A 144,179-nucleotide genomic window follows, 5' to 3' on the forward strand; every position below is an offset into this window, starting at 1 on the left:
ACAATTCTAGGCATTATGCACGGTTCATGGACATATTCAAACAACTTCAAATCAATATTCCATTTGCCGACGCATTAGAACAAATGCCACGGTACGCAAAGTTCATGAAGGACATTCTTACAAAGAAAAGGAGACACGTGGAAGACGAAACCATCTTACTTGATGCACGTTGTAGTGCCATCATTCAAAAGACTCTCCCAAGGAAGAGATCCGATCCGGGCCGAGTCGTTTTACCGGTGACCATTGGAAGCACATACATTGGTAATGGTTTGATTGACTTGGGATCTAGCATCAATCTAATTCCCCTATCCATTGTCAAGAGATTGAGAAATGTGGAGATCAAATCGACAAGGATGACTTTACAACTAGCCGACAAGTCTACCACTTCACCATATGGAATTGCTCAAGACATGTTAGTGAAAGTGGATAAATTCTTGTTTCCGGTAGATTTCGTGATAGTAGAGATGGATGAGGATCGTGATGTTCCTCTAATTCTTGGAAGACCATTCATGAAAACAGCCCGAATGATGATTGACATAGATGATGGACTAATGAAGGTGAGAGTGCAAGACGAAGAGGTGACCTTTAATCTTTTTGAAGCTATGAAGCATCCAAATGACAAGCATGATTCTTTTCGAATTGATGCAATCGAAGAGGAAGTAGTGGAGGTCACAAACCAAGTTCATATTTCTAATCCTCTAGAAAGATCTCTTATCGGAGCCTACAATGTGTTGACCGAAAATGAGGAAAAAGAGATTGAAGCAATGTTGCATGAGTTAGAATCTTATGGTGAGCTTACTTATCAAGAAGAAACAAAGGAGGACTTGGATGCGATGGAGAAAACGGAAGAACCAAAATTAGAGTTGAAAATGCTTCCTTCACACTTGAAGTATGTGTTCCTTGGTGACGAATGTACTAAACCGGTGATTATAAGCAACACCTTGTCCACAAAAGAGGAGTACAAATTGATTCAAGTGCTGAAAAAGAATGAAGGTGCAATAGGGTGGGTGTTATCTGTGACACCCCGATAAAAATAAGATAATTATTTAATTTAAGTTAATATTATATTTATTAATTTAATTAAATAATTGGAATTATTGGATTATTATTATTATTATTATTATTGGAATAATAATTATTGGAAAATATATATAAGTTGGAAATAAGAAAAAGAGTTCAAATTGGTAAAGAGGGTTTTCACGTGAAAACAGAGAAGCGGCTGAAAAGGGAGAAAGGGCAAAGAGGAAGAGCAAGAGAGCAAGGGTTGAAGAACGGAAAAGATTGGAGCTTAAGGATTGCCGGATTAACTCAGGTAAGGGGGGTTTATCGTCGTTTAATGGGTATTATGAGTTAACATGTAATGGGTAGTAATAAGCCATTGATTTGACCCTAATTGGGATGTTGGATGCTGAAAAATTGTGTTGGATAAGTTGTGTTAAAGCTGTATTTAAATCTGTATTTGTGTGAGTCGTGATTTCCCGAACGTATAGCTTTTTACGGAATTGGAATCGGAGGTCCGGAAGTCCTCCCACGGCGGAAAATGCGGAGAATTCTGCATTCTGCTTCGTGTTAGTGCAGGAACAGCTTTCTGTCTTGCGTTAACCGGTTAACCCAGGGTGTTAACCGGTTAACACTGTTATGAATTGTGAAAATATTGCTGTTTTCCTTGCGTTAACCGGTTAACCCAGGGCGTTAACCGGTTAACACTGTTAAAATGTGCCAGGAAGCGTGTTCTGTCTGCGTTAACTGGTTAACCCAGGGCGTTAACCGGTTAACACTGTTGAAAAGTGGAAAAATTAATATTTAAAATGTTGTGTACATGTTTGATGGTTGGCCTATATCGGTGTATGATATAGTAGGGATCAATTCCCGTTGTTTTGAGCAGTATAGGTATTAGTAGAGTGTGCTAATACTGTGATTGAATTAATTGGCATGACATGATATGAGTATGTGATAAATATGCCGATGATGTGTGAAAATATGCATAATGTTGTGAATGTATATATTATGCATGTATTTGTGAATGGACTGTTTTATGGCTTAGAGTGTGAGCATATGTCCATTGTGGATTATTGTTGATGATTTTGCATTGCTAGGTGATTTAGCATGCATATTGTGGCCTTTATGGTGGTAGCTAATTCCCATGGTGAGGAATTAGTGAGTTAGTCATTATGGACTGTTGTTGATGTTTGCATGCTAGGTGAATTAGCGTGCATAGCATGGCCCTTGGGGTGGTAGCTAATTCCCATGGTGAGGAATTAGTGAGTGAGTCACTAGGTCTCAAATGAGTGGGACTAGTGGGCTTGGTAGCCGTATCTGGATTTGATCGGTGAGGTTGAACTATATGTTCACGAATAGTCGGTACCGCATGCATGGAGTCTCATTGCATAATGTATGTATGGCGTATAATATGAATGGATGTATTCCAATATTATACGTGTGTTTTGTGTTGGCGTTGAGTATGAATTGAAGTTATACGTGTGCTTTATGTTGGTGTTGAGTATGATGTTTGAGTTGATGTGCCGTTACTGAATGTGTGTTATGATTAGGGTGATGAAATGTGTTAAATTACTTAACATTGCATGATATTTTATAATGCTTATTATATCGATTGAGGAACTCACCCTTACAACTATTTTTCAGGTAACGAGCAGTGATTGAGTAGAAGCTAGTGCTTGGAGTCTAGTGTAGTTCCTTAGTGGGTCATGCTCTGATAGATGTAACATCGGGACGGGATGTTTTACCTTGTTGAATAATTTTACATGTAATGTGTTACATGTTTCGCATGATTGATTTGATTTCTATCCGCTGCGTATTGTGCAAATGCTTTATGTTTGGATTTAATAAAAGAGCATGACAGTTATTTTGATGATTGGTGTGAAGTTATTGTGTGACACCCTTAATTGCACCTTTACTCTGATGTATATATTTGTTGTTTTAATTAAATATTTGGGGTATTTTAGAAGGGTGTTACATTAGTGGTATCAGAGCATAGTCGGTCGAGTCGAGTCGTAATTATTTTGTTTCCCTGTACGGGATAGGTGTTGTGTAACCCTATCAGTACTTATTGTTTTAGCCCGTTGGGCTTTCAGAATAGAGATGGCTGGAAGAGGTAGAGACGATGCTGCGATTGCTGAGGCTCTGGGTATGCTAGCTGGAGTACTTGGAGGGAATCCGAATGTTGTGGGAATGGGAGCTGCTCGTCAACTGAGTGAGTTCCAGAAGAACAATCCTCCAATGTTCAAGGGAGCATACGATCCAGATGGTGCTCAGAAGTGGTTGAAGGAGATCGAGAGGATCTTCCGAGTGACTGAGTGTGCCGATAACCAGAAGGTCAGGTTCGGTACGCATATGCTGTCAGAGGAAGCAGATGATTGGTGAATTGCTACCCGCACGGAGTTGGAATCTGCTGGGAATGCTGAGATCACTTGGGCGGTGTTCAGAGAGAGATTCCTGAGGAAGTACTTTCCAGAGGATGTCAGAGGAAAGAAAGAGATAGAGTTCTTAGAATTAAAGCAGGGCAACCGGTCTGTTACTGAGTATGCTGCTAATTTCACAGAGCTGTCGAAGTATTACACTCCCTATGCTGAGGCTGCTGGGGAATTTTCGAAATGTGTGAAGTTTGAGAACGGGTTACGTCCCGAGATCAAGCAGGCTATTGGGTATCAACGGATTAGAGTGTTTTCTGACTTGGTTGACTGCTGCAGGATTTTTGAACAAGATACCAAGGCCAGAGCGGAGAGCTATCAGCAGAGGGTTGATAGGAAGGGCAAGAATCAGAATGATCGTGGGAAACCGTATGCAGCTGGCAAAGGTTTCCAGAGACATAGTGGGATGAAGAGGCCTAGTGGGGGAGACTCTAGTGCCCCTGCTAAGTGTTACAGATGTGGTCAGGCTGGACATCGTGTCCATGAGTGTACCAGTGTTGAGAGGAAGTGTTTCAAGTGTGGAAAAGGTGGTCATTTGGCTGCAGAGTGCCGGTCGAAGACTGTGACTTGTTTCAACTGTGGAGAGGTGGGTCATATCAGTCCACAGTGTCCTAAGCCGAAGAGAGAGAACTAGTCGGGAGGCAAGGTTTTTGCTTTATCGGGTTCTGAGACTTCTGCAGATGATCGTTTGATCCGAGGTACGTGTTATATTAATGGCTTTCCTCTTGTAGCTATTATTGACACAGGTGCAACTCATTCCTTTATATCTTTGGATTGTGCTGTGAAACTTAAATTAGAGATATCTGAGATGCATGGAAGTATGGTGATTGATACTCCTGCGAAGGGTTCAGTGACTACTACTTCAGTTTGTTTAAATTGTCCTTTGAGTATTTTTGGTAGAGACTTTGGGATAGACCTTGTGTGTCTTCCACTAGTGCAGATTGATGTTATCTTGGGTATGAACTGGTTGGTATTTAACCGAGTTTATATCAACTGTTTTGATAAGACTGTGATCTTTCCTGAGATTGAGGAAGGAAAGAGTTTGTTTCTATCAGCAAGGCAGGTGAATGAGGCAGTAGCAGATGGGGCAGAGTTGTTTATGCTGTTAGCGACTTTGGAGGCTAAAGATAAACTGGTGATTTGCGATCTAGCTGTGGTGTGTGATTTTCCTGATGTGTTTCCTGAAGAAGTGAATGAATTACCGCCAGAGCGTGAAGTTGAGTTCTCGATTGATTTAGTACCTGGTACTAGGCCGATATCGATGGCTCCGTACCGTATGTCTGCTGTTGAGTTAGCTGAATTGAAGAGTCAGCTGGAAGATCGGTTGGATAAGAAATTTATTCGTCCGAGTGTGTCACCGTGGGGTGCACCAGCGTTGTTGGTTAAGAAGAAAGAAGGTACTATGAGGTTGTGTGTGGACTACAGGCAACTGAATAAAGTGACGATCAAGAATCGGTATCCTTTACCGAGGATTGATGATTTGATGGATCAGTTGGTTGGTGCGAGTGTGTTCAGCAAAATAGATTTGAGATCGGGGTATCATCAGATACGTGTGAAAACTGAGGATATTCAGAAGACTGCTTTCAGAACAAGGTATGGACATTATGAGTATTCTGTAATGCCTTTTGGTGTGACTAATGCGCCTGGAGTATTTATGGAGTATATGAATAGGATTTTCCATCCGTATCTAGACAAGTTTGTTGTGGTGTTTGTTGACGATATTTTGGTGTATTCGAAATCTGAAGAAGAGCATGCTGAACATTTGAGAGTGGTTTTAGGAGTTCTACGAGAAAAGAAGTTATTTGCTAAATTGTCCAAGTGTGAATTTTGGTTAGAAGAGGTTAGTTTTCTTGGTCATGTGATTTCAAGAGGTGGTGTTGCTGTTGATCCTTCTAAGATAGAAGCGGTATCTGAGTGGGAAGCTCCGAAGTCAGTTTCTGAGATAAGGAGTTTTCTTGGACTTGCAGGGTATTATAGGAAATTCATTGAGGGATTTTCTAAGTTGGCGTTACCGTTGACGATGTTGACTAGAAAGGGGCAAGCGTTTGTTTGGGACTCAAAATGTGAAGAAGGTTTCCAAGAGTTAAAGAGAAGGTTAACTACTGCTCCTATTCTGATATTACCGAGTCCGTCAGAACTATTTGAGGTTTACTGTGATGCTTCATTGTTGGGTTTGGGTGGTGTTTTGATGCAGAATAAGCAGGTTGTAGCTTATGCTTCGAGACAATTGAAGGTTCATGAGAAGAACTATCCGACGCACGATTTAGAGTTGGCAGCTGTGGTATTTGTTCTGAAGTTATGGAGGCATTACTTGTACGGGTCAAGATTTGAGGTTTTCAGTGACCATAAAAGTTTAAAGTATTTGTTTGATCAGAAAGAGCTGAATATGAGACAGAGGAGATGGTTAGAGTTTCTGAAGGATTATGACTTTGGTTTGAATTACCATCCGGGTAAAACAAACGTAGTGGCTGATGCATTGAGTCGAAAATCATTGCATATGTCTATGTTAATGGTTAAGGAATTGGATTTAATTGAGCAGTTTAGAGACTTGAGTTTGGTGTGTGAGAGTACTCACAATAGTGTTAAATTGGGAATGTTGAAGTTAACGAGTAGTATTCTGGATGAGATCAGAGAGGGTCAGAAATCCGATGTGCTTTTGGTTGATAAGTTGACTCTAGTGAATCAAGGTCGAGGTGGTGAATTCAGAGTTGATGAGAATGGTGTTTTGAAATTTGGTAATCGGGTGTGTATTCCGGATGTTACCGAACTTAAGAAGAGTATTCTGGAGGAAGGACATCGTAGTGGCCTGAGTATTCATCCTGGAGCTACAAAGATGTATCATGATTTGAAAAAGTTATTTTGGTGGCCGGGAATGAAAAGAGAAATTGCGAGTTTTGTTTATTCTTGTTTGACTTGTCAGAAGTCAAAGATTGAGCATCAGAAGCCGTCTGGGCTAATGCAACCGTTGGCTATTCCAGAGTGGAAATGGGACAGTATCAGTATGGATTTTGTTTCTGGTTTACCGAGGACAATTAAGAATTTTGAAGCTATTTGGGTGATTGTTGACAGATTGACAAAATCGGCTCATTTCATTCCGATCAGAATGGATTATCCGTTAGAGAGATTAGCTGAGTTGTATATTGAGAAAATTATAAGTTTGCATGGTATTCCGTCGAGTATTGTTTCGGACAGAGATCCTAGATTTACATCGAAGTTCTGGGAAGGTTTGTAGAGGGCTTTGGGAACTAAGCTGAGATTGAGTTCTGCATATCATCCGCAGACTGATGGTCAGACTGAGAGGACGATTCAGTCACTAGAGGATCTTTTGAGGGCTTGTGTTTTGGAAAAGGGAGGTGCTTGGGATTGTTATTTACCTTTGATTGAGTTTACCTACAACAATAGTTTTCATTCGAGCATTGGTATGGCACCGTTTGAAGCTTTGTATGGTAGGAGATGTCGGACACCTTTATGTTGGTATGAGTCCGGTGAGAGCGCTGTGGTTGGACCGGAGATTGTTCAACAAACTACGGAAAAGATTAAGATGATTCAGGAGAAGATGAGAATTGCTCAGAGTCGTCAGAAGAGTTATCACGACAAGAGGAGGAAGTCACTTGAGTTTCAAGAGGGAGATCATGTGTTTCTTCGTGTTACTCCGATAACTGGGGTTGTTCGAGCTTTGAAGTCGAAGAAGTTGACACCTCGATTTATTGGTCCTTATCAGATTTTGGAGAAGATAGGGGAGGTAGCCTATCGTATCGCTTTACCGCCGTCACTTGCGAATTTGCATGATGTTTTTCATGTGTCTCAGTTGAGGAGGTACATTCCTGATCCGTCGCATGTAGTCCAAATAGATGATGTACAGGTGAGAGATAACCTGACTGTTGAAACATCACCTATGAGGATCGAGGATCGAGAGTTGAAGCAGTTGCGGGGTAAAGAGATTGCCTTGGTGAAGGTAGCTTGGGGAGGACCAGCAGGTGGCAATGTGACTTGGGAACTTGAGAGTCAGATGAAGGAGTCTTATCCGGAGTTATTCGCTTGAGGTATGTTTTCGAGGACGAAAACTCTTTTAGTGGGGGAGAGTTGTGACACCCCGATAAAAATAAGATAATTATTTAATTTAAGTTAATATTATATTTATTAATTTAATTAAATAATTGGAATTATTGGATTATTATTATTATTATTATTGGAATAATAATTATTGGAAAATATATATAAGTTGGAAATAAGAAAAAGAGTTCAAATTGGTAAAGAGGGTTTTCACGTGAAAACAGAGAAGCGGCTGAAAAGGGAGAAAGGGCAAAGAGGAAGAGCAAGAGAGCAAGGGTTGAAGAACGGAAAAGATTGGAGCTTAAGGATTGCCGGATTAACTCAGGTAAGGGGGGTTTATCGTCGTTTAATGGGTATTATGAGTTAACATGTAATGGGTAGTAATAAGCCATTGATTTGACCCTAATTGGGATGTTGGATGCTGAAAAATTGTGTTGGATAAGTTGTGTTAAAGCTGTATTTGAATCTGTATTTGTGTGAGTCGTGATTTCCCGAACGTATAGCTTTTTACGGAATTGGAATCGGAGGTCCGGAAGTCCTCCCACGGCGGAAAATGCGGAGAATTCTGCATTCTGCTTCGTGTTAGCGCAGGAACAGCTTTCTGTCTTGCGTTAACCGGTTAACCCAGGGTGTTAACCGGTTAACACTGTTATGAATTGTGAAAATATTGCTGTTTTCCTTGCGTTAACCGGTTAACCCAGGGCGTTAACCGGTTAACACTGTTAAAATGTGCCAGGAAGCGTGTTCTGTCTGCGTTAACCGGTTAACCCAGGGCGTTAACCGGTTAACACTGTTGAAAAGTGGAAAAATTAATATTTAAAATGTTGTGTACATGTTTGATGGTTGGCCTATATCGGTGTATGATATAGTAGGGATCAATTCCCGTTGTTTTAGCAGTATAGGTATTAGTAGAGTGTGCTAATACTGTGATTGAATTAATTGGCATGACATGATATGAGTATGTGATAAATATGCCGATGATGTGTGAAAATATGCATAATGTTGTGAATGTATATATTATGCATGTATTTGTGAATGGACTGTTTTATGGCTTAGAGTGTGAGCATATGTCCATTGTGGATTATTGTTTATGATTTTGCATTGCTAGGTGATTTAGCATGCATATTGTGGCCTTTATGGTGGTAGCTAATTCCCATGGTGAGGAATTAGTGAGTTAGTCATTATGGACTGTTGTTGATGTTTGCATGCTAGGTGAATTAGCGTGCATAGCATGGCCCTTGGGGTGGTAGCTAATTCCCATGGTGAGGAATTAGTGAGTGAGTCACTAGGTCTCAAATGAGTGGGACTAGTGGGCTTGGTAGCCGTATCTGGATTTGATCGATGAGGTTGAACTATATGTTCACGAATAGTCGGTACCGCATGCATGGAGTCTCATTGCATAATGTATGTATGGCGTATAATATGAATGGATGTATTCCAATATTATACGTGTGTTTTATGTTGGCGTTGAGTATGAATTGAAATTATACGTGTGCTTTATGTTGGTGTTGAGTATGATGTTTGAGTTGATGTGCCGTTACTGAATGTGTGTTAATGTTAGGGTGATGAAATGTGTTAAATTACTTAACATTGCATGATATTTTATAATGCTTATTATATCGATTGAGGAACTCACCCTTACAACTATTTTTCAGGTAACGAGCAGTGATTGAGTAGAAGCTAGTGCTTGGAGTCTAGTGTAGTTCCTTAGTGGGTCATGCTCTGATAGATGTAACATCGGGACGGGATGTTTTACCTTGTTGAATAATTTTACATGTAATGTGTTACATGTTTCGCATGATTGATTTGATTTCTATCCGCTGCGTATTGTGCAAATGCTTTATGTTTGGAATTAATAAAAGAGCATGACAGTTATTTTGATGATTGGTGTGAAGTTATTGTATGACACCCTTAATTGCACCTTTACTCTGATGTATATATTTGTTGTTTTAATTAAATATTTGGGGTATTTTAGAAGGGTGTTACATTATCCGACTTGAAGGGTATTAGTCCGACCTATTGTATGCATAAGATCATGATGGAAGAGAATTTCAAACCCGTCGCACAACCTCAAAGGTGTCTAAATCCATCGATGAAAGAAGTAGTTCGGAAAGAAGTTGTCAAACTCTTGGAAGCCGGAATGATTTATCCTATATCCGATAGTGCATGGGTGAGTCCGGTACAAGTAGTTCCCAAGAAAGGTGGCATGACGGTTATCAAAAATGATAAAAATGAGTTGATTCCGACAAGAACGGTAACCGGGTGGAGGATGTGTATTGACTATCGAAGGTTGAACCAAGCTACAAGGAAAGATCACTTCCCACTACCTTTCATGGACCAAATGTTGGAAAGGTTAGCCGGCAAAAATTTCTACTGTTTCTTGGATGGGTATTCAGGGTACAACCAAATTTTGGTCAATCCGGCGGATCATGAGAAGACGGCTTTTACATGTCCTTTTGGCATCTTTGCTTACCGAAGAATGCCTTTTGGGTTATGTAATGCACCAGCCACATTTGAACGATGTATGCAAGTTATATTCTCGGACTTAATAGAAGAATGCATTGAGGTGTTCATGGATGATTTCTCCATTTACAGATCATCTTTTGATTTATGCTTAAAACACCTTGATGTGGTTTTGGGAAGATGCGTGGAGACCAACTTAGTGCTCAACTGGGAAAAATGCAACTTTATGGTCACCGAAGGTGTTGTACTCGGTCACAAGATCTCCTCCGAAGGATTAGAGGTTGACAAAGCTAAGGTGGAAGTTATCGAGAAACTACCACCCCCAACAAATATAAAAGGAATAAGGAGCTTTCTCGGGCATGCCGGTTTCTACCGGAGATTCATCAAAGATTTTTCAAAGATAGCAAAGCCATTGAGCAACTTGCTCAACAAAGGTACGCATTTTCTTTTCGATGAGTCATGTCTCAAAGCTTTCCTTGATTTAAAAGAAAAGTTAGTCACCGCACCCATAATCGTGGCACCAAATTGGAAACTTGATTTTGAACTTATGTGTGACGCAAGCGATTATGCGGTTGGTGCGGTGTTGGGTCAATAAAGAGATAAAGTTTTTCATGCTATCAACTATGCTAGTAAAGTGTTAAATGAAGCACAAGTCAATTATGCGACAACTGAAAAAGAGTTACTAGCCATAATGTACGCATTGGAAAAGTTTAGAGCTTACTTGATTGGGTCAAAAGTTGTAGTCTACACTGACCACTCGGTGATAAAATATTTACTAACCAAACCGGATTCCAAACAAAGACTAATTCACTAGATTCTCTTACTTCAAGAGTTTGATTTGGAAATCCGGGATAAAAAAGGTTCTGAAAATTTGGTTGCGGATCATTTGTCTCGTTTGGTCAATGTAGACATCACCAACAAAGAAGAGGAAGTGAGAGAAGAATTTCCGGATGAAAAACTGTATGCGATTCAAGTGAGGCCTTGGTTTGCTGATTTTGCTAATTACAAAGCAACCGGTTTAACACCGGAAGACCTCACTGGTAATCAAAAACGGAAATTCTTGGCGGATGCAAAATATTATGTTTGGGATGATCCGTATCTGTTTAAAGTGGGTGTAGACAATATTTTGAGAAGGTGTGTAACAATTGAGGAGACAAGAGACATCCTTTGGCATTGTCACAACTCTCCGTATGGAGGTCACTATAGCGGTTTGAGAACAGCCACTAAAGTGCTCCAATCGGGCTTTTACTGGCCATCTTTATTTAAAGATGCACATGAACATGCGAAGAGTTGTGATACATGCCAACGGAGTGGAGGAATAGGAAAACGGGACGAAATGCCTCTAACCGACATGCTAGAAGTAGAAGTTTTTGATTGTTGGGGTATTGATTTCGTTGGCTCATTCCCCTCTTCTTTCTCAAATGAGTACATACTAGTAGCCGTTGACTATGTCTTGAAGTGGGTAGAAGCAATTGCTTCACCTAAGGCCGATGCCAAAACAGTGATTACATTTTTAAAGAAAAACATATTTTCACGTTTTGGTGTGCCTAGGGTGTTGATAAGTGATGGAGGATCACACTTTTGCAATACACCTCTAGACAAAGTTTTGCATTATTATGGTGTAAAGCACAAGGTGACCACTCCCTACCACCCACAAGCGAATCGTCAAACGGAGGTTTCGAACCGGGAAGTCAAGCGGATTCTTGAGAAAACAGTCTCGAATTTAAGAAAAGATTGGTCCTTGAAACTGGATGAAGCTTTGTGGGCGTATCGTACCGCCTACAAAGCACCTATTGGGCTAACTCTGTTTCAAATGGTGTATGGGAAGACTTGTCATCTTCCAGTGGAAATGGAGCATAGGGCATTATGGGCTCTCAAATTCTTGAACTTCGACTCCACTTTAGCTGGGGAAAGAAGAAAAGGGCAACTCCATGAATTGGAGGAATCAAGGAACAACGCTTACCATTCGAATAAACTTTATAAGGAAAAGGTAAAGGCATACCATGATGGAAAGGTCCGTCATAAGGAGTTTCATGTTGGACAAATGGTATTGCTTTTCAACTCAAGGTTGAAGTTATTCCCGGGTAAGCTGAAGTCAAAGTGGTCAGGACCGTTCGTTGTCAAAGAGGTGCGCAACTATGGGGCCATTGTGATCGAGGATCCAAAGTCACAAGAGAGCTGGACTGTAAATGGCCAAAGACTCAAAGTCTACCATAGTGGCGACGTAAATCGGGATGTGTGTGTCATTTCTCTATCCGGACCGGGCTAATCATTGGATCGTTGAGCTCTAAACGACGTTAAACAAAGTGCTTGTTGGGAGGCAACCCAACGTTGTAAGTCTGCATTTTACATTTTTTTTTCAATTCTGCTGTGTTGATTTTCTGCTGTGTTAAATTCTGTGAAATTGGGTTCTGTCCACTGCCGTTTGCCCCGCGACCATAGTTCGCCCAGCGAACTGAATGCAAAGCTTCAGTTCGCGCCGTGAACAAGGTTCGCCCCGCGAATGGTGCGTGGCAGAACCACTTAAGTTCTATTTAGGTTATTTTTCCTGTTCATTCCAATTCATTTTCAAAACAACAAGTTTCCATCTTTTTCACTCCCACTCCCAAAAACTTCCCAAAACTAAAAATCTTCCTTCCCCAACTCCCAAATCTTCATTTGCTAACAAGAATCAAGTGCTTCAATAAGGTTTGTTATGCTTTTCATATCCTCTTATCCATTTCCTTTTGGGTTCACATTTAGGTATGGTTAGGGATTGAATTTTTTTTGAAAATTGACTCTTGAAATCACTTTGCATGTCTGATTTAGATTAGGAATATGATAGAGTTGGAGACCATGACTGTTGGAAGTAGCAAACTTCACATCTTTGGAACCCTAGGAGGCTCCTGGAGATTTCCTGGTTCGCAGGGTTCGTGCCGCGAAGGGCCTTCGCGCCGCGAACTGGGAAATTCCAGTGCCATGTTTTATGCTGATTGATTGCTAACTCTCTTCATGTTTTATTGTGTGGTTGGTCTGATGTTTATTGCAGATGTCTAAGAGAACCAAAACCACGGCTTCCGTTCAACCTCGTTCATTAAGAAGGTTCACAAGTGACAAACACGAGGAACGATTCGAAAACCTTATCAAGAGAACCATCCAGCCGGAAAGGTTCATCCGTTTATTACCGGGTGGGACTTATCAGAACGTGGTTTCAAATTTTGAGAGACGAAGGTGGACGAAACTTTGTGAACCAGAAGCGGCAATCAACTATGATATTGTTCGGGAGTTCTATGCAAACGCCATGCATCAAGAAGAGGGGGTATCTTTCAACTACCAAACAAGGGTAAGAGACATGATCATTTCTTTTGGGAGAGATGCCATTAACTCATATCTTGGTAATCCTCTAACCCTGGGAGAAAACGAGCGGTGCGAGTATCGTACCCAGGAATTGGCTAATGTGTGGGATCTTCTAGAGGTGAATGCTACCCTGTGCCTTAAAGGAAAATCATTTGACCTAAATGACCAAGGACTTCCAAAATCTTGGAAAAGAGAAAATCTAAATCTGGAAGCAAGGGCATTTCTGGTACTACTGTTGAGCAATATTCGGCCAAGGAGCCACACCACCACGATCCCTCTGGATGTAGGGTGTTTGCTGTACTACATTATGATCGGAAAATCTGTGGATGTAGCATCAATCATAGCGGGAGAAATGAGGAAGATGGCTATAAGTGGAACCAAATTTGGTGGTAAAGCAGGTGTGCTTGCGTACCCGGGGCTGATCATGGGACTTTGTCGTCGGGCGAATGTTGCCATTCCGGATGAAGTACACTTCTCTATCACTAGTGTGATTAACGATGCCTATCTGAATAGGTTCTGCCAAAGCCAAATGAGCAGAGTCGAAGGAGCCGAAACTTCATCATCCAGACCCCGACCTCGCACTACTCCAGTCTTTGACCAGATGGCGTTTGCCAATTATTGCTGCGAGAGCTTTGAGGCCTCTAGGAGGTCTCAATCATTTATCTTCGATGCTATGCAGCAACAATTCCAGAACACGTTCCTTGCACCCGAAGCCCGCACATTTCCTTCTCAAGCGGAATATGTGGCTTATGCTAATTGGCCTGAGGGCAGGCCAGCTTTTATGGGGGGTGCAGGAGGTGGTGCAAACCAGAATGATGAGATGGAGGACGTCCTTGGATCTGTTGGTGGTGGCCAAGAGGATGAAGATTGAGGAGTTAGTGAATTTGAGGAGTTTATTTTCATTTTGAGTTTTCTGTGTATTATTTTTGTTTTGGAAAATTTTTGATGTACTTTTGGGTGGCTCTAGTTCACCAAAACTTTGTTTTTTTTTATTTATTTAGTTGCTTTGATAATTGCATGAATACTTTTTGAGATTTAAGTTTGTTACAATCAATTTGGTTTACCAACATTTTTGTTTAATTGTTCTTACTCTTAAGTCAAGCTTAAAGCAACCGAGAAATGATCGCAAAGAAAGAAGCATAAGACACTTCGAGTGGTGATGATAAGAATTAGTGTCGGCATTTCAAGGTACACTTTATCGCTTTCTAGACTTAACATGAGTAGTTTGATGGTGTGTGCAAATTTCATATCATAAACTCATTGAAATGTATGTCATCTTTGAATCAAAATAGGACTTAACCAATTGTGAGGAAGCTTTCCATTGTACACTAAAAAGCGGGAAACCGAGCATTATTTCAACTCATTCTTATCATGCTAAATCATGCATCAATCTATTTTTGTGTGAAAATTTTGAAAATGATAGAGGCATTGTTTGTGAGAAAAACCACTTGACCAAAAAGTTTGAATCAACTAACCTTGTGAGGAGTAATCCTTAGTTAAACCCCTTTGAGCTTATTTTAGGATTCATTTGATTGATCATTGTAAAATCAATTAAATTTTTTGGAATAAATGAATCCTAATTTCTCTCGTATCAATTAAAACCTCAAACCGAGTTGTTTGCAAATTTTTCCTTTTGCTTATGTCTAAGTAGGGAGCATTATTGAATAAATTTGGTTTTGGAATCCAAAGTTGGGGAGAGTAAAGTGAAAAGTTGATTAGAAACTTGGAAAAGTGAGTTTTTATGAAAGGGTAAAAATATGAAAAGAAACAAGAAAAAGAAATCACCCTTGAAACCATAGAGCAAAGAAAAAGAAAAGAGAGAAAAAAAGCAAAGAAAATGCTCATGGTTGTGTAGATTTGAAAAGAAAAAGAAAAAGAAAAAGATAGGGATCAAAGAAAGGGAATTTGTGTAGAGTTAAATGTTGGGAATGCTCCCTTAGGATAGGCAACTTTGTTGAATTCTCTTAATCATATCCTTTCTTGTAACCTAAGCCACATTACAACCTTTGAAAGACTTCTTCATTCTTATTTTTCACATGATTTGGTATTTGTTGTGATAACCACATGATTTGAGTTGTTGTTGATTTAATTGCTTGGATGAGTGAAAGTAACCCTTCATGTTATTCATCATCATTATGATGTGTGTGTAAGTTTGATTCAAAATTTTGACATATATGGCTTTGAATTCCTTGGAATGATTTAAGCACTCAACCATTTCTCTTATTCATGTTTTGTCTAGAATTGAGATAGGTGGATTGAGAAATTGCCAAACACTTTTGAACCATTTGAATGTCCTTGGTAAATCCTTGCTTTGATCTTTTGTGTAATTGCTTTGGTTGTGAGGGTGAAAACTTTTGTTTAGGGACAAACAAAATGCTAAGTTGGGGAGAGTTGTTAGGGACCAATTAGTACTACTTTTTATATCATTTTATTGGTCCCTTTTACCAAGTTTTGATGTAATTACACATTTTTATTCTCACTAGTTTGTATAAATGCAATTAGGTTTAATTTATTTTGTTTTGAATAGTTATTTCACATATTTGTTAGTTTTGTAGAATTTTTGGATAAGAGAGCTTTTGGAATGCAACACCATAATATGGAAGAGGTGTTGAATGCAATGTGGAGGCCCAATTTTGGAAGAATACCACTTGGAAGATTTTGGATGAAGCTTGCAAAGCAAGGAAGCTGAGATAGCTTCAGTTCGCGCCGCAAACCCCCTTCGCTCCGCGAAGGCTGCGAATCCAGCAAGCTGATTTTGGGCCAAGGGTGCTGTTTTCATGACCAACTGTTTTTGCCATTTTGGTGTCTGCCTTGGGATAGCTTTTCTGTTTTGGATGAAAATGATCAATTAAGGAAATGTCAACCCTTTTAGGATAGGAGAACACATTATTATTATGATTCATCATTCACACATTGATACTTGGATATTTTGTAAGAGAGAAAAACAGAGTTTTATTCCATTGCATTTTGCTTTGTAAAATGATGATGAAGAGCTAAACCCCATTTTGTCAAGATTGGAGGTAATAGCTATTCTCATTTGTTTATGTATTCCATTTGATTTATCTATATGATAAAAGATTGTTGATGTATTGAATGCTATTTTTGCCCTAAGTTGAAAATCAGATTTGAGTAGTTGTTGAAAGAGATTATTTGAGTCTTGACATAAAATAGATTTTCAAGTAGTGAATAAGTTGTAGAGATAGATTTATTCATTACTCTTCTTTTGTATCGACCATTAAAGATTACTATATTGATAGTTAGGTGGAGAGATCGTCTAAGGATCAATATAGTGATTATCACAATATCATTTAAACATAAATGACTTTGAGAGGATACTTGAACATCATCAATAATCTTAAGTCTATATAGTTATCATAAGGAATCATAAGCACTTGGAATAGTGAACTCCAATCTTGCCAAGCTTTTACATTTGATTAAAACCATTTTTCTGTTTTTAGTGACATTTACTCATAAAATAATTTTCCAAACAAAATAACTTTGTTACTTTCTAAACTTATAACAATTTGGATTATAGAACGGCGGTAATAACAACCAATCTCTGTGGATACGATATAAAAATATTTGCCGAAGATATACTTTTCAACAGTTAACAAATGGGCTAATCGAGTTAGATGTTAAGACTTCAAGGTCTGCCGACGACATAATTAAGATGATGAAATATACAAAATCATCTGGTAGTGTCTAGGTTTTCTTATTTATTACCTCTTTCTTAAGTTATGTAATCCATTGTCAAATGTTAATTTATGTTCATCTTGCATCAATGGAAGATCAAAAATATTATCTAATAAATTTTTTTGATGAAGATATATGAGTAATGTTACATGTAATATACAAATAATACATAAAGATAACAATAATGTCTAAATAGATCCCACATAAGCTATGTGTACACCCCAAGATAATCCAGTAAAAACCTCGCCATCTGAGTTTACCAAACCCACGAGGTTATCCATAATAACTGCAATCATCTAGAGACACTGGTGGTCATCGGCATCCGCTAGAGGTGAGGAGGCACTTCATCGACAGGTACCCCAAGATTATAAGGCCTAACATCATTTGTATGCTCAATAAGTGGGATGATGTGAGGGTGTGATGTAGTGAAGTACCACTCTAAGTAACCCATCCTCACACCGTGAGACGTGTTAGTGGGGTATTCGTTACCTTTAGATTTATTGACTAAATCAAAAGTAAGCATACAATTTGAGTCGCCACCGCACTTCTATTTATCCAAAGGAAAGGTTAGAAAGTGAACAAAAACCGAGAAGTTTTATCAAATCAAAAACTAATAAAAATGTCAGAGATCTGGGGTAAGGGGGTTGGTTATGCAATGGGAAGGTTTTAAGCACCCAAAACATCCTTAGTACTCTAAGGGAGCCCTTTTTGAAAAGTGTATTGTAGGTTGGTATTTGTGAAAATATTTGTGTAAACATGATTGGGGAGATGAGAAAAGAATATACAAATTATTTACAATTTTGTTTGAATGGATAAACCCATTGCATACGTACCATCACAAAGGTAGGATCAAAACCTCGTAGTTCGGGGTAAAAATCTCAAAAATATGGGTGAATTGATTTGGTCAAAAGCCTTAAGATCTTTTGTTATCAAAGGGAGAAAACTCAACCTAAACCAACAATCCACCATGTGAGGAGAGCTTCAACATACTAGTGAGGGATCCACCCTATAATAAGTATGGAAGACTTATAGTCCAATCACTAAGGATAAGGTGAGGTTTACATCAACCACTATGATAACTCAAACCTATGGCTAATGTTTATGAAAAAAAGTTTTTAACAAAGGTGGCCCTTGGAACTACAAAAACAATTTGAGGTGAGTTGTATTTACAAATTAGAAGTATTCACAAAATGAAGCCAAAGTTGACTTAAGATTCAATTCAAAATAAGTATTAATGAAAAGAGTTGGAAAAATAAAAGGCATATGGACTAGGTTTCTAATTTTTGAAAACAATGTCAATGTTTGCACAAAATGAGTTTGACTTGGGTTAAAGTGGAGAGAAGAAGAGAATGGCTAGTCCTAAACATGCAAAGAAGAGTAAAGAGATAAAACCCTTGGAGTTCCTTTCTTGAGATCATAAAGATGATTCAAGATGCTCCTTTCCTTTGGACTTAGCAATTAACTCAAGCAATCAAACAAATATTCAGTCAAGCTCCTAGGATCTCCATTTGGCTTGTCTCTCTTAACTTGGATGCTCATGACAATGGTCCTTCTAACTATCTCAAGTTTGGAATCCCTTTGAAGTGCAGCTTTGATGAGCATGATCCAACCAAATTCTTGCTTGCAGCTTGATCTTGAGGTATGGTATGAGTGCAAGGATAAGGAATAAGTGTTGAAGATCAACTGATTTTGTTGAAATTCAAACTTGAAAAGAGAAATGAAAATTCAAAATTCCTTTAGTGTGGCTGGGATTCAATTTCTGCAGAGCTTCAGGTTGATTCAAGGATGATTATTGAATGAATCAAGCATGTTATTTATAACTGAAATGCAAGGCAAGGTGAGGAGAAACTCGTGTGCATGATCATTGGGTCCTCCATGCATGGGCCTGTACAGGCGCATGTGAGGCCCAAAAGCTAATGGTTTTGCAAGCTGATAGCATAATGAATTTATTTGGACATGAAATTTTGTCCAACATATCAATTGAATTAGACATCTCAAACTTTCCAATTCAATTGGTCTCACCTCAAAATAATAAAAAATGAAGGAGTTAGGTCCTTGGGAAGTTGACCTAAAATTAGGGTTTCAGTCAAAATGACCTATAATGTTTTGAAGTGAATGATGACCTTCCAAGTTTCAAGTAGATTTTTTATGAACATGAAAGTTGTTCATATGGTTCTTAAGAAAATATTTGATCTTGGGGTCATCTTCATTTGACAAACATATCAAAAGTTAGGTCTCAGTAGATTTCAATTTGGTCAGATGACTTGACTGGTCAACTTCTCAAGTCCAAACTTCAAATCTTAATGAATGAATAATTGAGGATACCCATATAGGCTCATATATGCATAAAATGATGAATGAAATAACTTCCCTTGATTGAATTTGATCATAGGTTGAGGTTGCTTCATGAGCAAGGCACAGTCAATGCACAGTTGAATTAGGGTTTCCTTGGGAAACAAGTCTCAAGCCCCTTGGTTTATCTTGATCAAATTGACAAATTGAGATACTTTGGAGACACATATGATGATTAAGAGCTTTGGGAATCATTTTCATACTTGATTTCATCTTCATCTAGCCACTTCTTTGAGTATAAGAGCCTCTTAGGAGCCTTGGATCACATGATTGCTTATGCTTCAAAACAAAAGATGTTAGTGACATATTTTTGTGCTTTTGGTTAGTAAAAAAAATAAGAAAAGCAATAATATACAATTCAAGCATGCATGGTGGTCTCAAACCACCTCACACAAGTCCCAACCCAAGGGTTAAGGAGCCACACATGCTATGATCCTTGAGGCAATGCAATGAGCAATGATATGGTGCCATGAGGGATCTTAGGGTCAAAATTAGGGTCTTACAAAACCCTAACTGCGTGATCTCTAATTGTACGACTAGAGTTGATGATGTTACTCTGGAACTACATGTCAATGTCCAAAGATGGAATATCTGGAACTGGTCCTGGGATGCTCTGAACATAACCATACTGTCGCAGATAGCTCATGCAAGTATCTAGCTACCAAGGTCTCCCACCGCATATAACCTGAATATAAGAAAGAGTCATCAAACTCATGATAGACTCTGTGATTAGTTTATGGTATCCAAATAACATCATCTACAGTAGGCGCATCAAACCTCCTTATGTTTGCAATGCCACCGAGATGTGCCTACCTGACCCTCTATCTCCTCGCCCATGGCCCCCCAACAGGGGAATGTTGCACCCTATTGTCACAGATGGTAGGGAAATGCTTGTATATCCATCACTAATATCAGAACACGGACACGACAAATAATAATTATGAAATTTTATTCGTAAAAATTAAATAAGAACTAAACAACAAATAATAATTTTAAGTATACCTGTAATAGACTCAAATAACCAGCAAGCTTATGGTCTCAAATCCAAGTGTTGAATATATGATGGTCAATGCAACGCACCCCCAATCCATAACCAATATATAACCATTTACCATAACCGGATATTACAACCAACTCATATAAAAGGTTTTGCTTTTACAAAACCGATTTTATAACGTGTTATATCCATAACCAAATTTGATATCCGGTTATGAAATTCTTTATTGATTTTAAAGTTTATGTCCGGTTTTAAATTTAAAACCGGGTTGGAACATAAAAATCCAACTTTTAAAATTAAAAAATATTTTTTTATAAATGGTTTTTCAATTAAAACCGATTTCGGACATTATTATCCAAAAATTTTAAAATGGATTTTACAAAAAAAAATGAATTTTATTCCATTTTCTTAAAACATAAATATCATAAAAAATCAAAGGTCCGGACTTCTATATTTTTTATTCGTTTTACAAAAGCATGCATTATGCACTTTTTATGGCTGATGTTCTCAAACTCAACTCCAGTCACAATGTTATTGACAATCTTGTTGCCATCCACCACACACGCCAATTAATCAAGTAGTCTCTAAGTTGAACCTCAAATTTTAAATCATCAAATTAACATACTAATTCAAATTGAATCACCTAATCTATTGCTAATGTATTGTCCCTCTACATGTGAACTCATAGTTAACTCAATACTCTAAACCAATGCAAAGTCTCTTTCAATATGAAGTTAGCGGAAATATACCCGAACATATCACACACTCAAACAGACAACAGAGTCACCATCAAACTTTATTTATCCCCAAAGGGAAGGGAAAGCATCGATAAAACTCGGGGGAAAGAGATATACTGGGTAAGGAAGTCGGTTATGCAAGGGGAAGGTATTAGCACCCCAAACATCCATGGTACTCCATGGGAACCGTTTTGATTGTTCTCGCTCGAATAGGTGTTAACTAAATATTACTCGCAAAAGAAAGGGGAAAGGAAAAAAAATGGATAGAGTGCTCGGTGAGGATTGGGTCCCTCATGCCTACGTATCCTCATTGTGCAATGAGGAATTCAGAGCTTCGTAGTTCAAGGAACTAGAGGCAGGAGGTGGAAAGAGATGTGATAGAAGTATGGTCTGAACCAAAGAATAGTGTTATTTGAACTCCAACAAGGGTGAAAACATGAACCCGAGAGTAAACAGGTTATTTGAACCGACAAGTGAGGGCGTAGAGCACTTATATCACTGTACTGGAACAACCGAAAAGAGAGGAATTAGGTGTTTGGGATGAGAGCCAACCAACTCTTGGTTCACAAGGAGGTATAAGATGGAGCACAAAAATATAATGTATTTGGCTCAAAGAATAGGTATATCACGTGGAGTGAAGGAAGGTAGTATAAGAAGGTATCATGGAAATAAATAGAGTGAAGTGACCGAAGTCACAAAATAGGAGAACTTGGTAACAAGTGACTGAATAAGTATTGTTTGAAATCGAAAGGTGAAAGTGTATTGGAATCCATAAGAGAAGTGAGATTTCTACCATAGAGGAAGACAGTGTTAACCAATACGTGGACTAGCGGACCGCCACTGTAGGGTTTTAGCTAAAAAGAAGGAATTAAATGTTTGGGATGAGAGTCAAACTACTCTAGGTACAAAATGCGGACTATTCGTTAGGCGTCAAAAGGGTATGTGTGGAATTCCAAGGAAAGTGTATTTCGATGTCAAAGAGACAGTATGTTACTGGATGAATGATTTATGATCAAAGGTATATAGTGAATTATGAAAGATATGGATGATCCCTAAGGCGAAGAAGGGATAATTAGAAGTATGCTCGCCAAGGATTCGCATCCTCGTGCCTACGTATTCTCATTATGTAATGAGAAAGTCAGAGCAATCGTAGTTCGGAACTACGATAATAAAGGGAGAGAGATGTTTGTCTAAGCAACAGGGACTCACAAGATAAACACCAAGTCAGGGAAGGATTGCAGTACTCGAATGCAAAGAGTAGTATATCACTTATTGGGGAATCGACAATTCGAGATCAAATCCGGATAGTATTTTGGATCCAAGAGAAGGATGTACTCTTAATCGGAGAGCAAAGTAGCGTGTTAACCGAAGAAGAATGAATTGAATGTTTGGGATGAGAGCCAAACAAGGATGAAGTTAGTGTTTGGGATGAGAGCCAAACAAAGATGAAGTGAGTGTTTAGGATGAGAGCCAAACAAAGATGAAGTTAGTGTTTGGGATGAGAGCCAAACAAGGATGAAATTAGTGTTTGGGATGAGAGCCAAACAAGGATGAAGTTAGTGTTTGGGATGAGAGCCAAACAACTCTCGATTGAGGAGATGGACTGTCATTAGGACGTCCTAAAAGGATGGACAAGGAGTCCAAGGATAAGTATGATTGATCTCGAAGAGATGGTATAGATTTCATGAATGGAGAATTAGATAGAAAAAGTAAAATGATAAATAAGATAGCTCGCGAAGAAACCGGGTTCTCCTGCTTACGTACCCTCATTGTGCAATAAGGAAATCAGAGCTTTCGTAGTTCAGCCTACTACGGCTGAAAAGAAATTGATATGAGGCAAGAGGAAATGGATGATTGAGATTGAAATGATTAGAATAGAATGGAGAGACTTGATAGTTACTGGATGAGAATCACACTAAAGTCTATGGGTAAAGGTGGATACGAGAAGCAACGAGCCAAACGTCTTGCACCCAAAGATATCCAGAATGAGTGTAGGAAAGCTCCAGTCTCATTCCTTCTTTACCACTTAAGGCTCGTGGCATGTAATTCTCGTCTTAAACTTCAAGTAGAGAGAGAAGAATATTTGTAATTGTTTCTTGCAATGATGAAGACTTTATCAATGGTTCGATTCAAATTATACTAAAGTCTATGAATGGAGGTGAATACGATGAGCGCTGGGTCATACATCCCATACCCAAAGATACTCAAAATGGGGGTAGGAATACTCCAGTCCCACTCCTTCTCCATTACTTAAGGCTCATATCGTACAACTTGATTCATGATTGATAAGTTGTTGACGTTGTCCTTGCTTTTGTTGTTTTTGCTTTGTGAAGATAGACTTTTCAATTGTATGCTTAGAACTGTGCTAAAGTCTATGAATAGAGGTGAATATGATGAGCGCTGGATCATACGTCCCATACCCAAAGATACTCAGAATGGGGGTAGGAGTACTTCAGTCCCACTCCTTCTCTATTGCTTAAGGCTCATGTCACACTCTTCTAACTTTGAGTTAACAAGTGTTGAAGACGTCACCTTTGATGTGATTGAATAAGTTGAAGATGCCACCTTTGATGTGCTTGAATAATCCGCTACTTGATATAACTGAGGATGCCTTGATTGAAGATCTTGACTTGAGGCCTTGAGCTCCACAACTTTGAAGAAAAGTCTTATTAAGTGACAAAGGGTCTTTTGGTCACTCAATTTAGACTGTGGGATTATACAAGTTCAAAGGATTTAATTAATCAAAATTGCTTTTGATCAATTTAATCATGGGTTTTGATTTGGTTTTGAAGGGAACTAATTTTGGATCTAGTTGAAATTAGTACTTGTTAGAAACTATCCTAAGGGATCATGCATTAGATATTGGTTGAATATTCTAAGTTAGATTAGAAATTCTAAGGGAGCATGTCAAAGTTGATCAAAATCATGATTAAAATTTTATGTTAAGTCCTACAATGATTAGGAAATGATCTAATTCTAATCCTAAGGGGAACATACAATGTTGACACAAAAATAACAAAATAAAGCCCATAAGGGGCAAAATGGTCAATTGGGAAAATATGCCTACTTTTATTCATGACCTAAAGTTGATTAACCTAATGTTTAGAAATTAACCTAATGTTGAGAAATGGTGTAATTCTAAATTTAATCAAAACCTAATTGTTTCTAATCAAAGTCCTATTAAAACTCTAATAAAGTCCCAATTAAAATTCTAATAAAACCCTAATTAAAATTCTAATAAAACCCTAATTAAAACTAAAATCCTAAAAATCAAGATTTTATTCATAATTGTCAAAGTTACCTAATTAATCTAATATCATCCTAATTAACCTAATTATAGTGCAAAAAAAAAATTAAGAAAATAAAAGAAAAAACAATTAAAATGGAGGTGTGAGTTGAAGCTGGGATTGTAAAACAGATTTGGATTAATGGGCTTCAGAATGAGCCCAAAGCTATTTTTTTGGGTGCAGGAAACAATGTCCAAAAAACTGGGGGTATGCGCAGTAAAAGCGACAATGGGCTTCTTGAGCCCAATACCACTTTTGTTTCACTAGCGAAAACAAGCTGGGGGTGCGTGTGGTGAAAGAAGAAATGGGTCTCTGAGCCCTAAGTGTCTCAATATCTATTTCAGATAGGGGGGTGTATTAGACACATTGGTGTGTGGAAGGTAAATCACCATGGGCCTCAATATTTTGAGCCCAATTACACCTCCCTGTTGACTTGTATAGGTCAACAGGTTTGAATGGCCAAACCTCGCACGCTCACTCTCCCTCCCCAATCTCGTCGCCGTTGGCCCTGAGCCACCGCACCGGTGACCGTCTTCGACGGCGGTGGCGGCTAAAACCTAACTCCTAAACATCAATTTATGCGCAAATATGCGCTGATGATGAAAACGAGATCCATTTGAGGGATTGGTTCATGGATCAACTGAATTGAAAGGATTTTAGGAGGAACCCTAAGATTCTAATCTCAAATTAAATGGAACCAACAAGAATTGATTTCTACCTCCAAGGGGCTTTGATTTCCTATCCTACATACTACCGTTTGGCATATTCAAAACAAGAAAACACCACAGCAGGGCAACGATGACTGGAGACTTCAACAGGTGAGTTTTCTTGATCACTGCAACACGATTCGTCCTCTTTTCTTCTTCCTTTCTTCTTCTTCTTCTTCTTCTTCTGGAACTTCTTGGAATTGATAGTAATGGAAGTGATGAGTTCAACTCAAGCAAATTGAAGCTTCAATGCGAAGCTTCAATGGCTTATGAAAATGAGCTTTGAGTAAGGTGAGAGAAAGATAGTTGCAAAAGTGAAAGTGAGCTTGTGTGCAAAAATCCAAGGTGCTCAAATGATGGTGATGAATGTGATTAAATAGGCTTTAGGCTTGGATTGAAATAGGCTTGGAATTAGAATTGGATTTAGTTAGGTTCAGGTTAGGAGTTAGTTGGATTCAACTCACTGAGTTAATTGTGAAACTCAGTTAGTTAGAACCAACTCAGTTAGTTAAATTGATTCAAGAGTGAGAGTGAACTTTGACTGGATGTGTAGGTTAATGTTTAACTTAAAAGGCTTGAGCAATGACTGGTTGAACATGTCACATTTAAATGAATTTGAGCTTGAGTTTTGTGTATGACCTGTTATTGGCTTAGGTAAGGTGTAGCAAATGCAGGTTAGTTGTGAACCAATAGCCTTGAGGTGATTGTTCATGCTGTAACATTGTTCCCACTGCTAGGACCAAATACTTTGCTTGAAGCTTAGTCTTGGAATCATGGCTTTCTTGCAGGATAACTAGGTTGGTTAATTTGGTAGGTTGATGGCTATGCTTCAACATGACAAGTCTTTTTTTTTTGTATTGAATCTTACGAGTCATTTAGCCTTGCCAACTCCATGCCTGATTTCAATGTACCCTGGCTTTGCAGGTTTTGTCATGCTGTTATGCTGTCTTGAATGCTGTCTGCTGAACTGTTAATGCAGGCTTGGCTTTGGTCATGGTTCATGCAGCATAACTGGATTGGTTTCTCTCACATGCTGCAGGACATGTTTGGTTTTGGTTGAAGGATGAGGTAGGCCATTGAAATTTATGCATTTGGTGTTGGTCTGAGCATGGTATTAGTTGGGTTACATATTGACTTGATGCAGGTTCTTTGAGTGATGACAGGTCAGTGGTAGGTAGATGTCATGGATAGGCTTGCATCATGAGCTTGGCATGTGGTTGTGTATTATTGGTTTGATGCTGATGATGCTGTCAAGGTTGGAACTGAAGGTTAGCTTTCCATGCTATTGGTTTTAAATTGGAGTTAATTTGTGAATATTATGCCTGCTGCTAACTTTGTGATTTGTTGCAGGTTTAGGTTAGGCTAGATTGAAACTGGTTAGGACCTGAACCATGATGTGTGGTCTAGTTCTACATTATGCTTCTGACCTGCTCCTACTACCATTGTCTATGATACCATGGTTGATGCACCTTGTGCTGCAAACTATTGCAAATAACTGGTGATGGTGGACTGCACTGTGTCCCCTAACTAGGCTGTCATAAACCTCTTGAGTTGGCCATGGAGATTGAATGATGTTAGACAACCTTATATTGCTCTGAACTAAATCTGCATCAATGGCCTTGAGCAGTGTGGAATGTTGCAGGTATCCTATTGACATTCCTTGCTAGGTTTATGTAACATGTTGAATGTGGATATGGGATGTAACTAGTTTCTAAGACTTCTGTTGGTCTGCAACATGCCTTACAGGTTTGTTTTGCCATCCTCTTTGATCTTGACAAGTGCTGCTTAATAGTTGGATGTTGCTATTGCCTTGTGATGCATTACAGGTTTTGTTTTGTTGGGTTGGAACAGGTAGGTTGCAAGTTGCTCAGTCGTGCATTTTTCCATTTGACTCAGATGAATGGTTGTGATTTGTTTTAGCTTTGTTAGTACATTCCTTTGCAATGCCATCTGCAAGTTTGGGTGGAATTAAGCTAATGATGGTTAGTTCAATTAGTATTGGTTAGCTGAGTTTAACTTGTTAGGCTTATTTGCTGAAGCATTAAGGCTTAGCCCTGCTGCTGATAACATGAGCATGTTGGTCTGTAACTAATGGAGCTGGTCTGCTGTACTGCAGGGTTTTCAAGCTGCTAATTCATTTGGCTTGGTGCAGCATGGTGAATGCAACCCCTGTTAATGCAGATGCAGTTTTGCACCAGTTGGATGGATCCAAATCAAGGTCCATCAGTTCATGCATAACTTGCCTTGTGTTTGCTTGAAGTTCAATTCATGCTATTGTTGTTGCTGATACAGGTCAATGGGCTTGCTAGCAAGGTGTAGCATGAGTTTACATAACAAAAGGGTGATGTTCATGTGCACCCTGGTTCACCTGGCTTGGAACCTGTTTATTTCCACTTTTACTTTAGGTCTAATGCAGCAATAACCTTGGTTGTGCAGGTTTTGCAACAAGTTGGTGCAGTAGGGTGACTGTAGTAAGATTGGCAAAGCAAGACAACATGACCAAACATGAAGAAAACAAGTCCACATGGTTCATCATGGAGAACATGAAAATGAAGAGTGTAATGAGAGCTAGGGCTAGCCATTTAGTGATTAGGGATGACCAATGGCATAGGGTTGACTTTGGTCAAAGTTGACCAAAAAGTCAAATGTTGACCAAAGTCAACAATTGGTCCAAATTCAATTTTATTTGCATTTTTCTTGTAAATGGACAAATGCTTGATGATTGTGGTGAAAATTAGGGTTTAGGGGATTTGGGTTGACTTTGGTCAAAGTTGACCAAAAAGTCAACTGTTGACCAAGGTCAACAATTGGTCAAAATGGCAAGACTTGTATTTTTTGTCCAGACTCAAATGTGATGTCTTGAAATAATGTGGGATGGATTGAAATGATGTTAACAAAAGATTTGAAATTGATTCTTACAAAGGATTTTTCATAACTTGAATGCTTGACTAAAAAAAGAACATAACTTGACTGGTAATAAATGTTATCAAAGCCATGAAATGATGGTATGGTATTAGGGTTTGAAAGGGATATCGAATGGCATAATTGGCAGTTGGCTTGTGACACAAGAAGGATGGTTGTTTTGGATGACCAAGACCCTATGTGTATTAACAATTACCTGAACAATGCCATGACTTTAGGCCAAGACTTATGCTCATAGAATCAAAGTAGAGCTAGGCCAAGCATGTTGGTAAGGATGAAGATTTGAGGGGGCATGGATGCACCATTGGGCCACCCAATTTATCTGATCCATCCTCTCCCAAATTAGGGTTTCATTAAGGCTTACCCCTTAAGCAAGTCTCTTGAACTAAGCCATGAGTTCCAACCACCAGTCCTCTAGTGTGTGACCTTACATAAAAGTTTTGAAGACCAAGACAAGATCTAGGGAAGCTTCAAAAGGTCATGTTTTGACAATTTAGGGTTTTGAAAGCCAAGAGGATTGCCTAACCACACCTTTGTTGAAGTCACCCTATCATTAGGGTTTCATACCCCTTATGCTGATGTTGTGATTCAAGCATGCCTTTAGACTTTGATATCTGTGTGAACCCTGGCTTTATGGGCCCAAGCTACTTCTGAATCCACGAGGAATGATGCATGTGGTTGAGTTATGAATGTATGCAATTCATCTCCTGATCAAGTGTTTGGATGCATAGGTGATAAAGGGGAGGGCAAATTTAGGGGTACAACAGCTGCCCCTATTTAATATTCTTGGACCTGAATACGGGAATTGCGGAAGCTTTTCCTGTATTCAAGATAGAAGAGGATTAAATACTTTTGTGCCCGAAGTTTGCCGGACCAGGTGATTGGGATTATTACCAGTGTGGAGAAGATGTCTTATGCCATGCATGATGTATGTTTATTATTTTGTATACATGTTTTCTCTTGCTTGTGGCATGTAGGGATAAGTCTTTATTGTGGTGGGAATTTCGACTCGTCATCGAGAATTAGAACATGATTGCCGAGAAGTTTTAATTGGTGCTAGAGCTTCCATCATGGAATCCCCTGCTATTAAGGAACACTGAAAGGCTGGAGTCCCCACGGTGCCACAGCCGATTGAATGTCACAGGTATTCGAGTAACACCACTGTTGGGTCACTGATCACCTATCAGGTTTATCGGGTTTCAATGATAATGTAAAGTGTTTCTCTTTCATGTAGCATTTTATTGTTCCCCGAAATTTTAAAGCATTATGTGATTAAGACAAGTCAATTATTTTGCATACAAAACACAGAGCAAACACGTTTGATGGAATAAACTGAATTTTATTGATATGGAAATTGTACATATGTTGAGTACAAGGATGCAGACGCCCTTAATGAGGACGTTGCAAAAATTAAAAAAATAATTGAAATGGCAATGGGAAATACTTTTGTACGGTTTTCTCCATTGATTACAACATTGGCCTTAATCTACCATATAATCTGAATCCCAAGGCCTTGCTTCGGCTGCCGGTGATTGGATCGGTTCTTGACCCTCTGATATCTAGCTTGTAACGTGTAGACTCAAGGATCATAGTCAATGCCTTTATCCCTAACTTTTACTTGGATCTTTCAATTCTTTTTGTCCACTGGGATGCTCCTTTTTGCCTAAGCCGCCCTTTCGGGTTTTCAGCTTAGCGAGCTTCATATGTGATCCCTAACTTTTGCATGGACAAATCATTTTTTGGTCCATCGGGATAGCCATTTTTGCTTAGATTCACCTCGTGGAGGTTAATCTAGCGGGATTTCATCATTTCTTTTTAGGCATAATATTTTTTGACTATGTCTGCATTCACTAGCGAGGGTAAATCTTCCCCATCCATTGTTGTGAGGATTAGAGACCCACCTGAGAAGGTCTTTTTAACTACGAAAGGTCCCTCATAGTTGGGAGTCCATTTGCCTCGTGGGTCTGAGTGAATGGCAGAATATCTCTTGCGCACGAGGTCTCCCACGTGGTACGCCCGAGGAAGAACCTTCTTATCAAAATCTTGTTTGAGACGTCTTTGGTATAACTGACCATGACAGACAACCGTCAAACGCTTCTCTTCAATTAGAATTAGTTGGTCATACCGAGATTGAACCCATTCAGCTTCATCCAGATTTGCTTCCATGATGACCCTGAGTGAAGGAATTTCGACTTCGATCGGTAGGACGACCTCCATCCCATAAACTAGAGAGTACGAAGTTGCCCCAGTGGATGTGCGGACTGAGGTTCTATAACCATGTAAAGCGAAAGGTAACATCTCATGCCAGTCCTTGTATGTCTTGACCATCTTCTGGACGATTCTCTTGATATTCTTATTGGTCGCTCCTACGACGCCATTCATCTTGGGCCGATATGGTGAAGAGTTGTGTTGCTCGATCTTAAATTCTTCGCATAACTCCCTCATCATAGTGTTGTTGAGGTTACTGGCGTTGTCAGTGATGATCTTGCTAGGTATCCCATAACGGCAGATTATCTCTTTCTTGATAAACATGGTAACCACTTGTCGAGTGACATTAGCATATGAAGCAGCCTCGACCCACTTCGTGAAGTAATCAATAGCAACTAGGATGAATCGATGTCCATTGGAAGCTTTGGGTTCTATCATCCCAATCATATCGATGCCCCACATAGAAAAGGGCCATGGAGAAGTTAGAACATTCAACGGAGTTGGCGGCACAAAGATTTTATCACCATATATCTGGCACTTATGGCATCTCTTCACAAAGTTGTAGCAATCAACCTCCATTGTTGTCCAATAATAACCAGCCCGGAGAATCTTCTTGGCCATAGCAGGACCCTTCGCATGAACACCCTCGCAACCCTCGTGTATGGACCTTATGATTGTACTAGCTTCATGTCTATCCACATATCTGAGCAGTACGAAATCATAATTCCTCTTGTATAATACATCACCGTTTAGGAAGAACTTAGAAGAGAGTCTTCTCAGAGTTTTCTTATCGGTAATGGATATATCCTTGGGATATTGTTGTTTCTCCAAAAATGTCTTTATGTCGTAGAACCAGGGCTTATCGTCAGGATCAACCTCAATTGCTAGACAATGTGCTGGTTCATCTAAGTGGTCAATCTGGATGGATGGTGCCTCATTCTTCCATTTGACTTTGAACATAGATGCTAGCATGGCTAGAGCGTATGCTAACTGATTTTCTTCCCTAGAAATGTGATGAAAGGAGATTTCATCAAAATAGGGTATCAACTTTCTGGTGTGCTCTTTGTAGGGTATCAATTTTCTATCTCGAGTCTCCTAATCACCTTTCACCTGACTGATTACCAGAGCTGAATCATCGAATACCTCAAGGATTTTGATTCTCAAATCGGTTTCCGCCTTTAAACCGTAGATACATGCTTCATATTCTGCCATGTTGTTGGTGCAGTCAAAACATAACCTAGCAGTGAAGGGGATGTTGAAACCAGTTGGAGAAGTGATAACAACACCTATGCCATGACCTCGGGCATTGGAAACACCGTCGAACACGAGCGTCCATCGCGATCCTGGTTCAGAGCCTTTCTCAGGGCTTACCTCAAAGCCTGGCATATTAAAATCTCTAATAAACATGATGTCTTCATCTGGAAAGTCAAACTTTAATGGTTGGTAACCTTCGACAGGAAGGTGAGCGAGATAGTCAGATAGAACACTCCATTTTATTGCTTTCTGGGTCACGTACTGTATATCATACTCAGTTAGCAACATTTGCCACTGGGAAATTCTACCAGTAACAATAGGCTTTTCAAATATATACTTTATTGGATCTATTTTGGATATCAATAAAGTAGTATGGCAAATCATATATTGTCTCAGGCGTCGAGCAGCCCAAGTCAAAGCACAACAAGTCTTCTCTAAAAGTCAGTATCGGGTCTCACATTCGGTGAACTTCTTACTGAGATAGTAGATAGCATATTCTTTCTTGCCTGTGTCGTCGTGTTGACCCAAAACGCAACCCATGGATTCATCCAACACTATGAGATACATAATGAGTGGTCTACCAGGAACCGGTGGTACCAAGATTGGTGGTTCTTGTAAGTACTTTTTTATTTTATCGAATGCCCCTTGGTAATCATCATTCCACATAATCGATTGGTTCTTTCTCAACAATTTAAAAATCGGTTCGCAGGCAGCTGTAAGGTGAGATATGAATCTGGAGATGTAATTAAGTCGCCCAAGGAAGCCTGAGACTTCTTTTTCTATTCGGGGAGCTGGCATATCTTGAATGGCTCGAACTTTGTTGGGATCCACCTCGATACCCTTCTGACTGTCTATGAAACCCAGAAGTTTTCCTAATCGAACTCCAAAAGTACACTTAGCCGGATTCAGACGCAGTTTAAACTTTTAGAGTCTGACAAACAACTTTCTCAGATTAACCAGGTGATCTTCCTCAGTTCTAGATTTGGAAATCATGTCGTCCACATAAACCTCAATCTCTTCATGAATCATGTCGTGAAAGAATGTTACCATGGCGCGTTGATATGTTGCCCCTACATTCTTTAAGCCGAACGACATGACTTTGTAGCAGTAGGTTCCCCAAGGTGTGATAAAGGTTGTCTTCTCCATATCGTCTGGTGACATCTTTATCTGATTGTACCTGGAGAACCCATCCATGAAAGAAAAGACGAAGAATTGAGCTGTGTTGTTGACCAAAACATCAATATGAGGCAAAGGGAAGTCATCATTTGGGCTGGCTCTGTTGAGGTCTCGATAGTCCACACACATTCTGACCTTTCCATCTTTCTTAGGAACTGGAACAATATTAGCAACCCACTGCGGATACTCATAAATGGCTAAGAAGCCAGCATCGAGCTGCTTTTTAACCTCTTCCTTGATCTTGAGCGCCATATCGGGTCTGGTCCTTCTGAGCTTCTGCTTGACTGGAGGACATTCGGGTTTGAGTGGTAGATGGTGTTCAACAATATTGGTGTCTAACCCTGACATATTTTGATATGACCAAGCGAAGACGTCGAGATATTCACGCAACAGATCTACCAACTCGGAGTGCACATGCTTGGCAAGAGATGCCCCAACTTTTACCTCTTTTTTGTCAGTTTCAGAACCCAAGTTAATGACATCCACTGGTTCTTTATACGGCTGAATCTCTTTCTCTTCGTGCTCAAGGAGTCGTGCTAGTTCAGCTGGTAATTCGCAGTCTTCCTCACTGTCGTCTTCAGCTTGGTTGATTTGGAGTCCAGATTCATAGTTGACTTTAGCCATGTCGTAATCAGTGGTTTTATTTGCTCTGCATATGATGAGCTTATTTTAGTATACTTCTTTTTTGAGAAAACATGGGAAAAAGAAAAATAAATCTTTTGCCATTTCGTTGTTTTTTTAGTGAAAACGGAAAATAATTGAAAGAAACAGGAACACACGTTTCGTATGCAAAAAGTACTTTTATTTATTCATATAATACTTTTAAACATGGGGGCCCTTACAAGCTATCCTCTCGCCTCGGGAAGGGACGAGGGACGGAGAAAACAAAATGCATTACGTTTTTTTCCGAGTACACCATAGGTATCACGGTGGCCGTCCAATTGGGAAGCTTGAATCCTGGAGGACATCTGCGGACGAGGCTGGGTGCCCCTGGCTTGTTACCACTGGACTCTCCAATGACCGCCACGGTATGCTCACTTTGATAGCCAGCGTTGCTGAACTTGACCGGGTTGAATTGCTTTTTCTTTGGACTCACCTTGCGTGTCGCCGGGTGATAACCGATACCAAACCTGTCGCGCTTTTCTGCCATATTGACAACCTTACCCCAACCGAGAAGCGGGCCTTTCTCCAATGTCTGCTTGGCACTCTTCGCTGAAGATAGGATGGTAGCGGATGATTGATTGTTGTTGGCGGAGACGGAACTGACATCTTCAAATTCTAGACAGTGGAGCGGAACCTCGACGATCCCCTCATCTGTTTCAACATATTTGAAGGAAGAGAGTTCACTGACCAATAAATCTTCTTCCTCACACACAATTACCAGTTTGTCATCTATCAAGTACTTCAACTTCTGGTGCAAAGTAGAAGTGACTGCCCCAGCGGCATGAATCCATGGTCGGACCAACAGACATTTGTAGGCTGGGTTGATGTCCATGACATGGAAAGTGATATCGAACTGGTGTGGTCCAACACAGATAGGCAAATCGACCTCCCCAATTACCTGCCTTCGGGAACCATCGAAAGCTTTGACAATCAATGCACTGATTCTCATTTCAGGCCCCCTGAACTGTAACTGGCTTAATGTAGATTTTGGCAGTACATTAAGCGAGGATCCAGTATCAACAAGGACTCAGGATAAGAGAGAGTCAGTACATGTGACCGAAATATGTAGTGCTTTATTGTGGGCCTTTCCCTCAGGAGGTAACTCTGCTTCATTAAATCCCAGATACCTACTGGCGGTGATGTTAGCAACCACGTCGTCAAATTGATCGACCGTGATATCTTGCATCACGTGAACGGTATTTAGAACTTCCAACAATGCTTTGTGGTGAGCCTCAGAACTCAACAACAAAGACAAAATTGATATTTTGGAAGGCGTTTGGTTCAACTGTTCAACAATCTTGAAGTCACTCTTTTTGATCAGTTTGAGGAATTCCTGACTTTCCTCAAAGGTGATACTCTTCTTGTGATCACTAGACTGTTCTTTCTCAATCATCAGCCCTTTACCCTTGAAGGCTTCGGCCTCTGCAACTTTATCATTGTCAATAACTTTCGTCAATACCGGAGCAGTCGTCATGGTCGGAGTGGCGAGTACAGTTGCCCCTGCCTGCGGAGTCGGCGTAGGAGTTGCCTTCTCTTTAGGCGAGACAACTGTGGGGGCTGGAGACACCCTAAGAGTGTATTTAGGAGCGAATACACGGCCACTTCGAGTCATGCCTCCCGCTCTAGCGATGTTGACGATCTTTGTATCAGGAATGCAGATTCCTTTCCCTCCCAAATACGCAGTGGTCTCATAATTCCAAGGCACTACCTTGGAATTCTGACACGGAAACAGAGTTGGAACACGGAAATAAATTGGCTGAATCCTCTTGGGAGGAGCTTCAACCTTCTTCTTCCTATATACAATTTTTATTGGTTCAATCACTGCCACCTCTTTTGCTGCTTGAGATCTAGCGAATTGTATTAACCCTTGGTCCATTAGTGCCTGCACGCACCCTTTCAATTGCTCACAAATGTCTGGATCAAACTCGCATACTGTACAATCATCATGCACCTCTTCTAAAAACCCAAACTGTTCAAGCTTTTGTAATACAACGGACATCGGAGTCTTCACCTCTTCAACTTTCAATATGACTTCGGCACTTGCCTCTTCAATCAAGGCGTTGACTGACATGCCACTATGATTTGGAAAATGATTTGTCTTTATATTCGGTTTTTCTTCGGAGAAGGTCAGGATGTTCTGGTTGATCAAGTCTTGAATCTTGCATTTAAGTGCCCAACAATTTTCTGTAGAGTGCCCTATGAATCCGACATGATACGCTCACGAAGCATTAGGGTCGTGGTTGGCGCGGAATGGAGGAGTGGCCGCGGGCAATTCCTTTGGTATATTCACCCCTACATGAACTAGATAGGGGAATAATTCGGAGTACGGCACCAGAATCTTGTCAATTTGGGGTCGGTTCCTAAAACTGTTTCCTCGGTTCTGTGCTCGATTATACTGTTGGTTTGGATTTCTCTGAGTGGGTGTTGATTGTCGATTGTCTTTCTGCGGTTGATACTGGAAAGGCGGTAGTTGGTATTGAGCAGCGACAACGTACGAATATGGATAATACGGAATAGGGGATGTCGGAACTCGATATCGGGGGCGAGCCCTTGCCATCACAGCGTTTGCTTCCCCCTCTTTCTTCTTTGCGAAGCCCCTATGCGGTCTCTTGTTGATTGTCTGCGGTGCGGTCGTGTCTGTTTTTTTCCCGGATTTCAGCCCGTTCTCCACACATTCCTCAACAGTAAGCACATGTCGGCGAAGTTTGTTGATGAGCTGCCAATCATTTTTTCAAAATACAGCCCTTGCAACGTACCCATGAAGATATCGACCAACTCATTGTCAGATAGTGCTGGTCGAACCCTAGATGCCATTTTGCGCCAGCGTTGAGCATACTCCTTGAAGGTTTCATTAGATCTTTGAGACAGGTTTTGTAACTGAAGCCTTGTCGGAGCCATGTCAAGGTTGTACTTATACTGTTTCAAGAATGCCTCAGAGAGATCCCTCAATGACCGGATCTTCGAGCGTTCCAAACTCATGTACCAATCCAAGGAAGCCCCAGTCGGGCTATCTTGGAAGCAATGAATAAGGAGGTTGTCGTTATCAATGTGCGAAGCCATCTTCCTGCAGTATATAGTGAGATGATTACGGGGACAGCTAAGGCCTTCGTACTTGGGGAGGTCGGGCACCTTGAACTTTTGGGGCAACACCACATTCGGGACCAAGCAAAGGTCTCGAACGTCTATGCCGAAATAAGAGAAGCCCTCAATGGCCCTTATTATGTCGTCCAAGAGCTGGTAATCCGCAGGTTTAGCCAGATTAACAGCAGGAGGAGCGATCTGACTGGCCGGTCGAGAGGCCTTGGGGGCGATTGGTGCAGGCATATTCGGGTTGAACCACATCGGCGGGTAGGAGAAACCCAGTGGCATGGTCTGAGCGGCGGTAGCAGGTTAAAAGTATTGCATTCCAAGTTGAGCATTGGGGGCCTGAGGTGCCTCTGTCTGCTTGTACTGGGATGCAGGATTCATCATCATGGGCACAAAGTTTGCCCCTGGGTAGCCAAAAGGTACGGTCGGGACCTGGCCGGTGCTTGCAGCTTGAGTAGTCTGACCGGGAAGTTGAAAATGGAGGCGCGGGCCTCGGTAGTCTTCTTTGTCGTTAGGGAGGTGTCGCATCTCGAAAAATACGATTCCTCGCGATGGTCGCGGAAAAATTATGTTCGAACAGAGTCGCCACCGAACTTTATTTACTCCAATGAAGGAATAGGAAAATATCGATAAAACCTTTGAAAAATAGAATAATGGTCGTCGCAACCATATTCGGGTTCGGGAGTCGATTACGCAGGGGAAGGTATTAGCACCCCTCACGTCCGTTGTAGTCAACGGGAACCTTTTAGTCTTAATTTGCTATTTGAATGTTATTCGCTTGCTTTGAGTAATTAGAATTGATGATAGATATGGGTGAAGACCTCAGGAAGGGGAAATGGGAGGTTTTTTATTAGTGTGCTCGCGAAGATACAGCAATCTCCTGCCTACGTATCCTTATGGTGCAATAAGGAAATCAGAGCATTCGTAGTTCGGGCAACTACGGTTTTGTTGGTGTCTTTTATGAACGACTGTGTAGGTCGGCGTTCTAACGGCTAAACGCTGGTTTGTCTACTCTTGGCGGAGGCTTAAGCACTAGTTTGTTGTGCGCATTAGAAAGGATTAACAGTGTTCTTTTTGAAAAGAGTGTTTTGGTTTGGTTTGTTTCGATCGCTCGGGGGCGAGAAGTTAGGTTTGATTTATTTTGAGATGTTTTTGAAGAACGACGAAAGATTGAGCAATGTGGTGTTCACCAATCGTCCAATTCTTTCGAGGAGTAATAAGGAATCCGCCATTTATTCCTTTTTCGTTCGAATTATTTTGAAAGTTTGTTTGTGTATTTTAGTCGGAAGTCGATAATTTGTGCAATATGGCGTACGCCAATTGTTCAAATAATCAAGAGATGGCGAGGCGTACGCCTCTCATCTTTTATCATCCGAGGTTTAATTTAAGAAAGACATGTTTAGATGTTGTATAGGATTTGCGAAAATAGTTTGAATTTTGGATTGATAGGTTTTAATTTGTCGATGATTTGAGCTTACTCATTTGTGTTTTAAGTTTGATGACGAAGGTTCGAGCAATGTGGCGTACGCCAATTATTCGAATAATCGAAAGATAGTGAGGCGTACGCCTCCTATCCTCTTTTCATCTGAAATATGGAATTAAAAAGGATTTGGAATTTGTAGAAATGTTTTGAAATATTATGATTTGAAGTTTAATCGGGTGACAAGAACTTGCGCAATATGGCGTACGCCAATTATTCAAGTGCTTGAGAAATAGTGAAGCATACGCTTCCTATCTCCTTTTCATCCCAAGTTTATAAAAAGAGAAAATTCTTTAGAAGTTATATTTGATTTGAAAAATATTTTGAATTTGTGTTATATTTTGATTTTGAAAAGTGATTTGAAATTGTGTGATTTAAGATTTAATCGGGTGACAAGAACTCGCGCAATATGGCGTACGCCAATTATTCGAGTGCTTGAGAAATAGTGAAGCGTACGCTTACTATCTCCTTTTCAACCCAAGTTTATGTTTGAAATTGAATGGTTTTGGAAAAATGATTTGAATTTGTGTTTATGAATGAAATGAATTTTGTTTAGTGTATTATTTCCTCTACTCGATTAATCAATAACCAAGTAGGTTTCATTGTAAGGAAGCCCAAGAGTAAGCTATGTGAGGTTGATGGCGATGCAAAGAGTAATCGACTTACAAGGGTGTTTTTAAAAATGGGCTCGATATTTAAATCGAGAATTGTATGATTTGTGCTTTTTTTTAAATTGGCTTTGAATGGATAATGAACTGAAATGAAATTGAATTAAAAATGATTGTGAAATGGTGATGGAATGACATAGTTTTTTTGTTTGTATGAAATTCAAAATGATTTGCCGTTATTTGTAACGCGGTTACCACCTCACAAAGAACTTTAATTTAATCATAATTTTGACAAAGCTTAGAACCTTCACTCAGAACATGAATAAAAAAATGTATCCTTAATCAGCCAATTTGGAAAAGCATCGCTAGGCCACTCATTTTCCTGCCTAGATCATGCCAAGAAGTCAACAGAATGCATAAAGGAGAAACATAATAGGTTATTATTAGCATGTAAACCAAGAAACCTTCAACCGTAAAAAGCATAGGCCACATTCTCCTAACATGCGTGAGCTGGTCTTATCGGGCGTCATTAGGAGTAACTTTTGTGAAATCTCATTTCAAACACCCAGATTAATAATAAAAATTACTGTGGAATGCAAATTACCAACACCTTATGTAGATTACAAATACTTTAAATACATTTTGTAATGTGAACAATAGCCAAATGGTAGAATTGAATAACTAACCAAAAAGAGAGAAAAGAAAAAAAGACTAGAGTAAATTTCTATTAAACTTCAAGCAAACAAATTTTAACAGAAAAGTCTAAGAACCGAAATGCATAAGCGAAAGGGCCATGGATACGCATCATTGGACAGAAGATACCGACAGAGTAACCTTACACCCATGAAATCCATGCCTTATAAACAAAATATCCCTAATTACTACCAATATAAGAGTTCGTTAATAGCTCTTGCCATGTATACAAATCTTCCTGTAACATGTAAAAGAAACAATAATATACACACAAAATCCAAGCCAAATGTAAACAAAACAGTTTGTAGCAGCAAGTCGCCGTGTATATGTATAAATTACATAACAACCAAATTTTCCCAACTGCACATCTTTATGTAAATCCAAGCAGCTTATTCTAGAATCATGAATTAAAAAAAAAATCATAACAACCACAACACATACACTACAAAACTTTCTCAATACACAACAGCCTTTTACTAATAAAACTAGGGCATATGACAATGAATCTCATAGAAACCTAACCAAAACAACTATATGATTAAAGCCAAACCGTTATGATGTAATGGACATTTTTGAAGAGAACTCGAGATCGTTACCGAAATACGACTCTTCCGGTATTACCAGCTACTGATGCATTTGTCGTTGCTGCTAGCTCTTACTGTTGTGGAGTTTATCGCCTCCGCTCACTCAAAGCTTCCTCCTGCGATCTGTCCCGGTTTTGATTTCGTCTCTATGGCCACAATGAACATCGACCTGTCCTCAAGGCTTGCGAGACCGAAATCACCGCAATGGTTCGACCTGCAAAATAGAAATGAATTCACAACCTATCAAATGTTCAAACAGCCATTAAAGCGAGGGTTTTGGTCGGTGGTGATATGAGGATTTGTTGAAAATGTGTGGCGGCGGGTGCTTGGTTGTTGAATGGGTGGAGGTGTTGAGATACGGTAGTGGTGTGGTCGGTCTTTGAGATGTTGGTGGTGACGCGCGGTAGGTTTATTTGCTGGTGGTGGGGTTTTGACGGTTGAGTTTGAAGAAGATGAAGGGCTTCGCGTTTTTTGACGGCGGAAAGGGTTTTGGATGGGTTGCGAGCGGTGGATTTGCGAGGGTAGAGAAGCGGTTAAGATGGGGAAGATGCTGGTTTACGGTGGCGTCGCGAGGTGGAATCGTGTGAGGTTGGTGTGTTTGCGAAGAAGAAGACAAAGAGGGTTTTTGAGGGTTTTTAGTGTAGCGAGAGAAAGAGGGTTTTGTGAGCTGAGAGTTGAGTGGTGAGGGCGATGGAAAAGAAGAAGGCCTTCTGCTTCTCTTTTCCTTTTTTAATTTTCTCTTTTTTTTTCGAGAGACTATGAACAGTAGAGAGAGGCCTTTTAATGAAGAAAATGTGAGTGTGAAATATTGAGTGGGAAGGAGTGGCGTGAGAGATGGGTTTTCTGAGAGTGGAGTTTTTGTGGTAGGTGTCCACGAGAGAGAGATGTGAGGAGCTACACGTGTGTTACCGTTTAGGAGGGGATCCAATGCAATCCTCATTATTCATTATTTTTTTTAAATTTGAAAATTATAAGGTATTTAGCAATTATTTTAGAAAATCAAAATCAATTCACCAAATACAAATTCAGACTAATTATGTAATTAATTCTAATTCATAAAAATAAATTCAAACTAATTATTTAATTAATTCCAATTTGTTCAAATGATATCTTGATTAAGAAAATAAAAGTCGGGAACAAATATCCTCGAAAAATTAAATTGGACATGCTAAAATGGTCAGCACAAAATATATTTATTGAAAAAATACAGCGTTTTCTTCAAATTTTAATGATTCAACCGATTTGTCTGTATTCTCAAATAAATTCATTCTGACTGACATTTTAGGTATTATTCATGATGAAATGTATGTCATGCTATGCATATGATCCAAAATAAAAATGAAATCAATTCTATGAAAATTTAAATATGCCCGGACAAAATTGGGGTATGACAGTTGCCCCTATTTAATTATCTTGAACTAGAAAATAGGAATGACAATAGTCTTCATACATTCGTGGTGGAAGGTAATTAAATACTAAAAAGACCCAAATTTTGTCCTTTGGAATGCAATGGAGAAATGCAGAAAGAGAATGCAGTGAGAAATACAGTAAGAAAAGTTATTAGAAGGTAAAATGAAACAGTCAAGACTCTCTGGGAATCGTCAGAACAGTATCTTGGATGTCATAATCGAGATATTTCAATAGTGGAACGATACCTCAACTGTATCTAAGACTTTCTGATAATTAGCAGAACAGTGTCTCGATTTGAACGCACGAGATTCTCTGAGGATCAACGAAGCAGTACCTTATATGATATAATTGAGATATTCCGACAAGGGAATGATACCTCAACCGTATCTAAGATTCTCCGAGGATACCTAGAGAAGTATCTCTAAAAATGAATGAGACTCTTCATATTGATGAAGCAGCATCTCAAACAGTAGAAATGAGATTCTCTGTATCGAGTCGAAGCAGCATCTTATCTGATAGAATTAAGATATTCCGAACAAAGGAATGATACCTTAATTAAATCTAAGACTCTTCGAGGATACTATAGCAGTATCTCTAAAAACTGAATGAAACTCTTCATATTGATGAAGCAGCATCTCAAACAGACAACTGAGATTCTCCATATAAATGAAGCAGTATCTCAGATGTTTATCTGTTGGGAGAGATATTTTAGAAAAGACTCCTTTTGGAGGAGATTTACTTATAAATGCTCTACAGTGGAGAAGCTCATAAGAGACTTTTTAGGGTAACCTCTGCTTGGGGAGCAATGATAGCAAAGATGTTGGGGAATATCATTATCAATCACAAAGTTGAAGAATGACTGGCTGGGAAATAATTCCACGAGCACATGCAAGGTAATAACTCTATTGAATTAAATGAGGAAAGTCCGGGATACACATGGACGACCCTGGATCTTGATATTTTATGTTTGTATGATGTTCCACTTTGGGTGGAAATGCCATGCATGGGATGATGCATTAGATGCATGAAGGGATGCAATTGTTGGGGATATTTGGGATGTGTATGTATGAATGCGAGTAATAATTTTCTTTATCTTTGTACAAGGTTATGCATAAGTATGCTGATGATTGATAGGATTGTGCTTGATGAATCTTCCTGTTTGGCAGGAAAATTATGCATGAAATGATGCATGTGATGCATGTGGGAATGCAGTTGGATAATTAGATGTTTTTGTAGGGTTTTATTCGTGATTGCCAATGAGGTTGGACTTTAAATAGGAACTGCCAGATGAGAACTGGTGAAGAGGATTGAACTGCCAGATGAGGACAGAACTTGCAGGATATGTTACCAGACGAGAACTGGTGAAAATAAATGAAATGTCAGACGAGACTGACTTTGTTTTTGTTTGTCAGACGGGAACTGACTTTTAAAGTGGGCTACCAGACGAGAATTGGTTAGGAAAAATAGACTACCAGACGAGAACTGGTATCGAAATAGCCAGACGAGAACTGGTATTAAGAGATAATTTACCAGACGAGAACTGGTATTTAGCAAATGATTTTTGATATAGTTCGCCAGACAGGAACTGGACTTTGGAATAAGTTGCCAGACGAGAACTGGACTTTGAAATAAATTGCCAGACGGGAACTGGGCTTTAAAATGAATTGCCAGGCAGGAACTGGACTTTGAAATAAATTGCCAGACGAGAACTGGACTTTGAAATAAATTGCCAGACGGGAACTGGGCTTTAAAATGAATTGCCAGGCAGGAACTGGACTTTGAAATAAATTGCCAGACGAGAACTGGGCTTTAAAATGAATTGTCAGGCAGGAACTGGACTTTGAAATAAATTGCCAGACGAGAACTGGACTTTTGAAAAAGGTTTGCCAGACGGGAACTGGGCTTTGAAATGAAATGCCAAGCGAGAATTGGACTTTGAAAAGGTTTGCCAGACGGGAACTGGACTTTGAAATGAATGCCAAACAAGAATTGGACTTTGAAAAGGTTTGCCAGACGGGAACTGGACTTTGAAATGAATGCCAAACGAGAATTGGACTTTGAAAAGGTTTTCCAGTCGGGAACTGGACTTTGAATTGCTAAGCGATATTGGGCTTTGGTGTCAGATTTTGTGTTTCAAGGTTTTTTTTGATGTCAGGTTCAATGTTATGGGGTTAGGCCCGATGAATGTTATGATATGCATGGCTTTATGACTAATGCATGAGGATGATTTATGCAATGATTTGTATGTTTCCAAAATGCCCCTGTGTGGGTATTGGAAGAGAAGGTTCTTTGCAACAAGGCTTCTTATCATATGGAAAGGTTATTGGATGGGGTGATAGTATGATTCCCCGACACTCATCTTGAACTTTGCATTTTCTGACTTGCGAAAAAGCTTTTGCTTGAACTGCTTGAAAACATGGAGAGGGCTCGCTCCTGTATAGCTCATCTTGCCCCAATGTGATGGGTCTATGCAAAATGTTTACCTCGAAAGGATTTTGGAAGTAATTGTACCATAATTTAGAGATGGCTTGCCCCAAAATTTTGATCCATGAAAGGATTTATCCTTGGTTAACCGACTCTTTGAGTGATTGACTTTTCTGTGCTCTTGAGGTAGCTTGCCCCGGTATGAGCGTTGAAGCGACTTAACTCATCCTAACTGAACATTGAAGGGGTTTTCCCCTTGGCCAACAAAACCTCTAGGTGATCTGTCCCAGTTAATAGGGTCCTGAGATGATTTACTATGGATCAACTGATTCTCAAAATGACTTGCCCTTGATTAATAGATGTTTGGAGGCTGTTTCAGGTTGATTGATTCCTGGAGTAATCTTCCTCCGATCAACTGCTGTTTTTGGGTGGCATGCCCCTAATTCATGTATTATGAGGTAGTCTTGATTCGGGTCAGCACCAACGAATGTCCAAGTTCCTCTGATTGTTCCTTATTGTTGGAATTTCCCTGACGTCAAGTACTGACTTGCAGTTAAAATTGTTTGTTCAGAAATGGTAATTTTAATGCGATACTCATGCAAGTTTTGAAAAATCATTTATTTGAATGATGTGATAGTGTGTGGCGAATGGACCATGAGTCCAAGCGCAATTTTGGTTTAACAATATAAAAGATACAACAAGAAGATTATACCAAAGTAGATGGTTAGCAAAACTTTTAGGAGTCAGTTTACGCAACGTTGCTGTAATATGCTTTCAGAAATAACCCTGCTTCAATTAGGTCTTTTATGGGTTGTAACGTGGCCTGGTTCATGGTTATTGAAACAAAGGATGTAAGGCTCAAAATTGTTTTTGTACCCACCCTTCTTCTTAATAAACTCCAATCCTACGTTCAGTTAATTCAACATACACATTCGTCTTTTTTGAAGATGTAAAGGATAAAAATGAGGATTCAAGGTCTCTTGAAATGGCAACCACCTTATTTCGTTTTTTTTTAATGTCGGTGACCCTTTGATTTTGGTATGGTGGTCACTGAATCTTTTTTGTTTTGTTTAGGGTTTTCGTGACCTCTTTTGATTTTCTTTCTTGATCCCTAACTTTTGCCTGAACTGCTTTTGAAGCCTTAGTCCATCGGGATTGCCCTAATTTTTGCCTAAGTCACCTCTTGGGTGTTCGACTTAGCGGGCTTTTCTTTGATTTTATTTTTGATAGGTTGTGACTGCCAAGTCAATGGTCATTGAAGAACAACCGTCATAACTTTTGGATTTTTCTGGGTTCCTTCGACACCTTGGGATGTGTGCGAAGAATGGCATGTATGTGATCCACAGACGGGATGTTTCATCTTGAAATTTGAATGCATAGTCAGATTAACTGAACACTACCCTTCCCCAGGTTAAACATAAGGGTTTGTTCATCCGAAAGAAACTCCTACTTCTAGGCTCGAAGTGGTTGACTAGGGATTAACTCCTTATATCTCCAGTGTTTGAGGATTTGAAACAATGCCTGTACATCATTAGCAGGATTTTATCCGAAAGCGTATAGTCAACAATTATGGGTATTTTATTTTCGTCATCCTCCCTCAAATTTGCAAAAACAACAGTTTGATAAACGAGGTGAGGTGGAGAACATGGATGTATATTTTTTATTTTTTATATAAGAGAAGAAAAATGAGCGAATGCGAGATAATTTGTTCAAAACATGCGTCATTACTTCATTAATATTACCATTAAAGACAGCAAAATTTAAAAGCAAGTAGCACTTAATCAACAAAGAAATTACAAATGCAAATGAAAACAAATCAGTCCAATGATTGCCAATGTTAAGGAGGTCTTCCTGTTTGAACCACTGGCCTTATGAGATACTCCCTTGAAGTTTTCGAACTTATTCAGACGAGAGGTTGACGTGCACCAACAGATTTTCGTCTGGAAAGGATATGTACTTTTTGTCAATCAACTGTTGAACCTTGGCTTTGAAAGCGTTGCAGTCTTCGGTCGAGTGCCCTATTGACCCGGCATGATATCCACATTGCACATCAGGGTCATATCCAGGTGGGTATGGTTCTGGCAATGGCCTGAGAGACTTGGGATCCACCAATGAACTTTGAATCAGATATGGCAGAAGTTGACACATATGAATTGGATCGAGAGGAGCATTCCTTCTTTCCAGATTGTTTCGAGGCCTAGATTGGTTCGAAGGCTGATTTTGATATCCTCAACCACGAGATCATTGATTTGCGTAAGGAGCAGACCATGGTTGCTGGTATGGTGCTCTCGGCGTTGCTGGTTGCCTGACATCTGTTATGACTGTATTAGTTTCATCCTCCTCTTCCTTCTGGGAATTGCTGAGGGATTCTGTCTTGCTAGCTTGGCTGCTCGAGGCGCCTTGGATTCTTCCCCTTTTGAGGGCACTCTCGATGCGTTCTCCAATTGTCACTAAGTGGGCGAAGTCTGATAACGCATTGCCTACCATCCTTTCAAAGTAAGGACTCTGCAAGGTATCCATAAACAAGTCAACCAATTCCTTATCCAAGAGTGGTGGTTGCACTTGGGCTGCCAATTTTCTCCATCGTTGTGCATATCCTTTGAAAGATTCGTTGCTCTTTTGGGATAAGCTTTGCAGCAGCCTTCAGTCCGGAGCCATGTCCAAGTTGTAGTTGTACTGCTTCAAAAAAGCATTGGCTAAATCTTCCCATGACTGAATATGGCTTCTTTTCAATTTCATATACCAGCTCAATGATGCTCCAATCAAACTGTCTTGAAAACAGTGAATCATCAGCTTGTCATCGTGAGTATGTGATGCCATTTTTCGGAAGAACATCACCAAATGGTGCCTTGGACAACTATCCCCTTTGTACTTCTCGAAGTTGGGTAATTTGAATTTCGGGGGGATTATTACGCCTGGTACTAAGCACATATCAAGCCTAAAATTGTCATTTACATCCATTGCTCGGACTCTCTCCTCAAGGGCATGAAGCCTTTCAACATCAGGATTGGTCAATGGCATCAACTGGGATTGAGTAGGAATGTTCACTTGTGGAGGATTATAGATAGACAGAGGGTCATACATTGGGTTGGTAATTACAGTAAAGCCTGATGAGGAACCAACATTCTCTGTGACACCATGTTGAAAATTGTTCTTTGATTGGGCTAGCCTAGCCTCCAACATCTGGTCTACCTTTCCTTTCATGTTGTTCATATCCATTTTCAACTCAACTTGATTATGTTCTCAGTGCTCCCTTGTCTTTCAGTAGCTCTCAAAGGTTCAGTATGAGTGTCAGGAAATCAGCCTGCTGGTAATTTGTAAAAGGATGGGATGAGTTTTTTGTACTGGAAAATGATATGTAATCCATGATGATGAAATGCGAATGCATGAAGTTTTATATTTGTATGCAAAGAAAATGTAACGCAGGTATAATTAGGATCCAGGATATCATGAGTATCATATGGTACAACCTATACGGAGGTTCTATGTTCTCTACCCCACACACAAAGGATGGCTCCTAAGGTTGTTCGTTTTCATGATAAGAACTTAGAGTCATGGACCAAGTTCAATCTTCCATCGCAATAATGGGCTAGCCACATCGAAATGGAAATTTTGAATCAGTCTACTCTAAGTAGGATCCTCGTATTGTTCGAACAGGGTGTAGACCCTTCGGTTCAATACTACACGATCGCCAATCATGAAGACGGACTTTAGTTTAAGATGAGGTTCCCAGAGTCATGGACCATGTTCAACGTTTCCTCGCAATAATGGGCTAGCCATATTATGATGGAAATTCTGAACAGATCTAATCTAGGTGGAGTTCTCGTATTGTCCCAACGAGGTGTACACCCCTCGGTTCAATACTACACAACTCCGGGTTCTAGGTTCTTCTCAAAGCTCGGGTACGGAGCTTATCTCACAACATGTGTCAAACACCATAGATCACCCAACATAATAGCAGAATAAATTACATAACATAAATAATACATTAAGATATACAGAAGAAAATAAAAAGCGGTATTCTAACATTCATAGCAAATTGACTAAGTTAGGCTTGACTCTCTCTTGCTTGGAGCAGGGTCCCCAGCAGAGTCGCCATCTGTCGCATCTCGAAAAATACGATTCCTCGCGATGGTCGCGGAAAAATTATGTTCGAACAGAGTCGCCACCGAACTTTATTTACTCCAATGAAGGAATAGGAAAATATCGATAAAACCTTTGAAAAATAGAATAATGGTCGTCGCAACCATATTCGGGTTCGGGAGTCGATTACGCAGGGGAAGGTATTAGCACCCCTCACGTCCGTTGTACTCAACGGGAACCTTTTAGTCTTAATTTGCTATTTGAATGTTATTCGCTTGCTTCGAGTAATTAGAATTGATGATAGATATGGGTGAAGACCTCAGGAAGGGGAAATGGGAGGTTTTTTATTAGTGTGCTCGCGAAGATACATCAATCTCCTGCCTACGTATCCTTATGGTGCAATAAGGAAATCAGAGCATTCGTAGTTTGGGCAACTACGGTTTTGTTGGTGTCTTTTATGAACGACTGTGTAGGTCGGCGTTCTAACGGCTAAATGCTGGTTTGTCTACTCTCGGCGGAGGCTTAAGCACTAGTTTGTTGTGCGCATTAGAAAGGATTAACAGTGTTCTTTTTGAAAAGAGTGTTTTGGTTTGGTTTGTTTCGATCGCTCGGGGGCGAGAAGTTAGGTTTGATTTATTTTGAGATGTTTTTGAAGAACGACGAAAGATTGAGCAATGTGGTGTTCACCAATCGTCCAATTCTTTCGAGGAGTAATAAGGCATCCGCCTTTTATTCCTTTTTCGTTCGAATTATTTTGAAAGTTTGTTTGTGTATTTTAGTCGGAAGTCGATAATTTGTGCAATATGGCGTACGCTAATTATTTAAATAATCGAGAGATGGCGAGGCGTACGCCTCTCATCTTTTATCATCCGAGGTTTAATTTAAGAAAGACATGTTTAGATGTTGTATAGGATTTGCGAAAATAGTTTGAATTTTGGATTGATAGGTTTTAATTTGTCGATGATTTGAGCTTACTCGTTTGTGTTTTAAGTTTGATGACGAAGGTTCGAGCAATGTGGCGTACGCCAATTATTCGAATAATCGAAAGATAGTGAGGCGTACGCCTCCTATCCTCTTTTCATCTGAAATATGGAATTAAAAAGGATTTGGAATTTGTAGAAATGTTTTGAAATATTATGATTTGAAGTTTAATCGGGTGACAAGAACTTGCGCAATATGGCGTACGCCAATTATTCAAGTGCTTGAGAAATAGTGAAGCATACGCTTCCTATCTCCTTTTCATCCCAAGTTTATAAAAAGAGAAAATTCTTTAGAAGTTATATTTGATTTGAAAAATATTTTGAATTTGTGTTATATTTTGATTTTGAAAAGTGATTTGAAATTGTGTGATTTAAGATTTAATCGGGTGACAAGAACTCGCGCAATATGGCGTACGCCAATTATTCGAGTGCTTGAGAAATAGTGAAGCGTACGCTTACTATCTCCTTTTCAACCCAAGTTTATGTTTGAAATTGAATGGTTTTGGAAAAATGATTTGAATTTGTGTTTATGAATGAAATGAATTTTGTTTAGTGTATTATTTCCTCTACTCGATTAATCAATAACCAAGTAGGTTTCATTGTAAGGAAGCCCAAGAGTAAGCTATGTGAGGTTGATGGCGATGCAAAGAGCAATCGACTTACAAGGGTATTTTTAAAAATGGGCTCGATATTTAAATCGAGAATTGTATGATTTGTGCTTTTTTTTGAAATTGGCTTTGAATGGATAATGAACTGAAATGAAATTGAATTAAAAATGATTGTGAAATGGTGATGGAATGACATAGTTTTTTTGTTTGTATGAAATTCGAAATGATTTGCCGTTATTTGTAACGCGGTTACCACCTCACAAAGAACTTTAATTTAATCATAATTTTGACAAAGCTTAGAACCTTCACTCAGAACATGAATAAAAAAATGTATCCTTAATCAGCCAATTTGGAAAAGCATCGCTAGGCCACTCATTTTCCTGCCTAGATCATGCCAAGAAGTCAACAGAATGCATAAAGGAGAAACATAATAGGTTATTATTAGCATGTAAACCAAGAAACCTTCAACCGTAAAAAGCATAGGCCACATTCTCCTAACATGCGTGAGCTGGTCTTATCGGGCGTCATTAGGAGTAACTTTTGTGAAATCTCATTTCAAACACCCAGATTAATAATAAAAATTACTGTGGAATGCAAATTACCAACACCTTATGTAGATTACAAATACTTTAAATACATTTTGTAATGTGAACAATAGCCAAATGGTAGAATTGAATAACTAACCAAAAAGAGAGAAAAGAAAAAAAGACTAGAGTAAATTTCTATTAAACTTCAAGCAAACAAATTTTAACAGAAAAGTCTAAGAACCGAAATGCATAAGCGAAAGGGCCATGGATACGCATCATTGGACCGAAGATACCGACAGAGTAACCTTACACCCATGAATTCCATGCCTTGTAAACAAAATATCCCTAATTACTACCAATATAAGAGTTCGTTAAAAGCTCTTGCCATGTATACAAATCTTCCTGTAACATGTAAAAGAAACAATAATATACACACAAAATCCAAGCCAAATGTAAACAAAACAGTTTGTAGCAGCAAGTCGCCGTGTATATGTATAAATTACATAACAACCAAATTTTCCCAACTGCACATCTTTATGTAAATCCAAGCAGCTTATTCTAGAATCATGAATTAAAAAAAATCATAACAACCACAACAGATACACTACAGAACTTTCTCAATACACAACAGCCTTTTACTAATAAAACTAGGGCATATGACAATGAATCTCATAGCAACCTAACCAAAACAACTATATGATTAAAGCCAAACCGTTATGACGTAATGGACATTTTTGAAGAGAACTCGAGATCGTTACCGAAATACGACTCTTCCGGTATTACCAGCTACTGATGCATTTGTCGTTGCTGCTAGCTCTTACTGTTGTGGAGTTTATCGCCTCCGCTCACTCAAAGCTTCCTCCTGCGATCTGTCCCGGTTTTGATTTCGTCTCTATGGCCACAATGAACATCGACCTGTCCTCAAGGCTTGCGAGACCGAAATCACCGCAATGGTTCGACCTGCAAAATAGAAATGAATTCACAACCTATCAAATGTTCAAACAGCCATTAAAGCGAGGGTTTTGGTCGGTGGTGATATGAGGATTTGTTGAAAATGTGTGGCGGCGGGTGCTTGGTTGTTGAATGGATGGAGGTGTTGAGATACGGTAGTGGTGTGGTCGGTCTTTGAGATGTTGGTGGTGACGCGCGGTAGGTTTATTTGCTGGTGGTGGGGTTTTGACGGTTGAGTTTGAAGAAGATGAAGGGCTTCGCGTTTTTTGACGGCGGAAAGGGTTTTGGATGGGTTGCGAGCGGTGGATTCGCGAGGGTAGAGAAGCGGTTAAGATGGGGAAGATGCTGGTTTACGGTGGCGTCGCGAGGTGGAATCGTGTGAGGTTGGTGTGTTTGCGAAGAAGAAGACAAAGAGGGTTTTTGAGGGTTTTTAGTGTAGCGAGAGAAAGAGGGTTTTGTGAGCTGAGAGTTGAGTGGTGAGGGCGATGGAAAAGAAGAAGGCCTTCTGCTTCTGCTTCTCTTTTCCTTTTTTAATTTTCTCTTTTTTTTCGAGAGACTATGAACAGTAGAGAGAGGCCTTTTAATGAAGAAAATGTGAGTGTGAAATATTGAGTGGGAAGGAGTGGCGTGAGAGATGGGTTTTCTGAGAGTGGAGTTTTTATGGTAGGTGTCCACGAGAGAGAGATGTGAGGAGCTACACGTGTGTTACCGTTTAGGAGGGGATCCAATGCAATCCTCATTATTCATTATTTTTTTTAAATTTGAAAATTATAAGGTATTTAGCAATTATTTTAGAAAATCAAAATCAATTCACCAAATACAAATTCAGACTAATTATGTAATTAATTCTAATTCATAAAAATAAATTCAAACTAATTATTTAATTAATTCCAATTTGTTCAAATGATATCTTGATTAAGAAAATAAAAGTCGGGAACAAATATCCTCGAAAAATTAAATTGGACATGCTAAAATGGTCAGCACAAAATATATTTATTGAAAAAATACAGCGTTTTCTTCAAATTTTAATGATTCAACCGATTTGTCTGTATTCTCAAATAAATTCATTCTGACTGACATTTTAGGTATTATACATGATGAAATGTATGTCATGCTATGCATATGATGCAAAATAAAAATGAAATCAATTCTATGAAAATTTAAATATGCCCGGACAAAATTGGGGTATGACAGGAGGTTGTCAGGGGCCTGACCCTGGTTTTCATCCGGATCAACAGCATTAACCGGAATAGTTTGAAGAGTGGGGAGAACCCAAGGGAAACCAGCATTTCCAGCAGCGGCAGCAAGAGCCGAGTGAGGGAAGGAGGCTCCCCCACTAGCGAGGATAGTAGCAAGGTGTGGGGGCATTCCCCACGGATAGGCAGCAGCAAGCCTAGCAGGGTCGGTGGGGACCACCTGACGGTTCCCAGAGTTAGGCACCACAGTTTCTGCTGGAGGGTCGACGGTAGTGCTAACAGCGGTATCAGGGATGGTCACCCCAGCAGCACGGGTGACGGTGGTAGCAGCAGAGACAAGGTTGCTCTGAGATTGGAGGAGCTCGAGGATGGTCTCCATGTTGCCTCTGAACAAGTCCATCTCTCCTTGCACCTGGGCAAGGGATTCAAGGACAACAGCGTTGTCGGATTCGTATTCGGCCATGATTTTAGATTTGCTGGAACGAGTGTAGTATGAATGGCGAGTCGTCGTTGTTGCTGCAGCAAAACAGCGAGTGTAAGCATTTTGTGTTCTGACAGCTTTTGGCAAGTATATGCGTGGACGCGTGTATGTATGCAAAAAGATTTGATACGTGCATTCAACATTATCAATATCATTTTTTTAAAGAAATTATTCCAAGGAATCCGCGAGTTTATTTAACACAAGCAATTATGAAGCGAATAAAGAGAGACAGTTCACGAAGCCAATAACCGAGAAACTCTTTTATTCCATGTCAATAAAACAGAATACAAATACATCAAGGAAATGCCCATCGGCTACAAGAAGATCACATTAGTCCTATCAGACCTCAATCTAATGAATTACAAGCGACTAGAAGCAATTAGATAACAACTCCTCGTAGTAAGCTTGCGATTTGGGGGACAGGCAGGCGACCCACTTTCCCAACATCACACTCTCTTCAGGTGGAGGGTCGTGATCTGGCTCGCTTGGAATGTTGTTCACCACTGACTTCCCTCGGTCGGAGGGGTTTTCAAGACGCTTGTTCAACTGTAGATTGTTATCTTTCGGGTTCCCATGTGATTGCTCCTTCAGCTTTTGGATCTCTTCTAGCCTCTGGTTCAGCTCGTACTGGTTCTGGCGAAGGGTGACTTCTAGTTGTTTGTTGCGGCTTCTTTCATCCTTCAACTCCTTCTTACAAGCTTCTAGCAGGCTTTAAAGTTTTTTCATTTGCTCCATGTGTTCTAGTTCTGCTTTACCAGCTCGATATTGGGATTCGGCTAATTGCTTCTTTTTGGTTATCAGACTAGCATAAGTCCCCTTGAGGGTATCACCCACTTTGAGTCTTTTGAAAACCTCTGTTTGTACCTCATCATCGGCTTGACGAACTCGACCTCTCTTTTGATTCAGATTGAATTTCAAGGTTTCTTTCTCCAACGAGATCTTAGCAAGCTTAGATCTGAGATCAACATTCTCTTTCTCTAGAGTCTTGATAACCTTCTTCAATTCATTCATCCTAGAATTTGGTTGATTCTCTAGCTCAGGAGATTGGAGGTTCATGGATGGTTCGGGCGGGAACGACAATAAGACCTCACTAACTCTGCTCTTGACCTAACAGGTGTAAGCTTCCTTGGCGATACAATTCTTCTTACCCATCTCTGCTCTTCCTCGAGGACAAATCGACCCCCAAGCCTTGACAATCTTCTTGATCAACTCTGGCTCTTCGACCCCTTCGTATAAAACAAAACCTTCTACACCATCGAGATCAGGTTTGTCCACCATAGGATATCCAAGTTGTCGCAATGCTAACCTCGGGTTGTAGTTGATTCCTCCTTTTGTACCAAGAAGAGGTACATTAGGAAAATCCCCATAATTGAGGATGAGCTTGACACCATCATACACTCGAGAATACCAAGGAATGTCTTCAGCTTTCAAGGACATGATCCTTTGGGACCATTTCAAGTTATCTTTGTTCTCAACGAAAGGACCTTCACTGGGTAGATGCAAAATAAACCATCTATACAGTAAAGGAGTGCAACAGACGATAATCCCTTTCTTCTTCTGGGTTCTTACGTGGATGGAATAGTAAGTATCAGCAAGAAGAGTGGGAATCGGGTTCTAAGTCAAGAAGATGTGAATGGCGGCCAAGTCTACGAACTCCTCCATATTTGGAAACAAGACAATCCCATAGATGAGTAAAGCTAGATGGGCGTTGAAGGTCGTCCAGCTTCCAGCTTCAGCGAAGGTGATATCTTTGTCCACGAGAAACTTAGAGGTGAAGCCATGGATTCCACCCTTTGGTTTTAGGTTCAATTCTATCTCCTTCTTTCCCATATGCAGAGCTTCAGCAAGTTCTCGATATTCAGGAAGTTCCTTAGTGCAGATGTAGGGCACTTGGTTCTTGATCCTAATACCCAAAATATGAGAATACTCTTCCAATGTCGGCGCTAGTTGATAATCTTAGAAAGTAAAGCATCTTAGTGGTGGATCGTAGAACTGCACCAAGGTGTGCACAATGGTGATGTTGACCTCGGTGTTCAGAATGCCTAGCAGGTTACCATACGCTTCCTTGAAGGCGCCTTTGTGAGTCAGGTCTAAACGTGCCCCAAATCTTCTCAACACAGCCAATGGAGGTTCCATAAACTTATAATTGTGGATGCTCTTTCTCTCAGGATTCATGCTTCACTTCAATTGCTTGGTGAATAGACTAGACTCTTGGATTCCTGGAAAAGACATGCATATGCAAAAAATTTGGTCATGATGAATGATAATGTAATGATGATATGATAATAAGTCACATGGGATCGGAACTCTGGCAAGTTCTGGACAATCTGTAAGTGCCACATGTTACAAGTTCAAAAGTTTGACGTAGCATGAGTATCAAGGTAGGTAGAGTCTATGGTTTCCTCCAATCAAAACCCATATCCCCCTCACAAGTGTGGACTATTCTCCAAGGTGGTCCTTAGAAGGTCTCCCAGAGTCATCGACTCGAGATGAAAATACTCTACCGTAGTGAATACTCACAGGACAAAAGTACTTCCAAATGAATCTAGTCTGGGTGTGGTTCTCGTGAACCCTATCGCGCGAAATACATGTGTACACGACTATCCACAAGTCTAGCCTATGTGTATACTAAGCTCGGGTATAGAGCTTTCCTCGCATGTAGTCTAACCCATCCCAACAACGGTGTAACAGATATATCCATAATGTAAAGCGAATAAGAAATGCGATAAATAAAAGCGAGTATAACTATGAGTTAAGCACCTAAACTAGCGAGGGAACAACCTAAACTAGGCTCGACTCCTTTTAGCGACTAGGAAATACTCCCAGTAATGAAGTATCCCCAGCAGAGTCGCCAGCTGAAGCTAGCGGAAATATACCCGAACGTATCGCACACTCGAACATACAACCGAGTCGCCATCGAACTTTATTTATCCCCAAAGGGAAGGGAAAACATTGATAAAACCCGGGGGAAAGAGATATACTGGGTAAGGAAGTCGGTTATGCAAGGGGAAGGTATTAGCACCCCAAACATCCATGATACTCCATGGGAACCGTTTTAATTGTTCTCGCTCGAATAGGTGTTAACTAAAGATTACTCGCAAAATAAAGGGGAAAGGAAAAGAAATAGATAGAGTGCTCGGTGAGGATTGAGGCCCTCATGCCTACGTATCCTCATTGTGCAATGAGGAATTCAGAGCTTCGTAGTTCAAGGAACTAGAGGAAGGAGGTGGAAAGAGATTTGATAGAAGTATGGTCTAAACCAAAGAATAGTGTTATTTGAAATCCAACAAGGGTGAAAACGTGAACCCGAGAGTAAACAGGTTATTTGAATCGACAAGTGAGGGCGTAGAGCACTTATATCACTATACTGGAACAACCGAAAAGAGAGGAATTAGGTGTTTGGGATGAGAGCCAAACAACTCTTGGTTCATAAGGAGGTATAAGATGGAGCACAAAGATATATTGTATTTGGCTCAAAGAATAGGTATATCACGTGGAGTGAAGGAAGGTAGTATAAGAAGGTATCGTGGAAATGAATGGAGTGAAGTGACCGAAGTCACAGAATAGGAGAACTTGGTAACAAGTGACTGAATAAGTATTGTTTGAAATCGAAAGGTGAAAGTGTATTGGGATCCATAAGAGAAGTGAGATTTCTACCATAGAGGAAGACAACGTTAACCAATACGTGGAATAGCGGACCGCCACTGTAGGGTTTTAGCTAAAAAGAAGGAATTAAATGTTTGGGATGAGAGCCAAACAACTCTAGGTACAAAATACGGACTATTCGTTAGGCGTCCTAAAAGGGTATGTATGGAATTCCAAGGAAAGTGTATTTCGATGTCAAAGAGACAGTATGTCACTGGATGAGCGATTTATGATCGAAGGTATATAGTGAATTGTGAAAGATATGGATGATGCCCTAGGGAGAAATAGGAATAATTAGAAGTATGCTCGCCAAGGATTCACATCCTCGTGCTTACGTATTCTCATTATGTAATGAGAAACTCAGAGCAATCGTAGTTCGGAACTACGATAATAAAGGGAGAGAGATGTTTGTCTAAGCAACAAGAACTCACAAGACAAACACTAAGTCAGGGAAGGATTGCAGTACTGGAATGCAAAGAGTAGTGTATCACTTGCTGGGGAATCGACAATTCAAGATCAAATCAGGATAGTATTTTGGATCCAAGAGAAGGATGGACTCTTATTTGGAGAGCAAAGTAGCGTGTTAGCCGAAGAAGAATGAATTGAATGTTTGGTATGAGAGCCAAACAAGGATGAAGTTAGTGTTTGGGATGAGAGCCAAACAAAGATGAAGTGAGTGTTTGGGATGAGAGCCAAACAAAGATGAAGTTAGTGTTTGGGATGAGAGCCAAACAAGGATGAAGTTAGTGTTTGGGATGAGAGCCAAACAAGGATGAAGTTAGTGTTTGGGATGAGAGCCAAACAACTCTCGATTGAGGAGATGGACTGTCATCAGGACGTCCTAAAAGGATGGACAAGAAGTCCAAGGATAAGTATGATTGATCTCGAAGAGATGGTATAGATTTCATGAATGGAGAATTGGATAGAAAAAGTAAATTGATAAATAAGATAGCTCGCGAAGAAACTGGGTTCTCCTGCCTACGTACCCTCATTGTGCAATAAGGAAATCAGAGCTTTCGTAGTTCAGCCTACTACGGCTGAAAAGAAATTGATAGGAGGCAAGAGGAAATGGATGATTGAGATTGAAATGATTAGAATAGAATGGAGAGACTTGATAGTTACTGGATGAGAATCACACTAAAGTCTATGGGTAAAGGTGGATACGATAAGCAATGAGTCAAACGTCTCGCACCCAAAGATATCCAGAATGAGTGTAGGAAAGCTCCAGTCTCATTCCTTCTTTACCACTTAAGGCTCCTGGCATGTAATTATCGTCTTAAACTTCAAGTAGAGAGAGAAGAATCTTTGTAATTGTTTCTTGCAATGATGAAGACTTTATCAATGGTTCGATTCAAATTGTACTAAAGTCTATGAATGGAGGTGAATACGATGAGCGCTGGGTCATACGTCCCATACCCAAAGATACTCAGAATGGGGGTAGGAATACTCCAGTCCCACTCCTTCTCCATTACTTAAGGCTCGTATCGTACAACTTGATTCATGATTGATAAGTAGTCGACGTTGTCCTTGCTTTTGTTGTTTTTGATTTGTGAGGATAAACCTGTCAATTGTATGATTAGAATTGTGCTAAAGTCTATGAATAGAGGTGAATACGATGAGCACTGGGTCATACGTCCCATACCCAAAGATACTCAGAATGGGGGTAGGAGTACTCCAGTCCCACTCATTCTCTATTGCTTAAGGCTCGTGTCACACTCTTCTAACTTTGAGTTAACAAGTGTTGAAGATGCCACCTTTGATGTGCTTGAATAAGTCGAAGACGCCACCTTTGATGTGCTTGAATAATCCGCTGCTTGATATAACTGAGGATGCCTTGATTGAAGATCTTGACTTGAGGCCTTGAGCTCCACAACTTTGAAGAAATGCTTTGAAGAAAAGTCTTATTAAGTGACCAAAGGTCTTTTGGTCACTCAATTTAGACTGTGGGATTATACAAGTTCAAAGGATTTAATTAATCAAAATTGCTTTTGATCAATTTAATCATGGGTTTTGATTTGGTTTTGAAGGGAACTAATTTTGGATCTAGTTGAAATTAGTACTTGTTAGAAACTATCCTAAGGGATCATGCATTAGATATTGGTTGAATATTCTAAGTTAGATTAAAAATTCTAAGGGAGCATGTCAAAGTTGATCAAAATCATGATTAAAATTCTATGTTAAGTCCTACAATGATTAGGAAATGATCGAATTCTAATCCTAAGGGGAACATACAATGTTGATACAAAAATAACAAAATAAAGCCCATAAGGGGCAAAATGGTCAATTGGAAAAATATGACTACTTTTATTCATGATCTAAAGTTGATTAACCTAATGTTTAGAAATTAACCTAATGTTGAGAAATGGTGTAATTCTAAATTTAATCAAAACCTAATTGTTTCTAACCAAAGTCCTAATTAAAATTCTAATAAAACCCTAATTAAAATTCTAATAAAACCCTAATTAAAACTAAAATCCTAAAAATCAAGATTTTATTCCTAATTGTCAAAGTTACCTAATTAATCTAATATCATCATAATTAACCTAATTATAGTGCAAAAAACAAATAAGAGAATAAAAGAAAAAACAATTAAAACGGAGGTGTGAGTTGAAGCTGGGATTGTAAAATAAAATTGGATTAATTGGCTTCAGAATGAGCCTTAAGCTATTTTTTTGGTGCAGGAAACAATGTCCAAAAAACTAGGGGTATGCGGAGTAAAAGTGACAATGGGCTTCTTGAGCCCAATACCATTTTTGTTTCACTAGCGAAAACAAGCTGGGGGTGCGTGTAGTGAAAGAAGAAATGGGCCTCTGAGCCCAAAGTGTCTCAATATCTATTTCAGATAGGGGGTGTATTAGACACATTGGTGTGTGGAAGGTAAATCACCATGGGCCTCAATATTTTGAGCCCAATTGCACCTCCATGTTGACTTGTACAGGTCAACAGGTTTGAATGGCCAAACCTCGTGCGCTCACTCTCCCTCCCCAATCTCGTCGCCGTTGGCCGTGAGCCACCGCACCAGTGACCGTTGTCGGCGGCGGTGGCGGCTAAAACCTAACTCCTAAACATCAATTTATGCACAAAGACGCGCTGATGACGAAAACAGGATCCATTTGAGGGTTTGGTTCCATGATCAACCGAATTGAAAGGATTTTGGGAGGAACCCTAAAATTCTAATCTCAAATTAAATGGCAACCATCAACAATTGATTTCTACCTCCAAGGGGCTTTGATTCCCTAGCCTACATACTATCGTTTGGCATATTCAAAACAAGAAAACACCACAGCAGGGCAACAGACTTACCGGAGACGATGACTGGAGACTTCAACAGGTGAGTTTTCTTGATCACTGCAGCACGATTCATCCTCTTTTCTTCTTCTTCTGGAACTTCTTGGAATTGATAGCAATGGAAGTGATGAGGTTCAGCTCAAGAAAATTGAAGCTTCAATGGCTTATTAAAATGAGCTTTGAGTAAGTTGAGAGAGAGATAGTTGCAGAAGTGAAAGTGAGCTTGTGCGCAAAAATCCAAGGTGCTCAAATGATGGTGATGAATGTGATTAAATAGGCTTTAGGCTTGTGAAATTCTGGTATCAGATATGAGATGTCGAAGGTAATGTCACGACACTAATATCTGAGTTATGCAAACATGATAAAGATAAAGAATAGTAATGCAAGAGACACAAGCAATTGTTAACCCAGTTCGGTCCAACTCACCCACATTTGGGGGCTACCAAGCCAGGAAGGAAATCCACTAAAATAGAATCAGTTCAAAGACTCTCCGTACACTTCAACAAGTTACAGTCTTTCTCACCTAATATCTACCCGTGCAATTTCTACCTAAGCACTCTTAGATATGAGAACCCACTCACTTCCTTTCTATCACACCTGTGATTTTAAACAACAATTCCTTGAGAAAATAAAACACTTTTCAATAACACACACTTGATTTTACTTCAGAGTTTCAATCAAGTAGACACACACTTGATCTTGCTTAACAACTTTGATCAAGTAGACACACACTTGATCTTTCTTAACATCTTTGATCAAGTAGACACACACTCTTGCTTATAAGCTTTGAGTGACAAATTACAACCACAAATCAGACTAATTCAATCATCTATGAATAACTTGAATGGCTTACAAGTCTCACGACTAAACAAGACACAAACCCTAGCTCTCTCTCAATATTTCGCTCAATATTGGTTGTGTGTCAAATCAGGTTTTCCAAGTCCCTTTTTATAGAAGCTTTCAGCTGGGCTTGGACATCTTGAAAATCCTAAACTATTTTCCAATTAAATCTTCTCATGACAGCTGGTTAGATCTCCTTGGAAAATAAGTAAATCAGGTTGTAATCAATGATTGAATGCGCCTGCAAATCAGATCTTCAATCATACATAGATTTCCATTAAATGCACAATTACAAAACACCAGACATTCATACTGAATGTTCTGTGTACAGGATGTCATGACATCGGGTCTGACATCCTGGAACAATCCTGCATAATTCCATAATTCCATTTATAATTTCCAGCAGGTATAAAATATTAGATGCCATGACATTGTGTATGACATCCTGAAACAATCCTGCATAATTATGTTTTCCATTTAAACTCCAGCAGGTACAGAGATATCTTAAGTTAAGACATCACATGCAACATCTTGTGAACACTCTTTGTTTTACCAAAATTGTTGCCAACACTTAGAACCAACAAACTCCCCCTTTGGCAAATTTTGGCTAAAACATATATCTTTCTATTTTGTTCACAAGAGAAACTATCAGCAGTTAAACAACAGTTTAAACAGCAGCAGAAGCAAACATAATTACTAGCTATAGCTACTAGTAATACACACATGCACAAGGGTACTTCTCCTCCCCCTAAATCTGTGCAACACAAACAGAATTACTAGTTATAGATGCAACTAGTAAGACACACAAATGCACAAGAGTACTTCTTCTCCCCCTAAATCTGTGCACCACATACATCTCCTTTAATAATAACAGCACCTGTAACCACAACACCTGTAACAATCAGAATGTCATTCTGACATCTGCTTCAACATCACTTGTGCACCACGTCACCAGTGCACCACATCAGACACCCCCTTTGACATCTGTAAACAGAACAACATTTACATTAAACACATCTCCTTCATCTGTTCAGCTACATTAGCACATACATACATCTCCACATCAGCTCCACATATTTAACTGCTCCACATAATCACTTCTCCCCCTTTTTAGTCAAAATTTTGACCAAAGGTGACCAATTAGACAAAATAAATGTCAATTAGTCTAGCAGAGAATGTCACAACTGATGTCATAACACATAACATGTTAAAACATAATTGTTAGGAGATACAAACCATCATCATACACAACTGTGATAGCTGAGATAATGAAAAATCCATGGAACTCATTAAGAGCCCAAAATATTACATAAAGGCATCAGTAAGGACTGCCACAAATTACACATATTAAAAAAATAACTTCTTCAGCATCCAAACAACAGGGGGACCAGCTTCCATAACAGCACACACAACATCCACACCAGAACAATCTTCATCACAACACAGTCTTCAAAACATGGAGAACCATTACCACTTACTCTGAGGAAGAAGTATCATCTTCACCTTCAGAATCAGAGCTGCCACTAGATTGAGCATTAGACCTCTCACTTGAGGTATTAGCATCTGAATCTTTGGTCTCACCAGCCTTCTCCATCTCTTCCTTCTCTAGGCTATTAATAAGAACCTCCAAAGCCTCTTTTCTTGCCTTGGCAACCCTTATACCATTATCTAGTTCCTTGCAGGTTTCCTTTAATTGATCAATCAAGCTACCTTGAGATGCAGGCTCCTTTCTGGCAGATGTCATGACAACATCATTGACATGACTTCCCTCAAACAGCTTGTAGTGAATGGATAGTGGAGGCTTTCTTTTGCTTGGAATGTCACTTGTATTGAGAATGCCTGGCTGCTGGCTCAAGATGATTCCACAAATGATAGATGGAAAGGCAATGGGCAGCTTCACTATATTAGTGGAGGCATGCCTGACAATTTAATCAAACATAAACCTTCCAAAGTCAAAGTTTATCCTGGTTCCAATAGCATGCATGATTCTTCCAAGACCAATGGAGATGGTTGAGATATGATTAGTAGGCACCCAGTTGGCTGAACCAATCTTGTGTAAGATGGCATATTTGACAGTTAGCTTGCCAGCTGGTAGGTGATTCCTACTAGGCTATTCCTTAACTTGGCCAACAGTAATAGTCCTACAGACTTCATTGTCTGTAGCCTCTATATCCACTCCTCCATCAGTTCCTCTCCCTAGGAACTTGTTGATTATGGTTGGGGAGAATCTCACACATCTACCTCTTACAAACACCTTGCAGAATTCCCTGCTTCTCTTTTCAGAAACATCCTCAGGGATATTCACAACAAATTCTTTTACTAACCCCTCATAACATTGGGGTAAACCAACAACAGTCTTCATCAGTCCAGCAGCCTTAATCAATTCCATCACTTCCTTCACCTCAACAGCCTTCTTTCCCAGCTCTCTTTCAACAGCTACCCTCCTCTGAATGACAAACTTCCATTTTGCAACACCATCTTCTAGATGAAAAGAGATATTGTCTAAGTGCACAACTCCCACTTTGCCTGGAGACTTCTTAACAGCCTGCTTTTTAGCAGGGGAGATGTCTGGGACATCGTCTTCGACATCCTCTTCAGAGTCAGAACTCTTTCTTTCTTTCCTCTTCCTAACCTCAACTTTACTCCAAGCTTTGGAGGGTCCTACACCAGCAACCTTTTTCACTCTTCTTGTTGTCCTCATTTCAGCCACAGTCTTCCCCTTTCTGGTCCTCAGTTTCTTTGCTACACTTGGTTTCACAAGATTAACCAAGGTGTCATCTTCTTCCAAAGAACTTTCTTCCTCCAGATCAATAATATTCTCAGCAGTTTCATGAGACACATTTGCTAGTTTCTTGCTAGGTAAGGTTTTTGTAGGTGTTTAATTGGCTGCATTATATGGTAAAACACTAATGTCTTGACTGATGTCATGACATGTATATGTGACTACATTGTAGTTACTGCAGGACTAGCTAACCCAGGATTATTGAATGCTGTGACATTCATACCTGTCAACATATACTAAGGAACAGAAGTTCTGTTAGAACTTAGTATTCATTTGCAGTCTGGTTATCAAGGAAGAACCAGACCTGGCATAAGGCCTACTGACTGAATGTCAAACTGGATGTTGTGACATTCATCATTATCAGCAGCTGGTGAAGATTAGGCAGAGTGGTGTTCTGCTATACTTCAGCATACTAGTTAGTTTGTTCTTCAAGAGAATAACAGAACTAACTTAAGGCCAAATGTGTAAATGTTAAGTTGGACACTTTGACATTTACTAATGTAAGCTGTTACTGTAGTATGGTCATTTTGATCATGTACAGGTCAGCAAATTGTACAGTCTGTTTTCTGGAAAAACAGACTCAGCATATGGACCTTGATGTCAAGCTGAATGTCGTGACATTCGTGCCTGACAGCATATGCTATATTGTAGGTTGTTCAGTTTTCTGTTTCAGCTTTTTCTCAGGCTATTCTTTAGGGATTCAACAGCTGAGAGAAAATCCAGGAAATCAACAACCAAGCTACATTCAATGAACCTAACAAATAGCCTATTTGTTGGCAACCTAAATGTTGAATTTGAGGGAACTTGTGTGACCTAAAATTCAGGAAAATACAGGTGCAAAAGCCCAGGTGCTGCAATATAAAAAGGAAGGCATTCCTTCATTCAGTTTCGGGGATTTTGAAGCGTGAAGAGTCAGTGTGTCCATCATACTTCACTGCTGTATTTTGTGAGTCTTGTATTAGACGTATCTTGTAAGCCAAGCCATGATCAAGTAGATGATTGCTTTGGTATAGGGTGTTCATTGAGTTGTAAGTGTTGTGTCACTCAAAGCTTTTAAGCGTGAGTGCTGTGTATCTTGATTTAAGCTGTGAAGCATAATCAAGAGTTGTTTTTGAAGTGTGACTTCAAAGTGTCTTTAATATCACTGAGGTGATTGAGGGGGAGTGAGTAGGAACTCTGATCTTAGGTTAAGATTGAAATTGCATTGGGTAGGGATTAAGTGATAAGTTGTAAACGGGTGAGTTTAGCTTTGAATTGATACTACTAATAGTGGATTTCCTCCCTGGCTTGGTAGCCCCCAGATGTAGGTCATGTTGGACTGAACTGGGTGAACAATTACTTGTGTTATTTACTGCACTTACTATTAAGTTCTGCATAATCCCTGTCTGTGCAGAATTGGATGTCATAACAACCAGTGTGACATCCAAAGTCTGATAACTAGAATTTCAATTGGCATCAGAGCAGGCACCCTGCCTGTGAAGTTCTGGGTGAGATCTAGGGAAGTTACTTTCTAGTACCATGGACAAGGATTTAGGATACTCAAACAGACCACCCATGTTGGATGGATCTAATTATGATGACTGGAAGCCTCGCATGATAGCCTTCTTAAGGTCTCTAGACAGCAAAGTCTGGAGAGCTGTCAACAAGGGATGGGAACATCCAACGAGGACTGGTGAAGATGGAGTCAGTGTGCAGATTCCCGAAGAAGATTGGGACAAGGAACAAGAGGCATTAGCTCTTGGAAACTCCAAAGCCTTGAATGCACTGTTTAATGGAATCACTAAGAACATCTTCAGGCTGGTGCACCATTGTGAACTAGCTAAGGAAGTTTGGGATACCCTCAAGGTAACTCATGAAGGTACTTCCAAGGTGAAGATGTCCAAACTTCAGATGTTGACAACCAAGTTTGAAAATCTGAGGATGAAAGAGGAGGAGACTATTCATGACTTTCACATGAATATTCTTGAAATTGCAAACACCTCTGGTGGACTAGGTGAGAAAATGACTGAAGAGAAACTTGTAAGAAAGATTCTCAGGTCCTTGCCTAAGAGGTTTGCTATGAAGGTCACTGCCATAGAGGAGGCTCAGGACATCAGCAATATGAAGGTAGATGAGCTCATTGGTTCTCTCCAAACCTTTGAAATGGGCTTAGGTGAGTATGCTGAGAAGAAGAAACGCATAGCCTTTATAGGAGAAGGATATACTGGAGGTGATGAAAGTATATCAGAAGCCTTAGCCATGCTTGGGAGACAGTTCAACAAGCTCATAAAGAAAGTTGATCAACAGGGTAGATCTAATGTCAAGAACATCCCGTCTGACATAAAGAAAAGATCAACTCATGAAGAAAAGGCCAACCAAGGCAAGGGAATCCAGTGCCATGGATGTGAAGGATATGGTCATAGTAAGGCTGACTGCCCTATCCTTCTCATGAGGCAAAGGAAAGGGCTATCTGTCAACTGGTCAGAAGAAGACACTGAGAGTGAATCTGAAGGAGAATCGGCCAAACAAGTCACTGCTCTAACCAGTGTTTGTGCCTCAGAGGACAACTCAAGTGGAGATGAACTCACATTGGATGAGCTTGCTGCCTCATATAAAGAATTATGTGTTAAAAGTGCAGAAGTTTGCATCCAAGGAGAAAAGCATAAGAAACTCATCAAAGAACTAGAAGCTGAAAAACTAGAGCAGCTGAAAGTCATAGAGGGTCTGAAGGGTGAGATTTCGTTGCTGATCTCTAAGCTAGACCAAATGACCAAATCCATCAAGATGTTGAATAAGGGATCTGACACCTTGGAAGAAATCCTGAAGACAGGACAGAAGTCTGGAAACACATCTGGTTTAGGCTTTGGGAAAAGATCCTCAACTGAACACAAACGCCCAAAGGCTAATGTTCAGAAATCCAAAGGGAAGTCTCATCCAAAGTCACAACATCGAGGAACCAGAATGAACAATCATCAGAAGAAGAAATTCAAGAGATGGAAATGTCATTACTGTGGTAGATTCGGTCACATAAAACCATTCTGCTACCGGCTGCATGGTTACCCAAACCAGACCTCTCAAGGTAGGCCCAAGAAAAAGGTGTCTACTCATAATGCCCCCATTAAGAGACCAACATGGGCGGCTAAGCAGACACCTCAGGTCAATCCTAAGCAGCTGGCATCCAAGATGCACTTCTCTCCTGAGAATCAAAAGTGTGTTGCTAACCTTGCTCACACCTCTTCAAGGGGACATATCAGACAAGATTGGTACCTTGATAGTGGCTGCTCAAGGCATATGACTGGGATGAACTACCTAGTGGTGAATCTACATCCCTCTAACACCAAGTCTGTGACATTAAGTGATGGAACTAAAAGAGAAGTCATGGGTGTTGGGAAGCTGGACTGTCCAGAAGCTCCAAAATTGAGTGATGTATTGTTAGTAAAAGGACTAACTGTTAACCTCATAAGCATAAGCCAACTGTGTGACCAAGGATACAAGGTGGAATTTACCAAGGGAGGATGTGTGGTGTTGAATGGGAGCAATCAAGAAGTGATGAGAGGAGATAGATCCAAAGATAATTGCTATCTATGGAAATCTGGAGATTCTATCAACCCTCCCAAGTGTCTGTTGGCCAAGGGAAATCAGGAAGGGAAGGTGGGACAAGGAAAACTTGATGTCCCTCAAGTAAAAGGAGTGAAGAAGAGCATTTCCAAGGGAACTATGAGAAGAGTCTCATATCTGTCTTTAGATAAAAGGACAGACTATGGAAATTGTCTAATCAAAAGTAATGAGCACTTGGTTCCCTTTGGCCATCATACAACTGATATGACAGCAAGGGATAGACAGAGGTGTGTGTTATTGACGTCTGCAGAAACTCAGTACCTTGCTTGTGGAGGCAGGTGGTCACCTCTAGTTTGGAGGAACCTGATGCAGACAGAGTACAATGTCACCCAGAATGTCATGACATTGTACAGTAAGGACAAAAAGGGAATGCGTGCGTCTGAAAAGTTATAGCAACTAATGAAGTTAGTTAGCTACTGTTTAATAAGTCAAATTATTAAACAAATGGTGAGCGCTGAGTGGTCAAAATTTAATAGACCTTACTCTTGCACAAAGTGGTTCACATTCAGTCGTTTCATTCTCCACTCGTGCAAACCCTCGTCCAAAGAAACGATTCATCTTCCCTCTCAAATATTCAGCATGGCTCGTCAATCCGACACCTCCTCGTACACCACCATGTCTGATTCTCACAGCACCGAGTCTCACCACCCTACCCGGGAGGATCCAGTTGTGGACGCAGCAACTTCTTCCCATGCAAGAAGACCTAAGGAAACGGTCACCGGGTTTTCATCAGAAATAGCTCTTGATGAACACACAAGGGAAGGGTCAAGGTATGTACATAACTCCATTGCAACTATCGTCACTCAGATACTATCTGGCAATCGAGATGTTCCTGGGGTTTCTGTTCCCTTGAACACAATCATTCCTGACATTGCTGCATGTCAAGATAAAGCTGTTGTGTTGAGGAAAAATGTCACTGACAATGTTGAGCAACCAGATGCTCATGAGGGATCCAAGGTTGAAAAACCCTCAGGCAAAGTGAGAAGTGAGAAGGCCAATGTCACTCAAAGTGTTGAGGACAATCCTAGGGCTGAGACGATTAACGTGGAAGAGCTCTCAGACAATGAACTTCTGGCTACAGTTGTCCCTAGGATAGCCAAGAGAGTCAGGACCAGAAGGGAGAAAAAGGTTGTGGAGCTGAAGTCCCCCTCCAAGGAGGTTGGTGTAACAAATCCTCAAAAGCAACCAGAGTCAGAGAGTACACACAAGAGGAAAAGCTATGGTCCTACAAAAGCTTGGAGCAAAGAGGTGCCTAAGAAGTTGAAGACCAAAGCTGTGGTGGTTGAGTCTGAATCTGATGCCCCATGTGATGTCACAGCATCCATGTCCAGGAAGAAACCCTCTTCCAGTAGGTTGGCAACCAGTGTCCCAGAAGTTCCCATTGACAATGTGTCCTTCCACTTTGCCTCTAGTGTCAACAGGTGGAAGTATGTATACCACAAGAGGCTGGCATTGGAAAGAGAACTGGCACATAATGCATTGGACTGTAAAGAGATTGTGGATCTCATCAAGGAGGCAGGTTTGATAAGAACTGTGTCACAACTTCCTAAGTGCTATGAGACCTTAGTGAAGGAGTTTATTGTAAATCTGTCAGAGGAGTGTGCTGATGGGAGATCCAAGGAATTTCGAAAGGTCTATGTGCGAGGAAAATGTGTGACCTTTTCCCCCTCTGTGATAAATCAGTATCTGGGAAGAGCGGATGAAGAGCAACCTGAGCTTGAAGTGACTGACAATACAGTCTGTCAAGTCATCACAGCCAAGCAAGTCTGAATGTGGCCTCTCAAAGGGAAGCTAGTAGCCAGCCAACTAAGTGTCAAGTATGCAATGCTACACAAAGTTGGAGCAGCCAACTGGGTCCCCACTAACCACAAGTCAACTGTGTCTGTGGCATTAGGGAAGTTCATCTATGCAGTGGGAACCAAGGCAAGGGTGAACTATGGTGCTTACATATTTGATCAGACAATGAAGCATGCTGGGAGCTTTAGTGTGAAGGGACCCATTGCCTTTCCATCTCTCATATGTGGAATTGTGCTGAATCAATTTCCACACATTCTGACAGACAATGACTTCGTGAAAAGAAGAGAGAGTCCATTGGCCTTCAGCTACAAACTGTTCCTGGGCAAGCATGTCCCTGACATTGTCTTGACATCGGGAGAGACTTCCAAAGCTGGCAACCAACCAGACAAAGCTGATGTTATTACAGTTCTCAAAGAGACCTGCAAAGAGCTGGGAGCTAGAAAGCATGCACTGGAACAGCTCATCTTGCAGCTGGAGTCTACTGCTGAGGACACGGATGGAGCCGAAGGGCAAATGGCTGAGGAGGAGGAAGAGGCCAGCTCTGAAGAGCAGGATGATGAGGAGGCTGATGATGAGGCTGAGGATTAATCACTTCTTTTGTGTTTTTTTCTGTCATGTGTGTAATTCAAATTACTATTTGTGGATCTGTAAATTAAAGTGTTGCTTTGGCAACATTTTTGACAAAAAGGGGGAGTGACAAGTGATACCCCAGGACAACAGAAGTTTACATTGTTAAACTTTATTAAAACAGGTTCCCATTCATGACAGATTGAAGTTTTCCCCTACTACAGCTGCTGTGTGATGAAGTGTGTATTTAGCTTCTGTGTGTATGCTGTTGTATGCCTCTGTGTGTATGCTGATATGTGTGTGAAGTTTTTATTTAACTTCCCCCCCCCCTGCAGCTGATGTTGAAGTTTAGGTGCAACTTCTAATATGTGTGTGCTGCTATGTGAAGTTTTTATTTAACTTCCATGTGTGTGAGTGTGCTGCCACTCTGAGTGTATTAGCTAGTAGTATTCCGCTGCCATGAACTCTGTTATGGGGATCAAAGTGTTTTAGCCAAAAATTTGCCAAAGGGGGAGTTTGTAGGTGTTTAATTGGCTGCATTATATGGTAAAACACTAATGTCTTGACTGATGTCATGACATGTATATGTGACTACATTGTAGTTACTGCAGGACTAGCTAACCCAGGATTATTGAATGTTGTGACATTCATACCTGTCAACATATACTAAGGAACAGAAGTTCTGTTAGAACTTAGTATTCATTTGCAGTCTGGTTATCAAGGAAGAACCAGACCTGGCATAAGGCCTACTGACTGAATGTCAAACTGGATGTTGTGACATTCATCATTATCAGCAGCTGGTGAAGATTAGGCAGAGTGGTGTTCTGCTATACTTCAGCATACTAGTTAGTTTGTTCTTCAAGAGAATAACAGAACTAACTTAAGGCCAAATGTGTAAATGTTAAGTTGGACACTTTGACATTTACTAATGTAAGCTGTTACTGTAGTATGGTCATTTTGATCATGTACAGGTCAGCAAATTGTACAGTCTGTTTTCTGGAAAAACAGACTCAGCATATGGACCTTGATGTCAAGCTGAATGTCGTGACATTCGTGCCTGACAGCATATGCTATATTGTAGGTTGTTCAGTTTTCTGTTTCAGCTTTTTCTCAGGCTATTCTTTAGGGATTCAACAGCTGAGAGAAAATCCAGGAAATCAACAACCAAGCTACATTCAATGAACCTAACAAATAGCCTATTTGTTGGCAACCTAAATGTTGAATTTGAGGGAACTTGTGTGACCTAAAATTCAGGAAAATACAGGTGCAAAAGCCCAGGTGCTGCAATATAAAAAGGAAGGCATTCCTTCATTCAGTTTCGGGGATTTTGAAGCGTGAAGAGTCAGTGTGTCCATCATACTTCACTGCTGTATTTTGTGAGTCTTGTATTAGACGTATCTTGTAAGCCAAGCCATGATCAAGTAGATGATTGCTTTGGTATAGGGTGTTCATTGAGTTGTAAGTGTTGTGTCACTCAAAGCTTTTAAGCGTGAGTGTTGTGTATCTTGATTTAAGCTGTGAAGCATAATCAAGAGTTGTTTTTGAAGTGTGACTTCAAAGTGTCTTTAATATCACTGAGGTGATTGAGGGGGAGTGAGTAGGAACTCTGATCTTAGGTTAAGATTGAAATTGCATTGGGTAGGGATTAAGTGATAAGTTGTAAACGGGTGAGTTTAGCTTTGAATTGATACTACTAATAGTGGATTTCCTCCCTGGCTTGGTAGCCACCAGATGTAGGTCATGTTGGACTGAACTGGGTGAACAATTACTTGTGTTATTTACTGCACTTACTATTAAGTTCTGCATAATCCCTGTCTGTGCAGAATTGGATGTCATAACAACCAGTGTGACATCCAAAGTCTGATAACTAGAATTTCAGTTTTACCTAGAGAACATAATCCCTCAGCAGCCACTTCCTTTTCTGATCTAGATGAGTCATCATCTTTCTCAGCATGGGGTTCCACCTCAAGAGAGGGGTCCCTTCTGGACAAAGGGGTAGAAACACCCTTGACTGCATGCCCTTCATTCAGAATCCTAGTAACTAGGTTCCTAATGGTACGATCAGTAAATTGCATGTCATCTTTATGAGGAGATTTTTCAGGAATGTTACCTTGCTTTCTTCCAGCCATGGAAGAAGGACCTGGGGCGTCACGTGGTATCACACAAAGAGGAGTAACATCCAACACGTCTTCATCTAGAAACTCCATGGAGGGAGTCCTTGCATGATAAGTAGGTTTTGATCATGAGGATGAGGGATGTTGAGACATGTTGTTGAACTTTTAAAAAAAAATTCTTTGCTCTAGCAGAAGTTCTCTGAGAAGTTGGATGAAGATGGGAATGGCTGTTTTTAGGTAGCGTGTGGAAATGACATAGATACTAGTTCCAATACTAGGTAATGATGCATCATTAATGTGGCTATTTCTTTTAAGTGGGCAGACAATATTTTTATTACCTTTTCCACTCCACTTTAATTGCCATAACTTCACAAGAATCCAAATCCCCAATTTCACTCTTACATAATCAAGCTGATTATCATCCAAACCTCTTGCAAATTTGTCAGCTAATTGCATTTCATGCTTTAGAGCTATGAATTTGTCTTCCACAAATTTTCTAATGGAGTGATGACAGAAATTAATGTGCTTGGTCTAACTGTGTTGAATAGGATTTTTGGACATAATTGTAGCATTCAGGTTGTCATAGTACAATGTCATGACATCGTGTGTGACATTGTATGCATTCATCAGTAGTTTCAACCAACCCTGTTTAGAACAACTACTTCCATCTGCTATATCTTCAGCATAAACACCATTTTCATCTTTCAAATGTGTAGGAGCAGGTGTCCTTTCACTCTCTATCTCAATCTTCTCAACATTGCTCTTGGCACTTTTGCTTTGAGATAGACCCATAGGCCCTTCTATCTTGACTTGTAGCCCAAGTTCAACAAAGCTCTTTCCAACTTCAGACTGCATATGACTAGTACCATGTTCACCCATCTGATCCAACCTCCTACCTATTTGAGCCATCATGAGCTTTTCTCCTTTGGAAGTGATGTTAAGTCTGAGCTTCTGGTGTGACATTTGTAATACCCCAAAATTTACCCTTCATTTTCCTGGAAGCATACGCTTTACACCTCATGCATGCATTCATTTTTAGGTCATTTAGCCTTTGCATTTCATCATGGCAATCGGAATCGGATCCAAGAAGCTTGAACATCATCCAGGATACTTTGTGGGCTCTATTTAGATGATCAGTCAACACAAGGGAAAAACTTGAGTTACTGCCAATAGGGGTCTATTCGTCAGTCAAAACGTTAATCTTGAAGGAGCAAAGGGTTGTTCATGAGCTGTCATGCTCGCTAAGAAAAGCCCACGTGTTTAGAAAAAAAACAAAAAAAAAACATAATAAATAAATAAATAAATAAAAAATAAATAAAAGAAAAAATATTGGACTTGGACCTCTCTCATTTGAGCCCACAGGTCCACAAAAATCAGGTTATAAATTCAGAGTTTCAGTGAAACAAAAGACCATTCTATTCCTATTACCCTGTCTGGGAAAAAGATAGTGAGAGAAGAACCCCGGGGAAAAAGATAGTGAGAGAAGAGCTAACAGAGTTCAGAGCAACCTCCAGGCAACTCTGAAAGGTTCATTCTGACTCACACACTTTCAGCTCAAGCAAACCCTAACATTGGTTTGCAAATCCAGCCGTGCCATTTGATTTCAACCGATCTCTCCAATCAGGTTTGCCCTTATTCCCATTACCTTTGTGCTTTAAAGTTGAATACTCTGAATGTTTGAGGTATGATGGATGAATTTCATTAGGTTTTTGCCCACGAGTTCATAATTATGTATGAATGTATAAATAATGCCTTGAATGCTTAATCATTTAATTTCTGAAGTGTATGCCACAGGGTTTGAGGTTTCTGAAACCATACTGTTATCCATGAAAAAGCATATTGTTTTGCTCTAATCTGACTTACGTTTGTCATAGCATGTTTTCTCCTAATCCTGATCTTGTTTCACTAACCCTTTTGTTGAGTTTTTTTTAAGGCTCACATGACTTTTGCAGGGATAGCTCGCTGGATATTCCATTTTGCTTGTGGGATACCATTTGGGAGATTTATTTTGATTGCCTTGTTGGCACATTTACTTTATACATGTTTGTTTTGTATGTGTTCGTATCCCCGCAGGTAGCGCGGTTCCTTCGTCAAGGACTGCCTTTTTGCATGAGCATCCCAAACGCTAACCCTTCATTGATTTTTCTTCTCCTAAACACACGTTTACTCCTTCTACTACAGGTGAGTAAGTCTCCAAAGGTCGAGCATCCGGTAGATTGCGTAGTAACGTCGTCCGCCCGAAAACATAATCCTTAACCCCGTAGTTAGCCAAACTACGACTTGCTCTGATTCTCATTCTAGATGAGATACGTAGGCATAAGACGCGATGTCTTAGCGAGCACACATCCGCCCAACCCATAGGTCAGCCGAGCTACGAAGACTCTGATTCTCATATTCAGATGAGATACGTATGCAGTGGATGCGACATCCGCGCGAGTCATTTTCATTTAACCCCTTTTTTAGTAAACATCACAAGATTAACTCACACCCTTTAGACAAGAACTACAAAAGTGGATCTCGTAGAGTACTACAGATGCGTAGGGATGCTAATACCTTCCCTTCGCATAACCGACTCCCGAACCCAAGATTTGGTTGCGAGACCTTGTCTTTTCCTTTCCTCTTTTCAAGTTTACATCGAGCGTTTCCTTTCCCTCCTTTGGGATAAATAACGCACGGTGGCGACTCTTCTGTCATTTTCTTTCGCCGGTTATTTTTTCGCATACTGTATTTTTCAGGTTGCGACACCTGGCGACTCTGCTGGGGACTCGGTTTCCCTAAGCGAGTCCCTCCTAGCTTTTGTAGTTTGTTTGTTTATTGGGTGTTCATGCTTTTGTACATTTATTTATTTACCTGCTTTACCTTATTGCATTGTGTACATATCATTGCTGTATCTGTTGGCTGGCTACGGCTGCTTGGTGATCTTTGTGAGATGAGTTCTATACCCGAACTCGAGTGCACTTAGGATAGGAGAATGGCATAGTCTTGTCGACTTGTGTGGAGTTATTCCTTAGCAAGTTGACTTGCAAGCCCATTCACTTGATGGAGGTCATGTTGAGATCAATAATGTCACACAAGTAAGTTGTGGTTAGACATTACTTTTTCCAATATAGACCTTAGAAGCCGAGGACCTTAGTTTACCAAACCCATCTTGGCCTATTCGTAGGACGTAGTGCGAAAGTCGTTCAAGTGTAAGATTTGATATGATTGTTACGCGATACTACACTCATAAGAGTCTCTCTTGAGAATATTTTTAGAATACGAGTAGTCGTTCCTCCGATAATATCCGAAAGATGGGATTATGACTATGGGAACCTTTTGTAGAACATGTTTGGCAGGTTTAAACCTTAGTACACTCCTTTTGGGTGGTTCTTAACCTAAACTCCATGCTCGTGACTTGCAACAAACCCTTGATTCATGGTTGATCCGACCAGGTATCCTTAATATAAATGAAACTTGGGTGTTGATAAGGTGTAAACCATAATCCACCAAAATGGATGGTTGATATTAAGGATAACATGATCCATCCCATGACCTTTGTTTGGTGTGCTCTTAATTTCTCTCCAGACAGTGCAACCTGACAGATGTTCAAGCAGATACAGGGATCCTGATTCCCATGCCACTGCACTGCACTCACATCATTTTGCATCACATCATTTTGCATTCATAATCATTCACACATGTTTATCCATTTCTGTGGGGTTTATATCTTCTACTTGATTCTAGTCGGAATTTGCTTGGTTCTCATCAACGGCTTAGTCTTTTTTTTACACCGTTTATCTATTGAGAGACTGGAATCAAGGGGGTAGAATACCTTTGGAATTGATAAACATGTCATTGCATTTACATATTCATTAGCATGTCTTGCATAACAGGTACCGCCACAATGTTCTCAGTTTGTTTGGTGTTCCATCAGCAGGATAGCTGACCCAGGCATTCACCGGTATGGTACCCGCATAAACCAACAGAGAGTAATGGAAAGCCTACAGGCAGAGTTCGCCGAGATGAAAATCCGCATGAATCAATTCATGGATGTGGATCAAGGGGTGGCTCAGGGACAGCAAGAGCTCAGGCAGATGATACAGAGGAATCCCCCTGCTCAACCAGAGATGGTGACTGATCCTCCAGCTGGAGAGGCTAATGAACCCAATGGACCGGGGCCTATCCCAATCCTACATGTCACCTCCAGTCAACAGCCCATTCATGATGATCAGGACGATCAGTTCCCCCTGCTGCAGGAAGACTTTGGTATGGGTCATGGTGTGGACCCAATATTTAGAAGATTGGAAGAGAGGTTGAAGGCAGTGGAAGGTCAGAATCCTCTGGGAGTAGATGTTGCTGACTTGGGGATGGTCCCAGGTGTGAGAGTGCCACCGAAATTCAAGGTCCCGATATTTGACAAATACAATGGCAACTCTTTCCCGAAGAGCCATGTGCAAGCCTATTTCCATAAAATGGTTGCATACTCCGACGATGAAAAGTTGCTTATGTACTTTTTCCAGGACAGCCTAGCTGGGGATCCTTGGAATGGTATATGAGGTTGGACAGAGCCCACATCCGTTGCTGGAGGGATTTGGCTGAGGCTTTCGTGAAGCAGTATCAGTATAATGTAGACATGGCTCCGGACAGAACTCAACTTCAAAATCTGTCTCTTAAAAGCAACGAGTGCTTCAGAGAATACACTTAACACTGGAGAGAAACAGCTTCCCGTGTTCAACCTCCTATGTTGGAGAAGGAAATGGCTAACATGTTCATGAACACTCTGCCAGGACCTTATTTGGAGCGCCTGGTGGGTTGCAATGCCTCCAATTTTGCTGATGTAGTCTCTACCAGAGAGAGGGTGGATAATTACCTGAGGACATACAAAACCCAGAGTGAAGGTGGATCCTCATCAGGGGTGAAGAAGCCGTTCATTCAGGGACGGAAGGGGAGAGAAGGGTATGCAAGTGCCATATCTTCTTATCAGAACAGGGATAACCGGAGGAATAACTTTCAGAACTATCATCAGCAACCGTATGCTGCGGCTGTGACCATTCCAGCTGCAGCACCACTACAACAACAACCACAGCGTCAACCAGCTCAGTACCAACCACAACAACCGGGTAACAGACCCGCCTATCAATCGAGGCCAAGGACGATGGACCGACGTTTCGACACTCTTCCAGTGTCGTACGCTTAGTTGCTTTCTAGTCTTTAACAACTACAACTTGTGTAGTTGCGCACTCTGGCTCCTCCCGTTGGTAGGCTTCCGGTGGGTTATGACGCCAACGCTAGGTGTAGCTTCCACTTTGGGGCACCTGGTCACAATATTGAGAACTGCAAAGCTTTTAAGCACGTAGTTCAGGACCTCATTGATTCAAAGGCCGTTAACTTTGCACCAGCTCCTAATATCGTCAACAATCCCATACCTCAACATGGTGGAGCCAACGTTAACATGGTTGAAGGAGAAGTCAAATTAGTCTCTGCGGTCAACAATGAAGATGGGGATAATGATTGCGACATCGATAACTGGGTGCGTCCGAGGATCCCGGGTGAAGTTCTCAACAATTGGTCTTCTGAGGAGATTGTCCAAGCCACTTATCTGGAGGAGTAATTTTCTTTATTTATTCATGCATATCCAAGTCTTACGTTCCTCCAGGGCGTAATGACTCATTGTAGGGCTCATCTATGTGACACTTGCATTTTTATCATAAATAAAGGACGTCTTTTTGCATTCAAATATTTCGTTCCCTGTCTTTCTATTTTTGCAGTTTTTCAAAAAAAAATGGCAATGTTTTGTTTAGTTTCCACTTTATTTTTCACACTCATAAGCACATACCATCACTCATGCAGATGCACATCACCAGATCCTATTGATAACGGTTCTGCTATAGCTCGCTTCGACTTTGAAAATCCAATCTTTCAAGATGAAGAAGAGGGTGATGAAGACTGTGAACTCCCTGAAGAACTTACCAGGTTATTAAAACAAGAGGAAAGGGTCATTCAACCGCATCAAGAGTCTGTTGAAGTGATTAATCTCGGCACCGAGGACGCCAAGAGAGAAATCAAGATAGGGGCTGCTTTGGAAGACAATGTGAAGAAGGGGTTGATTGAGTTGCTGCAAGAGTATGTTGACATCTTCGCTTGGTCTTATCAGGACATGCCAGGGCTTGACACAGACATCGTGGTACATCGCTTGCCGCTCAAAGAAGGTTGTCCTCCGGTCAAGCAGAAGCTCAGAAGAACAAGACCAGAGATGGCTGTCAAGTTAAAGGAAGAAGTGCAAAAATAGTTGGATGCAGGGTTTTTAGCAGTCACAAATTATCCGCCATGGGTTGCAAATATCGTTCCGGTACCTAAGAAGGATGGAAAGGTACGGATGTGTGTTGACTACCGGGATCTGAACAGGGCTAGTCCTAAAGATGATTTCCCCTTACCTCACATTGACGTTTTGGTGGATAACACGACTCAGTTCTCGGTATTCTCCTTCATGGATGGCTTTTCTGGCTATAATCAAATTAAGATGGCACCAGAAGACATGGAGAAGACAACATTCATAACCCCATGGGGCACCTTCTGCTACAAGGTGATGTCGTTTGGTCTGAAAAATGCCGGAGCAACATATCAGCGAGTGATGGTGACTCTGTTCCATGATATGATTCATCATGAAATCGAGGTGTATGTTGATGATATGATTGCCAAATCTCAGACAGAAGAAGAACATTTGGTGAATTTGCAGAAACTGTTTGAGCGTTTGAGGAAATTCAAGCTGAGGCTTAATCCGAACAAGTGTACTTTTGGGGTGAGGTCTGGAAAACTACTGGGTTTTGTTGTTAGAGGAAAAGGGATTGAGGTGGATCCAGCCAAAGTGAAAGCAATACAGGAAATGCCTGAGCCAAGAACAGAGAAACAAGTCCGTGGTTTCTTAGGGAGGTTGAACTACATTGCAAGGTACATCTCTCACCTAACAGCCACGTGTGAGCCAATATTCAAATTGTTGAGAAAAGATCAGGCTATCAGGTGGAATGATGATTGTCAAAGGGCGTTCGAGAAGATAAAAGAGTATTTGCAAAATCCTCCTATCCTTGTGCCTCCGGTCCCAGGGAGACCGCTGATTATGTATTTGACAGTACTAAACAATTCCATGGGTTGTGTTCTCGGTCAACACGACGAGACAGGTAGGAAAGAGCATGCCATCTACTACCTGAGTAAGAAATTCACAGATTGCGAGTCGAGATACTCAATGCTTGAAAAAACATGTTGTGCACTTGCATGGGCTGCTAAGCAATTGAGACAATACATGCTGTCTCACACAACCTTACTGATCTCCAAAATGGATCCAGTCAAGTATATATTTGAGAAGCCAGCTCTCACCGGAAGAGTTGCTCGTTGGCAAATGGTACTGACAGAGTACGACATCCAGTATACTTCCCAGAAAGCCATCAAGGGGAGTATTCTGTCAGACTATCTTGCTCGACAGCCGGTTGAAAATTATGAGCCGATGAAGTTTGATTTTCCAAATGAAGACATCATGTTCCTCAAGATGAAAGACTGTGAAGAGCCAGTTGTTGAAGAGGGACCTGATCCAGACGAAAAGTGGACTTTAATGTTTGATGGGGCCGTCAACGCCAGAGGAAGTGGAATTGGTGCTGTCATTACAACTCCGAAAGGTGCCCACATGCCTTTCACCGCTCGTCTGAATTTCGAGTGCACCAATAATTAAGCTGAGTATGAAGCCTGTATCTTGGGTATTGAGCAAGCCATTGATTTGAGAATCAAGACTTTGGACATCTTCGGAGATTCAACTCTGGTAATCAATCAAGTGAATGGTGATTGGAACACTCTCCAGCCTACTCTGGTCCCCTACAGAGATTACACGAGAAGACTGTTGACTTTCTTCACAACAGTAAAGCTGTACCATATACCTCGTGATGAGAACCAGATGGCAGATGCTCTTGCTATTCTATCCTCCATGATCACGGTGATCCGTTGGAACCATGCTCCAAAGATCGACATGATGCGCCTTGATAAGGCCGTATAAGTGTTTGCTGCTGAACTGGTAGTTGACGACAAGCCCTGGTATCACGACATCAAGTGCTTTCTGAAGAATCAAGAGTACCCTGTAGGGGCATCCAACAATGATAAAAAGACTTTGAGAAGATTGGCAGGCAGTTTCTTCTTGAACAAAGACGATGTGCTGTATAAGAGGAACTTCGACATGGTTTTGCTCAGATGCGTGGATAGACACGAAGCAGACATGTTAATGCAGGAAGTTCATGAAGGCTCCTTCGGTACTCATGCTGGCGGACATGCAATGGCTAAGAAATTATTGAGAGCGGGATATTACTAGATGACCATGGAATCTGATTGTTTCAAATATGCTCGGAAGTGCCATAAATGCCAGATTTATGCTGATAAGGTGCATGTGTCGCCGAATCCTTTGAATGTGATGTCTTCGCCGTGGCCTTTCGCTATGTGGGGCATCGATATGATTGGAAAGATTGAGCCGACCGCTTCCAATGGGCATCGCTTCATCCTTGTTGCCATCGACTATTTCACCAAGTGGGTCGAAGCAACGTCATTTGCGAAGGTCACCAGACATGTGGTTGCCCGATTCATCAAGAAAGAAATGATTTGTTGCTATGGGATTCCCGAAAGAATCATTACTGATAATGGTTCTAATCTCAACAACAAAATGATGAAGGAGTTGTGCCAGAGCTTCAACATTCAGCATCACGATTCTTCCCCTTACCGCCCTAAGATGAACGGTGCTGTTGAAGCGGCAAATAAGAACATAGAGAAGATTGTGCAGAAGGTGGTCGTTACGTACAGAGATTGGCATGAGATGCTACCCTTCGCCTTGCATGGGTACCGTACTTCAGTATGTACATCGACCGGGGAAACCCCTTACTCCCTTGTGTATGGTATGGAAGCAGTCCTACCTGTTGAAGTGGAGATTCCTTCTTTAAGAGTCCTATTGGATGTCAAGTTAGACGAAGCTGAATGGATTCAGACAAGGTTTAATGAGTTGAGTCTTATCGAAGAGAAGCGAATGGCAGCCATTTGTCATGGGCAGTTGTATCAGAGTTGGATGAAGAGAGCCTTTGATCAGAAAGTGCGTCCTCGATGCTTCCAGGTCGGAGATTTGGTGTTGAAAAGGATCCTTCCTCCTCAGACAGATCACAGGGGCAAGTTGACTCCTAACTATGATGGATCGTATATTGTCACCAAGGTTTTTGATGGTGGGGCCTTAATGCTTGCAACTATGGATGGTGAAAACTTCACTTCCCCTGTGAACTCAGACGCAGTTAAAAAATACTTCGCATAAAATAGACCCGCTGGACAGTAAAAAGAATAGTCCAGGCAAAAAATGGGCATCCCGACGAACCAAGAAAATGAAAAGGTTCGGGCAAAAATTAGGGATTAAAAATGAAAAGATCGTACACTCGGTATGTTGAAAATCTGAAAAGGCAACTTAGGCAAAAATGGGTATCCCGGTGGATTGAAAACCCGAAAAGGGCGATCCAGGCAAAAGTTAGGGATTAAGCGAATGACTGCGTTCTGAGTAGTTCTGAATCTCATCTTGTGTCAATGACTGGAAACTTTTGAAGGATAGGAAACAATCCAATCACTCTTTTCAGAAAGCTGATCATCTGGAGGATCTCGAAGACGAGCAAGTCATAGCAGAATTGGAACCCAATAGAAATCCATTTCACATTGCCATTAGATTAATGTCTGTTTTTATCTGTTGTGCGATTACCTCTTTCCAGGGATTGCTTCCTGATGTAAATGCCTATTCAGAGGCCGTTCAATCAACAAAATCATGTTACTCAGTATATCTCTGTTTTCATTTTCATTTTTCTGTTTTGTTTGCAAAAATGACGTCCGAATTTTTTGATAAACATTGCATCATGACACATAAGAGCTTTACAGGTACATGCTTAATAAACATTTAAAATTGCTGTAAATTTTAAGTGCTTTGGATCGTCTATTCAGAACAGGTACCCTCGGGGCATTTCCTTAAAATCCCCTGCAGATGATCGTGAATGTTTTCCCCAGTGAAGTCGCCAACAGATGAATTCGGTATCTTATCCCTGCAGAGCTGATCAGAGCATTGGATTCTTCAATCCCCAACAGGTTCTCACCATTGTACCTCCCCCCAAGCGGTGGTTTCAGATTATACACTCCCCAGTAGAGATGACAATGTCAGACTATATACCCCCAGCGGAGTTGACAGTGCCAGACTGTATCTTCCCAGCAGAAGCGGCTGCTCCTCAGAGTTCGAGGCCAGATCGATAATCCCAATGCCAGATCCATGGTTTCTTTCCTTGAAGCAGAATCTCGGTACCAGAACCACTATCGCTTTCCCCAACAACAGGTTTTCAGTGTCGTTCTCTCCCCAGTCAGAATCTCGGTATTTCGTCATTGCTAGAACACCGTGTGGCGGGTCATTTACCCACAGAATTCTTTGTGTTGTGCATCTCCAGCAGCCTTGCCAGGGTCCAGAAGATGGTGATCATTTCCCCAGCAGATCCCCTTGCCTCAGCTTGGCATTCTACCCAGCATTTCGCATCCCTGCATGTAGAATCATATTGCATTGCATCCTCCCAAATCGCGTAGCATTTCCATTTTCATGGAGCATTACGCCATTGAAAAATTCAAACATACGCATGTAAGCATAAAACATTCTCGGTATCCCAAGTGATAAGCCAGAAGTTGTTTCCAGTACTCAAACTGAAGATTGTTCATGACTTACCTTTGTTATCCCCAGCAAGTGTCATTGGCCCATGCGCCGCCTCTATTATCATTCCCTATTTCTGCCGATGCTGTCAGGCATGAAGTTTCCGGTATTCAGACCGAAGTGGCGTTCAGGCCAGTTTTCCGAAGTCATTTCCAGTATTCAGACTAATGAGCGGCATTCAGGCCATGGTTATTTCTGTGTTACCATTTATTTTGGTATCCAGGTTAACATTCTTTTTCGGTATTCAGACTGATGAGCGGCATTCAGGCCATGGTTATTTCTGTGTTACCATTTATTTTGGTATCCAGGTTAACATTCTTTTTCGGTATTCAGATTGACTCTCACCGTACCAGACATATTCTTCTTCCAAGACCACCTCTTTGCCGATTCTGACAGGCATTGTTACTTCACTTCACTTCAGTGCAAATTTTCGGGCTTTTATTGTATTCAATCCCTTGATACCTCGAAAGCACGAAAGCCGCTGCTATCTTCTTTCCAGGTCTCCAGTTGATTGAATAGGGGCAGATGTAATACCCCAAAATTTACCCTTCATTTTCCTGGAAGCATACGCTTTACACCTCATGCATGCATTCATTTTTAGGTCATTTAGCATTTGCATTTCATCATGGCAATCGGAATCGGATCCAAGAAGCTTGAACATCATCCATGATACTTTGTGGGCTCTATTTAGATGATCAGTCAACACAAGGGAAAGACTTGAGTTACTGCCAACAGGGGTCTATTCGTCAGTCAAAACGTTAATCTTGAAGGAGCAAAGGGTTGTTCATGAGCTGTCATGCTCGCTAGGCGAAGCCCACGTGTTTAGAAAAAAAAACGAAAAAAAAATGGAAGACGAAAAAAATAAATAAAATAATAAATAATAAATAAATAAATAAATAAATAAATAAAAGAAAAAATCTTGGACTTGGACCTCTCTCATTTGAGCCCACAGGTCAACAAAAATCAGGTTATAAATTCAGAGTTTCAGTGAAACAAAAGGCCATTCTATTCCTATTACCCTGTCTGGGAAAAAGATAGTGAGAGAAGAACCCTAGGGAAAAAGATAGTGAGAGAAGAGCTAACAGAGTTCAGAGAAACCTCCAGGCAACTCTGAAAGGTTCATTCTGACTCACACACTTTCAGCTCAAGCAAACCCTAACATTGGTTTGCAAATCCAGCTGCGCCATTTGATTTCAACCGATCTCTCCAATCAGGTTTGCCCTTATTCCCATTACCTTTGTGCTTTGAAGTTGAATACTCTGAATGTTTGAGGTATGATGGATGAATTTCATTAGGTTTTTGCCCACGGGTTCATAATTATGTATGAATGTATAAATAATGCCTTGAATGCTTAATCATTTAATTTCTGAAGTGTATGCCATAGGGTTTGAGGTTTCTGAAACCATACTGTTATCCATGAAAAACCATACTGTTTTGCTCTAATCTGACTTACGTTTGTCATAGCATCTTTTCTCCTAATCCTTATCTTGTTTCACTAACCCTTTTGTTGAGTTTTTGTGAAGGCTCACATGACTTTTGCAGGGATAACTCGTTGGATATTCCACTTTGCTTGTGGGATACCATTTGGGAGATTTATTCCGATTGCCTTGTTGGCACATTTACTTTATACATGTTTGTTTTGTATGTGTTCGTATCCCCGCAGGTAGCGCGGTTCCTTCGTCAAGGACTGCCTTTTTGCATGAGCATCCCAAACCCTAACCTTTCATTGATTTTTCTTCTCCTAAACACACGTTTACTCCTTCTACTACAGGTGAGTAAGTCTCCAAAGGTCGAGCATCCGGTAGATTGCATAGTAACGTCGTCCGCCCCAAAACATAATCCTTAACCCCGTAGTTAGCCGAACTACAGCTTGCTCTGATTCTCATTCCAGATGAGATACGTAGGCATAAGACGCGATGTCTTAGCGAGCACACATCCCCCAACCCATAGGTCAGTCGAGCTACGAAGACTCTGATTCTCATATTCAGATGAGATACTGTAAAACCCCAATTTTGTCCCTAAGATCCCTCATGGCATCATATCATAGCATTGCATAGCCTCAAGGATCTTTGAGCATCTTGCCTTCCTTTCCTTAGGGTGGAGATCTCTTGTGAGTGGTTTGAGATCACCAGGCATTGCTTGCATTGTATATCATTGCTTTTCTTGTTTAATCATTAACCCAAAGCACCAAAAATATGTCATCTAACATTTGTTTTGCAGTCTAAGCAGTCATCAAGTCAGGCAATTCAAAGAATTCCTCTAGGCAGGAGCAGATGGTATTTTCTTGGTATGAAGACCACATGACATTATATTGAGCTTATATGAGTTGGAGGTTCATTTTGGAGCAAATTCCCCAAGTGGTTGAAGCTCAAATTCATCAGGCATTGCCAAGGTCATCTGAGGACTATACAGTCAACTGAGCAGTCAATGGAAGGCTTTGAGGTGTGGGAAATGATTTGAGACACCCCATTCATGTTCAAACAAGGCCTATTCATCATTTCAAGCATCTATCTTGAAGATTTTGAAGTCAAATCAAAAGTTTCCCAAAATGGAAAGTGACCTGTAATTTCAAGTTTCCAAAAATGGCAAGTTTTTGGTTCACATTCAACTTGATTTTCCAACATCAAAGAAGCTTCAAATGAATTTTTGGTCAGCATGAAAGTTGAAGATCTTTCTCTCCCATTTCCAAAAAGTTCAAGATCATGATCATCTGAAGAATGGTTGAGGAGTTATGAACAAATGATTGCAAAGTATGCTTGGAACTTCAAAGTGCCATAACTTTTGATCCAAAACTCCAAATTGAGTCCCTCTTTTTGCAACATGCTCCTTGTGACCAATAGTTTCCAAATCCATCATTGCATTGCATGAAAATAGTTCACATGATCATATGTACATTCAAGTGCATTTTGGAGGGAAAATGCATAATTCAAATTCTATTGATCATACATGAAAAATACCAATGCCATTGTGATCTTTGAGTTGATTTTAAGTGATTTTGAACTATGCATGTGCACTGTTCACGTGCTCATTTACCATGCATAGGTGTATTTGCTAATTTGGTCATGCACCTCATATCTTCCTAATTTTCCATTAACCAAAGCTTAATCTCATTTCAGCATGATTAGTGAAGGGTATAAAAGCTTAATCATAACACAATTTTCAAAAAAAAATCACATTCTAGATCTAGAAATTCCATTTCCCTCCATTTTTGCTCTCATCTCAAACTTCAAATTTCTCCACATAACTCATTGATTTTACTGCATAATCGTGTTCAGCATGTGTTATTGAGTAGGATCTAGCTATTGGATTGAAGAATTGGAGCAAAAATCAAGCTACACAAGCACATGAAGATGAACATGGAAGCTTCAATTTGAGGAAAATCCAAGTTGTGTCAAGCATCAATTCGTGCATAAAGCTTCAATACACAAGTTGAGGAGAAGATCTGGACATTGCTGGAGCTTGAACACACGAAATCAGCTCACTGCTCTTCAAAGAGGTTGAAATTCGATCATCATAATTCTTCATTTTATGCACATGATATTGTAGATCTCTTAATGCTGATGATGTTGATGCCTTTAGATTTTGATTTGGTTAGAAAATGAGTGAGATATGCTGAGTTGAACTTTTGATGTGCATTATGTTTTCCTTCGATTTGCCAAATCCTTGGAGAATTAGGACTTTTAATTGTGATATTCATGATCCTCATGACAAAACGGTTCGAACCATATGTAACATGTTAAATTCTGGAAAAAATTTCACTGTTGCGCCGCCGGTTTCATTGAGGAAGACGGTGGAAACCACCGCGTTCCACCGTCCATGAACAGTGCTAGGGTTTTCTGGTTCGCGCGCTTAGGATTCACTGTAGAAGCGCCTTTTGCCTTGCAGTCCCCAGTTCGATTCCTGCCTCGCGTTTGTTTTCTCATTTATTTTCCATGTGAAACGCTGCGTTTCACTAGTGGACGCGCCTGTGAGCTTGCAAACCTCAGTTCGATCCTGTCTTCGCTTGTTTCCATTTATTTCATTTGTTTTGTGAAGCACCTGTGACCAGTTGCTCCTGAGTTCGAGCCTTGCCTTGTGCATTTATGATTTTATTTTTCCAGCGCCTTTGTGACCTTGTTGTCCTGTGTTCAATTCCTTAATGGTGCATTTTCCAGTTATCACTCATTTCATTTTCCCTTTTGATTTTCACATTATTTCCTCTTATTTTCATCAAATTCCAAAAATCATAAAAAATAGAAAACTAATCCAATTTAATTCAAATTTTTTGCTACATGTTCATTTGAATGTGTTTTATTTGTTGATGTGAATTTCCTGATTTTTACATTTCTGGATTTTTGATTGAGTTTGCCTATTTGAACATGATGCAAATGTGACATGTTGTGCTATTTGTTTTGTGAAATGCTCATTGTTTGTCCAATTGCCTTGAAATTTGACATGCTCATTCATGACTTGTGACTTGATCTTGTGGCTTTTGTTTGGTATTTTTATCATTTTCCATCTCTGTTTTGGACACATGGATATATGGTGTGACAATTTGTGTCACATATTGGATTTTGCTTTTGTGCATTTTCATTTACATGTCATATGAGCTCTTCTGGATTTCATTTTTGGTATGATGCTTGTTCATAACATGTTGTGTGCACATAAAAATTTTCATGATCATTGGATTCATTTATGTTTTAATGTGGATTTTCTATTCTTGATGTCCAATTGTGATCACATTGTTTGCCTTTGCCTTATCTTGATTAATTGGTGGCTTTTCTTATTGATTTGGCTTTGGTCCTTTTGAGGCTTTCTTCTTGTTTGATTGAATGTGCTTCATGTTAAATATTGACTTCTGTTTTGGTCATTTACCTTGCCTTTGACCCTAGTCTTTGCACTAGTGGTTTGTACTTACCAATTGTGCTTCATGTTTCAGGTTTGAGCATTTAACTTTGATGATTGGTGTGGCCTCATTATTTGAGATGCCATTTGCTTTGATCACTAACTCTTGTTGTGTTGTAGGTCCATTGTTGATGTGATGAACTCACTTGAGTGCTTGCATTTGAGACTTGCATTGTGTATAACTGTTGGATGTTGCACTGTTATCTGTTTGGTTCTCTGAGTACAATATTAACTGTTTAAGCTTTTGTACAGGTACATTAGTTGCTAGCTAGCTCTTGCTTAGCCTTTGCTTTGGAGTGTGGTTGATACACCACTGAGGTAGCTTAGCCCTCTTACTCCATGTAGGCTAGAAGTCCTGTCGCCTTTTTGGCAGGCATTTGGCTGAAGTCCTCCTTATGAGGCAATGTTTGTGATTGTTTACATTTGTGCCAAAGACCTCCTTGTTGAGGCATGTTACTTGTTAAGTCCTCCTAAGTGAAGAGGCAATCGACAGATAGAAGGGATTAGCAATCAATCCCCTGTTATTCCGTGAGTCGTTCATTATGCTCGCATTATATGCTGATGCTCTTGAACATAACCCAAGATCTTTGTATAGAGTCAATCAAGTGGAATAGGATCTCACATTCTGGATCCCCACACTTTCTTTGTCTTAAGCTCACCCAGGCCAGGGTTAAGAGCATGAGGTCACATCCTCATTTCCTCATTTCATCAACTTCACCCTAACTCTCAATGTTAGTGGTTAAGAGCTCACAGATCACCTGAATACATTTGGCTTGTTTGTCGAGGTTGATATGACCCCTCTTGACTAAAGCCCAACCATTTTGTAAATGAACTCTAATTCATACTTTGACTTCATCTTTGTGAATACTTCTAATTGGTTAATTCAACCCACTCAATTGCTTTTGCAGCCCTTGTCCACTTCTTAATCAAATTTTCATGCATTAGCCATAGATCTGAATTATCTTAGTGGTTGATGTTAATCTCACCTTTGTCCTTAGTGATTGAACTGTAATATTTCCATGCTTATTATAGGGCATAATCCCACACTAGCATGTCGAAGCTGTTCTCACATGGTGGACTTGTGGTTGTTCAGGTCGAGTTTTCTCCCTTTGATAATGAAAGACCTTAAGGCTTTTGTTTAAAATCAATCCACTCATTGTTTTGAAATCTTTTACCCGAACTATGGGGTTTTGATCCTTATCTTTCATGAAAAAGGTACGTAGGGAATGGGTTCATCCATCCAAACAAAAAAATAACTAACTTGCACATTCTTCTCTCATCTCTTCAATCATGTTTGCACAAAATACTTTCATAAACAATAACACGCAAAAGGGCTCCCTAGGAGTACCTAGGATGTTATGGGTACCTAACACCTTCCCATGACATAACCAACCCCCTTACCCAGATCTCTAACCCCCTTTTACTAGTTTTGTTTGTAAAACTTTATAGGTTTTTGTTCGCTTTCTAACCATTCCTTTGGATAAATAGAAGTGCGGTGGCGACTCGACTTTGTATGATTTACCTTGGATCTAGTTAATATTTCCAATGGTGACGAATACACCGCTACAGAAAAGTGGCAACTCTGCTGGGGAAAGCAAAATCTTCCTGGTGGGTTTTGCCAACTTTTCACACTTGTTGTGTTATACTTGTTTATGACATATTTTTGGTGTAATTTGGGATTACTGTATTGATTGTAATGTTTGAATTGCATGATATATCAATTGCTTGCTTGCTTGGTGATCTCTGTGAGATGAGTTCTACACTCGAACTCGAGTGCACCTTAGGATAGGAGAATTGCATAGTCTCGTCGACTTGTGTGGAGTTATTCCTTAGCAAGTTGACTTGCGAGTCCATTCACTTGGTGGAGGTCATGTTGGGATCAATAATGTCACACAAGTCATTTGTGGTTAGACATTACTCTTTCCAATATGTGCCTTAGAAGCCAAGGACCTTAGTTTACCAAGCCCATCTTGGCCTATTTTTAGGACGTAGTGCGGAGGTCGTTCAGATGTAATATCTGATGCGATTGTTACGCGATACTACACACATAAGAGTCTCTTATGAGAATATTTTTGGAATACGAGTATTCGTTCCTCCTATAATATTCGAAAGATGGGATGATGACTATGGGAATCTCTGATAGAACATGTTCGGCATGTTTAAACCCTAGTACACTCCCTTTGGGTGGTTCTTAACCGAGACTCCATGCTCGTGACTCACAACAAACCCGTGATTCATGGTTGATCCGTTCACACCTCCTTAATATCAATGGAACTTGGGTGTCGATAAGGTGTAAACCCTAATCCACCAAAATGGATGATTGATATTAAGGATGGTTGAGTCGTTCGTATATCGTTAATATCAATGGAACTTGGGTGTTGATAAGGTGCAAACCATAATCCACCAAAATGGATGATTGATATTAAGGATAATACGAGCTATCCCATGACCTTTGTCTGGTGTGCTTTGCTTGATCCTTGAGTGTGATTGTTGGATTCATGCATTCATGCATTCATCTGCATCCATATCATCAGAAAAAGAGAAAATTTTCAAGGAACTTAAGGGGTTTATTTGCAAAATTTTCAGATATGGAAAGACAAAAAAGGCATACAAAGAAGTACAGCTTCAGACAACCTGATCTGAAAGAGTTAAGGAATTTGACATCCTATGTACTAGATCCCTTGGGTTTCAAAGCTCGTTTTGGGAAACTTCTTCCTCTTCTGACTACTCAGGTTGATGAAGGGTTGATGGGTACTTTGGTGCAGTTCTATGATCCTCTGTATCATTGCTTCTCTTTTCCAGACTTTCAGTTGTTGCCTACCCTTGAGGAGTATGCTTATCTGGTGGGTATACCGATTCTGGATCAAGTGTCGTTCAGTGGCTTAGAGAGTATCCCTACTTCTCAAGAGATAGCAGACTTGTTGCACGTAGATGAATCCTTGGTTAAAGCTCATATGACTACCAAAGGTGGAATTCAAGGTCTCCCTTCTGAGTTCCTCATTGCTCAAGCTACTGTTTATGGGAAGGCCATGAGTGAGGACGCCTTTGAAGCCATATTTGTACTTCTCATCTATGGATTGGTATTGTTCCCCAACATCGACAAATTTGTGGATGTGAACGCTATTAGGATCTTCTCTGCTCTTAATCCCGTTCCGACTCTGTTGGGTGATACCTATTTCTCTTTGCATTTGAAGAATGCAAAGGGTGGTGGCGCTATTGTGTGTTGTTTGCCTCTGTTGTATAAGTGGTTTATTTCTCACTTACCTCAGACGCTCGCCTTCAAGGAGAACAAGGGATGTCTACGGTGGTCCACGAGGCTCATGTCTCTCACTAATGATGATATCTCTTGGTATAATCGTGCATATGACGGTGTCCAGATTATCGATTCTTGTGGTGAATTCTCCAATGTGCCTCTTCTTGGTACATGTGGTGGGATTAGCTACAACCCTATCTTAGCACGTCGTCAGCTTGGGTTCCCCCTAAAGGATAAACCTAATAACATTCTGTTAGAAGGTGTGTTCTTTCAGGAGGGTAAAGATCCCCAAGGCTTGAAGAGCAGGATGGTTCGCGCTTGGCGCAAGATCCATAAGAAGGGCAGGAATGAGTTGGGTCCAAAGAACTGCATTGCTTTGGAACCGTATACTGCTTGGGTAAGGAAGAGAGCATCTGAGTGTCTCATGCCTTACGACTATTTGAGACCTACACCTTTGGTTGTGGCTGGGCCTTCAACCCTCCCTAACCAAGGAGTAGAAGATTTGAGAGACGAAGACCTTTCACGTGCCTGGATCCGTGAAAGAGAAGAGTTGTTCCAACAACTTAAGGAGAAGGACACTCTGATCGAGTTCCTCGAGCATTAGGTCATTGATGATCCTGATGATGCTTGGACTTCTCTACTTCCTTAGTCTTCCAAGTTCTGGAAAAGGAGGTATGACAGACTCGCCAAAGAGAAGGCGGATATGGAAGCAGCGTACGAGTGAGAGGTTAAGAGGCTTCGTGCAACCTATCTTCCGGCGTCCCGAGCTTCTAAGGATCCATAGGATGTTTATTTTTCTTTTTTCTTGTAATGATTGACAATGCTGTACTTCTTTTCTCAGATATATTTGATGAGATATTTTCCATATGCGAACAAATGCTTAATATTTCAAAATTTGCAAATAATACCCTAAAGGTTCCTTCGAAAATAAAAACAAATCATATGCACGAGCATTGCATGCATCATTTGCATAAGCAGGTGTTGTTCTCAGCCTCTGGTCTTGTGGTCTAACTCTGTGCTCTTCATTTATTTTGAAGACAAGCTGACTCATCGGTACTACACCAGAGCCAACTCTTCCAGATTGATGGATCATCTTGAGCAAGAGAACCGTGAGCTCAAAGAGGAAGTCGCCAAACTGAGTGCTTTGATGGAGTCGTTCCTGGCTGCTCAGAATCAGTCATCTCCACCACCTGCAACTCCTCCCCAGAGGACAGTCATTTCTGAGATTGTCTCCTCTACAGTGCCTGCTGCCAGTGCCCTCTTTGTGCCAACAGCCATGCCCACCTTGAGCTCATTTTATTACGAGCGGATGATTGCTAGTGCTCCTTCTGACTTCACCGAAATGGTAAACATGGGGATGCGACTAGAGGAAGGAGTCCGTGAAGGACGTCTGACCAAGGATGAAGGCTCTTCTAGCAAGCGATATGGGGCGTTTGCGAAGAAGAAAGATGGAGAGGCACATGCTGTGCAATCCCATGTGAAACCCAGAAGACCCTCCGTGAGGAGGAAGCCTGTGCGTACAGCCATCAACCAGTACCAGGTGGCTCACATAGCACCTGTCTTCAGAGACAATCAACAATATCATCATCAGCACAACAATAATCAACAACCGTCTCAGCAATATCAGCAACAGCATCGTCCTCAGCAGCAGGCCTACCAGCCTCGCAATAGTAATCAAGCCAGTACGAGTTATGAAAGGAAGAAGATCACCTTCGATCCGATTCTTGTATCATATGCAGAGCTGTATCCCTCTTTGATAGAGCGGAAACTGATTACTCCGAGAGACCCGCCAGCTATACCGGTCAACCCTCAGTGGTGGTATAAGCCTGATTTGCACTATGTCTATCATTCGGGTGCTCCCGGCCATGATGTGGAGAACTTCTTTCAGCTGAAGACTAAGGTTCAAGACCTTATGAGATGCGCCATTCTGAGCTTTGAGGATGCAGGTCCTAATGTTAAGAAGAACCCATTGGCCGAGCATGGGAAATCAGTTAACATGGTCCAGGGTTGCCCTGGCAAATACAAGGTCAAATATGTTAGCCATATTCGACAGTCATTGGTCGAGTTGCATCGCTTGCTGTGTGATTACAGTCATCTGGAGCACGACCATGACAAATGCCGTATCTGCTCTGTCAATCGTCTGGGCTGTCGCCAAGTGCGAAAAGATCTTCAGGAATTTCTGGATGAAGGCGTCATTGAGATCCTTCAAAACAGAAATGTTGATGAAGATGAACCAGAGGTTAACGTGATTTCTCTGGTGTTCAGGATCCCTAAGCCTGTTGCCATTCGATATGATGGTAGCAAGCAGAAGGTTTCTCCTGCCCTGATTATCAAGCCTGCCGGTCCTGTGCCTTATTCTTCCGACAAGGCAATCCCATTCCGATACAACGCTGTTGCTGTTGAAGATGGGAAAGAGGTGACTCTGTCGTCCTCCTCTGTTGTGAACATTGCTGATGTGAGCGGGTTGACCCGTAGCGGTCGTGTGTTTTCTGCACCCCCGAAGCCTCAGGCTGTTGCTGACTCTGTCGAGCGTCCAGTTGGGAATGCTGTGAATCCTTCGAACCCGACACTTGTTGTTAAACCCTCCTCTGTACAAAAGACTCCTGCTTCTGTTGGCCCTAGTGGCAATTCGAAAGAAGACTGTGATGAGATGCTAAGGCTCATCAAGAAGAGTGAGTACAGTGTTGTAGATCAACTTCTACAAACACCATCCAAGATCTCCGTGCTATCATTGCTTCTGAACTCAGAACCGCACAGAGAGGCTCTGCAGAAAGTCTTGGATGTGGCTTATGTCGATCACGACGTCACAATAGAACAGTTTGACAATATTGTTGCAAACATTACTGCTTGCAACACTTTGAGTTTCTGTGACTCTGATCTCCCCGAGGAGGGAAGAGACCACAACTTGGCACTACACATTTCTATGAATTGCAAAGACGACGCCATGTCCAACGTGCTGGTGGACACTGGGTCATCCCTAAATGTATTGCCGAAATCCACTCTCTCTAGATTGTCGTTTCAAGGGCCTCCCATGAGGCAGAGTGGAGTCGTTGTGAAAGCTTTTGATGGGTCGCGTAAGACTGTGATTGGCGAAGTTGATCTCCCAATCAAGATTGGACCAAGCGATTTCCAGATCACCTTTCAGGTTATGGACATCCACCCATCTTATAGCTGTCTCCTTGGCAGACCATGGATTCACGAGGCTGGCGCCGTGACATCCACCCTACACCAGAAGCTGAAGTTTGTTAAGAACAAGAAACTGGTTGTGGTAGGGGAGAAAAGGCTCTCCTGGTTAGCCACTTGTCTTCCTTCTCATACATAGACGCTGAGGATGAAGTTGGAATGCCTTTCCAAGCTTTATCTATAGCCGAGCCTGTTGAGAAGAGAACTCCTTCATTTGCTTCCTATCGAGATACAAAACTGGCCACCGAATGTGGTGCAGTTGCTAGTTTAGGAAAGATGATCAAGCTTGAAGACAACAAGTCCCGGGCTGGCATTGGCTTTTCTTCTGGGGTCTTCAACGAGAAAGGGATGTTCAAGAGTGGAGGTTTCATCCACACCGCTCAGAGCGAGGAAGCTGCTATTGTTCTGAAAGAGGATGCTGAGGATTCTGACAACTTTGTCATCCCTGGCGGGATCTGCCACAATTGGGTCGCTGTAGATGTTCCTACAGTCATTCATAGATCAGAGTAATGATTCACTTTGTTTAAAAACCCTTCTCCCATGCCAAAAGGAGAAGTGATGACATTGTTGGCAACATTTATACAATGATATTTCATTCAATAAATTCATGTTAAATGTTTGTTTTTCCAGTTTATTTTCGCTTTTTGCTTTTTTGCATGAAATCGGTGATCACAAAAAACCCAAAAAACAAGAATAAAAGCAATCTTTTCATCTGCATAATGATTGCCTTGTTTGATTTCTAAAAAGCTTTTCATATCCAAAATCATTATGCAGGTTGATTCTTAAACCCATTGAACATAATGATCCAATGCCATCTCCCAATTTTGAATTCCCTGTATTCGAGGCAGAGGAAGATGATGTTGAAGGGATTCCTGACGAGATTACCCGTCTTCTTGAGCACAAAGAGAAGATCATTCAGCTGTATCTCGAGAATCAGCAGAACAGTCAAACTGGGGCATTACAAAAAAAAAGAAGAGGGTGAAAAACAAAATCAAAATCAAAATCAAAATCAAAATCAAAATCAAAATAAAAAAGAATCAAAAATAAAAAAAAAACAAAAGAAAATTTGGTACCCTCAAACCCTAAGTTGACTGATGCTGAATGGATTCAGAATCGTTACGACCAACTGAATTTGATCGAAGAGAAGAGATTGACTGCCATGTGCCATGGTCAGTTATATCAGCAGAGAATGAAGAAAGCATTCGATAAGAAGGTCAAGCCTCGTGTGTTCCGAGAAGGTGACCTTGTGCTCAAGAAAGTCTTGTCTTTCGCGCCCGATTCCAGGGGCAAGTGGACTCCAAACTACGAGGGTCCATATGTTGTCAAGCGTGCCTTTTCAGGCGGTGCTTTGATGCTTACAACTATGGATGGGGAGGATTTCACTCATCCTGTGAATTCAGATGCAATCAAGAAATACTTTGCCTAAAAAGAAAAATAGAATAGCTCGCTAAGTTGAAAACCCGAAAGGGCGGCTTAGGCAAAAATGAGCGTCTCGGTGGATTAAACCCGAAAGGGCGATCCAGGCAAAAATTAGAGACATAAAAAAAACGAATATTCTTTTGCATCCCGCTAGATTGAGTACCTCACCCTAGGGCAATCTAGGCAAAAATTAGGGATTTGGCAAGTAACTGCATCTTGACAAGACTGTGTTCTACATCTGTCATCTATCAGAGATTCCTGTTCATTCGTCGTCAATTGAAGCTTCGAATACATCGAATCCGGAATTGGTGGAGAAATGGTCATTATGTTCAATGTAGCCTTTTCCAATATATATCACCAATTTCAAACTTGTAAAAATCTATGCAGTCTTGCCATTTGCAGGCTACCATTCCATCAAATAAAGTTGAGCCTTTATCCAATTATTTGCACTCTTATTTGTTTCAATTCAACAAATGTTTTGCATGTTTTAATTGATAAAATATCATTGTTTTCAAAATAAACAAACTTTTCACAAAACAGCTTTTAAACAAAGTGACACATTCACAATGACAAAGGATACTTAGGAGACTCTCAGTGCTCTCCCAAGGGTGGTATGATTCCCAACAGGGTAAGACATTTGTTCATATCCCTAGCATTTGATTGTATCCCTTTTCTCCGGAACCTTCTGTGGTTTTTCTCCCCAGCAGGTTGCCTTTCTTGGCTTTGTTCCCTTAACCGAGTGTTGGGACGATTTATTCACGCTCCAGGTGTCCCAGCAGAGCAGTAATTTTCTCCCCTCGGGTGTGTTCTCCCTGGAAGTTTGGGTTTGGTGTTTTCTTCCTCAGCGAAGTCGTTGAAGCGGTAGTCTTCCCTTCATCTATCAGACAGGCTCCCCAGTAGAGCTGTTCATATGGTAGATCCTCTGCCGAGATATTGCTGGTTCCTGGCATATCTAGATCCCAGCTAGAGTGGTTGGTCTATTGGATCTTATCTTCGAGGATGTTATCCCCTTTCAGAGATATTGCTGTTTCTCTGATCCACGGCAGATTTTTGGTGATGGATTTTACCTGTGATAATTCATCCCAAACAGAGTTGTTGGTATGGTGGTTACCTGTGTTGCCAGTTTCCTCCAACCAGAGTTGCTTTTGTGACAGATTACTTGCAATTAAGCACTTCTCCCAGCTGAGAATGTTGATTCATCCCCGCGATGATTTTTGTGTTTTCATTGCTCCTCAATAGAGTTACGGCTGTAGCAGATTTCGGCCTGTGCAATGAATCTTTTCTCCCTAGCTGAGACTTTTGGGTTTATCCCTAAGCAGAGTGTTTGTTGAGATGTTCACTACTCCCCCTTCAGCGGAAGAACGATCTTTTCTCTCAGCAGAGCTTGATCTCTCAGTAGACGTCCCCCAGTGGAGTTGCTGATCGATTCCCCAGTAGATTTGCCAGTAGACGTCCTCAGTGGAGTTGCTGATTTTTGCTTTCTCCAGCAGATTCTACTTGTGCATCCTATTCTCCTCGTCAGGTGTGTTTTTACTCGAATGAATCCCTAGCGGAGTTGTTGGTGTGATGAGCTTTATCTATGATTGATCTATCCCCAACAGAGATACTATTGTTGTTTTTGGTATCTGAATCCCCCAGCATGAGTTGCAGTTGCGGCAATTTTGCTCGTGCATTGAATCTTTTCTCCAAGAGAAATTGTTGGTTCAGCCCGTAGTGGTTTGCTTGTTGATGTGTACGTCATTTTTCCCTGTAGCAGAGGGAAAGTCTATCCTCCTCAGCAGGTGTGATCTCCTTGGCGAGTTTGGTACTTGGTGTTTATTTCACCAGTTTCCTCGTATCCCTCAGTGGATTTCCTCAATGGAGTTGCTGTTGGATTCTCCAGTAGAAGTTGCTACAGTATCCCTAGTAGAGTTGCTGGTGTGGCAAGTTCTACTCGTGTGTTCTGTCTTCCTCAGCAGTGTCTGCCTGTGCAGTAGACTCTTCTCCCTAACCGGATTGTTTGATGATCCATCACTCAGAGATTTTGTGTGATTCCTGTGATATCTCTGATTCTCCTGCAGAGATTGCTTCCTAGCATCTCAGATCTCCAGTAGATTGGATACTCTCCACTGGAGTTTCTGGCTTTCTCTCTCGAGATGTAGTACCAGATGTTTGATTCCTGGTCCTGTTTGTGTTAGATATGTCTGTTTGTCAGCATTCATCATACATAAACCACACATATACATGCATAATCATTAACATTCAGATATTCATGTTGCATTTTTGCCATATATCTATTGTTTGTTGTCTCCTGCTATTTGGTGGATATGTTTTTCCCCAAGCAGATTGGTGTGTCTGATCCTTCAAAATAGAGTCAGCCCCTTAAGTAGAAAGTGTCTATCTTTCCTGCCATTTCCCCACTGAGTTCTATCCTCGTGGATGACGGTTGCTTCTGTTTCCTCCCAACACACACATTGGGATGGATTTCCCTATTGAGTTATATCCTCATTAGGATGAGTCTTGATTCAATTTGCCTTTTTGGTTTGATCCTAAATCGGCCTTTCGTGACTGTTTTGGTGTTCCTCAACAAGGTCACCAATGGTTTTTTTTCACTTTATCCTCATTGGACTTCTTTAGCTTCTACCTACAACCCGGTAGCTGTAAGTCCTAATCTTTGGTCTTCTACCTACAAACCGGTAGTTGTAAATCCTACTTTCATCCCCTAGCAGAGGTAACCTTTATGGTTCATTCTGGTTGTTGGCGGATTTTGTGGTCGTCTACCCAGCTCGGTAGTCGTAAATCCTATTTGTTTCTCCCCATCGGAGTTTGTGTTTCCCTGCGGTAAATGAATATTTGCTCATTAACCGGCAATCATTCATCTTATCCCCAGTGGAATTTGCGGTTTTCTACCCAGCATTTCGGTAGTTGTAAACCTTATCCTTATCCTCAGCAGAATCTTTGGTCTTCTACCCAGCATCTTGGTAGTCGTAAACCCTGCTTTCTCCCCTTGCAGAGTTAAACCTTGTTGCTCATCCCAACCGATGACTGTTACTCTTCCGTGGTTTTCTACCCAGTCTTCGGTAGATGTAATCCCCTCCTTGTTGGTTATCATTATCAAGTATTCGATTTTGATATTGCCTCCTTTTTGCGATAATTGCTCCAAGTAAGCAATTTACCCCCAGCGGGTCCTCTTTCATTCACCGTTTTCCGATAATGTCTGTTGCTTCCCCTTTGTTTGGCCATCATTATCATACCTAGTTTGGTATCCCGATGCCTTTCGTTTCGGATGATTTATCCTTTTCTAACCTACAACCCGGTTATGGATGATCCTCCATGCGAGTATATTATCTACGTTTTGACAGCTATAGATAATATATCTCATGCACTCTTTGGTCGAAGTCTTTTGTTGTTCTTCCCCAAGTGAGTAAGATTCACATTCCTTGTGGAATCGAATGTCCATCCTATAAACAAGTCTGCTTTTCCAGCTTTCTTCAGGATGATGAGTGTCTTGGAACACAAACCAATTCACGTTTCAGATGATTTATCCTTTTCTAACCTACAACCCGGTTATGGATAATCTTCCATGCGAGTCTATTATTTACGTTTTGACGGCAATAGATAATACATCTCATGCACTCTTTAGTCGAAGCCTTTTGTGTTTCCCCAGTTGAGTAAGATTCGTTGTCCCTTTGCAGAATCGAATATTCTACCCTTTTTGCGGAGATAGTTGCCTTGTTTGCGCAATCTATCCCCAGTGAGTCATCTCTCGTCTACCCTTTTTGTTGCTGGTAACGTTTGTTTCTCCTCTTCGGTCGACTTATCCTTTTCTAACCTACAACCCAGTTATGGATAATCCTCCATGCGAGTATATTATCTACGTTTTGACGGCTATAGATAATATATCTCATGCACTCTTCGGTTCAAGCTTTCGTCTTTCTCCAGTCAAGTAAGATTCGTATTCTTTGCAGAATCGAATGTCCATCCTATAAACAAGTCTTCTTTTCCAGCTTTCTTCAGGATGATGAGTGTCTTGGAACACAAACCAATTCACGCCTTGGTCGGTCACTTATTGTGTACCTACTACCAGGTATCTCTGGTGTTCCTTCCTTTCTGCTCCCTATTTCGACCTCGGTCCCCTGTGGAGTCAGTTTTTTTTCCTGAGTCGAAATGTACCTTTTCAGGTCTTCCTCAGATGTGTTGGTTGATTGATATCTCTCACCCGTACACAGGTCTTAGATATTCTTTCCTCCCGAGCTTGTTACTCACTAACCGGTAACACCTCATCCTTTTGCTTCCCCTGGAAAGTCTTTTCAGATTTCCCCAGCGGAGTTGTTATTGTGATTCGTCTTTTGCTGTGTTGGCATACTCCCCAATACATGCATTTTCCCGGCAGAGTTGTCTTGTCAGCTCTTTCCCCAGTCCTAGTCCGGATTTTCATCCGAAGTATCCTTTGCGGATAGTTTTGCTGTGTTGGCGTCTTTTCTAGCACACACATCCTTGAGTCAGCTTGAGTCCTTCCATTGGAACTCTTTTCCCCGGTTTGAGTCCTTTACTCCCCAGTAAAGTCTCCAATTCTGAGTCGTGTCCTGCTCACGCATTTTTATTTTTTCTTATCCCCATAAGAGTCTTATCAGAGTCTCTGTTCCATCAGTGAGTGTATTACTCCTATGGATTTTCAATTTCTCCTGATTTTCTGTTTTTCTTTGTGGACCCATATTCCCACAGAGATATTTGTTTTGCATACATACATTTGCATCATGAGGTCTCTCAGGGACCAAAATTAGTCTCATTGTTGTTATTCAAGCCCATTCTACCCTGTCGAGACGAAGATCTTAACCTTCATTTCTCCGGCTAGAATGATCTTAAATAGGGGCATCTGTAAGACCCCAATTTTGTCCCTAAGATCCCTCATGGCATCATATCATAGCATTGCATAGCCTCAAGGATCTTTGAGCATCTTGCCTTCCTTTCCTTAGGGCGGAGATCTCTTGTGAGTGGTTTGAGATCACCAGGCATTGCTTGCATTGTATATCATTGCTTTTCTTGTTTAATCATTAACCAAAAGCACCAAAAATATGTCATCTAACATTTGTTTTGCAGTCTAAGCAGTCATCAAGTCAGGCAATTCAAAGAATTCCTCTGAGCAGGAGCAGATGGTATTTTCTTGGTATGAAGACCACATGACATTATATTGAGCTTATATGAGCTGGAGGTTCATTTTGGAGCAAATTCCCCAAGTGGTTGAAGCTCAAATTCATCAGGCATTGCCAAGGTCATCTGAGGACTATACAGTCAACTGAGCAGTCAATGGAAGGCTTTGAGGTGTGGGAAATGATTTGAGACACCCCATTCATGTTCAAACAAGGCCTATTCATCATTTCAAGCATCTATCTTGAAGATTTTGAAGTCAAATCAAAAGTTTCCCAAAATGGAAAGTGACCTGTAATTTCAAGTTTCCAAAAATGGCAAGTTTTTGGTTCACATTCAACTTGACTTTCCAACATCAAAGAAGCTTCAAATGAATTTTTGGTCAACATGAAAGTTGAAGATCTTTCTCTCCCATTTCCAAAAAGTTCAAGATCATGATCATCTGAGGAATGGTTGAGGAGTTATGAACAAATGATTGCAAAGTATGCTTGGAACTTCAAAGTGCCATAACTTTTGATCCAAAACTCCAAATTGAGTCCCTCTTTTTGCAACATGCTCCTTGTGACCAATAGTTTCCAAATCCATCATTGCATTGCATGAAAATAGTTCACATGATCATATGTACATTCAAGTGCATTTTGGAGGGAAAATGCATAATTCAAATTCTATTGATCATACATGAAAAATACCAATGCCATTGTGATCTTTGAGTTGATTTTAAGTGATTTTGAACTATGCATGTGCACTGTTCACGTGCTCATTTACCATGCATAGGTGTATTTGCTAATTTGGTCATGCACCTCATATCTTCCTAATTTTCCATTAACCAAAGCTTAATCTCATTTCAGCATGATTAGTGAAGGGTATTAAAGCTTAATCATAACAGAATTTTCAAAAAAAAAATCACATTCTAGATCTAGAAATTCCATTTCCCTCCATTTTTGCTCTCATCTCAAACTTCAAATTTCTCCACATAACTCATTGATTTTACTGCATAATCGTGTTCAGCATGTGTTATTGAGTAGGATCTAGCTATTGGATTGAAGAATTGGAGCAAAAATCAAGCTACACAAGCACATGAAGATGAACATGGAAGCTTCAATTTGAGCAAAATCCAAGCCGTGTCAAGCATCAATTCATGCATAAAGCTTTCAATACACAAGTTGAGGAGAAGATCTGGACATTACTGGAGCTTGAACACACGAAATCAGCTCACTGCTCTTCAAAGAGGTTGAAATTCGATCATCATAATTCTTCATTTTATGCACATGATATTGTAGATCTCTTAATGTTGATGATGCTGATGCCTTTAGATTTTGATTTGGTTAGAAAATGAGTGAGATATGCTAAGTTGAACTTTTGATGTGCATTATGTTTTCCTTCGATTTGCCAAATTCTTGGAGAATTAGGACTTTTAATTATGATATTCATGATCCTCATGAAAAAACGGTTCGAACCATATGTAACATGTTAAATTCTGGAAAAAATTTCACTGTTGCGCCGCCGGTTTCATTGAGGAAGACGGTGGAAACCACCGCGTTCCACCGTCCATGAACAGTGTTAGGGTTTTCTGGTTCGCGCGCTTAGGATTCACTGTAGAAGCGCCTTTTGCCTTGCAGTCCCCAGTTCGATTCCTGCCTCGCGTTTGTTTTCTCATTTATTTTCCATGTGAAACGCTGCGTTTCACTAGTGGACGCGCCTGTGAGTTTGCAAACCTCGGTTCGATCCTGGCTTCGCTTGTTTCCATTTATTTCATTTGTTTTGTGAAGCACCTGTGACCTGTTGCTCCTGAGTTCGAGCCTTGCCTTGTGCATTTATGATTTTATTTTTCCAGCGCCTTTGTGACCTTGTTGTCCTGTGTTCAATTCCTTCATGGTGCATTTTCCAGTTATCACTCATTTCATTTTCCATTTTGATTTTCACATTATTTCCTCTTATTTTCATCAAATTCCAAAAATCATAAAAAATAGAAAACTAATCCAATTTAATTCAAATTTTTTGCTACATGTTCATTTGAATGTCTTTTATTTGTTGATGTGAATTTCCTGATTTTTACATTTCTGGATTTTTGATTGAGTTTGCCTATTTGAACATGATGCAAATGTGACATGTTGTGCTATTTGTTTTGTGAAATGCTCATTGTTTGTCCAATTGCCTTGAAATTTGACATGCTCATTCATGACTTGTGACTTGATCTTGTGGTATTTGTTTGGTATTTTTATCTTTTTCCATCTCTGTTTTGGACACATGGATATATGGTGTGACAATTTGTGTCACATATTGGATTTTGCTTTTGTGCATTTTCATTTACATGTCATATGAGCTCTTCTGGATTTCATTTTTGGTATGATGCTTGTTCATAACATGTTGTGTGCACATAAAATTTTTCATGATCATTGGATTCATTTCTGTTTTAATGTGGATTTTCTATTCTTGATGTCCAATTGTGATCACATTGTTTGCCTTTGCCTTATCTTGATTAATTGGTGGCTTTGCTTATTGATTTGGCTTTGGTCCTTTTGAGGCTTTCTTCTTGTTTGATTGAATGTGCTTCATGTTAAACATTGACTTCTGTTTTGGTCATTTACCTTGCCTTTGACCCTAGTCTTTGCACTAGTGGTTTGTACTTACCAATTGTGCTTCATGTTTCAGGTTTGAGCATTTAACTTTGATGATTGGTGTGGCCTCATTATTTGAGATGCCATTTGCTTTGATCACTAACTCTTGTTATGTTGTAGGTCCATTGTTGATGTGATGAACTCACTTGAGTGCTTGCATTTGAGACTTGCATTGTGTATAACTGTTGGATGTTGCACTGTTATCTGTTTGGTTCTTTGAGTACAATATTAACTATTTAAGCTTTTGTACAGGTACATTAGTTGCTAGCTAGCTCTTGCTTAGCCTTTGCTTTGGAGTGTGGTTGATACACCACTGAGGTAGCTTAGCCCTCTTACTCCATCTAGTCTGGAAGTCCTGTCGCCTTTTTGGCAGGCATTTGGCTGAAGTCCTCCTTATGAGGCAATGTTTGTGATTGTTTACATTTGTGCCAAAGACCTCCTTGTTGAGGCATGTTACTTGTTAAGTCCTCCTAAGTGAAGAGGCAATCGACAGATAGAAGGGATTAGCAATCAATCCCCTGTTATTCCGTGAGTCGTTCATTATGCTCGCATTACATGCTGATGCTCTTGAACATAACCCAAGATCTTTGTATAGAGTCAGTCAAGTGGAATAGGATCTCACATTCTGGATCCCCACACTTTCTTTGTCTTAAGCTCACCCAGGCCAGGGTTAAGAGCATGAGGTCACATCCTCATTTCCTCATTTCATCAGCTTCACCCTAACTCTCAATGTTAGTGGTTAAGAGCTCACAGATCACCTGAATACATTTGGCTTGTTTGCCGAGGTTGATATGACCCCTCTTGACTAAAGCCCAACCATTTTGTCTGAGCCTCTTGTTTGTATATAGAGAGTGATGTTTGATTGTCTGTTTGCTTACTTGTGCATCGTTCACGTGTTTGCTTTTCATGCATCCTTGTTGTTAGGAGTCAGATGTAAGTCCAGCTATTGACACTCTGTTTCCTATTTTATTTTGAGGAGTTAGATGTAAGTCCAACTATTGGCATTTTGTTTCCTCTGTGTTGTTCAGGAGTTAGGTATAAGTCCAGCCATTGGCATCCTGTTTCCTATTCTTTGTTTTTGGAGTTGGATGTAAGTCCATTGATTGGCATTCTGTTTCCAGTTTTTGTTGTTCTCTTATGAACTTGCTTATTGCTTTTACCTTGTGCTGCCTAATTCCAAAGGAACTTACTTGGATCATCTCTATGATCTTGAGAAAGGAACTCCTATTTGTGGCCTTATCCCTTAACCCACCTCTTGCATGCTTAACCTTGATCCATATTTTTCATCCTTAACCCAAACCAGAAAACTTTTGTGCAAACATCTGACTTGTTTTCAAAACTAGAAACCTAGGCCTTATGCCTTTGATTTTCAAACTCTCTTTTCATAATACTCATTGTAAATGAACTCTAATTCATACTTTGACTTCATCTTTGTGAATACTTCTAATTGGTTAATTCAACCCACTCAATTGCTTTTGCGGCCCTTGTCCACTTCTTAATCAAATTTTCATGCATTAGCCATAGATCTGAATTATCTTAGTGGTTGATGTTAATCTCACCTTTGTCCTTAGTGATTGAACTGTAAGACTTCCATGCTTATTATAGGGCATAATCCCACACTAGCATGTCGAAGCTGTTCTCACATGGTGGACTTGTGGTTGTTCAGGTCGAGTTTTCTCCCTTTGATAATGAAAGACCTTAAGGCTTTTGTTTAAAATCAATCCACTCATTGTTTTGAAATCTTTTACCCGAACTACGGGGTTTTGATCCTTATCTTTCATGAAAAAGGTACGTAGGGAATGGGTTCATCCATCCAAACACAAAAATAACTAACTTGCACATTCTTCTCTCATCTCTTCAATCATGTTTGCACAAAATACTTTCATAAACAATAACACGCAACAAGTTGTGAAAAGGGCTCCCTAGGAGTACCTAGGATGTTATGGGTGCCTAACACCTTCCCATGACATAACCAACCCCCTTACCCAGATCTCTGACCCCCTTTTACTAGTTTTGTTTGTAAAACTTTATAGGTTTTTGTTCGCTTTCTAACCATTCCTTTGGATAAATAGAAGTGCGGTGGCGACTCGACTTTGTATGATTTACCATGGATCTAGTTAATATTTCCAATGGTGACGAATACACCGCTACAGATACGTATGCAGTGGATGCGACATCCGCGCGAGTTATTTTCATTTAACCCCTTTTTTAGTAAACATCACAAGATAAACTCACACCCTTTAGACAAGAACTATAAAAGTGGATCCCGTAGAGTACTACGGATGCGTAGGGGTGCTAATACCTTCCCTTCGCATAACCGACTCCCGAACCCAAGATTTGTTTGCGAGACCTTGTCTTTTCCTTTCCTCTTTTCAGGTTTACTTCGAGCGTTTCCTTTCCCTCCTTTGGGATAAATAACGCACGGTGGCGACTCTTCTGTCATTTTCTTTTGCCGGTTTTTTTTTCGCACACTGTATTTTTCAGGTTGCGACAACATCCTTGTCTGACATTTCCCACATTCTTGTCTTTCATCACTCTTGAGAGTTCCTCTAGCAGATATACTCATCTTCATCCCTTTGACATAGGTACATTTTGAGGAATAATCAATTTGAGAGTTCCACATGTAACAGTTGTCTTTGGTCCTGATTCCTTTTATAATCACTTCACTGTCTTTGTTAGTAATCAGACATTCAGTTTTGGTGAAGTTAACATTCAGACCTTGATCACATAGTTGACTGATGCTTATTGGATTTGCAGTCAAGCCCTTAACCAGTAGGACCTTGTCAAGTTTAGGCACTCCAGGACAATCAAGCTTGCCTATCCCCTAGATTTCACCCTTTGCTCCATCACCAAAGGTTACATAGCTTATGGCATGAGGATGAAGATCAGTTATCAGGTCTTTGTTTCCAGTCATGTGTCTGGAACATCCACGATCAAAATACCACTCTTCTTTGGCTGAGACTCTAAGGGGAATGTGAGCTTTTAGACTTGTAACATTAGTCTTAGGAACCCATTGCTTCTTGTTGACAGGCCTGTGTTGTTTGGGTCTGGGTTGATAGTGAGTCTGATGATAAACAGGGCTAGGATAACCATACAACTTATAGCAGAAGGGCTTCAGGTGACCAAATTTCCCACAGTAATGGCATCTCCATCTTTGGTGTTTCCCTTTCTGCTGTCTTCTCTTCTGATGTTGTGACATATGATGTGACATCACAGGTTTGCTTTTACTATGGCTGCATTTAGGTTTAGTTTGAGGTTTGCAACCAGTGTAACTGCACTCAGGCTTAGATTCATTATACCCAATGCCAAATTTGTCTCCTGTTATTTGTCCAGTTTGGAGAATCTTATCTAGGGTGTCAGATCCATTGTTTAACATTCCTACATACTTGGTCATCTCTTCTAGTTTAGAATTCAAGAACATAGCTTCAGTTTTTAAATTGGAGATGGTTTCCACATGGTCTGCCTTCTCATTCTCCAGCTGTACTATCTTCTGGCTTTCAACTTGTTGACTTTCATGTAGCCTGGCATTCAGAACCACTGCTTCTGTTTTTAATTTGGAGATGGTTTCCAAGTGTTCTACCTTCTCATTCTCAAGTTGAGTTATTTCCTTCTTCTGGCTTTCATTCTGTTTACACAACTCTACACTTTTGTGACACAACTTTCTGTAGGTAGTGGCCAACTCTTCAAAGATTACTTCCTCATCACTCGAGTCTTCATCAGAACCCCATCTTCCAGTCAAGCCAGTTACCAGATTTGCAGATTCTTCTGTTTCACTCTCATCAGACCAAGTGGCAGCAAGACTCAGCTTCTGCTTCTTGAGGTAGGTTCCACATTCAGTTCTAATGTGTCCATACCCATCACATTCATAACACTGTACTTCTTTTCCTTCTTTGGGCTTATCATCTGACCTTGCTCTTCTTCCAGTATTGTTGGATTTACTGATGTCAGATGAGATGTTCTTGACATTAGCCTTGGATCTTACATCCATCTTTTTCAACAGTCTATTGAACTTTCTTCCCAGCATTGCTACTTCATTGGCCAAATCTTCATTACCATCCTGACTATTTTCCTCTTCTGTGTTTGACATGAAGGCCATGCTTTTGGTTTTCTTTTCATAACCATCATTCAATCCCATCTCAAATGTTTGGAGGGAACCAATTAGCTCATCAACCCTCATGTTGGAGATGTCTTGAGACTCTTCTATGGCAGTCACCTTCATAGAAAATCTCTTGGGAAGTGACCTGAGTATTTTTCTTACCAATTTTTCATCTGACATCTTCTCTCCCAGGGCTCCTGAGGCATTAGCAATTTCAAGGATACTCATGTGAAATTCATGAATATTTTCATCTTCTTTCATCCTTAAATTTTCAAACTTGGAGGTGAGCAGCTGTAGTCTAGACATCTTTACTCTAGAGGTGCCTTCATGAGTGGTCTTGAGAATGTCCCAAGCATCTTTAGCCACTTCACAGTTGTTTACTAACCTGAAAATATTCTTGTCTACTCCATTGAATATTGCATTCAATGCTTTAGAATTTCCAAGGGCTAGATCATCCTCCTCCTTGGACCATTGATCTTCAGGTTTCTTATCAGTTGTGGCTTCTCCTTCTTTAGTAATTACAGGATGTACCCAGCCTGTTAACACAACCTTCCAAGCCTTGTTATCAAGATATTTTAGGAAAGCTACCATTCGAGGTTTCCAATAGTCATAGTTAGATCCATCCAAAATTGGTGGCCTGTGAACAGATCCTCCATCTCTCTCCATTGTACCAGAAAGTATTGTCCCTAGATCTCACCCAGAACCAGAGCAGGATGTCTGCTCTGATACCAATTGAAATTCTGGTATCAGATATGAGATGTCGAAGGTAATGTCACGACACTAATATCTGAGTTATGCAAATAGGTTAAATATAAAGAATAGTAATGCAAGAGACACAAGCAATTGTTAACCCAGTTCGGTCCAACTCACCTACATCTGGGGGCTACCAAGCCAGGAAGGAAATCTACTAAAATAGTATCAGTTCAAAGACTCTCCGAACACTTCAACAAGTTACAGTCTTTCTCACCTAATCTCTACCCGTGCAATTTCTACCTAAGCACTCTTAGATATGAGAACCCACTCACTTCCCTTCTATCACACCTGTGATTTTAAACAATAATTCCTTGAGAAAAGAAAACACTTTTCAATAACACACACTTGATTTTACTTCAGAGTTTCAATCAAGTAGACACACACTTGATCTTGCTTAACAACTTTGATCAAGTAGACACACACTTGATCTTGCTTAACAACTTTGATCAAGTAGACACACACTCTTGCTTACAAGCTTTGAGTGACAAATTATAACCACAAATCAGACCAATTCAATCATCTATGAATGACTTGAATGGCTTACAAGTCTCACGAATAAACAAGACATAAACCCTAGCTCTCTCTCAATATTTCGCTCAGTATTGGTTGTGTGTCAAATCAGGTTTTCCAAGTCCCTTTTTATAGAAGCTTTCAGCTGGGCTTGGACATCTTGAAAACCCTAAACTATTTTCCAATTAAATCTTCTCATGATAGCTGGTTAGATCTCCTTGGAAAATAAGTAAATCAGGTTGTAATCAATGATTGAATGCGCCTGCAAATTAGATCTTCAATCATACATAGATTGCCATTAAATGCGCAATCACAAAACACCAGACATTCATACTGAATGTTCTGTGTACAGGATGTCATGACATCGGGTCTGACATCCTGGAACAATCCTGCATAATTCCATAATTCCATTTATAATTTCCAGCAGGTACAAAATATCAAATGCCATGACATTGTGTATGACATCCAGAAACAATCCTGCATAATTATGTTTTCCATTTAAACTCCAGCAGGTACAGAGATATCTTAAGTTAAGACATCACATGCAACATCTTGTGAACACTCTTTATTTTACCAAAATTGTTGCCAACACATAGAACCAACAACTTGGATTGAAATAGGCTTGGAATTAGGATTGGATTTAGTTAGGTTTAGGTTAGGAGTTAGTTGGATTCAACTCACTGAGTTAATTTAGAAACTCAGTTAGTTAGAACCAACTCAGTTAGTTAAATAGATTCAAGAGTGAGAGTGAATTTTGATTGGATGTGTAGGTTAGTGTTTAACTTAAAAGGCTTGAGCAATGACTGGTTGAACAAGTCACATTTAAATGAATTTGAGCTTGAGTTTTTTGTATGACCTGTTATTGGGTTAGGCAATGTGTAGAAAATCCAGGTTAGTTGTGAACCAATAGCCTTGAGGTGATTGTTCATGCTGTGACATTGTTCCCACTGCTAGGACCAAATACTTAGCTTGAAGCTTAGTCTTGGAATCATGGCTTTCTTGCAGGATAACGAGTTTGGTTTATTTGGTAGGTTGATGGTTATGCTTCAGCATGCCAAGTCTTTTTTTTGTATTGAATCTTACGAGTCCTTTAGCCTTGCCAACTTCATGTCTGATTTCAATGTACCTTGGCTTTGCAGGTTTTGTCATGTTGTTATGCTGTCTTGAATGCTGACTGCTGAACTGTTAATGCAGGCTTGGCTTTGGTCATGGTTCATGCAACATAACTGGATTGGTTTCTCTCACATGCTGTAGGACATGTTTGGTTTTGGTTGAAGGATGAGGTAGGCCATTGGAATTTATGCATTTGGTGTTGGTATGAGCATGGTATTAGTTGGGTTACATATTGACTTGATGCAGGTTCTTTGAGTGATGACAGGTCAGTGGTAGGTAGATGTCATGGATAGGCTTGCATCATGAGCTTGGCATGTGGTTGTGCATTATTGGTTTGATGTTGATGATGCTGTCAAGGTTGGAACTGAAGGTTAGATTTCCATGCTATTGGTTTTAAATTGGAGTTAATTTGTGAATATTATGCATGCTGCTAACTTTGTGATTTGTTGCAGGTTTAGGTTAGGCTAGATTGAAACTGGTAGGGAACTGAACCATGATGTGTGGTCTAGTTCTACATTATGCTTCTGACATGCTCCTGCTACCATTGTCCATGATACCATGGTTGATGCACCTTGTGCTGCAAACTACTACAAATAACTGGTGATGGTGGACTGCATTGTGTCCCCTAACTAGGCTGTCATAAACCTCTTGAGCTGGCCATGGAGATTGAATGATGTTAGACAACCTTATGTTGCTCTGAACTAAATTTGCATCAATGGCCTTGAGCAGTGTGGAATGTTGCAGGTATCATATTGACATGCCTTGCTAGGTTTATGTAACATGTTGAATGTGGATATGGGATGTAACTAGTTTCTAAGACTTCTGTTGGTCTGCAACATGCCTTTCAGGTTTGTTTTGCCATCCTCTTTGATCTTGACAAGTGTTGCTTAATAGTTAGATGTTGCTACTGCCTTGTGATGCATTACAGGTTTTGTTTTGTTGGGTTGGAATAGGTAGGTTGCAAGCTGCTCACTCGTGCATTTTGCCACTTGACTCAGATGAATGGTTGTGATTTGTTTTAGCTTTGTTAGTACAGTCCTTTGCAATGCCATCTACAAGTTTGGGTGGAATTAAGCTAATGATGGTTAGTTCAATTAGTATTGGTTAGCTGAGTTTAACTTGTTAGGCTTATTTGCTGCAGCATTAAGGCTTAGCCCTGCTGCAGGGTTTTCAAGCTGCTAATTCATTTGGCTTGGTGCAGCATGGTGAATGCAGCCCCTGTTAATGCAGATGCAGTTTTGCACCAGTTGGATGGATCCAAATCAAGGGCCATCAGTTCATGCATAACTTGCCATGTGTTTGCTTCAAGTTCAATTCATGCTGTTGTTGTTGCTGATACAGGTCAATGGGCTTGCTAGCAAGGTGTAGCATGAGTTTACATAACAAAAGGGTGATGTTCATGTGCACCCTGGTTCACCTGGCTTGGAACCTGTTTATTTCCACTTCTACTTTGGGTCTAATGCAACAATAATCTTGGTTGTGCAGGTTTTGCAACAAGTTAGTGCAGTAAGGTGAATGTAGTAAGATTGGCAAAGCAAGACAACATGACCAAACATGAAGAAAACAAGTCCACATGGTTCATCATGGAGAACATGGAAATGAAGAGTGGAATGAGAGTTAGGGCTAGCTATTTAGTGATTAGGGATGACCAATGGCATAGGGTTGACTTTGGTCAAAGTTGACCAAAAAGTCAACTGTTGACCAAAGTCAACAATTGGTCCAAATTCAATTTTATTTGCATTTTTCTTGTAAATGGACAAATGCTTGATGATTGTGGTGAAAATTAGGGTTTAGGGGATTTGGGTTGACTTTGGTCAAAGTTGACCAAAAAGTCAATTGTTGACCAAAGTCAACAATTGGTCAAAATGACAAGACTTGTATCTTTTGTCAAGACTCAAATGTGATGTCTTGAAATAATGTGGGGTGGATTGAAATGATGTTAACAAAAGATTTGAAATTGATTCTTACAAATGATTTTTCATAACTTGAATGCTTGACTAAAAAAAGAACATAACTTGACTGACAATACATGTTAGCAAATCCATGAAATGATGGTTGTTTTGGATGACCAAGACCCTAGCTGTATTAACAATTACCTGAACAATGCCATGACTTTAGGCTAAGACTTATGCTCATGGAATCAAAGTAGGGATATGCCAAGCATGTTGGTAAGGATGAAGATTTGAGGGGGGCATGGATGCACCATTGGGTCACCCAGTTTATCTGATGCACCCTCTCCCATATTAGGGTTTCATTGAGGCTTACCCCTTAAGCAAGTCTCTTGAACTAAGCCATGAGTTACAACCACCAGTCTTCTAGTGTGTGACCTTACATCAAAGTTTTGAAGACCAAGACAAGATCTAGGGAAGCTTCAAGAGGTCATGTTTTGACAATTTAGGGTTTTGAAAGCCAAGAGGATTTCCTAACCACACCTTTGTTGAAGTCACCATATCATTAGGGTTTCATACCCCTTATGCTGATGTTGTGACTCAAGCATGCCTTTAGACTTTGATATATGTGTGAACCCTAGCTTTATGGGCCTAAGCTACTTCAAAATCCATGAGGAATGATGCATGTGGATGAGTTATGAATGTATGCAATTCATCTCCCGATCAAGTGTGAAATTCTAGTTATCAGACCTTCGATGTCACACGGATCGTTATGACATCCAATTCTGCACAGACAAGAATTATGCAGAACTTAAAAGTAAGTGCAGTAAATAACACAAGCAATTGTTTACCCAGATCAGTCCAACATGACCTACGTCTGGGGGCTACCAAGCCAGGGAGGAAATCCACTATTAGTAGTATTAATTCAAAGCTAAACTCACCCGTTTACAACTCTTCATTTAAACCCTACCCAATGCAATTTCAATCTTACACTAAGATCAGAGTTCCTACTCACTCCCCCTCAATCACCTCAGTGATTACTACATTTAATCAATATTAAAGACAATTTTGAAATCACACTTCAAACAACTCTTGATTGTGCTTAACAGCTTTAATCAAGATACACAACACTCACGCTTAAAAGCTTAGAGTGACATAACACTTACAACTCAATGAACACCCTATACCAAAGCAATCATCTACGTGATAATAGCTTGGTTTACAAGATATGTCTAATACAAGACTCACAAAAATACAACAGTGAAGTATGATGGAAACACTAAATCTTCACGCCTCAAAAATCCCCAGTTCTGAATGAAGGAATGACTTCCTTTTATATTGCAGTACTTGGGCCTTGCACTTGTATTCTCCTGAATTTAAGGTCACGCGAGTTTCCCTAAATTCCATATCTAGGTTACTAACAAATAGGCTATTTGTTAGGTTCATTAAATGTAGCTTGGTTGTTGATTTCCTGGATTTTCTCTCAGCTGTCGAATCCCTGAAGAATAGCCTGAGAAAAAGCTGAAACAGAAAAAACTAAACAACCTACAATATAGCATATGCTGTCAGGAATGAATGTCACAACATTCAGCTTGACATCAAGGACCATATGCTAAGTCTGTTTTTTCAGAAAACAGACTGTACAAATTTGCTGAACTGTACATGACCAATCTGTCCATTCTACAGTAACAGCTTACATTAATAAATGTCAAAGCATCCAATTTGACATTTACACACTTAGCCTTCAGTCAGTTCTGTTATCCTCTTGAAGAACAGACTGAGAAACATACTGAAGTGTAGCAGAACACCACTCTGTCTATTGTTCAGTATATACTGTCAATGATGAATGTCATAACATCCAGTTTGACATTCAGACAGTAGGCCTTATGCCAGATCTGGTATTTCCTTGATAACCAGACTGAAAATAAATACTGAGTTCTAACAGAACACCAACTATTCTATTCCTCAGTATCTGCTGACAGGGATGAATGTCACCACATCGAATTTGACCTTCAATAAATCCTGTATTAGCTAATCCTGCAGTAAACTACTCAAGTGTGTCATGACATCAGTCAAGACATCAGAGTACAGTTAGATATTCTAACCTACAATGCAGTCACACAAACACCTTCACAGCATGTCATGACATCAGTCAAGACATTAGAATCCAGCTAGTGTTTTACCATATAATGCAGCCAATTAAACACCTACAAACTCCCCCTTTGGCAAATTTTTGGCTAAAACACTTTGATCCCACAACAGAGTTCATAGCAGCGGAAATCACACATCTAGCAGGAAATAGACCTAGCTAATACACTCAGAGTGGCAGCACACTCATACATATGAAAGTTAAATAAAAACTCCACAAGTCAGCACACATACAGAAGTTAAATAAAAACTTCTAATTGCACCACAACCTCTGTCTTGAATATCTGCAAAACAATCTGTTGTCCTGGGGTATCTCTTGTTACTCCCCCTTTTTGGCAAAAATGTTGCCAAAGCAACACTCTAAACTACAGACCAACTTAAACAGAATTACACTTAACTGACAGAATTACAGACTTGGTTTTACTTCACAGTTTCAACCAAGTTAGCACCCACTTGATCTTGCTTCACAGCTTTGATCAAGTAATCACCCACTTTTGCTTTACAGTAGGTACCGCCATATCAGATGCCATGACTTTGTGTCTGACATCCAGAACCACTCCTGCATGAACAGTGTCCTTGAACTCCTGTAGGTGCATAGGCCGCCTCACGTTAGGATATCTCCTTAACCTCTTGCTGCCACACTTGTTGCAAGTGGCATAGCTATGATCTGTTGACCAATCAGAGCATAGTTCCAATTGTTTAATAGGCAGAGATATTAAACAATACATCCCAAACATCATTGGTTACTATAAGTTCACAGAGAGATATATTCCCAGTTTGCCCCTTAAGTTTTCAAACTGAGTAGCATCTAGAGCCTTTGTAAATATGTCAGCCAGTTGGAGTTCAGTGGCTACATGTTCCAAGGTAATCACCTTGTCTTCCACCAGATCTCTGATGAAGTGATGTCTAATGTCAATATGTTTGGTCCTGTTGTGTTGGATGGGATTCTTGGAAATATTGATGGCACTGAGATTATCACAGAATAATGTCATGACATTTTGAGTGACATTGTACTCAGTGAGCATCTGTTTCATCCAAACCAGTTGGGAACAACTGCTTCCAGCAGCTATGTATTCAACCTCTGCAGTGGACAGAGATACACAATTCTGCTTCTTGCTGAACCAAGATATGAGATTGTCTCCCAAGAAGAAACATCCTCCTGATGTGCTTTTTCTGTCATCAGCACTCCCAGCCCAGTCAACATCACAGTACCCAGATAGTACAGGCTCAGAACCATGTGAGTACAGCATCCCATAGTCACAAGTCCCATTGATGTACTTGAGAATCCTTTTGACTTAATTCAAGTGGCTCACTTTGGGCTCTGCTTGGTATCTAGCACACACTCCAACTGCAAAGGAAATGTCAGGTCTACTTGCAGTTAGGTATAGCAGACTGCCTATCATGCTTCTATACAAGCATTGATCAACACTAGGCCCTCCATCATCTTTGGTTAACTTCAGATGAGTAGGAGCAGGAGTTCTCTTGTGCCTAGCACTATCCATACCAAAGCTACGCATTTATTCTTCTTTTCAGCATTCTCACACAAGCCCATTTCAAAGGTTTGGAGAGAACCAATGAGCTCATCCACCTTCATATTGCAGATGTCTTGAGCCTCCTCTATGGTTGTGACCTTCATAGCAAATCTCTTAGGCAAAGACCTGAGAATCTTTCTTACAAGTTTCTCTTCAGCCATTTTCTCACCTAGTCCACCAGAGGTGTTTGCAATTTCAAGAATATTCATGTGAAAGTCATGAATAGTCTCATCCTCTTTCATCCTCAGATTTTCAAACTTGGTGGTCAGCATCTGAAGTTTGGACATCTTCACCTTGGAAGTACCTTCATGGGTTATCTTGAGGGTATCCCAAACTTCCTTAGCTAGCTCACAGTGGTGCACCAGCCTGAAGATGTTCTTACTGATTCCATTGAACAATGCATTCAAGGCCTTAGAATTTCCAAGGGCTAATGCCTCTTGCTCCTTGTCCCACTCTTCTTCAGGAATTTGCACACTGACTCCATCTTCACCTGTCTTCGTTGGATGTTCCCATCCTTTGTTGACAGCTCTCCAAACTTTGCTATCTAGAGACCTTAAGAAGGCTATCATACGAGGCTTCCAGTCATCATAGTTAGAGCCATCCAACATGGGTGGTCTATTTGAGTGTCCTATATCCTTGTCCAAGGTACTAGAAAGTAACTTCCCTAGATCTCACCCAGAATTTAATAGGCAGGGTGCCTCCTCTGATGCCAATTGAAATTCTAGTTATCAGACCTTCGATGTCACACGGATCGTTATGACATCCAATTCTGCACAGACAAGAATTATGCAGAACTTAAAAGTAAGTGCAGTAAATAACACAAGCAATTGTTTACCCAGATCAGTCCAACATGACCTACGTCTGGGGGCTACCAAGCCAGGGAGGAAATCCACTATTAGTAGTATTAATTCAAAGCTAAACTCACCCGTTTACAACTCTTCACTTAAACCCTACCCAATGCAATTTCAATCATACACTAAGATCAGAGTTCCTACTCACTCCCCCTCAATCACCTCAGTGATTACTACCTTTAATCAATATTAAAGACAATTTTGAAATCACACTTCAAACAACTCTTGATTGTGCTTAACAGCTTTAATCAAGACACACAGCACTCACGCTTAAAAGCTTAGAGTGACACAACACTTACAACTCAATGAACACCCTATACCAAAGCAATCATCTACGTGATAATAGCTTGGTTTACAAGATATGTCTAATACAAGACTCACAAAAATACAGCAGTGAAGTATGATGGACACACTAAATCTTCACGCCTAAAAAATCCCGAGTTCTGAATGAAGGAATGACTTCCTTTTATATTGCAGTACTTGGGCCTTGCACTTGTATTCTCCTGAATTTAAGGTCACGCGAGATTCCCTAAATTCCATATCTAGGTTACTAACAAATAGGCTATTTGTTAGGTTCATTAAATGTAGCTTGGTTGTTGATTTCCTGGATTTTTTCTCAGCTGTTGAATCCCTGAAGAATAGCCTGAGAAAAAGCTGAAACAGAAAAAACTAAACAACCTACAATATAGCATATGCTGTCAGGAATGAATGTCACAACATTCAGCTTGACATCAAGGACCATATGCTAAGTCTGTTTTTTCAGAAAACAGACTGTACAAATTTGCCGAACTGTACAGGACCAATCTGTCCATTCTACAGTAACAACTTACATTAATAAATGTCAAAGCATCCAATTTGACATTTACACACTTAGCCTTCAGTCAGTTCTGTTATCCTCTTGAAGAACAGACTGAGAAACATACTGAAGTGTAGCAAAACACCACTCTGTCTATTATTCAGTATCTACTGTCCATGATGAATGTCATAACATCCAGTTTGACATTCATATAGTAGGCCTTATGCCAGGTCTGGTATTTCCTTGATAACCAGACTGAAAATAAATACTGAGTTCTAACAGAACACCAACTGTTCTATTCCTCAGAACACCAACTGTTCTATTCAATAAATCCTGTATTAGCTAATCCTGCAGTAAACTACTCAAGTATGTCATGACATCAGTCAAGACATCAAAGTACAGTTAGATATTCTAACCTACAATGCAGTCACACAAACACCTTCACAGCATGTCATGACATCAGTCAAGACATTAGAATCCAGCTAGTGTTTTACCATACAATGCAGGCAATTAAACACCTACAAAGTGTTTGGATGCATAGGTGAGAAAGGGGAGGAAAAATTTAGGGGTACAACACAATTGAAATTCTAGTTATCAGACTTTCGATGTCACACGGGTTGTTATGACATCCAAATCTGCACAGACAAGAATTATGCAGAACTTAAAAGTAAGTTTAGTAAATAACACGAGTAATTGTTTACCCAGTTCAGTCCAACATGACCTACATCTGGGGGCTACCAAGCCAGGGAGGAAATCCACTATCAGTAGTATTAATTCAAAGCTAAACTCACCCGTTTACAACTCTTCACTTAATCCCTATCCAATGCAATTTCAATCTTACTCTAAGATCAGAGTTCCTACTCACTCCCCCTCAATCACCTCAGTGATTACTACCTTTAATCAATATTAAAGACAATTTTGAAGTCACACTTCAAACAACTCTTGATTGTGCTTAACAACTTTAATCAAGACACACAGCACTCACGCTTAAAAGCTTAGAGTGACACAACACTTACAACTTAATGAACACCCTATGCCAAAGCAATCATCTACGTGAGAATGGCTTGGCTTACAAGATATGTCTAATACAAGACTCACAAAAATACAGCAGTGAAGAATGATGGACACACTAAATCTTCACGCCTCAAAATCCCCAGTTCTGAATGAAGGAACGACTTCCTTTTATATTGCAGTACTTGGGCCTTTGCACTTGTATTCTCCTGAATTTAAGGTCACGCGAGTTCCCCTAAATTCCACATCTAGGTTACTAACAAATAGGCTATTTGTTAGGTTCATTAAATGTAGCTTGGTTGTTGATTTCCTGGATTTTCTCTCAGCTGTTGAATCCCTAAAGAATAGCCTGAGAAAAAGCTGAAACAGAAAACTGAACAACCTACAATATAGCATATGCTGTCAGGAATGAATGTCACGACATTCAGCTTGACATCAAGGATCATATGCTAAGTCTGTTTTTCCAGAAAACAGACTGTACAATTTTGCTGACCTGTATATGACCAAAATGACCATACTACAGTAACAGCTTACATTAATAAATGTCAACGTATCCAATTTGACATTTACACATTTGGCCTTAAGTCAGTTCTGTTATCCTCTTGAAGAACAGACTAAGAAACATACTGAAGTGTAGCAGAACACCACTCTGTCTATTATTCAGTATCTACTGTCCATGATGAATGTCATAACATCCAGTTTGACATTCATATAGTAGGCCTTATGCCAGGTCTGGTATTTCCTTGATAACCAGACTGCAAATGAATACTGAGCTCTAACAGAACACCAATTGTTTTATTCCTCAGTATCTGCTGACAAGGATGAATGTCACAACATCCAGTTTGACATTCAATAAATCCTGTATTAGCTAATCCTGCAGTAACTACTCAAGTGTGTCATGACATCAGTCAAGACATCAGAGTACAGTTAGATATTCTAATCTACAATGCAGTCACACATACACACCATGTCATGACGTCAATCAAGACATTAGAATCCAGCTAGTGTTTTACCATATAATGCAGCCAATTAAACACCTATAAACTCCCCCTTTGGCAAATTTTTGGCTAAAACACTTTGATCCCCATAACAGAGTTCATAGCAGCGGAATCACACATCTAGCAGGAAATAGACCTAGCTAATACACTCAGAGTGGCAGCACACTCACACACAAGGAAGTTAAATAAAACTTCACATAGCAGCACACAAACAGAAGTTAACTAAAAACTTCTACACACATCAGCTGCAGGGGAGGGAATCTTCGAATCTGTCATGAAAGTCTGTTTTAACAGACCAATCTGTTGTCTGGGGTATCACCTGTTACTCCCCCTTTTTGTCAAAAATGTTACCAAAGCCAACAACATGAACAGAAAAAATGACAGAATTACAGACTTGGTTTTACTTCACAGTTTCAACCAAGTTAACACCCACTTGATCTTGCTTCACAGCTTTGATCAAGTAATCATCCACTTTTGCTTTACTGTAGGTACAGCCATGTCAGTTGCCATGACTTTGTTTCTGACATCCAGAACCACTCCTGCATGAACAGCATCCTTGAATTCCTGCAGGTGCACAGGCCTTCTCACGTTAGGGTGTCTCCTTACCCTCTTGTTGCCACACTTGTTGCAAGTGGCATAGCTATGATCTATTGACCAATCAGAGCATAGTTCCAATTGTTTAATAGGCAGAGATATTAAACAATACATCCCAAACATCAATGGTTGCTATAAGTTCTCAGAGAGACATATTCCCAGTTTGCCCCTTAAGTTTTCAAACTGAGTGGCATCCAGAGCCTTTGTAAATATGTCAGCCAGTTGACGTTCAGTGGCTACATGTTTCAAGGTGATCACCTTGTCTTCCACCAGATCTCTGATGAAGTGATGTCTAATGTCAATATGCTTGGTCCTGCTGTGTTGGATGGGATTCTTGGAAATATTGATGGCACTGAGATTATCACAGAACAATGTCATGACATTTTGAGTGACATTGTACTCAGTGAGCATTTGTTTCATCCAAACCAGTTGGGAACAACTGCTACCAGCAGCTATGTATTCAGCCTCTGCAGTGGACAGAGATACACAATTCTGCTTCTTGCTGAACCAAGATATGAGATTGTCTCCTAAGAAGAAGCATCCTCCTGATGTGCTTTTTCTGTCATCAGCACTCCCAGCCCAGTCAGCATCACAGTATCCAGATAGGACAGGCTCAGACCCATGTGAGTACAGCATCCCATAGTCACAAGTCCCATTGATGTACTTGAGAATCCTTTTGACTTGGTTCAAGTGGCTCAGTTTGGGCTCTGCTTGGTATCTAGCACACACTCCAACTGCATAAGAAATGTCAGGTCTACTTGCAGTTAGGTATAGTAGACTTCCTATCATGCTTCTATACAAGCATTGATCAACACTAGGCCCTCCATCATCTTTGGTTAACTTCAGATGAGTAGGAGCAGGAGTCCTCTTGTGCCTAGCATTATCCATACCAAACTTCTTAACTATGTTTTTGGCATATTTGCTTTGGGAGAGAAACATAGAGTCCTCCATTTGGTTGACTTGAATTCCAAGAAAGTAGGTTAGTTCCCCAACCAGACTCATTTCAAACTCAGATTGCATTTGGTGAACAAAATGTTTTACCATTTGTTCTAACATTCCACCAAAGACTATATCATCCACATAGATTTGAGCAATCATGATTTTGCCGTCTTCATCCTTCACAAACAAGGTTTTATCTATCCCACCTTTTCTGTATCCATTTGAGGTCAGAAATTCAGTCAACCTTTCATACCACGCTCTAGGTGCTTGCTTCAACCCATACAAGGCTTTCCTCAACTTGTACACATGCTTAGGTTGGTTAGGATCACAGAACCCTTTAGGTTGTTCCACATAGACTTCTTCATTCAAGTAGCCGTTCAAGAATGCACTCTTCACATCCATTTGGAACAATTTAAACTTCAGAATGCATGCTACACCTAACAGCAATCTGATGGACTCAAGCCTAGCAACGGGTGGAAACGTCTCATCAAAATCAACCCCTTCAACTTGAGTATATCCTTGAGCTACTAGTCTTGCTTTATTCCTAGTAATTACTCCTTTCTCATCAGACTTGTTTTTGTAGATCCACTTGGTACCAATGATGTTGGTCCCTTCAGGTCTTGGAACTAGCTCCCATACTTCATTCCTTTTAAACTGCTCAAGTTCCTCTTGCATGGCATTGATCCAATATTCGTCAGTCAGAGCTTCTTTCACATTCTTTGGTTCAACCTTGGATACAAAACAGGAATTTGAGCTTATTCCCCTTGACCTGGTAGTCACACTACTATTGGGATCCCCTATGATAAGATCCTTAGGGTGGTCTTTCTGAATTCTGATAGATGGCATTTTGGTGGTTGCATCTACTTCACATTCAAGAGGAGGTTCTTGTACTTCTTCAGACTTGACTGGAATGTCTGTTGAACTGTCAGGGAATGTTTCAACATCCTCTATGACATCGATTCCTTCCTCTTTATCATCCACAATAACATTTATGGATTCCATCAGGACATTGGTCCTGTAGTTGAACACTCTGTACGCCCTGCTGTTAGTGGAGTATCCTAGAAATATACCCTCATCACTTTTGGGATCCAGTTTCCTTCTCTGTTCACGATCTGTGAGAATGTAGCATTTACTTCCAAAGATATGAAAGTACTTTACAGTGGGTTTTCTGCCTTTCCATATTTCATACAGAGTGGAGGAGGTTCCTTTTCTCAAGGTGACTCTGTTGTGAACATAACACGCGGTATTCATAGCTTCAGCCCAAAAGTGCATAGGGAGCTTCTCTGCATGAATCATAGCTCTGGCAGATTCTTGAATAGTTCTATTTTTCCGTTCAACTATCCCATTCTGCTGAGGAGTTATAGGAGAGGAGAACTCATGACTTATTCCTTCAGACGAGCAAAAATCATCAAACTTGGAATTTTTGAACTCCGTACCATGATCACTCCTAATTCGGACAACACAACTGTCCTTTTCCCTTTGAAGTCTGATGCACAGGTCTTTGAAGACATCAAATGTATCTGACTTCTCTCTGATAAAGCTTATCCACGTGTATCTGGAATGGTCATCAACCACCACGTATGCATATCTCTTTCCACCCAGACTTTCAACCTGCATAGGTCCCATTAAGTCCATGTGCAACAGTTCTAGAACTCTGGAAGTTGTAGGATGTCCTAGCTTCGGATGTGACATCTTGGTTTGCTTGCCCACCTGGAATTCTCCACAAACTCTTCCTTCATCAATAAGCAGCTTTGGAATTCCTCTGACTGCTTCCTTGGATATGATCTTCTTCATTCCCCGTAAGTGGAGATGTCCAAGGCGTCTATGCCACAACTTCACCTCCTGTTCTTCCTTGGCTGAGGAGCAGATTGTGGAGAAGTTTGAGACTTTAGGTTCCCACAGATAACAGTTATCTTTGGATCTGGATCCTCTCATAACTTCCTGATTGTCACCATTCGTCACAATACATAGCTCCTTAGTAAACTGAACATAGAACCCTTGATCACACAGCTGGCTTATGCTGATGAGGTTTGCAGTTAGTCCTCTTACTAACAACACATTATTCAGTTTTGGAACTCCAGAGCAGTCCAGCTTACCCACACCTTTTATTTTTCCTTTAGCACCATCACCAAAGGTCACATAGCTGGTAGTGTGAGGTTGGATATCTTCCAATAGATTTTCCATACCAGTCATATGTCTTGAGCATCCACTTTCAAAGTACCAGTCTTCTTTGGTAGAAGCTATTAGAGCTGTGTGGGCTAACCTAGCATACCATTGTCTTTTCTTGCTGGGGACATGGTGCCTAAATGTCTTATGCTTAGGTCTGACATGAGGGACTTGGTTCGGGTAACCATGAAGCCTGTAGCAGAAGGCTTTTATATGCCCAAGCCTGCCATAGTGGTGACATTTCCATTTCTGGAATTTCCTCTTCTGATGGTTAGTCATCCTGGTTCCCTGATGTTGAGACATTGGATGTGACTTCCCTTTGGATTTCTGAACTTTAGCCTTTGGGCGTTTGCGTTCAGCTGAGGATCTTTTCCCAAAGCCTAAACCAGATGTGGTTCCAGACTTCTGTCCTCCCTTTAGGATCTCTTCCAAGGTGTCAGTTCCCTTATTCATCATTCTGATGGATTTAGTCATCTGATTCAGCTTGGAGGTCAGCAGGGTTATCTCACCATTTAGATCCTCTATGGCTGTCAGATGCTTCAGTCTCTCATCTTCCAGCTCCTTGATGAGTTTCTTCTGCATTTCTCCTTGTACACGTACTTCTGCACAGGTGACACACAGCTTCTTATAAGCTGCAGCAAGTTCATCAAAGGACAGTTCATCTGCACTTAAGTCATCATCAGTGGCACAAACACTGGTTAGTGCAGTGACGTGTTTAGCAGATTCTCCTTCAGATTCACTTTCAGAATCTCCTTCAGACCATGTGATAACTAGCCCCTTATTTTGCATTTTGAGGTAAGTAGGGCATTCAGCTCTGACGTGTCCATACCCTTCACAACCATGACATTGGATTCCCTTGCCGTGGTTGAACTTCTCTTCAGAAGTTGATCTTTTCTTAATGTCATACGGGATGTTCTTGACATTAGGTCAACCTCTTTGATCAATCTTCTTCACGAACTTGTTGAACTGTCTCCCAAGCATGGCTAAGGCTTCTGATATGCTTTCATCACCTCCAGTATATCCTGCTTCTGACTCCTCTTCAGCATTAGATACAAAAGCTACGCTTTTGTTCTTCTTTTCAGCATTCTCACACAAGCCCATTTCAAAGGTTTGGAGAGAACCAATGAGCTCATCCACCTTCATATTGCAGATGTCCTGCGCCTCCTCTATGGCTGTGACCTTCATAGCAAATCTCTTAGGCAAGGACCTGAGAATCTTTCTTACAAGTTTCTCTTCAGCCATTTTCTCACCTAGTCCACCAGAGGTGTTTGCAATTTCAAGAATATTCATGTGAAAGTCATGAATAGTCTCATCCTCTTTCATCCTCAGATTTTCAAACTTGGTGGTCAGCATCTGAAGTTTGGATATCCCAAACTTCCTTAGCTAGTTCACAGTGGTGCACCAGCCTGAAGATGTTCTTAGTGATTCCATTAAACAATGCATTCAAGGCCTTGGAATTTCCAAGAGCTAATGACTCTTGCTCCTTGTCCCACTCTTCTTCAGGAATCTGCACACTGACACCATCTTCACCTGTCTTTGTTGGATGTTCCCATCCTTTGTTGACAGCTCTCCAGACTTTGCTATCTAGAGACCTTAAGAAGGCTATCATACGAGGCTTCCAGTCATCATAGTTAGAGCCATCCAACATGGGTGGTCTATTTGAGTGTCCTATATCCTTGTCCATGGTACTAGAAAGTAACTTCCCTAGATCTCACCCAGAAATTTACAAGCAGGGTGCCTGCTCTGATGCCAATTGAAATTCTAGTTATCATACTTTCGATGTCACACGGGTTGTTATGACATCCAAATCTGCACAGACAAGAATTATGCAGAACTTAAAAGTAAGTGCAGTAAATAACACGAGTAATTGTTTACCCAGTTTAGTCCAACATGACCTACATCTGGGGGCTACCAAGCCAGGGAGGAAATCCACTATCAGTAGTATTAATTCAAAGCTAAACTCACCCGTTTACAACTCTTCACTTAATCCCTACCCAATGCAATTTCAATCTTACTCTAAGATCAGAGTTCCTACTCACTCCCCCTCAATCACCTCAGTGATTACTACCTTTAATCAATATTAAAGACAATTTTGAAGTCACACTTCAAACAACTCTTGATTGTGCTTAACAGCTTTAATCAAGATACACAACACTCACGCTTAAAAGCTTAGAGTGACACAACACTTACAACTCAATGAACACCCTATGCCAAAGCAATCATCTACGTGATAATGGCTTGGCTTACAAGATATGTTTAATACAAGACTCATAAAAATACAGCAATGAAGAATGATGGACACACTAAATCTTCATGCCTCAAAATCCCCAGTTCTGAATGAAGGAACGACTTCCTTTTATATTGCAGTACTTGGGCCTTTGCACTTGTATTCTCTTGAATTTAAGGTCACGCGAGTTCCCCTAAATTCCACATCTAGGTTACTAACAAATAGGCTATTTGTTAGGTTCATTAAATGTAGCTTGGTTGTTGATTTCCTGGATTTTTTCTCAGCTGTTGAATCCCTGAAGAATAGCCTGAGAAAAAGCTGAAACAGAAAAAACTAAACAACCTACAATATAGCATATGCTGTCAGGAATGAATGTCACAACATTCAGCTTGACATCAAGGACCATATGCTAAGTCTGTTTTTTCAGAAAATAGACTGTACAAATTTGCTGAACTGTACAGGACCAATCTGTCCATTCTACAGTAACAGCTTACATTAATAAATGTCAACGTATCCAATTTGACATTTACACACTTAGCCTTCAGTCAGTTCTGTTATCCTCTTGAAGAACAGACTGAGAAACATACTGAAGTGTAACAAAACACCACTCTGTCTATTATTCAGTATCTACTGTCCATGATGAATGTCATAACATCCAGTTTGACATTCATATAGTAGGCCTTATGCCAGGTCTGGTATTTCCTTGATAACCAGACTGAAAATAAATACTGAGTTCTAACAGAACACCAACTGTTCTATTCCTCAGTATCTGCTGACAGGGATGAATGTCACAACATCTAGTTTGACATTTAATAAATCTTGTATTAGCTAATCCTGCAGTAACTACTCAAGTGTGTCATGACATCAGTCAAGACATCAGAGTACAGTTAGATATTCTAACCTACAATGCAGTCACACATACACACCATGTCATGACTTCAATCAAGACATTAGAATCCATCTAGTGTTTTACCATATAATGCAGCCAATTAAACACCTACAACAATCCAAATCCAATATTTCATAAGTGGTGCGCACCTCCTAAGGCTATGTTCGGATTGATGGAACATAACAGAGCGAAGCGGAATGGAACATGACAGGGCGAAACGGAGCAGAGCAGAATGAAATATAGATCTCACTCCATTGTTTGGTTATTTTATTAAAAATGTCTCATTCTTTAACATACACCCTAAATTAGATGGAACAAAAAATAGAAATCTGGATGGAATGGATTCCATCATGTTCCATTTCATTCCATCTATTATTTACAAATCCAAACAATAGAATCTCATTAGTTACGACTCTACCCCATTCCATTCCATTCCACTAATCCAAACATACCATAAATCTAATTTAAGCTAAAAAAATTTAAATAGGTGAACTACAACATACACTAGAATTTGAAATAGAGAAATTTCACTATTTCAGAAACATACATTAAAAATATAAAAGCATCAATTTGAGTCAAACATAGAAAATAATCCCAAAGAGGAGAAGAAAGATTTAAAAAAAATATATATAACTTTTTCTTCTTCCAAAAAATAGATTAATTTGATGTTTTTTTGGATATGGCTGTCCAAAATATGGATTTAGTTAAAACCATATTAATAATATCCAAAATATGGATTTGGTTAAAACCATATCAATAATTAATTGATTTTGGATATGGATAATTTATATAACCAGTTGATTTAAGCCAATAACCTCCCCTGATTTTCAGCAAAGCAAGCCTTAAACTCCTCAATAATGGTGTTTGTTGGAAATCCACCACAACCTATGGAGAATTCCAATCAATCTTGATGAACATGATTGTTACCAACCACGCAATAACAATGAAAAAAGGACAAGAAAAATTTGCGAAAGAAAATAAAGAACAGTGGAGAAGAAGAATATTTTCTGCAGAGTTTCTCCCTGCCCACAACCTGTGGAAAACTTCTTTATTCACTTTGCAACTGCAAATTTTTGTGAATACAATGTTATGACTTATCTGTTATAAGAATAAGGGTTACTCCCTCTATTGATAGATTTAGGTTAGCTTTCTCACTAAGCCAAATCCCAAAACTATAAAAGTCCAAATAGTTAACACTACTAAAAATGGGCCTAAGTCGAAATCCTGTGTGAAGCAACATGCTTCGACAATTTGACACACTAATACAACTTGACACACTAGGTGACTCGACACTTGTTTTTATCGAGCAACCTGCTTCAACACAAGGAATTACAATTCAACACACCACCTAATTCATTGTGTCTAAGCTATCTACATTCATCATAGCTCTTAGTATTCTGAACACTTCGACCTGCACTCCCTTCGTCAAGATGTATGCAATTTGATTCTTAGTTTTGTAATGTTCCACATTCATCTTCCCATCCGCTACCTGCTCTCGAAGATAATGGAACCTCATCTTGATGTGCTTGCTTCGACCATGTGCTATCGAATTCTTCGCCAGATTGATAGCTGACATGTTGTCGATATTCATGGTAATTGCTCCATGACTCTTTGTTGTCATCTCTTTGACCAGATTCACCATCCATGTTGCTTGACATCCACAAAGGGAAGCAACTATGTATTCTACTTTGCACGATGATAATGCCACTACTGGCTCCTTTCTCGAACTCCAAGCAATTGGTGCACCATATAGCATAAACACATAGCCAACTGTGGATTTTCGATCCTCAGCATCACTACACCAACTTGATTCAGTGTATCCCACTAGTTTGCATTCTTTTCCTTCATCAGCTGCAGGAAACAAAATGCCATAGTCGAGAGTTCCCTTCAGATACCTAAGTATTCTCTTTGTCGCTGCTAGATGTGATACCTTTGGCTTCTGCATGAATCTACTCACCATACCTACACTGTATGCTAAGTCAGGTTTTTGTGTGACAAAGGAATTGAAGTTACCCAATAAGTATTTTATATTGGGTTAGGCCGACATCATCTTCATCTGAATCTTTTGAAGTTATAATCTGGGCTCAACTAGAGTCGAAGTTAGGTTGCAATCTTGCATCTCAAATCTCTTGAGTATTTCTCCCATATACCTTCTTTGATGCATCATCGAACCTCTAACACTCTTGTAGAAATCGATCCCAAGTAAATATGAAATGTCACCCAGATCTGACATTTCGAATTCCTTGTTGAGATCACTTGTAAAGTCTTTGATCTCCTTCTTGCAGCTACTCGTTATCAACAAGTCGTCGAGATAAAGACATAGTATAAGCAATCCACTCTTGCTTCTTCTTACATATACTCCATGTTAAATTTTACACTTCACAAATTCCTTCTCCCTTAGAAAGCCATCTATCTTCTTGTTCCAAGCTCTTGGAGCTTTTTTGAGTTCGTACATGGCTTTATGCAGCCTGTACACCTTTCTTTCTTCGCCTTGTTTCACAAACCCAGTTGGTTGTGCAACATAAACTTCTTCTTCTAAGGGGCCACTCAGGAATGCATATTTCACATCCATTTGACACATCTACCAGTTGTTCATGTTTGCTAGACCAACAACCAACCTGATTGTTTCGATCCTAGCAACAGGTGTAAAAACTTCGTCGAAGTTGATTCCTTCTTTCTGAAGAAATCCTTTCGCCACAAGTCTCCCCTTGTTTAGAGACACTTCTCCTTTGGGATTCAACTTTACCTTGTATACCCATTTCATATTGATTGCCTTCTTGTTTTGGGTCAATTCGATAAGTGACCAAGTGTTGACTTCAATTGACTTCAGTTCTTCGTTCATTGCTTTCAGCCACTTCAAATCTTTCAATGCCTCAGCTCCATTGACTGGTTCGACATTTACGTAGAAAGCATAGTGTACTAGCTCACTTTCTTTATTGACCATATCATCTGATGTAATCATACATTCTTGCAACCTTGCAGGCATGTGTCTTGTTCTTTGAGGTCTGCTTGGGCCTGCTTCACCTCTGACTTCTCGTCAAACTTCTCTTTCGACTTCACTATCTGGTTCATCACATAAGATTCTTACTGAATCCTTCTTAACATTCTCAGTCCAATCACATCCCTTAAGCTCATTTATGATCACGTCCCTCCTGTAGCGGTAAATTCATGACCACTGAGCTATTGGTTAGGTCAACGTCATTAAAACCAGAGTCGTCACTGTGCTTTTATTATTTCCAAAGGGAAAGGGAAAAGTACGAACAAAACCAAAAGATAAGAAGTTTTCAAATCAAAAATAATAAAATGTCAGAGATTACAGGTAAGGGGGTTGGTTACACAGAGGGAAGGTATTAACACCCAAAGTTTCCTAGGTACTCATAGGGAGCCTTTTTTATGTGCAAGTGTTTTAGTTAAAAAAGATGTTTGCTAAAATATAGAATGAGGGGATGAGAAAATAATTCATTTATTTACAATTTTGTGTTTGACAAGACCTTCGGTCTTATGCCTACATACCAATATAAGAATGAGGGATCAAAACCTCGTAGTTCATGGTAAAAATTTCAAAGATGGGTGATTTGGTTTTCTCAAAAGCTTAAAGATCTTTTGTTATCAAGGGGATAATACTCAACTAAACATCCACCGATAATGAGGGCTTTACAACATTTAAGAGGGAGGGCTCCAACTTGGATTCAATCAACAAGTATGCCATTAACCCCTAATAAATGGAAAGACTTATTGTCAATATATCATGGAATGGGAGAATTACATCTCAACCAAATATAACTCAAATATAAATGCTCTCTTTTGAAAAGTTAAAAGAAAAGAGCACAAAATGGCCAAAAAGGATTATATGAGGTTGTTAGTTCTTTTTGTCTTTTTGAAAATAAGGTCAATATAATTGAGTTCATTTATAAGTTTGATTAAGAAAATATTTTTAAAAATCAATGGCATAAGCCCAAGGTTTCTACTCATTAAAACAAGTCTAAGTTGAAAACACAAACAAAGAAGTTTTTGAAATGAGGGAAAGATTTTTAAATCTAAGAAGCAGGAGGAGATGAAGGGACTATGCTAGACAAAATTTAAAAGTTTAGAGTTGAAAAGATCTAACCAATGGGAAGCATCCACAAAACAAGAATGTAAGATAGAAACCCATTTCCTTTGGATTGTCAAGCAAACAACAAAGCTATATTCATCCAAGCAATTAATAAGAAGACCAAATGGTATCAAATAAAGATAACCAAATATCCAAGCAAGCAACTCCAAAGTAAGCAGTCTTCAATGTCCTTCAAATGTATTAGATGAAATATCCCTTGAAACATACTCACAGAGACAAGCATCAGATAGAAACAATACGATTAAAATAACAATTTAAGCACAAAGATAAAGTGAATATAACAGATCAACCAAGGGGAGTCTCAAGCTTGTATCAGATGAATGACGTTGACCAAGAAATGTCTCAAATTAATGGCATTGGCAAAGAAATTCCATAGCTCAGGAATGTTGCCTACTCAAAGTCCAAAGTCAACTCAAATCACAGACAGAGGTCCAACAGTCCACTAATGTATTTTTTAGGGTTTTTCTTTTTTATTAAGTGTTTTAAGGTCTTAAGACCACAAACAAGACAAAATCACAAGCACACAATATAATACAAGCACAAAATATGGTTCAAGTGAGCAAAGTGAAAATGGCTGAAACATAAACAAGTTGCATGAAATGTAAATGACAAATGGATGATAAAGTGCATTAAATTAAATTGCATAAAAATAAAGTCAATACAAAAGATGTTAGTCAATGTTAGTGGAAAAAGAGAATGGTTTAAGTTATTTTTTTGGAGAATAGTCAACCATCCACTCACAAGCATGAAGATATGAACTAAGATATCATCCATGAGAAGGGCTCCAACTTGGATAAATCAACAAGTATGCCACTAGCTCTCACAAAATGGAAAAAAGGTTAAATCTTCACACAATACCATAAGGAATGAGAGACTTACAATCTCATTTACAAAAATGCTATGCCTTTGAGACAAATTTAGCTCTATGTTAAGCAATCGTAATTGGACTTATGTAGAAGTCACAACTATCTGAGGTCGGCCAATAAAAATATTAGTGTTAATGCATGCTAGAGACAAGGTATAATAACCAAGCTCCTAAAGCATACCACACACAAAAATAAAAGGGGATGGACCTATCTCAATCAGACTCATTATGATTCATCTAACACAAGGTCATTGATGAATCAACTAGCATTTTATTTCTAGAGAAATCATTAGCTAATGAGGGATTGGGGAAGAAGGAGATGAAGTGAAAAGAATCCCAAATTGATCAAGGGATGAATCTCACTTGATCAATACTATCCATTCATCTTGAGGGATGAAGTTCAAACTTCATCAACCCCCTAAATCCAATAGTATTTATCAAATTGAAGTCCAATTCAACCAAGATCAAGGCCAAACGAAAGAAGAGTGAACACAAAGTCAAACAAATGATCAAAATATTTTTAAAGCAATTAAACAATTTAAATTCAACTTTTAAATGAATGAGAATGCGTTTTAAAAGATGAAAAAACCTCAAATCCCTTCAAATCACCAAATAAATGGCCAAGCGATTTATCATAGATCAAACACGGTCAAAGGACCTTAGACTAATTTTTTCGCATTTTTAAAAAAGTCAGAAGTATTTTAAATCAATTAAAAACAAGTCAAAAATCATTAAATTCACTAAAAATATCAAATCCAATCCAAAAAATAATTTTAATTCAGAAAATGGAAGAGGAAATTATTTGATTTTTTTTTGGTGAAAGTCCCATATTTTTTGGATTAAAATTGAATTTATAATGAATTAAATGAGAAAAGGCTAATTAAAATATTAAATCAAAAAATCAAAAAAATCAAAAAAACAAGGGCCATCAGATCTCCCTCATTAATTGAGGTGGCATATCTGATGGCCACCCGCATCATGTCCATGGTGTTCCAAAGTCAACGCGTGTGTATGGATGGTAATCAGATTGGATGGAGGAGATTAGAACATGGACCACGGATCAGATGGCCTGGATTGAACTAACGCACCACCAGAGCCCTAGCTCCGGTCATAGTCTCCGGTCACCCTCATCGGACTGGTCAGGACCAAATGTTCATAAAAATGGATGGATCATATACTGTTTTGAAGAGAAAATCATGAGGATCTCGAATCTAACCTCCAAATTTACCAATTTTCACTATATAGGAAGATATATGGAATTGAAAATTGAGGTTCCATAACTGAGTTGCTTCGATTTAACCTCAAAGGAACTCAAACTTATTGCCTACTTTGGTAGGACTTCATCCAAGCAAAAAGGTTGAGAAATGAGAGAGAATCGAAGAAGGAAAGTTTGAGAAATTTCACCTTCAGGTTGCAGTGATTTGGCTTGACCTCGATGCAATTCTTCTCGGATTTGCTTCCTCTTGCTTGCAGGAGATGATTAGAACAAAAATGAAGGTGAACTCTTGGAGTTCTAGCTCAAAACCAGAAAGTGAACTAAAACTCGATTTCGAGGGAAATCTTCAAGGTGTTCTTTCAATGGAGGTTATGGGGTTATTGATTAAAGCTTGGGCAAGGGTCCTCCAATGCTAAGGCAATAGTAATGTATTTATAGGCTCTTGAATTCATTTCCACACCACTTGAAAAATTGGTCAAAAAGAGCATGTTGTGTGCATGGGTGCATGGGCATGGAATTAGGCCAAAATAATGATGTGATCCACTTCCAATTAGTGTACAATTGATGCTGATATCATAACATGGAAGCATGCAAAAGAGATTAACATTTGAGTGCAAAACTTGTCAAAACAAACCATCCAAAGGAACCATGTGCAAGTCCCTCAATTTTGATCCAAATGGAATTATCTTAGACTATTTATAAAGCTAGAATGAAAGGGAACACCATTAATGTTGGAGGTTTTTTCATTTGAGGCTTGGAACTAGATTAATTCTTACCCTGGAGTTGGAGTAATCAAACATACTTGAAAATTTTAAAGTTAAAAGTCAAATTACCCGTTTTTCCACCTTGAATAACTTTTTCTATGAGCTTCAAATGGATTTGGTTCCTTCTACAAAGTTGTATCTCTTTAAATTATATTCAATTTGGTCATGAATTTGACACCATTTGGATCTTCCATGGTGGAGTTATGGATTTTAGAAGTTGAGGAAAATTGCTTGTTCCATGATAATGGCCAAAATGGACCTATAATGTTTCCTCATGGCACGTGCTTTTGAAAGTAGAATTTGACATTTCTCAAAGAAGAAAAGTTGAAGAAGACATGTTGAATATAATCATGAAACTTGTATAATATTCATATCATAAAAATTGAGCAAGTTATGGTTCTTGGAAGTTGACCTTCCATATATGGCACAAACAAAATGACCTATAATCTTTCACCATAACAAATGATTTTCCAAGAAAACTTAGCTCTTGATGACAACATGAAAGTTGTTTTGAATGTCATAAAGACTAACTTTCCTGTTGGAATCATTTTCATATGCCAAAATTTTAGGAGATAGGGTCTAGGGAACCCTAGATTTGACCAGTTGACTTTTCTGGTCAACCTCATTGAACCAACTTGCAAACTTGAAGTTCTTTTGCTCTTTGGGGATCATGGAGGATCATATATGCTTAATACAATGTTCAATTAAGTATCCCATAATATCCTTGACTGTAAGACCCCAATTTTGACCCTAAGATCCCTCATGGCATCATAATATTGCATTTACATTGCCTTAAGGATCATAAGCATCTTGGCTCCTTACCTTTGGGGGGGGGGGGTCTCTTGTGAAGTGGTTTGAGATCACCAAGCATGATTGAATTGTATATTATTGCTTTTTCTCATTTTATTTACTAACCAAAAGCACAAAAATATGTCACTAACATCTCTTGTTTGTAGCTTGAGCAGTCACAAGGTCTAAAGCTTCTAGGAGATCCTATATGCATTGATATGGTCAAGAGAAGATGAAGGCAAGCATGGAAATGGTTCCCAAAGCTCTCATCCATAAAATATGCCTCCCAAGTATCTTAATTCATCATTTTGATCAAAGCAAATCAAAGGGCTTGAGGTTTGTTTCCCAAGGAAGCCCTAATTCATCTATTCATCAACTGTGCCTTGCTCATGAAGCAACCTTAACCCATGGTCAAATAAAATCAAGGGAAGTTCTCTAATTCATAATTTCATGCATATTTGAACTTATTTGAGTGACCTCAATCATCAATTCATCAAGATATGAGTTTTGGACTTGAGAAGTTGATCAGTCAATTCATCTGACTATTTTGAAATACACTGAGACCTAACTTTTTATGTGTTGGTCAAATGGAGATGACCCCAAGCGAAAAAATGTTCTTAAGGACCATATGAACAAATTTCATGTTCATAAAAAATTGATTTGAATCTTGTAAGGTCATCATCCAGTCTAAGCCATTATATGTCATTTTGACTGAAACCCTAATTTTGAGTCAACTTCCCAAGCACATAACTCCTTCATTTTTCATGATTTTGAGGTGATACTTAATGAATTGGAAATCTTAATATGTCTACTTCAAATGTTATATTGAGCAAAATTGAAAAATCTCAAAAGAAATACATGTGATAATGCAAAACATTATAGGTCACTTTGGACCAAATGCATTGAAATGTGAAAAAGTCCAACTTCAAGTGCCCTTAACTTCTTTATCAAAACTCCAAATGATGAAAAATTTAAGTCCAAATTTATTTCCTTGAAAAGATATACAATTTTCATGTTGAATATTTTGTCATTTGAAGCTTGCATCATTGAGACAGAAGGGCTTGAACTTTGGCCAATTTTGAAAATTCCACATATGCATGTTTTGCACCCTACACTTCAAGTTCAATTTTCACTAATTTCCAAGGCCCAAATGGAGTTTTGATCAACATGACATTTGTTCCTTATGAATAAGCTTTCCAACCATTACTCATAAGGTTGCATTTTAATTTTGGACATGGCATTTTCGAAGGCTTCAATGTAATAGTGCATTGTGTGAAAATCATTTCAATTGCCATGCATGATCCAAATACACCTCATCTGCACATTCAAAACATATTTGGTGATGTTTAGCTTGCCATTCCAATCAGAATTGGGCCCTCCATGCGCCTGTACAGGCCCATGCATGGAGGCCCTCTTCACCCATGCACACGATTTTGCTCATGCATTCAGCCTTGCTCAGCTATAAATACAAGGCCTTAGCTTCATAATTTCTCAACCTTAAGGCGCCCCAATTGCTGCTCAACTGAAAACTCAACCCTCACTAAAGGAACTATTGCATTTCTCTTCAAATTTTTCAGATCTGAATTTTGATTTCATTGATCAATTTTCAGATCTCAAAGTTCCTAAACCTTCTCTACTTGATCCATAGTGTTTACTGTTTGCAAAAGAATCCAAAGATCTTGACTCATCTGTTCATCAACTATGCCTTGCTCATGAAGCAACCTCAACCCATGGTCAAATACAATCAAGGGAAGTTCTCTAATTCATTATTTCATGCATATTTGAACTTATTTGAGTGCCCTCAATCATCAATTCATCAAGATATGAGTTTTGGACTTGAGAAGTTGATCAGTCAACTCATCTGACTATTTTGAAATACACTGAGACCTAACATTTTATGTGTTGGTCAAATGGAGATGACCCTAAGAGAAGAAATGTTCTTAAGGACCATATGAACAACTTTCATGTTCATAAACAATTTATTTGAAGCTTGTAAGGTGATCATACATTCCAAGACATTATAGGTCATTTTGACTGAAACCCTAATTTTGGGTCAACTTCCCAAGAACATAACTCCTTCATTTTTCATGATTTTTAGGTGAGACTTAATGCATTGGAAAACTTAAGATGTATACTTCAAATTTTATGTTGAGAAAAATTGCAAAATCTCAAAATAAATACATGTGATAATGCAAAACATTATAGGTCACTTTGGACCAAATGCATTGAAATGTGAAAAAGTCCAACTTCAAGTGCCCATAACTTCTTTATCAAAACTCCAAATGATGAAAAATTTAAGTCCAAATTTATTTCCTTGAAAAGATATACAACTTTCAGGTTGAATATTTTGTCATTTGAAGCTTGCATCATTGAGACAGAAGGGCTTGAACTTTGGCCAATTTTGAAAATTCCACATATGCATGTTTTGCACCCTACACTTCAAGTTCAATTTTCACTAATTTCCAAGGCCCAAATGGAGTTTTGATCAACATGACATTTGTTCCTTATGTAATAAGCTTTCCAACCATTACTCATAAGATTGCATTTTAATTTTGGACATGGCATTTTCGAAGGCTTCAATGTAATAGTGCATTTTGTGAAAATCATTTCAATTGCCATGCATGATCCAAATACACCTCATCTGCACGTCCAAAACATATTTGGTGATGTTTAGCTTGCCATTCCAATCAGAATTGGGCCCTCCATGCGCCTTTATAGGCCCATGCATGGAGGCCCTCTTCACCCATGCACACGATTTTGCTCACGCATTCAGCCTTGCTCAACTGAAAACTCAACCCTCACTAAAGGAACTATTGCATTTCTCTTCAAATTTTTCAGATCTGAATTTTGATTTCATTGATCAATTTTCAGATCTCAAAGTTCCTAAACCTTCTCTACTTGATCCATAGTGCTTACTGTTTGCAAAAGAATCCAAAGATCTTGACTCAAACCCTTGCAATTCAAAGGTTTTCTTCAACTGAATTTTGCTTCGAACCAGCTTGTATATTGTACCATTTGTTTTGCTATTGTGTGATATGAAGTCCTCTGCATAGAGGCAACATTATTGTGCTTTCAATTTTTGAAAATCATTGAGTTCACTTGAACACCATAAAATTTCCACCTCTGATTTCTCTCAATCTAGAGATCTAGAGTGGAATTGAGTGGTACAGGGGTGATGTACATCACCCCAGCTTTCGAATGATGCCTGGATCGTGGATTTTGGTTGCCTTTTGAATCTCTGCAAAGTTTGGACTTCGCCGGAGCTAGCCGGAGAAGACGGTGACGCTGGCCACCGTATGGTCTCCAGATTCAATCAGGAGCGTCCATCTCCTTTTCCAGATTGAATCTCAACCATGCCTTGTTATGACTAATTTTGAGGTCCCATGTGATTCATTGACCTTGGTGTTTGGTGAGCGCGCGTGTGTGGACTCTCTGATCTGCCAACTGAATTAATGAGCTCAGATCCAATGGCTCACGCTTTTTCTCATTTTCCATTTTTGATTTTTATTTCTTTTATTTCTTTTAATTCCATTTTATTTCTAAAATTCATATCTCTCTCATTATTGGTCCAAAAATTGTGAGACCAATTGCATTATTTCTCTTTTAATTTCTAGTTTCTAAAAATGATTTTTAATATTTTTTATTTTATCATTTGATATTTTTCATGAATTTTCTCTTTTCTGGTTATTTTTAATTCATTTAAAATAGTTTTTGATATTCAAAAAATACAAAAATATTTTTCCAACCTCTTTGAATGATGATAGATCTATGAAAAATATTCTCATCAATTTATTAATTGATTTGAGATTTATTTGAGATTTTAGTTCAATTAGGTTATTTTTATGCATTTTTAATAGATTTAAAATAGTTTCTGACTTTTAAAAATTTTGAAATTTTTTGTCAAACTTTGTTTGACCATGTTGAATTTGGGATAATTCACTTGGACTTTTCAAAGTTGATTTGAAGTGAGTTTGAAGTTTGACCTTTCTTTATTATTTTAATTCAAGTTTTATTTTAATATTGAAAAATGCCAAAATATTTGACTTGTTTCTTGACTTCTAATCTTCATTTTGCTTATGTTTTCTATTGTTTGACCTTGATCTTCTCTATCTTTGGTCAACACTTGTTGATTATTAAATACCATTTCCATTAATGCACTTTAATTCTTCATGTTCTTCTTCTCCTTCTTCGTTTTATTTTTTGATCAATGAGTTAAAGATTGGTGGTTAGCATTGATTAGGGAGGTTTAATCTTCCTTGATTCAAATCTAATTCATCTTGATCATAGATCAAGTGAATGGCTTTGCATTAAGGATAAATTGCTTCCTAAATCATGCAAAGAACCTAAATCAATACAAGATCATTTCCCATATTCTTTTTGGCATGACAAGTTGTTGGAGTTTGATTCACTAATCAAGACCTATAACTTGTGTTGTTGCCTACATTATTATTGATCGGCCTCAGATAGTTGTGACTTCTACATAAGTCCAATTACGATTGCTTAACATAGCGCTAAATTTGCCTTATGGCACACTAACTACTAACATTAACCATTAACCATTAACATTTAACTCTTGCTCTTTACATTTATGCAATTTACTATTCTTGTACATATTATTCATTTGCTTTTCCCTTTGCTCATTTGAGCACATGTTTATGTTAATGCAATTTGCCCTTTGCTCACTTGAGCACATAATTGTGTATATATTATTGTGCTTGTGTTTTGTTGTGATTGTTGTGGATCAAATGCAAGAAATGGACAAGTGGACTTAGTTTCTAGGACTTTCCCTATGCAAATTGGAGTAAAAGGACCTTAATGTTAAAGATGGATTAGAAGGACCAAACCTCTAAACTCACTCTTGTCCATTCTTGATTTGCTTCATAAGACTCTTTGATGTGTGTGTGCTTTTGTGCTAGGGGATCCTATGAGAACTCAACTTGAAGAATCATTGCCATGTTCATCCAAAGTGAAAGATGCAAGAGGCATTGGGGATCTTCTAAGAGCTTGTTTGATTATGTTGATTGCTTGAGCTTACTATTATTTTGCTTGCATATTCCAAAGGATAGGAGCTACTTGGATCATCAATATGATATCAAGATAGGAACTCCATTTGTGGTCTTGTTTCTTATCCCTCATCTCTTGTATGATTAGGACTTTAGCCATTCTTCTTCTTCCCTCCACTCCAAGCCAAAATTTTTGTGCAAACATTAACACTTGTTTTCAAACATTAGAAACCTAAGCCTTATGCTTTTGATTTTCAAACCTTCTTTTCATAACACCTATTTTGAATTGAATCTTTAAATCAACTTTGACCCTATTTTGTAAATACTTTTCATTGGTAAATACCACTCATTCAAATACCTTTTTTTTGTGGTTTCAATGGCCACTCTCTTAATTAAAACTTTTTCATAACCTTTAGCAATTAGGTTTGAGTTATCCTTGAGGTAGATGTAATACTCACCTATATCCTTAGTGATGGACAATGAGTCTTCCATGCTTATTATAGGGTTAACCCCTCACTAGCATGTCGAAGCTATCTTCACATGGTGGATTTGTGGTTTTAGATTGAGTTTTCTCCCTTGGATAACAAAAGACCTCAAGGCTTTTGGACTAATCAATTCACCAACTCATTTTGAGATTTTTACCCCGAACTACGAGGTTTTGATCCTAATCTTTTTTAAGATGGTACGTAGGCAATGGGTTCATCCATCCAAACACAAAATGTAAATAACTTGTACATTCTCTCCTCATCTCTTCAATCATGTTTGCACAAACAAATTTTCACAAAATACCAACCTTACAACAAGTGTGAAAAGGGCTCCCTAGGAGTAGTGCGAAAGTCGTTCAAGTGTAAGATTTGATACGATTGTTACGCGATACTACACTCATAGGAGTCTCTCTTGAGAATATTTTTGGAATACGAGTAGTCGTTTCTCCGATAATATCCGAAAGATGGGATGATGACTATGGGAACCTCTTGTAGAACATGTTTGGCAGGTTTAAACCCTAGTACATTCCCTTTGGGTGGTTCTTAACCGAGACTCCATGCTCGTGACTTGCAACAAACCCTTGATTCATGGTTGATCCGTTCTTGTGTATCCTTAATATCAATGGAACTTGGGTGTTGATAAGATGTAAACCATAATCCACCAAAATGGATGATTGATATTAAGGATGACATGATTCATCCTATGACCTTTGTTTGGTGTGCTTTGCTTGATCCTTGAGTGTGATTGTTGCATCCATGCATTCATGCACCCATTTGCATCCATATCATCAATAATGAGAAAATTTTCAAGGAACTTAAGAGGTCTATTTGCAAATTTTCAGACATGGAAAGACAAAGAAGGAATACAAAGAAGTACAGTTTCAGACAACCCGACCTGAAAGAGCTAAGGAATTTCACATCCTATGTATTAGATCCCTTGGGTTTCAAGGCTCGTTTTGGGAAGCTTTTATCTGTTTTGACTACTCAAGTGGACGAAGGATTGATGAGTGTATTGGTGCAGTTCTATGATCCCTTGTACCGTTGCTTCACATTTCCGGATTTTCAGCTTCTGCCTACGCTTGAGGAGTATGCCTACCTTGTGGGTATACTTATTTTAGACCAGTTGTCATTCAGTGGCTTAGAGAGTGTTCCTACTTCTCAAGAGATAGCTGATATGTTGCATATAGATGAATCTCTGGTTGGTGCTCATATGACTACCAAAGATGGAATTCAAGGTCTCCCTTCTGAGTTCCTCATTGCTCAAGCTACTATATATGGGAAGGCCATGAGTGAGGACTCCTTTGAGGCCATATTTGTACTTCTCATCTATGGGCTAGTGTTATTCCCCAACATCGACAAGTTTGTGGATGTGAACGCTATTAGGATCTTCTCTACTCTTAATCCCGTTCCGACTCTGTTGAGGGACACTTACTTTTCTTTGCCTATGAGGAATGCAAAGGGTGGTGGTACCATTGTGTGTTGTTTGCCTCTGTTGTACAAGTGGTTTATTTTGCACTTGCCACAGACGGTCGCCTTCAAGGAGAACAAAGGATGTCTGCGGTGGTCTACGAGACTTATGTCTCTCACTAATGATGATATCTTTTGGTACAACCGTATATATGATGGTGTGCAGATTATCGACTCTTGTGGTGAATTCTCCAATGTGCCTCTTCTTGGTACATGTGGTGGGATTAACTACAACCCTATTTTAGCACGTCGTCAGCTTGGGTTCCCCCTAAAGGATAAACCTAATAACATTCTGTTAGAGGGTGTGTTCTTTCAGGAGGGTAAAGATCCCCAAGGCTTAAAGGGCAGGATGGTCCGCGCTTGGCGCAAGATCCATAGGAAAGGAAGAAAGGAGCTAGGTCCGAAGAACTATATCGCTTTGGAGCCTTATACTTCTTAGGTTAGGAGGAGAGCTTCTGAGTACCTCATGCCTTATGAGTATCCAAGACCTACACCTTTGGTTGTGGATGGGCCTTCAACCCTCCCTAACCAAGGAGTAGAGGAGTTGAGAGACGAAGACCGTTCGCGTGCCTGGATCCGTGAACGAGACGAGTTGCTTCAGCAGATCAAGAAGAAGGATGCTTTGATAGAGTTCCTCGAGCACCAGGTTATTGATGATCTTGATGATGCATGGACTTCTCTACTTCCTCAGTCTTCCAAGTTTTGGAAGAGGAAGTACGATCGACTCGCCAAAGAGAAGGCAGACATGGAGGCAGCCTGCGAGAGGGAAGTTAAGAGGCTTCGTGCATCCTATCTTCCAGTCTCTAGAGCTTTAGATGATTGCTTCTAGGGTTCCATAGGATGTTCATTTTCCTTCTCTCTTGTATTGTATTTGGTTACCAAGACTGTACTTCTTTGGTGTAAAAATATTTCCAAATGTTATTGATATAATATTTCCATATGTGATAAATGTTCCAATATTTGCAAATAGAACTCTAAAGTTCCTCTGATAAATAAAAAACAAATCATATGCACAAGCATTGCATGCATCATGTGCATAAGCAGGTTTTGCTCCAGGCTTCTTGTTCTATGGTCTAACTCTGTGTTCTTCATTTATTTTGAAGAGAAGCTGACTCACCGGTACTACACCCGAGCCAACGCATCAAGACTAATGGATCATTTGGAACAAGAGAACCGTGAGCATAAGGAGGAAGTAGCCAGATTGACTGCCCTGATGGAGTCATTCATGGCTGCCCAGAGCCAGTCGTCTCCGACACCTTCAACTCCTCCCCAGAGGACAGTCATCTCTGAGATTGTTTCTTCAACTGTGCCTGCGGCTAGCACCCATTTCGAACCAACAGCCATGCCAGCCGGGTTTCCATGGGGGATGCCTCCCAACTTCATGCCTGAGGGTCCTGCACCCACCTTTGCTTCTCTGCCGGCATCTAGCCCGGTCTTAGTTATTCCTCCTTCTGTCATGCATACTATGCCCAGAGTAGACGACACCATCTATCATTCTGAGCCGTCTGAGGGCCCAGATGTCTATGAAAAGATGGATGCTATGAATGACCAATTTCTTGAGCTCCGCAAGGAATTGAAAACTCTTCGAGGAAAAGACCTTTTCGGCAAGTCTGGTGCTGAACTCTGTTTGGTCCCTAATGTCAAAATCCCTGTAAAGTTCAAGGTGCCTGACTTTGAAAAGTACAAGGGAAATACTTGCCCTCTCAGCCACCTGGTCATGTATGCCAGGAAAATGTGGACTCAGACCGACAACGACCAGCTTCTCATTCACTACTTCTATGACAGTTTGTCCGGTGCTGCCCTAAGATGGTATATGGGCTTGGACAGCGCGAACATCCGATCCTTCAATGACCTTGGTGAGGCCTTCGTCAAGCAATACAAATATAACGTGGATATGACTCCTGATAGGGATCAATTGAGAGCCATGTCCCAGAAGGACAAGGAAACTTTCAAAGAATACACCCAGAGGTGGCGAGAGGTAGCAGCACAGATTGTGCCCCCGCTGGAGGAGAAAGAGATGACCAAGATCTTTCTGAAGACCTTGAGTTCTTTTTATTACGAGCGGATGATTACCAGGGCTCCTTCCGACTTCACCGAGATGGTGAACATGGGGGTACGTCTGGAAGAGGGAGTCAGGGAGGGGCGCCTGACCAGAGAAGAAGGCTCTTCTGCCAAACGGTATGGGACGTTCGGAAAGAAGAAAGATGGCGAGGCACATGTTGTGACCTCCCATGTTAAACCAAGAAGACCCTCGGTGAGGAGGAAGACCGCGCGTCCTGCCGGTAACCAGCACCAGGTGGCTCACATAGCACCTGTTTTTAGAGACAATCAGCAGTATCAGCATCACAACAGTAATTAGCAACAACCACATCCACAATATCAACAACAACAGCACCGTCCTCAACAGCAGGCCTACCAGCATCGAAACAACAATCAAGCCAGTACAAGTTATGAGAGGAAGAGGGTCACCTTCGATCCTATTCCCATGACATATGCAGAATTATATCCCTCTTTAATAGAGAGGAAGTTGATTACTCCGCGAGACCCACCGACTATACCTACCAACCCTCAGTGGTGGTATAAGCCCGAATTACACTGTGTTTATCATTCCGGTGCTCCCGAACATGACGTGGAAAATTGCTACCCACTGAAGACCAAGGTTCAAGACCTTGTGAGATGTGGTATTCTGTGTTTCGAGGACGTAGGTCCTAATGTAAAGAAGAACCCATTGCCCGAGCATGGGAAGTCTGTCAACATGGTCCAGGGCTGCCCTGGTAAATACAAAGTCAAATATGTCAGCCATATTCGACAATCTCTAGTCGAGATGCATAGACTACTGTGTGATTATAGTCATTACGAGCACGACCACGATAGATGCCGAGTTTGCACTGTTAATCAAAGAGGATGTCGCCAAGTGCGCAAAGATGTTCAAGAAATGCTGGATGAAGGAGTCATTCAGATACTTCAAAACAGAAATGTTAACGAAGATGCTGATGAAGTCAATGTAATTTCTCTGGTATTTCGGATCCCTGAGCCTGTTATTATCAAATACGATGGTAGCAAGCAAAAGGCTTCTCCTTCTTTGACCATTAAACCAGCTGGCCCTGTGCCATACTCTTCTGAGAAAGCAGTTCCTTATCGCTACAATGTTGTATCATTAGAGGATGGGAAAGAGGTGCCCCTGCCCTCTACCTCTGTTATTAATATTACCGACGTCAGCAGCCTGACCCGTAGCGGTCGTGTCTTCTCGGCTCCGTCGAAACCTCAAGTTGATGTTCGAAGGGCTGACGTTGCTGATTACGCTGAACGCCCAGTTGGGGTTACTGTGAATGCTCCAAATCTGGCACTTGTTGCCAAACCTGCCTCTACGTTGAGAACTTCTGTCTCTGTTGGCCAGAGTGGCAATGCGAAGGAAGATTGTGAGGAGATGCTAAGGCTCATCAAGAGAAGTGAGTACAACAAGGTAGATCAGCTTCTACAGACGCCATCCAAGATCTCCGTACTATCCTTGTTGATGAATTCAGAACCACACCGAGAAGCTCTGCAGAAGGTCTTGGATGTGGCGTATGTGGATCATGACGTCACAATAGAACAATTTGACAATATTGTTGCAAACATCACCGCTTGTAACAATTTGAGTTTTTGTGACGCTGATCTCCCTGAGGAGGGAAGAGTCCACAACTTGGCATTACACATCTCTATGAGTTGCAAAGATGATGCCATGTCCAATGTGTTGGTGGACACTGGGTCATCATTGAATGTGTTGCCAAAATCCACTCTTGCGAAATTGTCATATCAGGGGCCTCCCATGAGGCAGAGTGGAGTGGTGGTGAAAGCTTTCGACGGGTCTCGTAAAATTGTGATTGGAGAGGTAGAACTCCTAGTCAAGATCGGACCAAGTGATTTCCTGATCACCTTCCAGGTCATGGACATTCACCCATCGTATAGCTGTCTGTTGGGCATACCATGGATTCACGAGGCAGGCGCCGTGACATCCACCCTACACCAGAAACTGAAGTTTGTCAAAAACAAGAAGCTGGTGGTGGTAGGGGGAGAAAAGGCTCTCCTGGTTAGCCATTTGTCTTCCTTCTCTTATATAGATGCTGAGGATGAAGTTGGGATGCCATTCCAAGCTTTATCTATTGCCGAGCCTATTAGAAAGGGAGCTTCTTCATTTGCGTCCTATAAAGATGCTAAGTTGGCCATTGAGCATGGTACAACTGTTGGTTTGGGGAAAATGATTAAGCTGGAAGACAACAAATCCTGGGCTGGCATAGGGTATTCTTCTGGTGTCTTCAACAAGCAAGGGCTGTTCAAGAGTGGTGGATTCATCCACACTGGTCAAGATGAGGAAGCTGCTGCTATTTTGGAAGAGGATGCAGAGGATTCTGGCAACTTTGTCATCCCTGGAGGGGTCTGCAATAATTGGGTCGTTGTGGATGTTCCAACAGTTATCCATAAGTCAAAGTAATGTTCATTGTGTTTAAAAACCCTCCTCCCATGCCAAAAGGAGAAGTGATGACATTGTTGGCTCATAAATGCAATGATATTTTCATTCAATAAATCCATGTTAAATGTTTGTTTTTCCAATTATTTTCCCTTTTCGCTTTTGCATGAAATCGGTGATCACATAAAACCCTAAAAATAAAATAAAATCAATCTTTTCATCTGCATAATGATTTACCTTGCTTGAATTCTAAAATCTCTTTTATATCCAAAATCATTATGTAGGTTGATCAAACCCA

At 40.0% G+C, this 144,179-nt stretch overlaps 1 protein-coding gene across 1 annotated transcript; it reads left to right on the forward strand.

The window, feature by feature from the left end:
- Positions 1 to 67,119: 67,119 nt before the first annotated feature.
- LOC127137292 (KNR4/SMI1 homolog) lies at positions 67,120 to 68,925 on the forward strand. Its single transcript, XM_051063762.1, has 2 exons — positions 67,120 to 67,888; positions 68,744 to 68,925. Exons 1-2 carry the CDS (start codon positions 67,120 to 67,122, stop codon positions 68,923 to 68,925), a joined length of 951 nt encoding a protein of 316 aa, XP_050919719.1.
- Positions 68,926 to 144,179: the final 75,254 nt, after the last annotated feature.

The sequence above is a fragment of the Lathyrus oleraceus genome, chromosome 4, assembly GCF_024323335.1.
Source record: "Lathyrus oleraceus cultivar Zhongwan6 chromosome 4, CAAS_Psat_ZW6_1.0, whole genome shotgun sequence".
Taxonomy (NCBI): Eukaryota; Viridiplantae; Streptophyta; class Magnoliopsida; order Fabales; family Fabaceae; genus Lathyrus; species Lathyrus oleraceus.

Coding starts and splice junctions, on each gene's coding strand:
- LOC127137292 (XM_051063762.1), top strand. CDS start 67,120: ATGGCTCGTCAATCCGACACCTCCTCGTACACCACCATGTCTGATTCT. Junction 67,889..68,743: donor CAGGAAGAAACCCTCTTCCA/GTAGGTTGGCAA, acceptor ATGTTATTACAG/TTCTCAAAGAGACCTGCAAA.